Genomic DNA, 144179 nt, shown 5'->3' with positions numbered 1-144179 from the left:
GGTACAAAAAGGCAGTGGCCAGCAAAGCATTCCTTCCTTTTGATGAGGCAGATGCTTCAAAGTACAAACATTGGATAGCTGTGTCAGCCAGTTGGTTCGAAAAAGATCGGCAGAAAATTCAAGGAGCCGTCAGAAGTCCAACTGAATCAGCAGGCAATCCAGCGTCAAGTTCCACTTCTGAATCTGTGGGCGAAGGGAGTAACTTTCCCTCACAGCCGGTAACGACACCACCAGCAACCCTATCATCATCCTCACCTGCACCAGGCCCAGCCATAATATTGTCAGAAGCGGATTGGCTAACTCATCATGGGTTCCAGTGCTGAGAAGGCCACAGATGGTACGCAAAGTGGAGCAACCGTGGAGAACCTTGAGTTGATGGTGCATGCCTATCTGGATGACCCAACACAGGTCTTTGTTAATACAAACCCATTGCTGTATTGGTACAGGAAAATGTATCTATGGCCACTGATCACCAACCTGGCTCTAAGTTATTTGTCTTGCCCACTCGCAAGCGTGTCTTCTGAACGTGTTTTCAGTGCTGCTGGTGCCATTGTAACTTCAAAAAGGACCCGCCTCTCGGCCAAAAATGTGGAGAGGTTAACACTGATCAAGATGAATCAGCATTTGATACCACCAGATTACAAAGTACGTGCATGCACGCAGGAAGAAGAGGACACCGACTTAGGTGACGGAAGTTCTTCTCTGTTACTTGACATACTCCCATCTCAATTCATGGAGTTGGAGGACGAGCTCTACTTCCCTGACACCGAGCCCTGAAAGTGACTATCTTTTGTTCGTCCTTATTCACTTTTATTCCTGTGTGTCTTTCTTTGTTTTGCAACTTTTACCACAACAAAACTCTAATCACCTAATCACAACAAGTCCATCAGCAGCACTGTCTTCATCTTATATTCCTTATTTATTTGAAGGTGCTGCAGTCTGCATTCCTGAGGTTCACAAGTTCACAACTCAATCATGCTCCTTTATACTCCTCCGCCAGACTCCAGACTCCCCTTATCCATTTCCAACAAGGCAGATGGATGGATTACGACGAGTCCCCACAAGTCGGACTGAAATTACTGACTGACTACATGCTTGCTGATTGCTGACAGAGTTAGTTTTGATATTGACAGGAGAGGCTGCCTTGCCTTGTGGGCCCTCACTTTTCGAAGAAGATGCGGACAAAACGTAGAACAGGTAATGAATAATTGAGAAGATGGCATGCACTGGACAGCAATGGCTGTCTGGCTTTGATGAAACAAATTGCTGTTTGTTTTTTGTGCATGAAATGATGATTCATATGTTTTGTCTTAGTTATTATCTAATCTTTCACACAGTAATTGTAACTCATGTCAACAACTCATTTTTTTTACCTTGTTTAATTGAAATTGTACTTCAAATTCAGAGGCCACTATATTGCATTTCACAAAATATGCAAAATGTGCTTGCAGCGGACTCACTTGCCAATATACCATGATGATTGATTAAATAATATATCTTTTTTCTTTACAGTCACTCACTGGGATAGATGGATCATCAGCGTCGATTTACGGAAGAACTACGGCCAATTCGTGAGTGGCAAACAGGTAAACCAGTCTACAACAACTACTACAGCAGGACTACATGTCTGTCGATTCGTGGTATGTATTGGTCGAGGGCGAGGCAGTGTACTGTTGTTGTTATGCCAGGCAGAGTCCACTCCAGACAGCAGTTCATATAAAATTGGGGCTATGTGACTTGCTGCATACAATTAGATATGCTTTGTCTGTCTGACAAAGAGCCTAGGTATGGTACATCAGTTTGCTTCACTCAGTGGTGCACTGCCTCAAGCTTGGGCCAAACATCCGTTATGTTTGCAAAATTTGCTGTTTTTCGGTATTTCGCAAATCTCGCGAAAGTACAGAAAAATCGCAAATTCTTGAGCGGAACAGATTTTTGGCCCATGCTTGCGGCAGGGCCATGCAGACGGTCAAGGCAGGCACCACTGAGTAAAGCATCCTCCTGATGTAGCATACCTAGGCTCTTTGTCACAGACAGACAAAGCATATCTACGGTTTAGGGTTCAGTGCGATTTACTAGGGTTTTTGGGTTTAAGTTGGTATGGTTCACGCTGATTCTAGGGCTCGGGCCCAATGCAGGCTTGTTCATAATGATGTTGGCAATATTTTAGGGGGTTTGGTGTTCTTTTGTCCAGAATTGGCAGAGTTTTGGCCTTGTTGGTTGTTTTCCGGGCACGTGTGTTTGAGTGAAAACTAAGTGAAAACTAGTCGTAGACCTTCTTCTTCTTCTTCTTCTTCTTCTTCTTCTTCTTCTTCAAAGAACGCAGTGGTTCGATTTTGTTCTGCCTTGCTGAGACTCCTGTGAATCGCTGGAACAAGTGACTGTCCAGGTCACTTGTGCCGCTCGCCAGAGAGACTTTGCTGCTGTGAGGACTCGCCAGCGCATTTTCTAATCCCTAATTGCCGTCGCTGCAGGAGCAGCCTTCCTGAGCCATACCACCTGAAGACCCTGTGAGAGGAGACGCGAGGCCGCAGCGGAGGCGAGAGGCGCGGCCCGGGGACTGCGAGGGACAGCGTCAGTAACATCAGCTGTTCCCTCTTCCCGCGTGAGCCGTGCCCCCTCCCAGTGCCCCGCCCCCTACAGGTTGTTTAAAAGCTCTCGCGGCCCCCGCTCCTCGGGTGCCGCTCGCCAGAGAGACTTTGCTGCTGTGAGGACTCGCCAGCGCATTTTCTAATCCCTAATTGCCGTCGCTGCAGGAGCAGTCTTCCTGAGCCATACCACCTGAAGACCCTGTGAGAGGAGACGCGAGGCCGCAGCGGAGGCGAGAGGCGCGGCCCGGGGACTGCGAGGGACAGCGTCAGTAACATCAGCTGTTCCCTCTTCCCGCGTGAGCCGCGCCCCCTCCCAGTGCCCCGCCCCCTACAGGTTGTTTAAAAGCTCTTGCGGCCCCCGCTCCTCGGGTGCCGCTCGCCAGAGAGACTTTGCTGCTGTGAGGACTCGCCAGCGCATTTTCTAATCCCTAATTGCCGTCGCTGCAGGAGCAGCCTTCCTGAGCCATACCACCTGAAGACCCTGTGAGAGGAGACGCGAGGCCGCAGCGGAGGCGCGGCCCGGGGACTGCGAGGGACAGCGTCAGTAACATCAGCTGTTCCCTCTTCCCGCGTGAGCCGCGCCCCCTCCCAGTGCCCCGCCCCCTACAGGTTGTTTAAAAGCTCTCGCGGCCCCCGCTCCTCGGGTGCCGCTCGCCAGAGAGACTTTGCTGCTGTGAGGACTCGCCAGCGCATTTTCTAATCCCTAATTGCCGTCGCTGCAGGAGCAGCCTTCCTGAGCCATACCACCTGAAGACCCTGTGAGAGGAGACGCGAGGCCGCAGCGGAGGCGAGAGGCGCGGCCCGGGGACTGCGAGGGACAGCGTCAGTAACATCAGCTGTTCCCTCTTCCCGCGTGAGCCGCGCCCCCTCCCAGTGCCCCGCGCCTTCCCTACACCTCACTTACTTAAACAGGGCCAACCACGCGCATCGCGGGACGCGCGCGGGCGAAGCACGGGCGAAGCCCGGGCCAAGGGCGGGCCCGTTGTTGCCCGTTAGTGCCCGATAGAGACCGGACCGGGCCTTCCCTCTTTCATAGATGACCCAGCAACAAACAAGCATGCCGCCAAAAACTAGAAGTGCCTCCAAACCCAAATCTAAACATGCACAGGAGGTAGCACAAGTAACTGGCCCTATCGACCTTTTTATATCACGGGTCAACGAAACAATAAATCAAAGCATAGCTTTAATGGAAAAGAGAGTCTCAATGGATCTTATGACCGCAAACGCCAAGCGCTCATCACTTGGTGCTATAGCGAACGCTGCATCCCCAATTAATCTGACCTCCCAAAACAGTTCACTTCCAGTGCCTCTCCCAATCTCAGAACTTAACACCGTCCCTTCAGTAGTCGACCTGTCAGTCACGCATTCTGAGTCGGATCTCTCAATAACATCAGAAGACTTGGAAGCATCCCCCGATCTAGCTGGATGTCAAACCCAAGGAGATATCCAAACCACCGACAACCCGCCCCAGCATGGCGAGAGGGAAAGGGAAAGGGCAACATCGGAGACTCGACTATCACTCAGTGAAAAAACACAAAGCTCACCCATGACCCATTCAAACTCCCCATGCTCCAACAGCATACTGCACATTCCTGACTCCACTCTTCCACACAAGGCAATCTCCAATAATAACACGTCTGAGCAATGTAAGACCTGCAGAATTACATCACAAGTGCTCACCACTACCAAAGATTTACTCTACCAATACCTAAAGCCTATCCAGTTGAGCATCAGAAATCTCGAAGCTCAACTGACAATAATATCGGCCACTCTTCTAGATACAAATACTAGGATAGACGTAAAGGGCCAGCGAAACACCTCACACCCACCAAGAAAGCAAAACCAAAAACACATACTGAAAACAGTCAATCCTCCAAACGCAACATCCGCAGCACAGAAGAACCCAAATCCACCGTCTACCACACCCAAACCAACAGCAAATACGCCTCATCCCCAGCAGGAGAAACCACCACAACAAAAAGCACAGCAGGCAACTACCAAAGGCAAGATCACGACACACACCCCATGCCCAGCACAAAACCCAGATTCCAGTAGAATTCCCACAGAGAAACCCGATTCCCAGCCTACGAACCCACTACCTCCCCAAAAAACATCCAAGAACGCATCGGAAACCACCCCGAAAAAACTCCCCACAGTTAGACGTCCAGCCCATCTGCCCCCTGAAGCTACTCCCTACACAATAGTCTTAACAGGAGTACCCGAGTTAGCAGAAGACACCCCAGAAACTGCATGGTCACTTAAAAATAAGGCCATGCAGTGGCTCAGTATAAATAGACCTCTCGAATCACACCTATCAGGAGGGATCACGTCAGCACGTAGGGTAGCCTGGATAGGCAAAACCAAGAAAACAATACGCGGTGACTGCATCATTGTAACATGCAGAGATCCCGCAACGGTAGACTACATCTGTGCCTGGCCACAACTCGAGAAAAAAGGGGGAATAGACGCCCGCCACCTTTCTCTTTTTTACCCCCCAGTGAAACAACATCACAACCTACCACCATGGGAATGGCACCATCATCCCAAAGACCCACGAAACCAGGACCCATGGCGTCAAACACCATGGAGTCGGAGGGATTACCCACGTGAGTACCTAGACAGGGGGGGGCCAAGAGAAAGGTACGCTGATGGCCAAGTTCCATATTGGCAGGATAGACCCTACCCAGCATACGAAGGTTGGCAGGGCTTCCCGACCCAAAATCGATACGAGTGCCTCGATATGGTCGATTGACCATTTATGGTCGATCTTAGCCAACACACAGTTGCCGTCCTATATCACCCAGTCTCTGATAAGCACCCGACAGTCCCACCAAAACTGCCTGACACATCAGAGACACCAACGATCCAACTAAACAACCCTTTGACCCACACCTCCCCCAAAAAAACGGACATGAGCGAAAGATCATTCACTGACCAAGTTTCAGCCGCTGAAATCCCTACCAACCACAAAACAGTACCCGCCACCTCGACAGACAACGAGGCCATGAACATAGGCATAGCTTTCTGGAACGTCGCAGGTCTAACCGGAAAAATAACATGCCCTCAATGGCTGGAAATAGCAGGAAGCCACCAAATCTTGTGCCTACAAGAGACCTGGCGTACATCCCCCCTCCATCTAGCGGGATATAAGACATTCTTCACCAAAGCAACGCCTAGCACAATGGGAAGACCAAAAGGTGGACTCATGATCTATTTCCCCAACATTATAGCAGTCACGGTAAAACTAACGAAAGAAACACCTACTTTTCAAATCATCCAAATTACCCACCAGACTACCGCATCGAGGAACATATATATAAATTATTATATTAGCGCAGGTACTCTGGACTGCTGTACAAATCTAGACGAAATGGTGGCTCACATATCCACACTACAAAGCGCGAACCTAAGCGCGACAATAAAATACATCTGGGGAGGCGACTTCAACCACCCATTATGCCCAAACCACAAAATCGGAATCTGTGCCTGCAATCTGAATCCGGAAATCCCATCCCGCATTTCGCACACACTGAAAGCGGAAATAAGCTAAATGAAATCCTATTCACTTTGGACCTAGACTTTGTAAACAAACTAGTGGACCCGGCCCAGGAATTTCTACCCACCTTCCATGGGCGAGGCTGCACGTCCACCATTGATTTAATCTTAGCCTCTAACACGTGTAAAAGTTCGCTAAAAAACTACAAAGTAGGGTCAAGTCCGATTAGTGATCACTATCCCCTCAGCGTGGAGCTCACAATGGAGAAAGCGGGCCGCTCCACAACTAAAACCAGTTCTCTTGACCAACAATCAATAACAATAAAGAAGAAGAACGGGTACGCCATCAAATGGGCGAAAGTCGACCCTGAAGTGACCTCGCAAAGGATACTTGAAAAAACGCACATCTGGTTAAGGGACTGTTTGTCCGCAGAGGCCTCCCCCGAACTAATCATCACCTCTTTCCATAACATTCAAGGGGCAATAAGAGACGAGTTACTCAAACACACGGCAAACAAACCTAAACCCCAAACTAAAAGATGGTTTAACTCAGACTGCAGAAAGGCCCTCACGTCCTTAAAAGAAGCCCTCCGGCAGAAACCAAGAGATGCCCAATTAATTTCACTCCGGAGGAAAACGTATAACAAAGCTAGGAAAAACCGAAGGCGGCAGATAAAGAGAGACCTCTGGTGCCAACTACACGAAAGCGCACTAAAAAAGGACAGCATCACATTTTGGCAGACCATCAGATCACCTTTTTTAGATAACAACACTGATCCTTACCACCTCGACGTAGCAGTAACCGAGAACGACTGGGTTCACCACTTTACAAAAATCTTTGGCTCGCCATCTGACATATCTCAAATAGAACGCGAGGACAAAGCAGAGAAAAATTTTCTTCCCATTGATCTACGTTTCACTGTCACCGAGGTCAGAAAGGCAATCAAAGCGTCAAAAACTGGCAAGGCTCCCGGCCCAGACGGGGTACCTATGGACTTGTTTTTACACAATAGTGACTATTGGTCGCTAATAATAACCCGGGTAATGACTGCAGTCGCTGAAATCGGTCTCCTCCCATCATGGTCATCATCCACCCTCTTGCCAATATTTAAGAAAGGGGACTGCAACGATCCCGCGTGCTACCGGCCGATCTCCCTTCTGGATTCCACGGGCAAAATTGCAGGCCGACTACTCCTGGACCGATTACAATCTTGGGCCCAGGTAAATAACATCTTCACAGACCTGCAATATGGCTTCCAGAAGGGGCTCGGAACGGTGGAGCAGGCCCTAAACCTGACCCTCCTGGCCGGAAAATACGCTCACGCAAAAGAAGGAAAAATCTACCTGGTCTACGTAGACCTGAGCGCGGCTTTTGACTGCGTTCAGCACGCAAAGCTGTGGGAAATTATGTCCAATCTTGGAGTAGACCCACCGATATTGGCTTTCCTTAGGGGTCTATATACCAACGCAGAAGGCCGAGTGCGTTACGGCATCGGCGGCGAACTGTCACGTCCCTTTAAAATCACACGAGGAGTAAGGCAAGGGTGTGTACTGGCTCCCTTCTTATTCAATCTATACACCAACGGGATCGAAAAAGCTATGTTGGCAGGGAGCCAGGACCTCCCACAGATAGCACGCCGCCCTATACCCATCCTCCTCTATGCCGACGACTCTGTCATCCTGGCCCGAACAGCAAATCAACTCCAGCGACAATTGAACAAATATGTGACGTTTATGGACTCTCTGGGTCTAAAAGTAAATACAAAGAAAACATTTACAATGATCATAGGACCCAAACACGGAACTTCAAGATCCATATACATAAATAACACCAAGCTGGAAAAAACAACAGTATACCCCTATCTGGGTATACTCGTGGACGATTCAATGACCTGGCGTAAAGCCATTGAAGCCAGAAACCTCAACTTCCGTCGAGCAACATCAGCACTTTGTGCCTTTTCGAGGAAACTCGGCAAACCAGCTCCTTCCGAACTGTTAACGCTATACTATGCAAAGTGCCACAGCGTGGCAAGTTACGGAGCAGGCATCTGGGGATACGGAAGCATTACCCAACTACAGGTAACGGAGAACGCCTTTATTAAGTACGTTCTGGCCCTTCCCCAAAGCTCTCCGATTCTAGCATCACATCGAGAGCTAGGGATGGAATTTGTGACAGACACCATACGCTGCCAGCCTCTCATTCTATGGCATCGCATATGGTGCAATCCAGAAAGCCATATAACACGCTCCCTCATCGTCGATTGCCTTAGCTTAGCTCACTGGAGGAAAATTCCCTGGCTCAACTACATTTTTAAATTTTTTCAAGATCTAGATCGGGAGCAATATTTTCTTGATCCACCCTCAATAGAAGGCATTTCAAAGAAACAGCTTAAAGAACTATGTATGGGCCACTTAAGAGAACTCCGCAATCAGGCTGAGATTGTAAAAACACAAAACGGAAAAATCTGCCTATTGCAACCAGAGAAACTGATACAGCCCTACCTGACGTTCTTTCTTTCAAACTATGAAAAGTTTCTATTGACAAGACTCCGGTTCGATCTTTTCTTCCGCCTGGTTTCATTTCCGGAACAGAACAACTGGTCTCGGAACCTGAGTTGTTGTCTGTGTGACGGGGCCTCCAAGCAATCAACGGTCCATGTCACACTGTTCTGCAAATACTACAGCGCAGCCAGGAAAAAATGGATTGTTCCCCTTCTTCGCTCAAGCGGTCTCAGAAGCACATATCCAGCGCTTGTTTATCTCCAGTCACCGGTAAACCCGCACGAAGCCAAAATGATATCGACCTTTTTAAAAAAAGTAATGAAAACCCGTCAGGGCATTGTTTTATAAACTATAACATGTGAATTTATGTATAAAACTGATGATTTTTATAAATTGTACTTTTTATGATTATGCAAATTTTTATAATCGAATAAAAGTTTACGAAACGAAACGACTGTCCAGGTAAGTTTCAAGTAGAAGTGCTGAAAACAGAAATGTTTTGTGAACAGCGCAATTTGCCATGTTTTGAATATACCAGTATTGCATGTTTTTGGGGGGCTGTTTGGGGGTGTTCTAGATTTGTGGGGGAGGGTGTGGGAGTCTGGGAGCACTGCTGGGATAGCATAATTTTTATTGGAAGTGATTTGAAGAAAATTCATGGTGGGAAAGGGGAGTTAGGGCCTAGCTGCAGAGCGTGTTTGGACCGATGTTGACTGGTTGGCTGAAAACATTCTAAGTATGAGTTTTTGCATTTTTGCTTTTTGCCTGTTTAGGGATGTTCTGCTTTTTTGTGGGTGGCTGCAGGGTCTGGGGGCTTAGCTCGGAAGGTCTAATATCGGAATCAAGTGTTTTAGACCAAATCCATGGCGAAATTTGTTTGCGTTTCTGCTCACTTGCCTGTCTTTGGGGTGCTCTTTGGGGGGCTTACAGGGCTTACAGGTTTTTGTGGGTGGGGTTTGGGGTCTTGGAGCACTGCTGGCACAGTTTAATCTTGATTGCATTTGTTTTTCAGGAAATCCATGGTGGAAAAGGGGATTTAGGGCCTAGCTGCACAGCGTATTTGGACTGAATTGAAGGTAGGCCCATTTTTGCTTTTTGCCTGTTTGGGGGTGTTCTGCTTTTTGGCTGGTGGCTGCTGGGGTCTGGGGGCATAGCTCGGAAGGTCTAATATCGGAATCAAGTGTTTTGGACCAAATCCATGGCGAAAATGTGTTTGCGTTTTTGCTCACTTGCCCGTCTTTGGGGTGCTGTTTGGGGGGCTTCTAGGTTTTTTTGGGTGGGTTTTGGGGTCTGGGAGCATTGCTGGCACAGTCTAATCATGATTGCATTTGTTTTTCAGGATATCCATGGTGGAAAAGGGGAGTTAGGGCCTAGCTGCACAGCGCATTTGGACTGAATTCCAGGTAGGCCCAAAATTTGCTAAGTATCCCTTTTTGCGGTTTTGCTTTTTGGTTGTTTTGGGGGGTTAAACTTGTTTCCGCCTGGGTTGACGGGTCTCGGGGCATTGCTGTAAAGGTCCAATACCGGATAAAAGTGTTTTTTAGAAAATCGGAGGTGAAAAGGTTTTTCCATTTTCAGGCATTTCGCTCACTGAGGGTTCTGTTTGGGGGGTATCCTGGTGTTTGTGGGTGGGTTTTGGGGTCTTGGAGCAATGCTGGGTATGGATACTTTTGATTGCAAGAGGTTTGACGGAAATCAGTGGTGACAAAGGGGAGTTAGGGCCTAGATGCAGAGCGTGCACGGAGTGATCTGGGAAATATGCAGAAATTTGACAAAGTGACCATTTTTCAATTTTTGCTTTTTAGCCATTTGGGGGGGGGGTTAAACTTGTTTCCACCTGGGTTGACGGGTCTGGGGGCATTGCTGTGAAGGTCTAATACCGGATAAAAGTGGTTCGGAGAAAATCGGAAGTGAAAACGTTTTTCCATTTTCAGGCATTTCGCTCACTTTAGCATTTTTGGGGGCTGTTTGGGGGGGTTCCTGGTGTTTGTGGGTGGGTTTTGGGGTCTTGGAGCAACACTGGGTATGGATACTTTTGATTGCAACAGGTTTGAAGGAAATCCATGGTGGCAAAGGGAAGTTAGGGCCTAGTTGAAGAAAGCGTTTGACACTATTTTAAACTTAGGGCTCGTTAGGGTTAGCAGTATAGCATGTGTTTCGGGGTGTTCGAGATTTTGGCAACTGCGTTCTGGGGTCTACTCTTGGAGCACTTGTCGAGAAATGTCTAATTTTGGTTGCAATTTGTTTCCATGGTGGGAAAGGGGGGATTTGGGCCTACTTTACTTTCAAAGTTCGTTTTGTCACCTTTTTCCTCTAGGCCTCAGACAGGTAGCAGTATCGCACATTTTTTGTGGTCTGATTGGTGGTATTCTACATTTTAGCGTCAGTGTTTAAGGGTCTGGGAGCACTGCTGGGAAGGTCTAATGTTGTTCTAAAATCGTAGTTTACACTACACCTAGCATGAGGGAAAAGATCCGCAAAATTCGCCCATACTTATTTATCCTTCAAAAGGAGGCTCAGAGTACACCCTTTGGAAACTATTGTACTGTTGATTCTGAAACTGAAAGTGTGACTTTTTGCACTACACAGCGTACGTACCTTATCTTTTTTTCTCAGTGGTGTTATAATATCACTTCCTTTTTTTGCATCAACATTTACAGGGAGGCTTTCATCCTGTGCAATGGAAAAAAGAATGAAGTCAGGCTTCACATTAGCGACCCGCAATTCAGCATCCGTCAGGCAGGCAGTGGACAGGGTGTCTTCTGGTCACCAACATTGATTGACAGAGCGTCAGATGGAATGTAGGAGTACCGCAAATAAGAGGAATGGCTTGATGCATGCAACTTCCCAAATTCAACAGGACAAGTACAACAACATACATTAACAGTTTCCATTCATTTCTACTTATCTTTTAAGTAATGTTATTACTGTGAACTTCTATGAGTGTGACTCTGCATTTCTTTGCTCTCTGCTTCTAAATTCATCCCTTCAGCCATTGTATAGTTTTACTTTGCTATTTTTCAAACTAATTTAATGAACAAAGTGTTTCTCTGAGTGCTGGGATAGGCAAAGACGCATAATTACTGCAGCCTTGTACTGTCGCATTCTTTCATTCATTAGAAAGTACTACTTAGTTCAAGTAACCTAACCATCCATTGAGCAATCAACTTCATGCCTGCAGAAGTGCATGCACTTCCTTTATGTCCCTTAAAATATTTATGGATATCTTCGTATCCAAAGATTTGTTTATCTTCATTTGTTGTTTGTCCGTGCTGTGTTTTTTTTCTCTCTCAACAAAACTTTCCCAAAAAAAACCATTCCCATCCAATTTCTAAACCCTAACCCTCTTCCTCCGGGCTGTGTGGTTTTCATTGATGTGTGAGTAAATGACAGCAATAATTCCACTCACTTGCTGGGGAGGATAAGGTCATAGCAACTGAAAATGAATTACATTTCAAGGCTGGTGAAGGAATCGAAGGTTATATTCTTTTTCAGCTTGACACAGACCCATGACTATTGGCAAATCAAAGCAGATTTTCATGGCCGCCATCAACTGGATTGATCATGAAGAGCATCCCCCTCCTACACTTGGCAAATGATTACGCTGCTGTGTCTTTCACCTTCAGTGCTATTTCTTGTAGTAGTAGCCAATGTCAAATTCCACGCAAGTAGTAGTTATACTTTCAATACTTTAGCATTTGTAAGGCTACATTTTGGCACTGTTCTAGTGTACTGTCACGTGCTATAGTATCTATCGTACCGTTCTAATGCTCCGCTCAGGCCAATCAAGGTTTCAATTTCTTTTTTTTCATATGCTGCAACTGCCACTGTGTACCACCACTAGTACCACCGCAATGATGCCATTTCAACCGCCCAGGATTGCCATCCTTAATCGCCATTTGCCATGCAGCCAGCCCTGTGCCTAGCCCTATTTTCAAACACGAATTACAGGTAAGATAAGCGTTTGGGGGGAGGAAGAATAATGGAGTAGTATGAGAGACGAGAGACTGGCGGTAGTACTAGTAAAGTCCTAGGACAATTGAATTCACTAACTCTGTGAGAGGCACTTACTTTTCTAAACATTTGGGCAATTACTTACACAATTGGCATCAATAAGCCACTTAAGTTTCAGGAAAACAAACCTACAGTTAACCCCCCCCCCTCAGCCTCAACTGCAGTAAAAAACACGTATGCTATGTTTAAGTTGAAAGTAATAATTATTTATATCCCTAACAAAAATAAACTATCCCGCAAGACCCGACCCACCCCTTCTACCTAACCCCAACGAATGTCCGTGAAATAAAAAGTCCCCAAAGTAAAAAAAAAACAACTCCCAATTCCCACCCCCCAAAAGTCTCTCCTTCTCTAATGCCGGCGATGGCCTACTTTTTGGGCCAGGTGGTCATGCTCCTTGCGGAGGTTCTTGAGCAGGATTCTCAGTTTCTTCTGCTCCTGCTCAAGGTAGGACACCCTGAGGGTTAGGTGGTGCATGCGTGCCTTGCACCTGCTGTGGGTGGCAGCTGATGTTTTGGCTGCTTGGCGGTGGCGGGTGGTTGCGGTACCACGCCTCCATACTGCTGGAGGCCTGTGCTGACTGGCTGACCCAGGGAGCGCGGAGGAGGATGCAGCTGTCCCTGTGGATGTTGTGGTCGACTGCGGGTCCTCCTCCTCCTGGGCCACCAGCCGCGGATATTCGGCGACAGTCGCCTCCAGTTTCCGTTGACGGGCCCGTCTAGCCACCTCCTTCCGTGACAGTTTGGAAGGAGCATCTATATGAAGAAAGAAAAACATAGTCTGTAACCAATGCTCTTTAAGATTAACACAAAATAATTCAGCAGAAATTTGTGTCACAGTGGAACTAGCAACTTGCACGCACAGTACATAACATTTGTGGCCTGTATCTACCTAACCTCCCACTTCTTCAGCCTTGCTCTAACATTAGTGAGAGTTTCAGGAATCAATTCTATGAGCACTATGGACTCAGTACATTAGAGTCGACTATGACAGTACACCAGTCTTATTCTTCTTCTTCTCTCTTGTTTAGAAAAATTGGTACGTAAACTTCTGAAAGCCGGCATAATGCCAGCACAGTCAACTTGCACACCATGATGACACAGGCTTGCGTTACTCTGCCAATCCAGTACATGCAGGTGGTGAAGCTCTTACTTTTCTATTACGGGTGGCACTGAGGATACTCTGTTACAAGGGCTACGGCTTAATTAATTTAACTTTCACCCTACAGTGCCAATGACTACTAGAAAAAGAAAATGAAGAAGATAAATAATATGATTATCTATCCCTTCACAGGATATGTATTTGATTACATATGGGATGACTTTAGGTGCTTTGTTTTTTATTGAGTGAACACTGATAGGCCACACATGAATGACAGAGTTGTACTAAAATTATTACCAGAGGTAGTGAGTGGCTCCCGTAATCGCCGGATATATGCTGTGCTTGCAATACAAAGTACTGCAACTATTCATGGTACTATTCGGAAAAATTACAACTTCTTTTCCTTGCTTTCCTACACTGGAACGGACGTGCGGGTGCGGTGTTACATGCTCTTAGAAGTAACACTTAGTTCATCCAGTGACCGTCTACTCTCTCTACATACACATATGCTATCTATGAGTCAGATAGTACCATGATCCAGGCATCCATCCATTCAAAGTAAATGTCAATCATTCTTCTTAATGTATCAAGTGGACAAACCTTACTTTTTCTCACGGGAAAAGAACATTTTAATTTTATTTTTGGAAACCGCAAGCCATGCATTCGTGCTTGACTTGCATTTGAATTTCAACCAAAGGATATATTGCGCACATATACAGTTTCTGTTTCACCCACCCAGGCAGTCCTCTTTCCTTTCTCCTTCCACCCATCCTTGCTTCATCCTTCAACCGGACATGCATCATATTCCTAGCCACCTCGGGCAGCATTCAAAAACACGTATCATTCTTTGCCAGTCATCATTACTTTTAACTCGCTCGTCCTTCCACACTTACTTACACCCTTCTTTCCCTTTTCGTTCATCCCATCCATTAAGTTCATCTCTGATCTGACTTGGATTCTCGAAAAAACTTTCACAGCTGAGTTGAAGTCAATTTAGAGGAGGCTACTACCTGGTTAATAAAACCTTAGTTCTAAATTTGTAAGTCTTCTTAACAGTATAGTATACTTGTACTGTACAACATATACTACACCCGTGCAGAGAGCACACTCTGCAGTCTGCTATCTCAATAAGTAAGGAATATAATAGCTTACCACTGTCCGCCACTACCGTGGCATCCCCCACAGCAGCTTCCACTGGCTGTTGCACCACCTCCGCCCCAGGAGTGCCCACCTCCGCGCTGGCCCCGGCACCGGTGGATGGTTGTGCCGATGTTCCGCCTAGAAAATACATTTCAGATTCTTAGATGCCATATACACCACTCCCTAGTATTTTGTGTAGGAATGAAAAAATGTCACTACAATTACACAAACAAATGTAATAATTTGTGACTGTTTAGTCAAAACTAAAAATTGCACTTTTTTTCAGGGAAGGGTGTTGTCTTGCTACACTTTTTTGCACAACTGATGAATGCTTGCTTTTTAACATGCAACTTCCTCATAACAGACAGAAGCTTCCCTTCTAAGAACAAGAGCAACATCAGATCATCATCAGTAGGACGGAGTCGGCGACGATTCAGCACCACAAAGAAGATTTGAAGTTCCAACCAGGTGAGGGCTCGCCCACAATTAATGTGTGAGATCACTAAGCACTTTTCCATTTTCAATCCACCGTTTATGTTGTATGATGAACTTGATTTTAATAAATGTTTTTACTTTTAATAAAGCTTTAAAACTTGCATAGACTCTGTGGTTTTTAGTCATGAGTGAGTGAGCGAAAGGGTTTGCAATTTGCAAGCATGAGTCCGTGGCTCTGATAGTTCTGGACTCTGACTCCGTAGTCTTATGTCCTGTGTTGGATAATCATCATTGGGGATCAATCAACGATGAATTAGGGAGCTAAATTACTCTGTCACATTAGCTAGTCAGTAAGGAGATTGGGGGTTCAAATTCTGTTATGACTGAGGTGTGTGGAAAGTCTAACTGCGCCTTTTAGAATTGATAAACAATGCACTATTTAGTGTCCATAGTTCTGTTTGTGCAGAATTGTCCCTGCAACAATAGTAGTATGGATTGTCCTCCTATCTAATCAAAAAGTAAACTAGTATCTTATTCTTTCTTGGTGGTCATTGACAGTTTATTGTTGGGAATTGTCAAAGCATAAACATTTAGAAGACTTCAAAAGACATTATGGACAACCCAGAGGACTGCACTCAGTGCAGAGAGCTATTACTGAATAGAATGGGAGTTTCGTTTAACACCTTTTGCCAACTGTGCAAGCTTAGTTATCTACACAGACAGACTAATATTAATAATCTAGTAGTACTACAGGGAGTCATAGTAGAGGCAGGATAAGAATTTAGAAACAGTCTACAAGAAGATCAAAGATGATGTAGGAAAAATCGAATGTGGAACGTTAGTAAAAAATAGGTACTCTAAAAGATAGGGAAGTATAATTATTAATATTAACATGAAAACTTACTGGGGCCAGCAGAGGAGCCCTCGCCTGACCGATCCTGGCCTTCCTGGTCCTCGTCCGCCGTCGCCGCTACCTCTTCCGCTGTCCTCTTGCCCCTGGAGGGAGCTGATGTACATCATGAAAGAAAGACCCAAACATGGATGATTATTGTCAACCAAATCAAACATTTCAAGTCAAGTCAAGTCAAGTCAAGAAATTTATATAGCGCGCTACATACCCATAGGGTCTCAAGACGCTAGAGGGAGGGTGGGGAATTATTTGTCGAATATCCAAGTTTTAAGTTGCTTTCTGAATGCCAGGTGGTTCTGAGTAAGGCGAAGGTGAGTGGGAAGTGAGTTCCAGGTTTTAGCTGCCAGGTAGGAGAAGGATCTACCTCCCATAGTGGTTTTATTGATGCGAGGTACCGTGGCAAGGGCTTGGTTGGAGGATCGCAGCTGACGGGAGGGGGTGTAGAAGGACAATCGTGTGTTGAGGCATTCGGGCCCAAGTTCGTAAAGTGCTTTGTGTGCGTGGGTTAGGAGGCGGAAAGTAATCCTCCTATTTACGGGAGCCAGTGGAGGTTTTTCAGGTGACCAGAGATGCGTTCTTTACGCGGGATGTCTAGTATGAGCCTGGCTGAAGCGTTCTGGATGCGTTGGAGTTTATTCTGGAGTTTTGCGGTGGTACCGGCGTATAGTGTGTTTCCGTAGTCCAGGCGGCTCGTGACCAGTGCGTGGGTGACCGTTCTTCTAGTTTCGGTGGGGATCCAGCGAAATGTTTTTTTGAGCATGCGAAGAATGTTGAAGCAAGATGATGAAACGGCGTTGACTTGTCTGGTCATCGAGAGTGAGGAGTCCAGGATGACGCCCAGGTTCCGTGCGTGGTCCGTCGGGATGGGGTCTTTTCCAAGGGCTTCTGGCCACCAAGAGTCATCCCAGGCGGAGGGGGAGGTGCCTAAGATGAGGACTTCTGTTTTGTCTGAGTTCAGTTTCAGACGGCTGTGCTTCATCCACTTGGCTACTTCTTTCATTCCTTCGTGTAAGTTGGTTTTGGCGGTGTTAGGGTCTTTGGTGAGTGATAGGATCAGTTGAGTGTCATCCGCGTAGGAGATGATGTTGAGATTGTGTTGGCGAGCGATGGCCGCAAGGGGGCTCATGTATACGTTGAAGAGGGTGGGGCTGAGTGACGATCCTTGTGGCACGCCGCAGATGACTTCAGAGGCCTTTGACTTGAATGGTGGGAGGCGGACTCTCTGTGTTCTTCCAGTGAGGAATGAGGTGATCCATTCCAGTGCTTTTCCTTGGATTCCTACGTCTCTGAGGCGCTGTAGAAGGGTGCTGTGACAGACTGTGTCGAAGGCAGAGGAGAGGTCGAGGAGGATGAGGACGACCGTGTCTCCATTGTCCAGTAGAGTTCGAATGTCGTCTGTTGCTGCGATGAGGGCGGTCTCAGTGCTGTGTTTGGCTCGGAAGCCGGACTGTGACGAGTCAAGGGATTTGTTGGTTTCGAGGACAGCTTTCTCAATGACTTTGGCCGGGAACGGAAGAAGCGAGATGGGGCGGTAGTTTTTGAGTTCGGTGGGGTCAGCTGTGGGTTTTTTCAGAAGGGCGCTGAGTTCTGCGTGTTTCCAGCTTTCCGGGAAGGTGGCGGAGTTGAGGGAGCAGTTGATGACATCTCGGAGGTGTGGTGCTATGATGGAGTCTGCTTTGTTGAAGATGTGGTGAGGGCATGGGTCAGTTGGGGATCCTGAGTGGTTGGAGTTCATCAGGCGGATGGTGTCCTCAGTGGAGATTGGGTTCCAGTCATTAAGGATGTTCAGGGGGGGTGAGGGTCCTCCAGAAGATTGGGTGGGTTGGTCTTCGGGTCGGTTGTCGAAGCTGTTGTGGATGTCTGCGATTTTGTTGTGGAAGAAGGAAGCTAGGGAGTCGCAGAGGGCTTGGGAGGGGGTGATGTCGTTGGAGTTGGCTGATGGGTTGGTAAATTCTTTGACGATGTTGAATAATTCCTTGCTGTTGTGGGCGTTGTTATCTAGACGGTCTTTGAATGCGGCTTTCTTGGCAGACCGGATTAGTTGGTGGTGTATGCGGGTGGCGTTTTTGAAGGCGTCCCTGGTGCTGGTGTTAGGATCTTTTTTCCAGGCCTTTTCGAGGGAGCGACAGTGTTTCTTCGATTTCTTAAGATCATCGTTGAACCAGGATGCGTTTTTGCTGCCTAGCTTGATTAGGCGTTTTTTCAACGGTGCTAGGATGTCGCCGCTGTTGGATAACCATTGGGTGAGGTTGATGGCTGCTTGGTCGGGGTTTGAGGTGTGGGTGGGGGGGTTTAGTAGAAGCGATGAGGAGATCTGGTTGCTGGTGATTTTGTTCCAGTTTCTTCGCAGGGTGGGTTGAGGATGATTGAGGATTGTGGTCTTATAGTAGGTAAAGTGAACGCAGCTGTGGTCCGTCCAGTGAAGAGCTGAGGTGTGACTGAATGAGACATGTTTGCTGGAGGTGAAGATAGGGTCGAGAGTGTGGCCTGCAATGTGGGTGGGGGTAGTGACGAGTTGTTTGAGTCCAAGGTTGGCGAGATTGTCCAGAAGGGTGGTGGCGTTGCTGTCGTTGCTCTTTTCCAGGTGAAAGTTGAGGTCTCCCAATAGAATGTATTCCTTGGAGGGGAGGGCGTGTGGGGTGATAAAGTCAGTGATGTCATCACTGAATTGTGTACGGGGACCTGGAAGCCGGTAGAGGAGGGTGCCTCTAAGTGTGGTCTTGGGGTCGGTGTGGATCTGGAAGTGAAGGTGTTCGGCGCTAGCGAGGTTGACGTCTGAGCTGGTTGAGATGCGGATGGAGTTCTTATGGACGATAGCGATGCCTCCTCCTGTATGTTTGATGCGGTCCTTTCGGATGATCTTGTATCCTTCCGGGATGGCTATGGTGATGTCTGGAGCTGATGAGGCGTTCATCCATGTTTCTGTTAGGAAGGCGACGTCCGGTGATAAGGTGTCTAGTAGATTCCAGAGGTCGATGGCGTGCCTGTGGACCGAGTGGGTGTTGAGCAGGATGCATTTAAGGTGGTTGGTGTCAGATATCTGGTTGGTGTTGGTGGAGGAGGAGTTGGGTTCGGTGCCGTCGAACTTGCAGGAGTTGCAAGAGAAGGGTCCATGGGTGTGTCCAGGAGCGGCTAGGACGCAGTTGGGGGAGCGGCCGGGGTTAAGGGCTAGGAGGGTGGTGGCATCGTAAGTGATGCGAGAGGGCTGGGCATTACGGGGACCAGGGGGTCTGGCACTGGGCGCGGTCCAGGCGCGAACGGGCGTAGACGGGCTTACCTTTGGCGCACCTTCGGCGCGAATGGGGCGCGGTCGCTGCGCGTGAACGCTGCGCGCGGGGGCATTGGTCATAAATGGATGGTGGAGGGGGCGGAGCGTGGGAGGGGCAGCAGCTGGGAGGCGGTAGCGGGGAGGAGGGGCGGCCCAGGGAGCACCAACACAGACAAGATGGAGGGTCAAAGTGAAACTGAGACAGGGGCAGCAAATGGAATCAAAGCGCCTACAGCAATGCGGAGCGGAGCGAGCAGCGCCAAATGCCAATACAGGTCAGTTACAGTCTCTTCAAAACGAGCCACGATGTGATGCAAAACACTGCGCCACCACAGACAACACACAGCGCTACACAGAGCGAGTTAGGATGAAATGCCCACACAGCGGTATCACACTGATACACAGCGCTATATAGAGTGAGCTAGGCTGAAATGCACACACAGTGCTAACACAGTAATCCACAGCGCTAGCAACGATACCCAAATGCGGTCAGTAGCAGTCTCAAAGCGTGGGACCAGGGAGTGGGAGAGGGAGCGACCGTTCTGGAGCAAGTCCGGGCGGTCACAGTTGGTCAGGAGAGGTGAGGAGCCCTCTATTCGTGTGTGGGAGGGGCAGCAGCTGGGAGGCGGTAGCGGGGAGGAGGGGCGGCCCAGGGAGCACCAACACAGACAAGATGGAGGGTCAAAGTGAAACTGAGGCAGGGGCAGCAAATGGAATCAAAGCGCCTACAGCAATGCGGAGCGGAGCGAGCAGCGCCAAATGCCAATACAGGTCAGTTACAGTCTCTTCAAAACGAGCCACGATGTGATGCAAAACACTGCGCCACCACAGACAACACACAGCGCTACACAGAGCGAGTTAGGATGAAATGCCCACACAGCACTATCACACTGATACACAGCGCTATACAGAGCGAGCTAGGCTGAAATGCACACACAGCGCTAACACAGTAATCCAAAGCGCTAGCAACGATACCCAAATGCGGTCAGTAGCAATCTCAAAGCGTGGGACCAGGGAGTGGGAGAGGGAGCGACCGTTCTGGAGCAAGTCCGGGCGGTCAAAAGAACAATAACAAATTATTTCGGGGAAATAGCAAATAGACAACACTTGCACTACATTTATTGACCTATCTAATGTGGTCTACTAGGATATTAGTATAGCTGGATTCGTGGACCGTCGACTTGGAAAGTTATGTAACTCACTAAACAAACTACAAAAAGTTCGACTAGGACTGGCAGGCAGCACTACTCAGCAAGCGAAGTGACAGACAAAGTCCATTGTGATTGCAGACCAGTGAGAACACTAAAAAGTAAGTTTTCCACTACATAACCAGTCATTGAAATACTCAAACTATCAATCCACCTCCACTATCTCTTCTTAGTGGCAGGTGTACAAAGGAAGGACTGGACCTGAGTCTCTAGGGGCAGATTTACAAGTCCCTTGCGGCTCTTTTGCTCCATCGTTGCGTGACTTTTGTGACGCAGCGGCAGCTCTAAAGAGGCGCATCTGGGAGATGCATCATGTTGTAAAGCAGCGGCAGCGCTAACGTGATTCATCTGGGAGATGCATTACGTTGTGAAGCCCTGCGCCATCATGGGGCGTTCCGGCGCAAGGGAGTGCGTTCCTGCGCAGGAACGCATCCTAAAATTGGCTGAGTGAAATCAACAAGATTTCACTCAGTCACTTTTAGGCCAATGCTGCGTCACTCAGTCAAAACCCTGCGCCTGCTTGAATCAGACGTACGACTTCATGCAGCATTGGGGAGATAGGACACCCCAGAGCATTGCTGGAGCTGCGTCATGGTTGCGACGCAACTCCAGCAATGCGCTGCCTTTAGGGCACAGATGCGTGACGCTTTTGTGTCGTTTTTGCCCCATGGTGCGCCTCATTGTAAATGCGGCGCACCATGGGTGGTGGAGGCGTGGCGCACAATTACTGGCGCATCCCTGCTAATTTGCAGGGATGCGCCAGTAATTGTAAATCTGCCCCTTAGTGTCTAGCATTACGCAGTTCTGTAAAGTACACATACATAATTACTCAGGCCAATAAAATGAGCAAATGAAAATCGAAAACAAATAAGCATAGTAGCACCGCCACTGAGCAGGAGAGCAGTGCACCGGAAATGCAATCACAGAACATTTTGAAACATAATTTACCTACAATCTAATCAGCAGCATTATTGCTCTTCGGAAAAAAACAACATTTGCAATATGATAACACATAGAGCAGGAGAAAACAGAGTAGTGATTAAATAGCTACTACTACTCACCAAGCCCGGGGATCTCGACGCCTAGCAGGTCGAGCAGGTCGCGTTCACTGTCCAGAAGGTCAGACAACCGGTGCGTGGCCTGGTTGTAGGTGCGCCGGACCCGAGAGTGTTGATACATGGCCCGGCACACCTTCTCCCACCGCTTCCGACGCTCCCGGAGCCCGTACCCGCTAGCGATCCTGCCTCCTGCCGCGATGGTCTTGGGGAGGCGGCGCTGCATATAGTAAACCAGTGCGGCCACCTCCTCCGCGCTGAAGATCTCCCGGGCTGTGACTAGCTCCCCCCGCAATCGCCCGCATGGGAGCCGTGTACGGGGTGCGGGACCCTTCCCCTTCTGCTTCCCGGCTCCTTTTGCATGGTCCTGTACAGCAGAAAGAAACAAAAAGGAAAGAATAGGGAAAAAGTAAAGTAAAAAAAAAGTTAAAAAGTAGCTTTAAAAGTAACAAAAAGTTGAAAAAAACACAAAATATAGATCTAGAAAAAAAGAGGGATAGATATAAAGTAGAAAAGATAAAAAAAAGTCCAAAGAATCAAAGGATTGCACAGATGAAAGGAGGATTAGAAAGCATGCACAGAACTATAGCAATGAATGAAAAACAAGATGGCCGTGCCCATTGAGGACCACATGGGCAAGTTTGTGCGATTTTTCCCCAGCGAGTACGCAAAAACACGAGCGAACTCATAATAGCGCGCCGCACACTTCGGGACATTGTCAATAGCGCCCGGAAACGGAAATACGCAATGCGCACAAGATGGCCGCACCCATGTACAACCGCATGGGCAACCCCGCGGTCAGTGCGCTGCAAGCGGTCCGCGAATAAGCAAAAAAACGGGCGAACACGCAAAAAAAAAGAAATCCGCAAATTTGCACGAATTCGCGGATTGCAAGTTCGATTTCGAGTGAATTTGTGCCCCGCGAATCTCGCGAAATTGCAGAAAAACGAATTTTGTAAAACTGAAAGCACTTAGCAGGTGCAAAAGTTCAAGCTAATTTGAAGCCATTCCATGTAGTGCTTCCTGAGGGGCCCCTCCAGAGTTCAGTTGCTGCTTGCAACTATTCTCTGACCCTCAAAGCAGGTCAGAGAATAGTTACAAGTATGGCACAATGCTCCTGTAAAAAAAAAAAAACTGCAACAGGAAGCACTTACAGCTAAGGAAGCAGGTGCCAGACTTAAAGCTCAAATTCAGTGACACATTAACCAGCCCCAAATGAATTCATCTAAATTGAGGCTGGGAAGGTGTGCTTTGCTTTCCCCCCATAATCTACAGTGGTGAACAAGAGGGTGGTAGAGGTGAACCAGAGGGTGCAGTGATAAACCGGAGGGGGACAGTGATGATCCAGAGGGTGGCAGTGGCAAACCAGAGGGTGGCCGTGATGAACCAGAAGGTGGCAGTGATGAACCAGAGGGTGGCAGTGGTGAACCAGAGGGTGGCAGGGATGAACCAGAGGATGACAGTGAGCAACCAGAGGGTGGCAGCCTTGAACCAGAGGGTGGCAGTGATCAACCAGAGGGTGGCAGTGATCAGCCAGAGGGTAGCAGTAGTGAACCAGAAGGTGATAAACCAGAGGATAGCTGTGATGAACCAGAGGGTGGCAGTGGTTTACCAGAGGGTGGCAGTAATTAACCAGAGGGTGGCAGTGATAAACCAGAGGGTGGCAGTGATGTACCAGAGGGTGGCACTGGTGAACCAGAGGATGGCAGTGATCAACCAGAGGGTGGCAGCCTTGAACCAGAGGGTTGCAGTGATCAACCAGAGGGTGGCAGTGATGAACTGGAGGGTTGCACTTGTGAACCAGAGGCTGGCAGTGATGATCCAGAGGGTGGCAGTGGCGAACCAGAGGGTGGCAGTAATGAACCAGAGGGTGGCAGTTATGATCCAGAGGGTGGCAGGGGTGAACCAGAGGGTGGCAGTGGTGAACCAGAGGGTGCTGTGATGAACCAGAGAGTGACAGGGGTGAACCAGAGGGTGACAGTGGTGAACCAGTGGGTGCTGTGATGAACCAGAGGCTGGCAGTGGTGAACCAGAGGGTGGTAGTGGTGCACCAGAGGGTGACAGTGGTGAACCAGAGAGTTACAGTGGTGAACCAGAGAGTGGCAGTGGTGAACCAGAGGGTGCTGTGATGAACCAGAGGGTGGCAGTGGTAAACCAGAGGGTGATAGTGATGAACCAGAGGGTGGCATTGGTGAACCATAGGGTGGCAGTGATGAACCGGAGGGTGACCGCGATGAACCACAGGGTTGCAAACAGGCTGGACACGTAGAAACAACATGGTTGCGACCGTTGCGACCACACAAGTAAGTTTGCGTTCCCGAACTTGTAAAAAACCCTTGCGAACTGGCAAAAACCCTTGCAAACGCGCAAAAAAAAGAAATTCCCAAATTCGCACAAATTTGCGGATTTTGCGAATTGCGAGTTCTCTTTCGGACAAATGCGCGGATCGCGAATTCGCTAATTTTGCCCATACTTACTGGAAACCAGACTGAGTGTCCTGCAGGATGTCATGACCGTCTATAAAATTTGTGAGGTGGCGTTGCACCAGTTTTTCCAGCTTCTTCGCCAGCTTCTTCGCTGGTGCTGGCAGTAGTGAAATCGGGCGGTAATTGCTAAGCTCCGTCAGGTGAGCGTTTGGGATTTTTATTCGGGGCAGTAACAAAGCATGTTTCCGAATATCAGGGAAAATGCCGATGGAAAGCGAGGTATTCCAAACGTGATTTAAAACAGGATGAATACAATGACCCAATGTCCTGAACAACTTCGGGGAACATGGATCCTCAGGTGAACCAGACTTGCGTTTCATGATGTCAGCCAGTGATTCAGCCAGTGATTTCACCCAGTGATTTCAGTCATTGATTCCTGCCGGAATTAACTTTCTTAGTAAGTTCATGCCACAACTTGAACCACAGACATGGATGCAACCCTTTGTCTATCATGACAATGTATCCTTGTATACCCTCAGGTGGTGCTTCTACATTTGCTTTGAAAGATGTTGTCTCATCTTTCTTTACTATTTTCTGCAATGACTTGAAAAATTTCATTTTTTTCAATTCTGTATTGACACATTATTTTTGTAAATCCAGGAAATGTTTTTCTCCACAATTCACCTGTTTGGCAACATCAACCAATGACACTGTGACTCCTATGGTTTATTCAACAAATCCAGATGCAGCTTTACATCAACCAACCAATCACAGTGTGGCACACTGCAAAGTCAATTTTACTTATCGCAGCAGCTCACCTTCCTTCACAATCTTTTCCTGCACGTTTTTCCCTAAGCAAATTCACAATACAATGCTAGCAGCAAATAAAACTGTATGCTACACTAAAGGATATTCACACTCACAAGGTAATTAAACTTTTCGCTTCAGATGAAATCTTGACCAGCGGGATTTCACCCTTAATTGATATGGTTATCCTTGTGCACTTGATATAAACCACTAACACACAAAGAGAACCCTTATCAAGGTGTTGTCGATGACATCTCATGACCAACACCACAAAGCAGCAGACAACTTACTCAGTGTCTTCTACACTGAGACAACCCATAGGTAAATAGCTTGGGGTCTCAGGCCACGATGGTCCAGTTCACAACTTCAACTTTGCACAAAGTGCCACAATCATACATGGAGATTATTCATGTGGACTTTAACCACATCACTCCACTCAATAACACACAGCCATTTCAAAAACCAAAATCTTAAGCAAAAGCAATTGCAATGTGCATCCTTAAAATTAGTCACACTCCTTTGCTGCTACTCGTTGACGCTATTCAGAATGATACTCTATTAGCACTCCATCAATACTTTTTTTTGCCTAACCAAAAATTCTGTATTTCATCAACTTAAGCAAAAAAATATTTTTGACACCCTAAAATCTCAATCTATGCAGAACCATAACTCTACTACCAAAGTTTTGTTGGACTCAAGTTTGGTAAAATGGCATTATATGCTTACTCTCCTTACTACTCTACCTGTACTAGGCCATTTACGATTAGACAATCTGCTGCATTTCCATTTACCATAGAGGCAATACAATTAAGGGGGCCAAAGCACCCCATTAGCTGTCTAATGAGGACTATTAATCGAGAGCTAACTTACAAAATTGAGATCAGATTTAGGTACACCAGTCTCAAGACCAAGTTTTAGAAATAAAGAATAGCAATGGGAAGACCCAACCTCCTGAACATCTTAACTCAGGCTAAAATGATGCAGACTAAAAGCTACACAACAGCAACACGGAACAACATAAGTTATTAATTATGTTCTGTCAGAGCTCTCTGATTCTGCCTAAAACACATTTAAATCATTTGTAAAATAGCACAGTTTAAATGGAAGAACCAACAAGTCTCAATAATAGACTCAGGCAGGTAATAGATTAAATGGTTAATGTATTAAAGGTTCAAAATTCTCAGCAGTCAGCAATCTTCTGAGAATTTCAGTTAAGAACATCACAGCTTGCACGAAAACGGCAAACATTTAGGCAAGGCTGTATTGGATGGTTATTATAAAATCAGCTTATAGAGTTACAGAGTAACACTACTATTAATGGCAGAAGGATAGTTTGTTTGTCAAACAGCTCAAATCCTCCGGAGGAAGGGGAAAGGTTCAGATTTAAAGTCCATTAGGGGCGAGTCCATTAGCATAGAAGAAAAGAAATAAAGGAAAATAAAAATGAAATGGCTATGGAGGTTTCATCCATCAGCTACAAACTGTAGCATCATTAAGGCAGTCCAAATGTAAGAGAATAGTTCTAATAATCATCAAAAATTTATCCCTATAGCATCCAATAACGGGTGATGGAAAATTATGGCACTGCCCCTACTTTGGGGTTTCTTCTTTTGTAAAGTCTCCAACAAAGTTCCCGTGATGTAACATCACCCCATCATCAAAAGACTGTGGGGCATATTATCAAGGGGGTTTATCTCCGCTTTTTTGGCTTTAAAAGCCAAGAAGGCGGAGATAAAATTATCTCCCTATTACCTAGCTGCCGCTAACACCAGTTAGCGACAGCTAGTAGGAGATAGCGACCATCTTGGGCCCCACTTTGCATGTCAGTGATATTTATCACTAATGAGATGCAAAGTGGGCGTGCCAAGATGTTAGCGACTGAAAACAGTCTCTAACATCGCTATCTCCTATTATCAACTTTTGGAGATATTCGCGCTAAGCGGGAATATCTCCAAAAGCTAACACCTGCCCTGAGCAGTTCTTAGCCATGTTATCCAATGGGAGGTGGATAACATGGCTAAGAGCATTAGCTCGGTAATGCATGAATATCGCTGACTTTTCAGCGATATTCATGCATTTCGGCCGTTTTTTATCGCATTTGCGATAAACCTTGCTAATAGCAAGGTTTGTCTGCGATAAAAATCACCGATGAGCGGCGATAATTTTTGTCTCTAAACAAGTTAGAGACAAAAATTATCGCTAGTTGTTGGTAATATGCCCCAGTCTTATGTTCAGATTCACATAATGTCACCTAAGACACTCACAACAGTAAGATGCATTCCATGCTAGTCAAGAGAAACATAACATTTGAAAGTCCATATAGTCAACATTGGTGAATAAGAAATACAAAGTATCCATCTGTCACAACAACTGAGATTCTGTTCCTACAGTATTATTTCACTGTGAATGTTGAAGAAATATTTAGGAATGTTGAAAATGATACATGCACAGAACAAATAAAGCAAGGTTTCACTAGTTGTAAATGGACCAGTGTATTAGGTCAGGTGAAAGGTCAGCATTACTGAAAAGGCATATTTGAAAAAGCCTTTAAATTGATATTACACATTTTAAATGGAATTCACTTTAAATCAATTTCAAATATAAGTTCATAATGCAACATGTATTTTTTCACTTGTCATAAACTATAGAATTATTATACAAAATGTCATGACTGTACCTAGTTTCTTCCCATTTTTGCACCTACTTTTCTAAATTGTGCATTCTAACAGAAGGCATTAGAAACACTAGTGCACTTTACTAACAGCACAATTTGATCAGTAAACATTAATAACTAATATGTTCATAAGAAATTCTCATTAGTGCAACTTGTTCATATGTATTAGTAGTGCTTTGTATTTATGTTTAATTCATCTTGCATTTTAAAGCACGCCTTTTACGGTGCTTCCACTACACTTGACTCAGTTTCATGTGTCCCTGTGTCTAACATGTGCAAAGTGCACTTTCAGCTTTTCATGTCTTTTATCAGTAAATGAGCTATTTATTATGATTTTTAAAATCTCGCACCATCATCTGCCATGTCCTCAATATGGACGGTTGTTGGACCTGTCAGCCTTAGGGTGGTCTTCCCCTACCTTTTTGCCCTTGCGCCTCCCATTTTTGCTGTACCTTTTTTTTGGACTTTTAGAAAGTGGACCTTTTCCTGCCTACGCTTAGATTTGGCACTGCAGACTCCCTTTTCCACTCTGCATACTGATAGCTGCCTGGGTTGGGAGGTGGGAGTGGTGATTCACACTTTCTCCCCTGGGATGGGCTGTGATGGGCTGCCCACTATAGCCTTAATGACCTGTCTCTCGTCAATGTGACAGCTAGGTCAGTGAAGGCAGGGAACATACCAGAACTCCCTGGACTCTTCCAGAAGCCCCAGCCCCCAGACCCTTCCAGAAACGTCTGCCACTTTCTAGCCCCAAGACTGACAGATATATAAGGAAGGGTTCTGGCTTCACTTCTTTGTTACACTGCTGGACTACGACGAAACCCTGCTGGAGTGGGGACTGCTGCGCAGAAGGATTGCCATTGGGAAGGAGGCTGACGGCTCCAAGGAACTGATGCCCCACAACTGGGCTGAGCTGCCCTACTGTTTGCTGATCCTGCCCTGCTAGGGAGAACTAGAAAATAACACCTCCAGAGTGTCTCCACAACGTACAGAAGAACAGCCTTTTTCCTTGGGGGACTCCAACATTCTTCAAACTGCCCCTGCACTTTTAAACTGCCCACTGGGACTACAGAGCTGTTAAAATTACCCCTGTGGCACTGAGACAACCACGTTTCCTCCAGAACTGCTTCTGCAGCACTGAGTGCCTGGAACTGCACCCCACTTAAAGACCTGCCTTGCCTAAGAAGGAATTGGTGATCAAAACCGTTACCGCGCAGTGTGTGTGGGGCTGTGGCCAACGTGGGACCCGAAGGCACTGTGGAGCTATGTGCCAAGAGGGGCGCTGTGTGCCCGTGAAATCACCGCCGCTGCCCGGGACAGGAATGCACTGAGAAGCGCTACAGCCAAGAAGCAATGTGTGCCCGTAACCCAAGCGCTGTGATGGGAAGACGCTGTGGGTAGAGATCACCGCGCAGGGACTTGTGGGGAAAAGTTCACTAAAATCCCATTTGAGAGTGGAAACGCTCCCGAAATCATCTATGCTGCCCGAGAGCCTCGGGAACCCTGAGAGCGTCATTGCTGACGTCCGCTGTTGAGCCACGCTGGGATTGGCAGTTTCGCGGGCGTTGCCTAGCAACGAGGGGCTCGGCCTGCAGAGGAGCCGCTCTGAGGAAGGGAAACCCGAAGCGCCGCCGAGTAGCCCGGCCGCGTCCCAACCATTAGCTGCTGCGCTTCAAGTTGCTCTGGTACGGGCCGAGGTAGAGAAGCTGTGTGGACGACTGCCTTCGCAAGGGGCTCCCAGGGATCGGAGGAGCCTCTTTCCGGCGCCAGGTAACACCCTGAGCAGGGAGCTGGAATTCCCACGGGTGGGGCTGCTGAGGGACTGTTGGGCATTCCTCAAGTAATCGGGCGCATGCGTTATGATCTGCTGAGAGCGGGACAGTGATTGCCTGCATCGTCCAAAGCAGCGCTGGCGGGGCCTGCTCTAACTTAAATGCTGACTGACTGGGACTGCCTCAGTTAGAAGCGGACCACGGGGACTGTACTACCTGTCCATGGGCCTTCCAAGTTTCAACCAGCATACCGGAGTACTTTCATAGCTTGCGTGCTAGTCACTCTGCACCTTTTTGGCCCCCCTCATAGCTGAAAACACACTGCCAACTACCCCATAAGTGCAAAGGGGTGACCCGCACTTTTACTGTTACGATTAGGGCAAAGAGTGCCACGCCCCCCTAATCTCTTGATCTGGGCATTGTTGGCACAAGCTGCTGAAGACCTTTTTGCTTCTTTCCGGGAATCATTACCTGTGTACCACAGACATGGACTGGTGACTATTGATGACTATATTACCCTACTGTATGTAACCTGGGAAACACTGAGTCCACAAGCTTATTTCTCGTGACAACCCATTGTACTTGAGGAACTGTTTTCTTTCCTCCTGAATGAAGGGTACTGTTGTCCATTTTCCCAAGACACTATACTGATCCTTTTTTTGGTTATATAGATATATGTCAGTGGAACCTACGGTTTTGGGTATCTCGCATAATTTCTAGATAAAGGTATTATTCTTTTTGCATAAAACCGGTGTGATGTCCTTTTGTGAGTGCTTTTTGTTGCGTTACTGTTGGTATGTGTTGCACAAATACTTTACACATTGCCTCTGAAGTTAAGTGTTCCCGCTCTGCACCAGGCTACCCTGTCGGAAGCAGTGGTCCCTACTTGGACTAGGGTGTGTACCCTGGCCAACTAGAGACCCTGGTCCTAACACCGGTACATCTGGAAATTGTGGATATAGTGCTTTCAAAGCTTTCCCGAGATATTGATAAATAAACACCAACAGTGGAGTGAACCTCCCCTCTGGGTAGACATCCCCCATCATCACCAGGCCCACCTCCAACAACATGGAAAGTGCTCTAGGTTCCTGAGTCACTGAGTTGGCCAGGTGGTTTAATAATGGCAGTGATGGTGCATACAACTGAGAATTCCCCACCCTTGCGCTCAAGTTCTACCAGGCTATTGTGGTGCTATGTATACTGTTGATCTCCAGTCTAGGGACATCCATCCATACATGCAGTAAGATGGACTTAAGAAGTATAGGATAGTCACTGTTGCTTTCTATCACTAGGTGTGGCAAATATGTATTGGGGAAGTACCAATAGTGTGCAAATTGTGCCTTTGCTTATCTGGAGTGCCAGATTCTCCCTGCTCCTAAGGTCTAGTAAGCGTTTCCCAACTACATTACTAGACATGATCTAAGAGTGCTGAAAAATTATTTTGTTAAAAAGACAGGGATATTAATGAACAGATATAAGAACCAGGGCTGGATGACCATTTTTATGACTGCTACTATGTCAGCCAATGAGAGAGGGAGTCTTTTCCAGCAAACCACCTGATCCTCCAGATTGACAGATTTCAAACAATACTCAAAGAGAAAGTCAAGCGCTTGAGGTACGGTGCATTGTATCGAAGGGAATATGGTAGATTTATCCAAATGTATGCTCAGGCCCGAGTACCTCTTGTGCGTATTATATTCTCATATGAGGGATGCTAGTTGAGTATCTGGGCTTCTGACATACAGCACAATGTCTTCCACATAAAGGAAAATGGCAAGGGGGCGGTGGCAAAATCTTAGTGCAGCTTCTGCATGTCTCTGCTGTATCCTACAGGTTAGAGGTTCTAGCGCTATGGCATATAATGTCAGTGACAATGGACATCCCTGTCGAATTACCCTACATATCTTTATTAATCTCGATATATTGACATTGGTGTGATCATTCCTACTGGATCTGTATATAGCAGGCATATCTACTGCAAAAAACGCTTGAGGCATACCCATACGATGTAGCACAGTGAACATGTGGTCCCACTGTATAGAATCAAATGCCTTTGTGCCATCTAAAAGTACAGCCACCACTTTGAGTGAAGGGTCTACTTAATGTATATCTGTGAACAGTGTGTGAAGGTTACACGAAGTGGATCGATCATGATCAAATCATAACTGATCTGACAATTCCAATGACAGGAGCATTGACAGGAGCAGAGCAGCTATGATTTTCACAAGCATTTTAGTATCAATATTGAGAAAGGTTAGCGGTCTATATGATCAGTATCGTTCTGGGATCTTACCTGAGTTATTATGAGAGCTTTCCATGGCGTTGGGGGCAATATATATCCACTTCTCATAGGCCTCTGTATACATCATCTGTTGGTGCGATGGCAGCAGGTCTGCGAATTCCTTTTAGAATTCACTAAGTATCCAATCACTACCTCCACTCCCATTCTGTAGCGAGCGTATGGCTTCCTGCACTTCCTCTAACATGATTGCCTGTACTAGGAATGCTCTCAGCTCCGGCGACTGCCACAACATTGCCACCTTGTCAAAATATGAGGCTGTTTCAGTTACCATTGCAGCCTCTCGTGGCCCATATAAACTGGAGTAAAATTCAATGAATTGTACCGTAATAGCTGGGGTGTCATGACACACAACTTCATCCTGGGACTCTTTCACCATGATTAAGGCATTTGCCAGTTGTTATTTTATTTTATAAGCTAGGCTATGGCCTGGTCTCCCACCCTACCCATAGGACCTCGCCATCCATTGTCTGGACATATGTCTCACCTCCTGTGCAGCTGTATTATTGTATTTAGTAACATGCTCTCTTGTATCTGCTAGAGTGCATAGTGAAGGTCACACCTTGTACTGCCTATCCAGACTTTTTAAAGTATTCTCCAAAGATTGCATCCAGGAGCGGAAGGATCTCAGTACTCCTGCCTGGAGCCCCATATACCCACCTCTAATTGTGTTTTTTAAATGCTTTCCAGAGTGCGACCGCACCATCTACAGAGCCCTTATTCACCTCGAAATAGTACACCCTCACAGAAAACTGTGTATTTTAATGATTAAGCCTGCAGCTTTAATTTAAACTGTGTGTGTCCATGCATGTATATTGCTATTTCCAGCATGGCAGGTGAATGATCTAAAAGTGTTCTGGGCAAATGGATTGCAGTCGTTCTCCATATGTTCATCTCCAGCGACACCAGCCAATAGTCCAGTCTAGACCACGTATTGAGACGAGAGGAGGTGTAATGTCCCTTCTCTAGCCAGCGGATGTCTTGCCATCCAAACATCTATAAGCCTGTGATCCTCCATAGTGTCACGGATAACTTGGGGTGAGTGCTTGCCTTGGCAGTCTGTCAAGGCAGATCGGTCCTGTGGAGGGTCTATGTACATGTTGAGATCCCCTCCCCAAATGAGGGCATGAAGATGGCCCCCAGTCAATTACAAAATTCAGGGCCATCTTTATTAGGCCCGTACATATTAATAATAGTCACTGTGGTGCCACACAAACTGCCTTGCATTATTATATAGGGTCCCTGATCATCTGTTTCAGAGTGTGCGAATGTGAACACTTTTTTATTAAAATGAGGGTCCCCTGGAGTACAACTTATAAGATGAGGCCACCCAGACTGCAGCCCATATAGCTCCATTACACAATTCAGTAGAGCGTGTGAGATGCATCTACTGCATCAATACCATCTGCACTTGGTGGCGGTCCACATAGGTAAGCACCTGACCTACAATTTAGGGGTTATTTAGCCCACAGACGGTCCATGTTAGCAACCTGATGTGTCCCTGCGTATGCGTCATGTTAGCAGGATGTGTGCTTGTATCATGTTATGGAAAAAGAACAATAGATTGACAGAATGCTGACAAATGTCAAACATTCACCCCAGTACAGAGATCTGGGTATAAATCTGTTGTTTTTTGCTCCCTATGCCATTCCATCTTAAACACAGCCATATGCACACCAGTCTTGACCCTTCGCTCCATGAGAACCTTCCAGCGTAAACTGAAAGGTCAGGTCCTCCCTGGAATGGAAACTAGCATCTTGGGACTGGTTTTGGGGGTTCACCCCTCATCAGCCAGGCTAGCTTAACTCCAGTGGCATGGAGAGTACGGGACCCAGGACTGGGCATACCTGTTCCACTCAGGGTGACAAATGCAAAATAACAATTGATGGACAGTGTTTGACTTGGTCCTTCTGGCAGGTTCACCCCTAAACGTTTTGCTTTTGATAGGTGACTTGGTGCTAGTGATTTGTGGCTGCTGCGCACTTTACCACTGTGTCCCAGGGTAAAGTGCGTGCATGTAGTAAGGTTGGCTTGCCCTCCCAGAGGAATGATTGGGGACTGTATGTGTCTCTGGTAGTTCCTGATGCGTGGGGAGGGCATACTCGAGTTTGGTATGTGCAGACTCTTGTGATTAATTGCTGCGCGATGATGTGTGCATCGTGAATGTGTCTAGGGTGGAAGTGCCACTTCTAGAAGTTGGCCTGTCTGTGTATAAAACGTAAATTGGCTGTCTGGCTTGTGATTGGCTGTGACTGGCTGATGAGCCTGGCTCCATGAGTCAGGATGGGGCTGCCCCAGTGGTGAATGGGAGATCTGCATGTTGATGGCAGGGGAGGAGTGTACCTGGGACCTGAATAGGGCTGGGCTTTCCCCCACACAATGCTGGCTCCGCCCCCTGTGGTGCGACTGATGACCCTACCCATCCTGTGAATAGGCAGAGGGGCTGAGTAAAACAAAGGGCACAGGAGCCAGTTATATCTAGTTCGCCCCTTGCCTGCACCCATGTAGACAAAGGGATTTAGTGTATAAAAAGAGGCAGTGACCTCTTGTAGAAGGTTCCCTGTTCCTGATCCTAAGCTGAGGGGGGCCTGCTGTTGCTGGGCGCCAGGAGGACCGCCACTGGGACTGCCTTCCTGCCTGGAGGGCCCTGTGAGCTGGCCCTGGGCCCAGTCTTAGCCCCCCTCTCCTGCCTTACTCTTTGGATTCTGTCTCTGCACCTTTGGGGCTTTTGGGGGCCTGCCAGCGTCTAGGGAGGGCTGCCCCCCCCCCCAAGAATAGCACGTGGTGCAGCTTGTGCTGAGAACCCTAGCCCGAGTGATTCCCCAGCGTGGGGATCTCCCTTATGCCCGATCTGCAGTACGGGTGCTCACCCCGCTTATTTGCCAACTTGGTTTGTGCCTCAAGAACAGGTGCCCACCCTGTTTTATTTTATTTAATTGAGGGAGCCTACCCCTCGAAATCATCGCCGCAGCCGGAATAACAGAACCACAACGGCGTAGCCCCCCAGTCATTCTTGGACGGGACGGGGCGGGACCTGCGGGGAAACAGGAAGTCCTGCGCCCGGCCCGGCAGCCTGGAGAGACGTTGGGAGCCTTGCAGGTTCCATGCCCGAAGTTGGCCGGTGTCCAGGGAAGCGCCGCCCTAAGAGACCCCAGGCGGGAACCTACCCAGCACTGGGAGTGAAGAAGATGACAACAGAGAGCCCTGCAGAGCCACCGGAAGAGGAGCCCCCGCCACAGGTCACGGTGAGTGGGGCCCCGGTGTTCCGTGTGGTAGAGGGGGGTGCCGTGAGATCAAGGGTTGTGCTGGAGTGAGGCTCCAGTCCAATTACCCCTCAGAGTGGCCCCACTTGGCAGCGGGCGGGTCCCACGTTGTCCAGCAGGTATTTCCGTGCTCCCGAGCCCACGAGAGGTTCCAACGACGAGGCCATTTGCTCTAGAGCCCACAAGGCTCAAAAGGGGGCATTTGCTGTTTCTGAGTCCCCAGAGATGGGGACTCCAACGACGGGTAACATCGTTAATTAGAGCCCGAGAGGCTCCTGGGCTTTTCCATTGATTCCGAGCCCCCAGAGGGAGGACTCCCACGTGAAAGGAGGCATTGTGGTGGCGAGCCCATGAGGCTCCAGGTGGCATTTTTTTTAGAGTCCACGAGGCTCCCCAGCCCCCCACGTTGTTTTGGGCCCCTTTGCTTACGTGAAAAGCCCAGAAGAGATCCCCAGCTGCTCAGCGCTTAGTGGGAAGCTGCTTTGTTTAGGCTTATGCCATCGTCCTTTGGCTGGCTGCGCAGCCCAGCCCTGACTTTTTGGACAAAGGGCGTTTCAGCTCCTGAGAGGCCAGTTGGCCTGGGGGACAGTTCTGGTGTTGTGCCCTTGCGTGGGGTACATGTTTATGCCCTATGGGATCTTTTGCACTATCTCTGATTACTTACCTACACCTCTGAATGTTTTTCTGCCTCATGTATAATGTCTTTGTGCCTATACCTCTGAATGTCTTTTTATGCTTAGGTGGTTGTTTTTCTTAGTATAGTTATACTAGTGAGTTCATAGTTCCCTGCGTGATATTTTCCTAAGGTGGTTAGGGTTGCGTAGGTGGTACTTACCTTTCACCAGTGATTACTGGTTGTATGCTACATTTGCTATTTGGTGCTACAGTTATTATAAATTCTATTTTCTACAAAGTGCTAATTCTACAAAGTGCTAGTTCTAAAAGTGCATAAGCCTGACAGTAGTCCATGTGGCCCTGTCCTGTACATATATCCCCTGTAAATTCTGCCCGTGTCTGTTGGCACATTGTAAAGTGTGCGTTTATTATCTAAGGTGTTTGGCCTAATACAAAGGCTATTTTTATATATAACCTTGTGTGGAGTTTCCTTTATGGTGGGACTTGGGTGTTGTTCCTGGGTGCACACGCAAACACTTAACCTACATTGCTTCCAAGATTAGCCTTGCTGCTCGTGTCACGTTACCTAGAGGGTGAGCAGGGTTTATCTTTGCCGGGTAACTCCCTTGCCCTGACTAGAGTGGTGAATTCTGCCTGGCTTTGGCGCAAGCCTTAGCCAACCGGAAATCCCATTTCTAACAGACAGAATGCTGAAGAATGTCAAACATTTTTTCAGTATCAGAGATCTTGGCCTAAATCCTTTGTTTGTTTATTCCTCGTGCCCTTCCAGTTTAAACCCAGCCATATGCAAAGCAGTCTTGATCCTGCTCCCCATGGAAACAGTCCAGCCAGAACTGCAAGGCCAGGACCTCCCTGGACTTAAAGCTAGCATCCTGGGACCAGTTATGGGGTTTCACCCCTCATCAGCCAGACTAACTTGACTCCAGTAGCATGAAGAGTACAGGAACCACGCCTGGGCATACATGTCCCAATCTGGTGACAAATGCAAAAAAGAATAATTTATGGACAGAATACTGAACAATGACAAACATGCACCCCAGTACAGAGATCTGGGCCTAATTCCACAGTTTTATTAATCATGTTATGCAACATCAATTCTCGAGTATACTGTTACACATAGGCATTCGACATTGTGATACACTGCAGCAACTGCAGACAACAAACAAACTCCTCCCTCCTCACCCTCTTCAGCATCCCAATTATGCCAGAGATATCTGATGTACAAGATCTAATTAAGAACAAACAAACCAAGCAAACAATAGCATTCATCATGGCTATTGCATCAAAACAGTATAACATCATGTGGAGTGTACCCTCGTGGGGCAGCTAGGGTCTGTGAGTCCCACCCGATGGACCGGGGGTGGCTGGGAACAAGTGGCAACCTCTGTGAATCAGTCCAATACCTCTGAGAGGCAAGCTGCATATTAAACATCAGTATGAGTAAACATGTCCCAAAAAAAGAATCCAGCAAGGCATCTAAATGTCCATAGCAGGGTCATCAACATTAGTTTGCATGGCATGATCGGGACTCAGCACGGAAGCCTATCTATGCCCAGTAAGTCAGATAGTTAGGCTCCCACTCCAGGCCCTATTAGCTCTCTGGCACCTCCTCATACAATGCCCCCTACTTACTGATCACCATGCTTAGCATATATGCTCACCAATCATCCGGGGTCGAGAAAGGAGAATGTGGGTGGATTTTTTTGGAAACATTGGACAGATTTAAGAAAGTCCATGGCCACCCTCAATGTGGTGAGGTCTTCTGGCTACCGCCATGCTCTATTTGGACCTGAATTGGATATAGCATAGCTTAGGAAATGTTATCAGCCTGCAGTTTATTCTTCACCTGGGTAAACTCCCTGCATGCAGCCTGTATAGCTACAGTGAATTCTGGAAAAAGGCCAACCCATACCCTTGATATTTAATGTTCTGCTTTTTCCTGTACAGGCTAAGGACAACATCACAATCTCTGTAATTCAGCCACTTGGCTATGATGGGCTTCGGGATGTTCCAGGAGTTAGTGACCTGTGCGCCCTCTCCACTATCAAGACCGCAGACAGCTGCTTTAGCCCAAATATGTGTTTCACCATAGTTTCTACATAATACTCAAGATGGCCCTTATTGTTGGACTGAGAAACTCCCACAATTCGAAGATTACTACTCTTCTGCAAACGTGCTTCTAATATCTTCCCTTTTTGCCTGCATCACTTCAAGCACCATCTCATTATTGAAGCATTTAGTGTCATCTTCCATAGTCGATAAGCGCTGTTCTGCTTCAGCAAATCACATCTCCTGTTTATCAATCTTTACAGCCAAAGTCAGTGTGTCTATCTTGCCGTCCATAGATTGCAGGCTCTGCTGCATGATTAGAAGTGTAGTTTTGAGAGGTGTGGTGTCTTGTGGCTGTGACTCATGCTCAGACTCTGAAAGCTCATGGTGCTGCGGCCTAGCGGCACGCCAAGACTCAAATGCGAAGCAAGAATGTTGTTTATCTGTTTCCCCATTCTGTTTGGTATTTGGAACACTTTTCTATTCCTTAGGAAGCAGGAGTGAATCAACATCTCAAAAGAACTCTGCTACAGGAATTAGGGGGCGACAGCAGCATTAAAGCTGGTTGCTTGTGTTTCCACTTGTTTGCAAGCGGGTCATTGCCAAATGACACAGAGCACAGGGCGACCCAAGCCACATCGAGGACCAGCCAAGTCACTGCTCTATTTCACAGTGAGCACTCTCTACCTATTGCATTATCATCCTCATACAAGGGCCCAAGGGTCTCCTCAGCAATCCCAAGTAAATCTGTTGTTTCACCTCCCAATTTGGCACCTCTGTATAGTGCAGGCCCATAGAGAGATGTCACCACGAGCACAATATTATCAGTTGCCACTGTCCAGGGGCAGCATGCAAGCAGGCTGGAGCTTTGCCTCGCGCAGCTAGATTTACACAGGCCAATAGGGCTAATTTGTGAACTACTCCATACACCTGCAATCTAATCAGAGCCCGACTAAGCCCAGGCTGCTGTCTGGTGCAAGCAGCCAGCCTCACTTCCCACAAAGTAGTCCAGGCCATCCAGCCCAATGCAGGCGAGTAACAGGAACAAGTATATCATAGCGGGCCAGTGGCACCCAATCAGATGCACCTCCCCTCACATGGCCCGACATGGCGTTCAGCCACTTCCCAGCCTACGCACCACCAAGAATCAGAAAAGTTCTTTCACAGCCACACTCAGTGGTCGAAGTGGGGGAAAAAAATTGAGGTTTAATTCAGAAAAAAGCAAACACTCATAGGGAATACAGGTTTATGTAAAGCGTGCAAAATATAAGCAGGAACAACATGTTACCTTAATGCTTTTACTCTCATTGTTCAGAAATCCATGAGTATTCTTTGTCTCAAACATTGAGGACATGAATACAGGGCTTCTCCTATACACATGTGTTAAGCAGGGCTCAGAAGAGAAAGGGACACTTCAGGAGAATCTAGACTCACGGAAACTCACAAAGGCTCCTTTATATTCATGTCAGCCAATTAGCTGCTCAATCATAATATAGCAAAAAGAATAACTGGTGAAGAGAATGCAGAACAATGTCATACATGTCCCCCCCAGTACAGAGACCAGGGCCTTTTTGCTCACCATGTCATTACAGTTTGTACACAGCCATATGCAAATCAGTCTTGATCCTGCTCCCAATGGGAACATTCCAGCCCGACCTGCCAAGCTACGTCCTCCCTGAACTGGAAACAAGCATCCTAGGACCGGTTATGGGGTTTCACCCTTCATCAGCCAGGATAGCTTGATTTCAGTGGCATGCAGAGCACGGGACCCACATCTGGACATACCCGTCCCAATCGGGGTGACAAAAGCAAAAAGAAAAACTGATGGACAGAATGCAAAACAATGTCATACATTCACCCCAGTACAGAGATCTGGCCCTAAATCCATTGTTTTTCTGTTCACCGCTCCTGTCCATGTACCTCTCCTGTCTGTTCTCCGCTCCTGTCCGTTCACTGCTTCTGTCTTTCCACCACTCCTGTCTTTCCACCACTCCTGCCCGGTTACTGTGCCTGCCTAGTCACTGCTTCTGCCCCGTCACCTCTCCTGCCCGTCACCTGTCCTGCCCGTCACTTCTCCTGGCTGTCACTTCTCCTGCCCCGTCACTTCTCCTGCCCGTCACTTGTTCTGCCCCATCACTTCTCCTGCCCTGTCACTTCTCCTGCCCCGTCCCTTCACCTGACCGGTCACCACTCCTGCCCAGTCACCAATCCTGCCCGTTCCCCACTCCTGCTCGGTCTCCACTCCTGCCCGGTCCCCTCTCCTGCCTGGTCCCCTCTCCTGCCCGGTCACCTCCCCTGCCCGGTCAACTCTCCTGCCCAGTCACCTCTCCTTTCCTGTGGACTCTCCTGCCCCGTCAATGCTCCAACCCCTGCCCCATCAGTTTTCCTTCCCCATCACTTTTCCTGCCCCATCACCGCTCCTGCCCATTCACAGCTCCTGCCTGTTCACAGCTCCTGCCTGTTCACTGATCCTGTCTGGTCAGCACTCTTGCAGGATCACCCTTCCTGCCCGTCACTTCTCCTGCCCCATCACTTCTCCTGCCCTGTCGCCTCTCCTGTCCCATCACTGCTCCTGACTGTCACCTCTCCTGCCCTATCACTTCTCCTGCCCCGTCACTTCTCCTGCCTGTTACTTCTCCTGCCCGGTAGAGCAACAAAAAAAACTGTGACCATGAGGTTGAACACAGGTCCGTGCAGCGGAAGCCTTCGTTCACTGAGCCACCGGACACACATCTCTCTCTCTCTCTCTCTCTCTCTCTCTCTCTCTCTCTCTCTCTCTCTCTCTCGCTCTCTCTCTCTCTCTCTCTCTCTCTCCCTCTCTCTATCTATCTCTATCTCTCTCTCGGTCTCCCTCCCTATCTCTAGCTCTCTCACTCACACTGACTGTCTCACTCCCTCTCCATCTCCCTCTCTCTGTCTCCCTATCTCCCTTCCTCTGTCTCCCTCCCACTGTCTCCCTCCCTCTGTCTTCCTCCCTCTGTCTCCATCCCTCTTCCTCTCCCTTCCTCCTTGTCCACCTCCCTTCCTCTGTCGCCCTCTGACTCCCTCTGTCTCCCTTCCTCTGTCTCCCTTCCTCTGTCTCCCTCTTTCTCTCTGTCCCCCTCCCTTCCTCTGTCTCCCCATTACCTTCGCCTGTCTCCCCTTCCCTTTCTCTGTCTCCCCCTCCCTTTCTTTGTCTCCCCATCCCTCTGTCTCCCCTTGTCTCCCTCTCTTTGGCTCCCTCCTCCCTCTGTCTGTCTCCCTCCTCCCTCTCTCTCTCCTACCTCTCTCTGTCTCCCTCCCTCCCTCTGTCTCCCTCTCCTTCCCTCCATCTGTCTGTCTCCCTCTGTCTGTCTCCCTCTGTCTGTCACCCTCTGTCTGTCACCCTTTGCCTACTCGTCTAACATTACGTGTTTTTATTATTTACACTTTTCCATTCAAGAAATGTGAGGGCCACGAGAGGGACCATGCACCTGTCAACTCACCCGCTTTTTAATTATGTTCATCCACTTGGCAAGCAAAGGGACCTCTGTAAACATTAATGCAATCCCCAACTTTTCAAACCCATATCACCCTCCAAAAAAAGTGTTGAATTCCCTGTGAAACTAAATCGGATCACCTCTTAAACCTCATTTTGAGGCAAGTGGCTGGCAGGTACAGTGATATTTTTTAAGTAATATTGTGAACAAGAGTTATTTGTGCTGTGTAAAGTAGTATTTTTGATGCAGGAAGAGGCAGCAATTCAACTTGTTGAAAAGGCTTATAAAGTTGTTCATCTGCCCACGCTACAGACGGTTCAGCTAGGAGACTTGGACTCGAAGCCCTTGTCCCGAAATTCAGATCCTGAAAACTCACTCCTTTTTACCTGCCGCTCCTCCTTTATTTAAACCGAGGGCACACAGAGGCGTTTGTTTTCCCAATGTTTTATTGGGGGAAAAAAATTAATTTAGTTTTTTACTAAAACTGGATTTGTTGCAGAGTGTAGCAAAATGCTACATACAAAGTTACAAGCAAGGCTGGCTCCTCAGCTACCAGTAGTAAAAGTTTGCAAGATCCTCATCTCCTCCCAAAAAATCGAATATAGGGAAAGCTTCTCTGAAATCACTAACTACGATCTCACTTGCACATGATATGCTAAAGGCAGGCGGCGGGCGCATTGTCTTTCGAAAGGGGGTAATCAGCCTCAATCGGAATGACAATGGGCCATCCCACAGCCTGTGAGAGCTCAGGGAGTGGCTGCTGCAGCCTCTGGATTTCAAGACAAATGCGAGCTGCCCCAGGAAGCTGAATGAAAAAGTTATTGTTTTAAAGTAGAACTATTCTTGCCGTCCCGGGATGCTTTTTTGAAAGACAGAAGTAGGGGAAACGGACTCAAATATTTTTTTTTAAGTAGGGGCAGGCCGTGCCCTATCGATCCCCTCCACTTCTACCACTGGCCACACTGCACTCACTGCTCCCAGCTCGAGCCTCCTCTCCGAGCTGGTGCTCAACGGATTCCGCCATCTCCTCCACCACAAGGCAAGTCCCACACTCCTAAGAAGGCCCGGGGAATATGGGGTGGTCCGGCGCCCTAGACCTCATGGCGCACAGCAAGCTGCCGCTCTCCTGTCTCTGCATGCCAGGGGAATCCCCAGCCACGCTGTCTAAATGGCTTGTGATGCCCTCAGTGCCCAACAGTAGCTGCAAGGGAGGCAGCGCCAATAGACTGCACACAGACAGAGGCCCACCACATCATCTCATCTCTCCGTAGTCAGTACCTCGTCACCATCTTAAACGAGACCCTCACTTCTAATTTATGTTAGGTTGTGTTCACAGGTTGGGCAGTCTTGCATGGTGCAAATATTAGCCTAAACTGCAGGCCAGCAGCTTTACACACATCATGCCCCTATATCAAAGTGCAGAAGGCAGATATATGACGGATAATTGTTATCAGCTGGCAGAGCTGCATTAAAGTGCCTTGGTGTCTATGCCCCACCCCCCACCGGGTAGTCACTTTAAGAGTATCAAATGGGCCATTACTGTCCATTACTGTTATATGTAGGTAACAGATACGTTTTGTGCAAGGAGGATGTTAGGCCAGCCATCCTTGGTGTTTTCTTCCTGCAAATGTTTTTCCTTCATCCCCCTCCTGTTTTTTTAATTTCTTTTTTTGTTGGTACTGGGACTCTGTGCTCTTTACCACTGCTAAACAGTGTTAACCCCTTGCCTGTGGGGCTAATTCCCCCGCTGTGCTGGGGGGCGTAGTGGTGCGCACAGCGCCTGGTGCTCATGACGAGCTCAGCTTGTCATGAGCCACGCTGGCCATGTGCTCATGACGAGCTGAGCTCGTCATGGCCACACCCGTTTCAGTAGAACTTTCAGCACAGCGGGGGAATTAGCCCCGCTTGCGAGCGTTGCAGCCGTTATGACGAGCTCAGCTTGTCATGAGCACACGGCCAACGTAGCTCATGACGAGCTGAGCTCGTCATGAGCATGGGAGGGGTTAAAGTGCTTGTGCTCTCGCCTTCAATCATGGTAAAACAGGCCTACACAGGGATGGCATATTTAATTTATTTGTAAGTCCCTAGTATTTGATACTAAACGTACCCAGGACCTCTAAATTAAATGTAATAGTGGGCCTGCAGCGCTCATTGTGCCATCTCCTAAAGTAGCACATTAAAACATGTCTGAGGCATACCATTGCAGCCTGTTTGCATTTGTAAACTGCCAATTTGCCCTGTCAAAATGACGGTCTTTCCCGGCCTAAAATGTCCTTTTTTAATTTATATAAGTCACCACTAAGGTAGGCCCAATAAACAGCCCACAAGGTAAGCCATGTAGAACATGTCTTTTTAACTTTTTTAAATTTCATATATCCTCGTAGGCACCAGTCTTTTGTCACTCTAGGCTACTTAAAGCCTTAGCAAGGGAAGAAAGGAACTTTCCAGAACCAGATGTGCAGATAGCCTAGGCGTTTTCTCCACTTAAAATGCTGGCACATTGAATAAATATTCTATCCCTTGACCAGCTCTGCAGTACACTCCTTGACCAGTGGAGGACATAAGTAGGACTGCCTTGGACCCCCAGAAGATTTCCCTGCTGCTTGAGACCTGCTTTGTACCTTAGATCACTGCCCTGAGTCTGTATTTGACATGACACACAACACAGGTAGTCTCCTTACTGTAGCACCCTGTGTATATGGGAGAGGGCAGGTACGTGTTGGATTTGACACAATACAACAGATTGCTGCTCCCTGCATGCACTGGGAGATAGCACTGATGCAGGAACCATTACATAATATTGCAAGGAATTCTGTGTTGTTGGCTACTATATGTTTGTGCAGGAAGTCACATATGCCTGGACAAAATCAATTGTCATTGGCATTTACTTCTTGCTAAGCGTGCCACATCATGCAGTTCACTTAGAAAGAGGATTGTACAGGATGTGTTGTCTGTATACATATTTTATTTTCCCTCCCCTGAGGGTGTGTTGCATTGTTACAGGTTTCTTGGTCTTCCACGTATGCAAAATTGTATGTGTAAATGATTTCATGTGTTGATGTGTAGGTGTACTCACAAGCTCAACAAATGTGATGTCTCTCTGAGATGGAGTTACATAAGTCAGCTATTTTGACCTGTGTTGCATTACTCCATATTTATCAGAATACAAAGGGCCAGGCAAGGCCAGGCAATGTGTCCTTGCAAGTTTTGGATACTCTAATTCAAGGTATTGGGTTGCACTTGTGCATACTTGTAAGGCACAAGTACAATGCAAATCCATGAGAAATATGGGCATGAGTATCTAACTAGTATTTAAACAACCATTCACAGTCACGTATTGTTGAAAAACGTTTGCTGGAGCAGTAGGTATTCACATTAGGTAATTATGTGATATTTACTTTGCAACGTTTAAGTGAATCAGTGGAGTAGTGTTTTTGGCTCACAAACCTCCCACATCCTATTTATGGGAGGTAATTATTTGTGTATTTTGCAAAAATCTGAATGTGTGTCAATCAAGAAACTGCAGCTTGTTGATTCACTCTGCCATTGCATAGGAACATTACACACTGCTCATTATAATACTACAATGGATGTCATTGTAATATGTGCACATACCGAAACAGCATGTGCAAGTAACTGTAGTTCACTCTTCTTCAGCTTCAACAGACTGTTTTTGATTTCCATTGTGTATGAAGACTTTTAGGCAGGCGCATCAACCATACCAATCTCGAAATGGTATTGTAAACATTTATTATTATAACACAGTTTCAAATCCTCATATTACAACATGAGTAGTTTTTTAAACATCTATAAATATTGCCAAATTAAAATGTTTTGTGCATCTAAACATATTTGAATAGAAATGTGACTTCACATTTATATGTGTTATTTGAGATAAGTGTGGAGGAACAAATTGCCATTAGCAAATGCAGCTGATTTATTGGAGCGCTGGTGGACAAGATAAACTACTGCACAAACAAACAGTACTGTACTGGGTTCCAAAAAAGGTGGCATATTGTCCCTCACAGGACAGATAGAAGAACTGGCCAGGAGGAATTCACAAATGTTTACCGGGAAGTTCTTCTTTGGAAACTGGTGAACTTCACATCTTCCTCCTCTGCCAAGTGTTCTGTCTGCCCTGGAAGTTGTGTTGTTGGAATGGGAGGTAACTGAGTGATGTTACTAGGCTCTTGCACACAAACATCAGAGGGAGAAGATGTAATTCCCATGTTCCCAATAACATTTGTGAAGGCTAGTAAGGTAGCATGGTAGTACTTAGCAAGGGTTTGTTGGTTGTCCAACAAGGTAATAGCGTTTCTATTGAGGGCTTTCGTTAATAATATGAAGAAGTTAATCTTGGCCGCCAAGAACTAGATGGCTGTATTGATGGCTCCGAGCTGCCTGACAAAATCCCTGTTATCAAATGTAGAAGGCTGGTGTCATTTTGTTTTCTGCATCTTGGCACCAGCAATGTCAGCTAGTGACTCATCAATCCCATGGAGCCAAGAGTAGGTGTCTGTGATTATCTTTCTCAACCCCTTATTAGGGCTAAGACACCCACGGACTCCTTCAAGAGGGCCTTCTGTGGCCTTTGTCCCCAACCAAACGTCATCAGCCATTCGCCACTCAAGTTGAAATGCAACTTGGGAGTCCTCATCTGTTATGTGAAAAGTTGGTGGTCCATGACCAGTCTATGTTGGTTCACCTGGAGACCCAGCAATGTTGCCTTCTCCTGACAATACAGGAGAAGAAGGTTCATAAGTCTCCAGGAGCTTTTGAAAGGTTTCTTCATCCATGGGGGGCAGAATGGGGTCATCGACGGTTTGGGTATCCCAGTCGGGCTCATTTCCAGGAGATGTTGTTGTTCCCTCTGGGAAGAAATAGTAATATGTTGAAAAGAGTCCATGATTAAATAAGACATAAGTAATTTCTGTTACATTCGGACAGCATTTCTCTTAACTTTCGAATACACAGGGATAAATTGAAAATATGGTTCGACAAGTGAATAAGCTCATGTTGTACTGGTGTTGTTTTTCACATGGCAATGCATTTATACTGATCACACAACCTCAGTATTCACTAGGGGGCCTACCTGTGTAAATTTCACACAACTCAACTCAACTAGGCAGCTTGTTGCCCTGCCTGAACGACTGAGTGCAACCTGTTTTCCTTTAAGGAAACGGGCTGCATTAAAAAAAGTTTGCTGTATTTAAAAGCAATCAATACTCAACAGGTCACAAATTGCGACCTACCTCATTAATAGTGATGATGTAGGTCGATTTGCAATTAACTAGGAATCACTAAATGAAACTCATAGAGTTTGATACATTAGGAATAGCGATTACCTATTTGCGGTTTACAGAAAATCACAATTAGGTAATTGCTATTTTCAATAATGTTACATGTGGACTATAGTTCTCATTTAGACACACTACCAGTTCAAGATGCTCACCCATGCCTAGAAGGCACTACACTGCCAGGATCCCACCTAGCTCACCCACCATCTACACTTCCACCAATCAATCATGAACCTCTCCTCTGCATCACTTGCACTCAGCCATAACCCCTGTATTCATGGAAGCAAGACAGGGAATAGGAGTTTCCCTAACATTGCAGGCTTTATCTGGATCAAAATTCCCCAGCACATCAGGACAGCTATGCCACTTATGGATTTTCATTGGAAACGGTACACAACGGGCTCTTCAACTGACCCAATTTGAAAAGCATGCACCTACTCAGCACATGGATACCATACTGATTGACCTGTTCCATCTCTACTAAACCACATGACATTACATTACACCTTTCTCTGGCTAGCCCCAAAACATGCACACTTGCACCATGGTGCAAGGGGGCCTGCATTGGCACTGGGTTGGAAGATGTTATACTGCCCAAGGAAAGGACAGTTATGTGAGGAATGTGGTTACATATGGGGCATTCCTGCTATTTCCCTTTCTTGCAGCACAGCGCAACAAGGTGATTTGATACTACAGCAATGTGGTTCACGGTTATTTTAATATATCTCCTGTCCTCTTAGCCCATTTGAGCATGACACTTCTACAAATGTTTTAAGGTCTATGGGCCTGGGTATCTATGCCCAATTGGGCATGACTATGTGTTTTTTCCAGATGTACTGAGATTTCCTATCTTGGGGAACCCCTGTAGCCCAGGGGACCGCCACCTTCCCAGTGCTTACTTTATATGTGGGGGCACACGGCCCCCCGCAGCCCAGGGGACCACCACCTCCCCAGGGCTTCTTTAAATAATGAGGGGGACTCACAGGACCCCCCAAAGCCCCGGGGACCACCACCTCCCTGGGGCTTCTTTAAATAATGAGGGGGGCCTCACGTGATCCCCAAGCCCTGGGGACAACCACCTCCCAGGGCCTATATAATTAATGGGGTGGCTTGCAGACCCTCCCAAGCCCCGGGGACCACCACCTCCCCGGGGCTATGTAAATGAAGGGTGGGGGCCACACGGTCCCCCTCCTGGAGCCCTAGATGGCCCTGGGGACCGCCACCCCCCAGGGCCGGCTCCTGCAATGTCCTGCAGTGCTGACCCCCTGGCCATTACTGTTTACTATGGCAGGGCAGGAGCATGGCTCCCGCCCTGCCATAGCAAACTCTGCTATGCTTTTTGGCTGCAAGAGCAGGAAACCCACTCTTGCTTACAAAAAGTAAAGCAGGATTGCTTTAGAGCAAGGGAAAGCAATGCGGGCTCCTGCAGGCGGAGGGGATCTGGCTGGACCATGGGGGCATTGGGGCTCCCCCCATGGTCCCCAACTTGAGGGCCAGCCCCCGGGGATGGGTTCCCAGGGCCATAATTAGCCTTAGGAGGGGGGCCACGCAGCCCCCCTCCTAAAAAAAGAAAGGCTTGCCAGGCCCTGGGGATAGGGTCCCTGGAATCGAAGTGGCCAAGGGAAGGGAGGCAATACCCCGGATGGGTTCCCTGGGGCCATCATAGGCCTCAAGAGGGGGGCCAGGCAGCCTCCCTCCAAAATTAAAATAAAAAAAAATTGCTGGCCTGGCCCTGGGGGATGGGGTGCCCGGAACCATAAGTGGCCAAGGGAAGGGGGGCCACGCGACCCCTCCTGTACTACTTTTAAAAAAACTAAAAAAACTAGGCAATGGCCCAGGGGATGAAGTACTCAGTGCCATTATAGGCTTAAGGAAGGGGGCCACGCGGCCTCCCTCCAAAGTGAAAATTTAAAAAAATGCTTGCCAGGCCCTGGGAGATAGGGTCCCAGGGGCCAATAGCGGCCAAGGAAAGGAGGCCATACGGCCCCCTTTCCTTTTTTTTAAATGCTCAGGCCCAGAGAAATTGTAAAAGAAGGGGGCCATACAGCCCCCTTCTACCAATATTAAAAAAAAAAAGAAAAGATGGCATCTCGCCAGAGGCCCTGCCCCCTCCCTGCACCACTCTGCAAACACGCCCCCTGGCACGGTCTAAGTTTGGGAATTAAGTACCCTTGAATACTGAGGGTCCATGGGGGCCACCTAGCCCACCAGGTACCTGCAGTAAGCACCACACAGTGAATTCCTATGTTTTTTAAGTGCTAATTTCTAATTATAGCGTCCCTGAAACCTATGTTTTTTTCAGTGAATTTTAAAGGTTTTATAAATGCTAATTTCTAAGTATAATGTTAAAAAAATATTTTTGCTTAGTTGTTTAATTAAAAAAATAATGTTTTCTCTTTTCTAATAATATATATTTTGAGGTAGCAGCAGTCCGAGGGGACTCGAGGAGGGGCTGGTGGATTCAGACAGACTCTTGTGTGTGGCTCAACTACCTACCTGCATCACCTGGATTTGTCTCCGGTTATTTTAACAGCATTCCCCACACCACCGACCCAGATGCACCCATTACGTGCATTCCGGGAGTTGGCGTTCGTTCAAGTCACACGAAAGCCGACAGGTGAGCTTCATCAACAAAGGTTCACTACACGCTCACGCAGTCAAGTATATTTCAAGGGCCACGTTTATTGTCCCAAGAGTTAAATGAACGACAGGCATGTTGTTAAATTTCTAAAGTCATTTGCAAATATATATATGGGTTTCTATGAGGAATTTCATATATGGAGAGAAAGTCCACCAGAATTGTCTAATTACATCATCTAGTGGTGTCGTTTCATAGATGATATCTTTTTGATTTGGGGAGGTGATGAAACCTCCCTTAAGGATTTTGTGGCCCATATGAACAATAACCCATATAATCTAAGTTTTACATCTCACCATAGTAAGACCAGTGTGGATTTTCTGGACATTACTCTGTTCATAGACAATGGTAAATTAGAGAGCAAGCTATTCAGGAAAAGTACCACTGTAATTCTGTACTACATGCTAGTAGTGCTCATCCGTTGTCTCAAAAGCAATCAATAACTTATGGAGAAATGATCAGATTGAGGCGTAATTGCAGTACAGAGAAGGATTTTCAACAGGAGATAAACAGTTCAAAGGAACGTTTTATGGCAAGGGGCTATGATAAGTCCATCCTTAACCAAGCACATAATCGCATTAATAAGGTATCTAGAGCAGAAACTTTGTAACAAAAAAAGACAAACAACCAAAAATGATAAAATAGCCTTCATAACACAATTCAATTCCCACAGCAATCTAGTTTATAGGACTATAAAGAAACATTGGCAGATCCTCAAATTAGATCCAGATCTTGATCCATATTTAGCTGATAAATCGAAAATAACCTATAGGAGTGGTAGAACTCTTAGAAACATTATCAGCCCCTCTCTAGTCAAAATGGAGACGGGAGTGAATACTATGAACAAGTGGTTTCCAACTAAACCCAAGGGTTTCTATAAGTGCACCAAATGCTGTGTATGTCAGTTCGCAGATGACAAAAAAAGACCTTCAAATATAATACTCAGCAAACTCATTATATTAATCATTTTATCAACTGCAATACTAAATTTACAGTTTATTGTATTGTATGTCAATGTGATCAGATATATGTTGACAGTACAACTAGACCACTCAAAGATAGAATACAAGAACATATTCGTGCGATTCGCAACTGTAACAAAAGCTATCCCCTAGCAACACATTATAACACGGTACACTCTGAATCAGACCTAATAGCTATTAAATTCCATGGGATTGCTGAAGCTCAAGCCAACCCCCGAGGAGGTGACAGGGTGGCAGCATTAAGGAAGTTGGAATCACAGTGGTTGATTAAGTTGAGAGCTGTAGATAGAGGTTTAAACACTGATCAGGAATCACATGTATTTCTATGAACAGGAAATGGTTAAAAACATTGTTTCATTGCATATTGATATGTTTGGTTAAACATTGTATTTGTTGATAAACATGGACCTATTACAGTTTTGGCGAGACACTTCACTCCCTCTATACCATCAAGAAGTATCTTTGGATATGATGTTATTTGGTGTTCATTGCTCCTCTTATATAATTGAACATCATTGATATGTCCCTTTTATATGATGTCATTATGGCTTCCAACGTAAATAGGAGTAAAGTTTGAATTTTTGTCTGTAAATCTGTTGAGATCTTGGCTTAAAAGAACAATCTTTTTTTTAAACTGGGATTTATGATTGAATCTAGAAAGTATTTTCGTTAAGAAACGAGAACTATTTAACGTGGTTGGTATACTTTTAATATACTGTGTGGCTCTTCGGCATCTCTAAACCCTGAAAAATTCTTGTTGGTTTTGAGTTAAAGATGTCCGACAAATTCCGACATTCTTATACAGATATTTTGCTTCAGTCCCTCATCCATGTTTTTCTTAAAGCATGTTGCTTAATGGTCACAAAATACTCTACAGCGAAATTTTTTCAGACTCTACTCTAGTCCTCTTTTTCTAGCATCCCTTGTTTTTTCGAAACGTTTGCTTGCGTACTGGTCACATGATGCTAGACAGCTGAACCTAATGAATATAAAATATGGCGCGTTTTCACAGTCGGCGTGCCCTGCTCTGCGGTTTCAAACAAGTGACTGAGTTCGTCCGATGTTTCTTAAGGTAAGCGCGAGTGTGGTACTTGAATGTAGACAGACGAGAGTCGTCGTTTCAACCCTACTGGTAACCGTCCCTAATCTTTGGTTTTGATGTTTGTTTTTATTTTCTTAACTGTAGTATGCGACGTATCAAGGTCGCAACCACCGAGAGTTCCTAAACTGAGGAAAAGTTTTTTCTGTTGAAATTGAAAGCCATAGGACTTGATCTTGAATAACTTTAGTCGCTTTTGCATATTATTACTTCTAAGGTGAGCTTTTATATTGAGTCCATTCTCTTGCATCTTTTGTTTAATTAAATGGTATAGTGAATGTAGACCAATCTACTTGTTTGAATTTTGGTTTATTTAAAATATATGGGAAAAGGGAGTATATGTTCTTCAGGATGGGATTGCCTTATAATTGACACGTGAAGTTTGGTTTTCATTTCACCGCCCAACTAAAGCGGATGGAGGGGTAAATGGAAATAAAGTTTTCCCTTTTTCTTAAACTTGCAAGAAGGTCATTATACTTGGCCTTGTTTTTACCGCTTAATACATGTTCACGGAGAGGTATTGTTAAATCTATTCTTGACCCAAATAAACTTGAAAGAAGGTTATAACAGGCACACTATGCATGGTTCTCTTCTCATGTATTTTTTGAAAAAATGTATTCATGTTTTTGTGACTTTAGATCGATTCTAATACACCTTTCAAAATATTTTACAGACTTTTTCTGTGGTTTACCCATCCAACTCGGACTACGAATAAATCTAGGGCTGCGTTTTACATTCGGGTGAGTGCGTATCATAAATTTGAGTCCTTGCCTACTAAATGATAATATGGGTAATCTATATATACTTGCGTGCTCTTGTTATATATTTTTTGAGCCAATTAGTTTTGTATACACGAATGTGGTACAGTCAGTTCCTGTATACTTTGGAGAATCTAAGAATCACCATTTAGTAACAGACTTCTTGGTTTATATTTACTTCTCGCCTTTATGGAGGGTGAGCTTATATTATATTTTAACTCATTCCTCTATCAAAATTCTGATTTTTCAACACCTCTACCAGTCCATGTATATATGGATCTGGTGTTGTGAGCTATGTGTACTGAAAACTAAAAACTATAAAGTTCTGACAAATTATTGAGTCACTATGACAAACCTGAGTCCTTATTGGGTATTCTGTGGACTAAGATTATCCCCGTTTCCTTTTTCCTCAACGTGCCCCTTGTTTATTTATTTGTTGGGTTACTATATTTGGCTTCTGAAATATAATTGTTCATATGAGCATACACTGAACTTTTGCTCAAAAGTTTTTAGGCTAACTTTAGAAATTTAACAACATGCCTGTCGCTTATTTAACTCTTGGGACAATAAACGTGGCCCTTGAGATATACTTGTCTGCATGAGCGTGTAGTTAACCTTTGTTCATGAGTTTCTAGCTCAAACTTAGTAATATGATGTACCTACTTTATATTTCTTTCTTTGCATTGCCTCCTCTTCCTCATGTATGATTCTCATTGAAGTTACTGGTTCTACCTTACATCAGATTCTCAATATTGGAGGTGTCCATGTACTCAACTTCCACGTGATCTAACTCTCCATGCTTAGATGTCCGAATTACCACTTCATTGATTAGCAGAACAACAGGAACTACACAAATTTTGGTGGGTCACTTTAATTGCAAGTATTGATCTTAATGAATTTGTCATGATTGGCCACTTTAGGGTGTTTATTTATACACTTGTTTGCAGTCTAATTATCCAGAACTTGGTATAAATTGCAAATATTGATTTTAATGAAATCGTCATGATTGGCCCCTTTAAGGTGTGTATATATAGACTTTTGCAGTCTAATTATCCAGAACTTGGTATAGGGTGCAAATCAAATGTGATATGTTTTCTGTTCTCCAATTCTTATCTTTTTTATATATGTGAAATCTCCTTTGATATAAATATAGCATGTTTGTTTGTATGTTCTTAATATTTCCAGGGATTTGTATATATATTCCATCCTCTATTCAGATTTTGTGATGTTATATATTTATTGTAAATATGTATACTGTGTTTTTTATAGGTTGTCGTCTAACTGTCATGTGTAAAATATTTTTGTGTTGTATTAGAGTTGTAAAAAATCTTTTTCTTGTATTGTACATTTCCAGCCTTGATGAAGTCTTTGTGGGAGACGAAACACGTGTTGGCGATTTACATGCTGGGAGATCTTTTTTAGGAAACAATGAACACTGATAAAGAATGATCTGATGAAATCTGAAGAGGATTCTCTCTAGAATTATTGCGGACTGGTTTTGATCCCTGTCTATTCTTTTTCCTTATTATACTCATTTCATGTTATATTTAGTAGAGATATTTGTCTACTGAGGGTGTAATACTTTAGCCATGACTCAAACATTTTGACTGTAAGGTGTGCTGTTATTAGAACCCCATTCCCCTTTCTCATATATATATATATATATTTTTTTTTTTATTAAAAAAAGTGGATTTGTGTACCTGTTTCAGTGGGTGCGCAAATCCAAGCCGTCACATTGTTTAAGTTGTGTAGGATGCACGGTTCATAAGCGACGGGTGCACAAATTTCCGCCCTGCGTAAAGTGATGTACGTAGCTCCGGGCGTCACGCCAGGAGCATGAATCCATCACAAATTATTAAGCTTTAAAAGTATTTATATAAGTTTAATATGTATATTTTAGCAAGAGATTATTTAAACTAAATATAAAAATCATATATTTGACTGAAATAGTGATAAATTATTGATAAATATATTTTTCGGAAGTCGTGCCGGGTCCGCGCTGGTTGGGTGCTGGGTGCGCGAATCCAATGTGACTTTAAAAGAAACAATTTGATTGGTTAAGAACCTTTTCATTCTAGAACTTGAAGGACCCCACCCATTTTTTTCTTTTGTTCCAGAGCATCTCAGAAGATAGACCTACTGTTTTCTGTTCCTTTTTTTACCTTTTGTTTGGTGTTGATTTTCCTAATTTAAAAATGACAGTTGCAAATGTTCCACAGCAAATTAGAATAGCTGAAGGTACCACAGAAAAAAAGATATGAGAGTATTGTGTGTGCAGTTTTCTAAATTCCTGAAGGAGAAAAAAAAGTCAATGCCCAAAAAGTTACCTGCACCATTTGTAAAAATATTCTGTCGCGTGGTTTAGAAAAAAAATACTCTTGTGGCACATTATTGATGGTAAAACACTTGCAAACAATTCATCCTCGACAACTTGCATGAGAACAGCATTGACGAGATGAAGAAAAGTGTAGCAGTGAAACCAACACTGCTAGACCAAGCGCATCATCTGGTTCTACCACATTCAGCATTCCCAACATCCTTCCTGATTTTGCAAGGCTGGAGCAGCATTGCGTGAAATATCGCAAAACTCTATGATTTGGTGAACAATTGGTGGATGCCATCCTGTTTGCAGTTAGGAGCCACCATTGGTAATTTTTTTAAAACATTTTTTTCTAATGCAATGACATCCTAATTGCATAATTTTTAAAACATTTTTGCTGTTGGTTCTGTTTGGTTTTTCTTTTTTTTTCTTAAAAACACTAAAAAAGTAAAAGAAGAGTTACAAAAAAAATATAAAAGAAGAAAATAAATGGTTTTTGTCAGAACCGCCCACTTGGTTTAAAAAAAAATGTGTAAGTGTTGTATGAATTGTGGTAAGTGGAATATATGGAGAAGTGCACAGTTAGTGTATATGTGATTGCAAGAGTGCATAACTAATGTCTGGGTGATTGCAGGTGTGCATAGCCACTGCCTGAGTGTTTGCATGAGTGGAGAGGTAAAGTGTGCATGATAGGAGGAGTGTATGAGTAATGAGATTGTATGATTGTAAGGGTAGTGTCTGGGTTATTGAAGTAGTGCAAGGTATTGTGATTTTCTAAATGCATGGGTTTTTATTGCGTGATTTTCTGACTGAAGACATAATCTGTGGGTGTTTGGAGGAGTGCATGGGTAATGCCTGAGTGATTACATGAGTGCAACAGTAGTGCCTGGGTGATTGGAGTAGTAAAAGTGTAGTGCATGGTGATTTTGTAAGTGCATAGGTTATGGAGTACATGGGTAATGCCTGATTGATTGGAGGAGTTCCAGGATAGTGCATGGTGATTTTATAAGCGTATGGGTAGTGAGAGTGCATGGCTACTGGTTGGGTAAACAAAGGAGTGAATGAGTAGTGTCTGGGTGATTAGAGGAGTGCCTGGGTAGTGCACAGATGATTGGAGCAGTGCATGGGTAGTGCCTGGGTTACTGCATGAGTGGATGAGTAGTGCCTGGGTGATTGGAGGAGTACATGGGTAGTGCCTGGGTGATTGTGTTAGTGCATGGGCATTGCTTGGGTGATTTTGTAAGTGCATGGGTAATGCCTGGGTGATTGCCTCAGTATATAGGTAATGCCTGGATGATTGTATGAGTGCATGGTTAGTGCCTGGCGATTGCATGAGTGCATGGGTACTGCCTGGGTGATTGGAAGAGTGCAAGAATAGTGCATGGTGATTTTATCAGTGCATGGGTCATGACTGGGTTATTAGAGGAGTGCATGGCTACTGGCTCGTTATTCAAAGGAGTGAATGAGTAGTGTCTGGGTTATTAGAGAAGTGCATGGGTAATGCACAGGTGATTGGAGCAGTGCATGGGTAGTGCCTGGGTTATTGCATGAGTGGATGAGTAGTGCCTGGGTGATTGGAGGAGTACATGGGTAGTGCCTGGGTGATTGTGTTAGTGCATGGGCATTGCTTGGGTGATTTTGTAAGTGCATGGGTAATGCCTGGGTGATTGCCTCAGTATATAGGCAATGCCTGGATGATTGTATGAGTGCATGGTTAGTGCCTGGGTGATTGCATGAGTGCATGGGTACTGCCTGGGTGATTGGAAGAGTGCAAGGATAGAGCAAGGTGATTTTATAAGTGCATGGGTCGTGACTGGGTGATTGGAAGAGTGCATGGCTACTGGCTGGGTAATCAAAAGAGTGAATGAGTAGTGTCTCGGTAATTAGAGCAGTGCATGGGTAGTGCCTGGGTTAATGTGTGAGTGGATGAGTAGTGCCTGGGTGATTGAAGGAGTGCATGGGTAGTGCCTGGGTGATTTTGTAAGTGCTTGGTTACTGCCTGGGTGATTGCAAGAGTGTACAGAAAATGAATGGGTGATTGGAAGAGTGCATAGGTAATGCCTGACTGATTAAATTCGTTTATGGGTAATACCTGGATGATTGCATGAGTGCACCAGTAGTGCCTGGGTAATTGTAAGAGTGCAAGGGTAGTATGTGGTGATTTTATAAGTGCTTGGGTATTGGTGGAGTGATTGGATAAGCGAATGGCTACTGGCTGGATGATTGGAGGAGTGCATGGGTAGTGCACGGGTGAGTGGAACAGTGCATGGGTAGTGTCATTTTTGATGCCTGTGTGATTTTGAAAGTGCATGGGTATTGCTTGGGTGATTTTTGTAAGTGCATGGGTACTGCTTGGATGTTTGCATGAGTGCATCAGTAGTGCCTGGGTGATTGTAAGAGTGCAAGAGTAGTGTGTGGTGATTTTATATGTGCTTGAGTATTGGCAGAGTGATTGGATACGTGCATGTGTACTGGTTGGGTGATTGATTGAGTGTATGGGTAGTGCAAAGGTGATTGGAGCAGTGCATGGGTAGTGCCTGGGTTATTGAATGAGTGGATGAGTAGTGCCTGGGTGATTGCAGAAGGGCATCAGTAGTGTCTGGGTGATTTTCTAAGTGCATAGGCATTATTTTAATGATTTTGTATGTGCATAGGTAATGCCTGGGTGATTGCATGAGTGCATGGTTACTGCTTGGGAGATTCCATTAGTGGAAGAGTAATGTCTGGATGATTGAAGGAGTGCATAGGTAATACTTGGGTGATTGCAAGACTGTAGAAGTAATGTCTGGGACATGGCAGGAGTGTATGGGTACTGCCAGAGTGATTAAAGGTGTGGATTAGTAATGACTCAGTGATTTTGTAAGTACATAGGTTATGCTTCAGTGATTGAATGAGTGCATGTTTACTACTGAGGGGATCTGAGGAGTGAGATGATTGAGTTTGAAAAATGGAATAACTGCAATAAAAGTGACTGTACACATTAATGCATATTATTATGCTTATTACATTATTTTATCTTACTTTATTTATTTGAAGGAGATATCAAACTCGCTATTTTACAGTTGTTTCATGGTAAATTAAATTTAAACTATTTTCAAACTTTAGTTTAACTTTCTGTAAATGAGAAGAAAAAATACAGTTACTGCATATAATATTATAGTTTTAAGAACACAACATAATTTTAAAATTAATTAACATATTTTGTTTCTCTTTTTTGCTGTTTTTAGATTCTATTGAATTTCACCATACACAGTGATTTCAATGTTGATCATCATATAACAGTGGGCAAAATAATACAAAACTGTGTTTAAAATATGTATTAACAAGTTCAACTATACAGAGATTAGCAAAATTGCCCAAAAAGATGTTAACTCAGAGCTGTGTGCCTTCTTAGAGTCCCACAATCTTCTCTACTGGTCACAGACAGGCTTCTGACCTTTGCAAGATACTGAAACAGCTCTGCTATCTTTTGTCAAAGAGTCAAGACAAATCTTGGATGCCCGAGGTACTGCAGTCATCATTCTTTTAGATCTCAGTGCCACTTTCGATACAGTCAACCATCCTATCCTGGTCCACAGTCTCACAAAACTGGGGTCGACCGGGGTCGCACTGTTATGGCTACAGTCCTTCCTGGATGACACATTTTTCCAGGACTTCGAAGGTGATGTGACTTCAAAACAGTTGCCTCTCCATTGTGGAGTGCCGCAGGGGTCATCCCTGAGTCCAACTTTATTTAACATTTATTTGAGTCCTCTAGCAGAAATTCTACTGCCTTCTGGGGTACATATGGTAACGTATGCAGACGAAACGCAGCTGGTGGTGGGACTTAACCATGCAGAGAATTCCTCTTCTAGCCCTCTCCCCCTGCTTGAATGCAGTAGCTAAATGGATGATTGCCTCTTTTCTTAAATTGAATGGAGAAAAAACAGAGATCATGATTCTGGGGAATTCATCTTTATTGGATCCCATTCTTATGTGGCCTGCCGATCTGGGCCCCGCCCCCAAGAGTCAAATAAAAAGCCTAGGTGTTTGGCTGGATCGTGATTTAACCTTTAATGCTCAGGCTCGCCATGTTGCAGCCTCTTGTTATGGCAACCTAAAGATGATCTGTAAAGTACTCCCTCTTCTTCCTTTCCTGGCAAGGAAGATCTTGGGTCAGGCACCCATATTATTCCACCTGGACTACGGGAATGCTCTCTAGCTTGTGGTCCTGGCCATAAATATTAAAAAACTTCAGACAGTCCAAAATTGGGCAGTTCGAATCCTTTTGGATATCGCCGAGGTGCCAATTGGCCAAATCTGCTCTGAATTCCTACCACTGGCTACCTATTAGAGAAAGAGTGTACTTCAAGGCTATGTACATTATACATAAGTTGTTAACCGGAAAGGGTTCCCCTTTTAATTACTCCATGGACCATGCTAGCAGATGCCTCCGTTCAGATGTACTTCTTCTGGTTGTAGTCCTTAGGATTTGGAAAACCAGAAGTGGAGGACTTCGGTTTTCATACAAAGCCGATAAATACTGGAATTCCCTCACCCTCTACCTGTGCAAGAAACCCAATCATCCTGCCTTCCAAAAGTCTTTAAAATCTAAGCGTGGGCGTAAAATCCGTTTTGGTCGGAAAATTTGCGGATTTGTGGCAAATTCACGATCCACGAATCGCGCCAATTTGCCCAAAAACCTGCAAATTCCTAAGCTGCGGATTTTTTTGCTTGGTCGCGCTTGAAAAATACAATATCGCGCTCGCTGCGTTGACTTACCATGATTCTGAGTCCGCCGAGTTCTTTTTCTCACGGTTTGCGTGTGCTGCGCCATTTTGGTACTTGCTGCGTGATCCCGTGATTGCGCGAGAGTTTTTCGACCGCGATTACATCATCACGGCCCGCAATCTTGCACAGCGAGAGTTTGACAATGCGAGTACGTCAAAAGGGCCCGCAATCACGCGGGAGTAAACAATGCCGAGCACGTACATGCGACGCTGCCCGCGGGAGATTTGAACAGCTCACTTTCCCAAAATTGCAAAAATTGCAATTCTGCACAAGAAATCCACCGCAGGCAGCATAAACCTTCTGAAAATGATGATTTTGATCAGAATAACTCCTTAGATGGACATTTGGCTGCACTTTTTGGCGCAAGGAGTCCATTTTTGGGGGGAGGGGTGGGAGAAAGGAAGTGCCCCAGAGTTTCCAAATTCCTGTTCCTGTCCAGCAGGCTACTCCCAGTGCTTTGTCCATGTCCTGGTCACTTTTGATTTGGATCTGGAGCTGGAAGGATTACTTTTTGTGGCTGCTGCCTGGATATTTGTATTTGAGGACTTTTTGGACTTTGGAGTTTGTATCACTTTTGGACTTGAGATTTTACAAGTAAGTTGGTGTTGTTTGTTTGGGGCATTGTAGTTGCTGCAACTACAGTTTTAAAACTTTTTTTCACAACTTAAAAAAAATATATATTGTGGGTAGCCACTGTATCCAGTAGGCACAGGGTTAGTCATGGGTGCATGATACAACTGTTTCTGTGATTTTTTTAAAACTTAATTCTCATTTATGTCATGGAATTTTAGCTCACTGTTATATGTTGTTTTTTTAAAAAAAAAATGTGGGGTGCCTCTGAAGCCTCACTAGCCAGTAGGCCCAGGGGTAGTGAGTGGTGCATGGACCAAGTCTTTCAGTGGGGTGTCTTTAATTTAGACATCATTGAGGGCATGGATGGCATTGGATTGTGGTGATTTGTGTGTGTTTGTTTAGTTTGTGGGGTGTTGTTGGGGCCTGGCCATGTGGGTGGGGGCCATTTTGAGGCCTGGTCCAGGCAGGGCCTGGCCATGTGGGTGGGGGTCAAGGGGCCATTTTGAAGCCAGGCAGTGTGCTCAGGCCTGCACCCAGTTTGCCTTGCTTTCTTCCATTAGGCCCAGGGGTAGTGAGTGGTGCATGGACCAAGTCTTTCTGTGGGGCGTCTTGAATTTAAACATCATAGAGGGCATGGATGGCTTTGGATTGTGGTGATTTTTGTGTGTTTTTATACTTTTCGGGGTGGTGTTGGGGCCTGGCCATGTGGGTGGGGGCCATTTTGAGGCCTGGTCCAGGCAGGGCCTGGCCATGTGGCTGGGGGTCAAGGGGCCATTTTGAAGCCAGGCAGTGGGTTCAGGCCTGCACCCAGTTTGCCTTGCTTTCTTCTATATGGCCCAGGGGTATTAAGTGGTGCATTGATCAAGTCTTTCTGTGGGGTGTCTTGAATTTAAACATCATTGAGGGCATGGATGGCATTGGATTGTGGTGATTTTTGTGTGTGTTTTTTGACTTTTTGGGGTGTTGTTGGGGCCTGGCCATGTGGGTGGGGACCATTTTGAGGTCTGGTCCAGGCAGGGCCTGGCCATGTGGCTGGGGGTCAAGGGGCCATTTTGAAGCCAGGCAGGGTGCTCAGGCCTGCACCCAGTTTGCCTTGCTGTCTTCCATTAGGCCCAGGGGTAGTGAGTGGTGCATGGACCAAGTCATTCTGGGGGGGTGTCTTGAATTTAAACATCATTGAGGGCAAGGATGGCATTGGATTGTGGTGATGTTTGTGTGTTTTTCGACTTTTTGTGGTGTTTAACTGAGGTTCCTCTGGCTTCCATTGCTTTTAGGAGCACAAGAGAACCACCAGTGCCAGGAAGAAGTCCTGCAGCGGTGTGTGCAGCACAACGTCACGTGACGTCACGTTTGGCCTCAGACAAGACAACTCTGCAGCTCATGCAACTGCGGCCTGCTGTTCTGACATCTGAAGAAAATGGGCCCAAAGAAAGGTGGCCGTAGCGCCTCAGCGAAAAAAGTTACCAGTGCCACTACCAGTAAGAAGGAGCAGAAGAAGCAATTGGCACCACCTACCAAGGAGACTGGTGGGCCCACGACACCTTTTTTTGGTAAAAAAAAAAACGACGCCGGCAGCAGCAGCGGTAGCCGCCGGGGACCAAGCTGGAAGCAGCACCTCTGCTTCATTGGGCTCTGTACCACCACGCCAAGTTAGGTCCAAGACCATGAGTGCTGCTGAGGCAGCCACTTTAGTTTCTCAATCACCATCGACCAGTGATGTTGGCTCATCACAAGAAAGTACCATCCAATCAACGCCGGGTGTAACTCAGCTGACGAGTGTTCAACAACCACAGCCGCAACGATAACCACAGGTGCAACTAGTACAAGCGCAAGTACATGGGCAAGGAGAGGCGCAAGGAGAGGCGCAAGGAGAGGCGCAAGGAGAGGCGCAAGTAGAGGCGCAAGTAGAGGCGCAAGTAGCGGCGCATGTAGAGGCGCATGGAGAGGTGCATGGAGAGGTGCAACCAGAGGTTTATGGAGCGGCACAACTGCCTACAATGCTTATTCCTCCAGAAGTAGGGGCACATCAGGAAATTGATATTCAAGCAGAGGTATCATCCAAGGAAGCCACTCCTCCTGATGATGATCCATTGTCTTCCAGATCCCCAGCAAGAAAAAGGTCAAGGAGGGCTACTACTACTACTACTACTACTACAAGTTCTTCTTTAAGCCCCCTCCATTCTGATGACCTTGATTGGAACCCACCAATGCACTCTGAGAATGAGGCATGCCATGAGCCGACAAAGGTAGCTAAGCCTAAAGGAAAGGTTCCCGCAAGGCTTCCACTTATGGGTGATGACGATGGGTGATGACGATGAACAAGAAGTGGTGTCTTCTGCTGCTGATGAACAGTCTGACGACAACCCAGTCATCACAGTCGTCACTCCAGCCCCAGCGGGCATGCAGCAGACAGACATTTTCACCCTATCCCGAATGGCTGCTGAGCGGGATGTGGGCGGCATGGCACTGGTACCACCACCAACGTAGTTAACTACAACACCAACACGACCTACAGCTTCCATATTGGACACTCTTGGAGTGTCTCGACCCTCGAGGGGATGTGGGAGACGCCTATTTAAAGTCGTCCTCTCCCGCGCAGCGGGATCGCGCAGTGGGACGCCGTCTCTTAGCCGGAGTCGTGCCAGAGTCCTGCCCGTCTGCGCCCGTCAGCGTCCCGGAGGCGTACGAGGCGACGGGCAGTCCTGGGCAACTGTATTTCATATGTAGCTTGTGCATGTGAGCATTATGCTTCACTACTCGGGTTCGGAACTTCGTTCCTTGCAACACACCAATGGCTCCTGCCGTACGGTGTTTCCTGCTCGCCACAAGGGCAAGTATTGTTGCCCTGAGTGTGGCTGGCGCCCGCAGAAACATCTTGGCGGGGCGCCGCAGAAGGTGGCGGTTAGCGCTAAACATCTGGGTTTACTGCTCAATACTAGATCTCGGGGCCGGCATGCTCTGGACATATTTGATCTGCTGGACTCAGAAAAACCCTTGTTTCTGATGCTCACCGAGACGTGGCTCGGTGAGGCGTCCAACCCAGATATTGCTACTGCTCTCCCGCCCGAGTATAACATCTTCAGGCAGGACAGGCCGAAGGGGCGTGGAGGGGGGGTTGCACTAATAGTAAATAAAATAGCCACCTGTACCATCATCCCCTCTGACGCGATCAAGGATTGCGAATCCCTTGCCTTTGCCATTGTTCTTTCACCGCACCAATCGATGAAGGGTCTCCTAGTCTATCGGCCGCCAGGGCCCATGGGCTCTTTTTTTGAAGAGTTCCAGTCGGTGACTTCTTCTTTATTACTCACGGCAGAGCATTGTATTGTTGCCGGGGACTTTAACGTCCACATGGACGTGGAAACGGACGCTGATGCGATAAAAATGCTGGAGGTCACAGCCCCTCTGGGCCTGGTTCCATATCATATCGGACCGACCCATGAGAAGGGACATACTTTAGATTTGACCTTCTCTACGACCCCTATAGAGATGCTGGCTCCTAGCCAGGTTCTTTGGTCCGACCATAGGTTGGTGAAATTTTACTTCTCGGAAGTTAGGAAGCCTTCCGGCGCCCCCCGGCAGTCTTCCGTGGGATTCAGGGCACTTCACCGGATTACTCCGGAACTGCTGGCACAGGCTTGTGCGGACCACCCCTTCGTGTTAGCAGGGAACTTAGAGGAGGATGTGGAGCGACTGCAGGCCTGGTTCTCAGAGAGACTTAATGATCTGGCTCCTCTGAGACCCCTCCGCAAACCTGAAAAAGGTGCTTCTGCCCCTTGGTTTACGGAAGCATTGGCGGCCTCTCGGCGCCAATACAAGGTAGCGGAAAGAGCATGGCGCGCAAATTACGACGCGACGGCGAAACTCGCCTACAGGTCTGTGGCGAAAGCTTACCATCGGAACATCCTCGCGGAGAAGAAGGCTTATTTCGCGAGAAAAATTGAAGCTGCCTCCAATTCCTGTAAGGAGCTTTTCGCCGTTGTGCGGGAGTTTACAACGTCTCGCGCAGTACCAACCCAGACTCCCCCTCCTGCGCCTTGGGTCAGGGCGATTGCGGACTTTTTCACCTCTAAGATCCAGCGGATCCAGGACTCCTTCCATGTGCTGGAGCCTGAGATACCGGGTCGGGTGGAGAATACCGCTGCTACCCGACTTAACGCAGGTGTGGCCTTGGCAGCTTTCCCTCCTCTCTCGCTAACCGCCTCATTTGATCTGATGGCTGGGCTTAAATCAGGTTCCCCTCGGGATGCCTGTCCGGCAAAATTTTTGGCTAAAATGGCAGCTGTCATTAATCCCATCGTGAACCCCCTGTTGAATTGTTCTCTTGCACAGGGTGTGGTTCCCCAGGCCTGGAAGCAGGCCATGATCATTCCCCTGCTTAAAAAGCCTGGCCTGGATGTGGAGGTGTTGGCGAATTATAGACCTATTTCGCTCCTGCCGGCTTTTGCGAAGGTCATTGAAAAGCATGTCCATAAGGTGCTTGCCGATTACCTGGAGTCCCACAACCTACTGCACCCTACCCAGTCGGGTTTCCACGCCAATCTTAGCACCGAAACAGCCCTCCTGGAAGTCTCGGAGGCGATTAAGGAGGTGCTGGATTCGGGCGGGAGAGCGATGCTGGTGATGCTAGATCTGTCGGCGGCCTTCGACACCGTCCCTCATGAGGGTCTTCTTGCAAGACTCTCAGAGGCTGGTCTCCGAGGGACGGTGCTCCAGTGGTTTCGTTCTTTCCTGGCAGGCCGTCGACAAACGGTCTGGGCTTCTGCTTGCTCCGCCGAGATGTCGCCATTGGGTGTCGGAGTTCCTCAGGGCTCTGTCCTGAGTCCAACTCTATTTAACATCTTCATGACCCCTCTGGCGGCATTGGCGGAGTCTTTCGGGGCCCAGATCGTTTCTTATGCCGATGACACCCAGCTCCTCTTCACCTGTGAGAGGGGTGCGGACTTCGATGGAGGTAGGATCCAGGGTTGCCTTGAGGCTGTGTTTCAATGGTTCCATCACAACAGCCTTAAGTGCAACTCGGATAAATCCGAGGTCCTCTTTTTTGGGTGCAGTTCGGATCCGGACTGGAAAGTGTGGTGGCCTGAGAACATGTTTCCACCAGCAAGTTCGTCCCAGGTGGCTAAAAACCTTGGGATTAAGATCGATAATGGCCTCACACTACGTTCACAGGTAATCGGTCTCACTGGTACCTGCTTTGGCCTACTCCGGATGCTACGTAAGTTCCTTCCCCTGTTATCGGAGGAACATAGGAAGATCACGGTGCAGGCGATTATAGGCTCGAGAATTGACTATTCCAACGTCCTTTATCTCGGCTTGCCAGAGTATCTGCTCCAACGGTTACAGGTTGTCCAGAATTCGGCAGCACGGGCCATCTTTGGACTATCTCGCCGTGCCAGAGCCTCGGGTCTTCTGGAGGCTCTGCACTGGCTCCCTGTCCGGAAGCGGATAATTTTTAAAACTCTTACTCTGGCGCACAAAGCCTTGCACGCCTCCGGAGCAAAATACCTGCAGAAGAGGCTGGCCTTTTATTTGCCTGCCAGGTCGCTCAGGTCTGAAGCCCTGTATCTTGCGGCGGTTCCTCGTGTGAAGAGAGCCCGCATCGGAGGCCGCTCTTTTAAACTACTAGCGCCTCAGTTATGGAATAAACTGCCTGTGTCCCTGCGCAGCATTCCTAATTTGTTGGCCTTTCGGAAAGGGCTTAAAACCTGGCTCTTTTCCTCTTAGTTTCGGTCCCTATTAGGTTTCTTTTATCTTTGTTTCTTATTTTCCCTGTTGTGTTATGAGATTAGTGTGCAATCCAAAGCGTCGGGACACTCTTCCGAGTAGCCGTACGCTATACAAAACCCCTGCATAACATAACATAACATAACATATTTTTTAGGCAGAAGGGCCGGCAGGGATCTCCATCCAGCTCGACCTCCATTACCTCAAGTAGTGGTGCTGTAAGTGAACAACAGAAACAAATTCAGCCACGCCCATCCTCCACTTCATCTGGCATTGAAACTCAAAGTAGCACCTCCACCACCAGCAGACATCTCCAGTCCCCAGTTTGGGACTTCTTTACTGTTAGCCAAAAGGCAGAAAACATGGTCATTTGTTCGATTTGTAAAACATTAGTTAGTCGGGGTAAGCTTGGTACCAACTATGGTACCGGAGGCCAGAGAGATCATCTCAAAAAACACCACACTATCGAGTGGGAGGCGCACCTAAGTAAGATCCAGGAAGCCAAAAAAAACCCAAATCCAAATGTATCCATTGATATTGCATCTGATGGTGATGAGGGGCTGATCGTGCAGGGGGGAAGTGAAAAAGCGACAGACATGTTTTCTGGTACACCCAGTACCCCTCGCAGCAGCACTGCAGTGGTAGCGTCCACACCCTCTACCCCTGCAACATGTATGAGGCACACTAAGAGTCTGGGAGAGACAAAGTACACCACTGGGCCTAACTGGTTTGAAGAAGTAATTATCATCATCACGTAAAATGGTCCAGCCCACCATTAGCAGAATGTTTTGGTCGGAGGAGCCATTTGAACGCAGCCACCCAACGGCACGTCTGTATAACGCAAAGCTGGCTAAAATGTTAGCGCTGGACCTTCTCCCTTTTTCTTTCATGGAAGGGGTGGGTTTTCTAGAATTTGTGGCAACAGTCTGCCCTAAATGGAAGGTTCCTAGCCGGTCCTATTTTGCCAGAGTTGCGGTTCCAGCACTACATCAAGATGTGCTGGAGGTGATTGGTGCAGCTTTGCAGAAGAGTGCTGTTCACACTGTCCACCTGACAACAGACATGTGGACCAGTTGCCAAGCCCTTGACACACTGGGTCTCTTTTGCAGGGGTTAGAGAAAAGATGTCTGCAGGTGTTGACCCTGCCACAATTTTACGAGCTAGTCGGAAACATGCAAGAGTAGCCATGTTTGCCATGGAGAAAACTCATACTGCACCTTACCTTTTGGAGGACTTTAATAGGAAGGTCTGTGAATGGCTGCATCCAAGAAATCGCATAGTTGGTTATGTTTCCATGGATAATGGCAGTAATATAGTTAAGTCCATGCAGCAAGGTGACTATTTCAGAGTGCTCTGTTTGGCGCACAGTATTAACATCATGGTGCAAGATTTCTTGAAAAAAGAAAACACAGTCAGCAAGCTACTCACCACCTGCCGAAGAATCTGCGCACATTGCAGCCATTCTTTTAAGGCCCGGAAGGAGCTGAGGAGCATTCAACATGAACGTAGACTGCCAGTCAAAGGACTCATCCAGGAGGTGGCAACACGCTGGAACTCAACCTTTTAAATGCTCGAGCGTCTGTCTTAGCAGAGGGGGGGTAATACATGATTATGTCTATAAACTGGGTTCTACTATGAAAGACATAAGGCGGCAGGGGGCGGGTCGAGCACGGCGCCATGATGGAGGCTGCTGGCTGGTGGACACGGGGGCAGTGATGGAGGAAGTTGTTGACGCCCCCTCCTCCTGTTCCCGAGCCCACAGCCGGGAATATTCCACCCAAAAAGCCTCCATCTTCCGGGCCCTGGCCCTGACAGCCATCTCCCTTCTGGTGAGCTTTTTGGGAGCATCTATATGGAGAAAGAAAGAAAAAAGAATGTAACCAATACTCTTTAACAATAAGACAAAATAATTCAACAGAAAGCTGTCTCACAGTAACACTACCAATTTGCAAGCACAGTATAACATTTTGGCAGGTATCTTTTTGCCGTCTTTGTAGGCCTATAACAGTGGGAGTTTCAGGAATTCTACTACCAGGCAGCACTATGGACTCAATACATAGTCAGAGAGTCAGAGAGTACACCAGTATTCTTCTTTTTTTCTCTAGTTTTGCGAAAGAAATTACTTGTACGTGAACTTGTGGTAGCCGGCATAATGCCAGCTCAGTCAGCTTGCACCCAAGAAAAAGAGACACAAGCCATGATGACGCAGACTTGCATGCATTACTTTAAGCAGTACATGCAGGTGGGGATAGGGAAGCTCTTACTTTTGAATAGGGGTGGCACTAGCCTTACTCGGTTACATCAAGGGCTACTGCTCAATGTAATTTATATTTCACACTGCCTCCTCTGGGCCTTTAGTACTACAAAAAGAAAATGAAGATTATTCATTTCTGATCATGTATCCTGTCGATCACATGATCTCTTTGCTTATATGATGGATGACTTTAGGTGCTTTGTTGTGATAGATTGAGTGAACAACAGCGATAGTCCACCCATGATTAACACAGCAGAAAGAAAATCATGAACATAAGGAGTGAGTGTGGTAACCATAATTGCCAGAGGAAGGTATTTACTTGACTTGATATAATTTTCACCTATACAATACATACACAATATATGCTGTGCTTGCAAAGTAAACTACTGTACTGTTACTTTGGGCAAGGGAGAGTTTCTGAACAATCACAACTTGTAGTATTTGGATTTCCTCTGCTTTGTTACTCTGGCACAGACATGCTGTTCGAACAAAGTAACACACTTCATGCACTGAGCGTCTGCTCTACATACACCTCTGCTATGTATGAGGAAGAAGAGACCATCCAGGCTTCCAAAGTAAACGTCTATCATTCTTCTTAATATCTCAACTGTAACAACTTTACTTTCTCTCAACAACCAAATAACACCCTTTTCATTTTATTTGGTAAACCACCATCTTGACTTGCATTTGAGTTTCACCAAAATGATATATTGCAATGCACACCACGCATGAATTTTCTGATTGACCCACACAGGCAGTCTTTTTTTCTTTCTCCTCCAACCATCCTTGCTTCAAGCAGCCATGCATCTGATTCCTTCCTATCAGCCACCTCTGCCTGCATTCAAAAACACGTATCATTCTGTAGTCATTAATGTTACGACTCACTCGTCCATCCATTGACCCTAAGTTCTTTCCCTTTTCGTTCATCACAACCCTCAAGTTCATCTGATATGACTTAGCTTCACGATAAAAGTTTCCCAGCTGATTTGAAGTCAAATAGAGGGGGCCATTGCTTACTCAAGAACTACCACCGCTAATGCTATTTCTAAGTCAAGGGTAACTGTCTTCTCCGTGATTGGCTAAAATTTTTTAGTTCTAAATCAGTAACTGTTCTTAACAGTACAGTGTACTTGTAGTAGTGTACTGTCTACTGTACAGTACATCATACACTCCTTTGCGAGCCTACTCTAAAATGTCAATCAGTAAGGAGTATAATAATAACTTACCACCGTCCGCCGCTGCTGAGCCATCAGCCTCAGCTCCTCCTGGTGGCGCCGCCGCATCCGCCGCTTGAGTGGACCCCTCCGCGCTGCTGGCCCCGGCACTGGTGATGGCAAATGCTGCATCCGATGTTGTGTCGCCTAGAAAAAATGTGTCATATTTTTAGATGCCATACACCACCCCCTACTTCGTCTCGTAATGGAAGAGAACATTTTAAACAATTTTAAATTATTGGGACTGAAAAGAAGTCACGGTTTTTGAGGATGGTGTTAACATATATGCTTAGCCTTAACATGCAACTCTTTTTGGCACAACTGATGAATGCTTGCTCTTTAACGTGCAACATTTTTATAATCACAGACAGAACCAACTACTCCTCATCACCACCAGGAGGACTTGAAGTTCCAACAAGGTGAGGGCTCCCGACTCCCGCACAGTTACTTCTAACTGAGGTATGTGGAAAGTCGAACTGCACCTATCATCAACAATGTCCTATTTCTCTTGTCCATACTTCTGTATGTGCAAAGTAGTCCCTGAAACACTAGCGGTATGGTATGTGCTACTATCAAATCAAAAGCCAACTACTAGCTTATTCTTGGTGGACATTGCCATTTTGTTGTTGGAAATTGTCAAAGCACTAACATTAAGAAGACTGGAATAGACAGCAAGGGTAACCCAGAGGACTGCACTGAGTGCCTCTAGAGCTAATGCTGGATCAGAGTTTTGTTTAACACTGTTTGCCGACTGGGCAAGCTTAGCTACCTACACAGACTGACTCATACATAATAGTAAATAGTAGTAGCACAGAGAGTGATGGTAGAGAGGCAGGATATGAAAGTAGAAACAGTCTACAAGAAGATCAAAGACTATTTTGTAAAAAATAGAATTAGGAAACAGTTTGGAATGAATAGGAGCTGTAAAAGATATAGAAGTATAATTATATTAACAACAGAACAACTTACTGGGGCCAGCAGAAGAGCCTGCAGAGGACCGTTCCGCCCGAGTCTGGGATGTTGCTGCCTTGCCCCTGGGAGGTGCTGATGATCATAAAATAAACACAAACATGGATAATTGTTTTTTGGAAATATTTGATTTCTTTGACCACAATGTAAAATTATCTCGGGGAAAAAATTAGCAACAATTGCACTACATGTATTGATCTATCTGATCTGGACAACTAGGAGGAAACTAGTACAGTATTGCTGGATTCGCAGACCGTCTACTTGGAAAGTTATGTAAATCACTAACGAAACCAACAACAAAAAAGTTCTACTACGACTGCCAGCACTCAGCAGCACGCGACGTGACAGACACAGTCTGTCATCATGATTGCAGAGCACTAAAAAATGTCCTACTACTAATAACAAGTCAAAATATACTCAACCTATCAATCCATCACTTTCTCTTCTTTTGAGTGGCAGCTCGAGTACAAAGGAAGGACTAGACTTGAGTCTCTAGTCTCTCTAGCATTACGCAGTTCTGTAAAGTACTACACTCATACATATTCAGGCCAAATGAGCACAAAGTTGCAAACAAGTAAGCATAGTAGCAACACCACTGAGGAGGTGAGCACCTGCAATCACAGAAGCTATTTAAACACTATTTTACCTGCAATGTAATCGAATAGGCAGCATTCTTACTCTTATAAAATATATATTAGCAATATAACACAGAGCAGAAGTATACAAAGTAGTTATTAAATAGCTACTCACCAAGGCCAGGGATCTCCACGCCTACTAGGTAGAGCAGGTTCTGCTCCCAGTCGAGGACGTCGGCCCACCGGTGCGTCGCTTGGTCGTAGGTGTGCCGGACCCCCGACTCCCTCCGCATGCTCCCGCCACACATTATCTCACCGCTGGCGACGCTCCCGGAGGCCATACCCTTGACGGGGCCTGCCCCCTGCTGCCACGGTCTTAGGGAGGTGGCGCAGAACAAAAAATATAAGGGCGGCCACCTCCACCGCGGTGAAAATCTCCCTGGCCACCACTTGCACCCCCATCAAACGCCCACATGGGAGCAGGGTGTGGGGTGCAGGACCCTTCCCCTTACTCTTCCCGGCTCCCTTTGGCATGGTCCTGGACAGCTGAAGAAAATAAAAATATGAAAGAATAGGGAAAAAGTAAAGAAAAGAAAAGAGTTTAAAAAAGTAGCTTTAAAAGTAACGAAAAGTTGAAAAAAACACAAAATATAGATGTAGGAAAATAGAGGGATAGATAATGAGTAAAAAAGATTTTTAAAAAGTTTAAAGAAACAAAGGATTGCAGAGATTAGGGGAGGATAGGAAAAGCATGCCCAGAACCATACCAATGAATGAAAAACAAGATGGCCGTGCCCATTGAGGACCGCGTGGGTAAGTTTGCGCGATATTTCCCCCGCGAGCACGCAAAAACACACGCAAACTCGTAATAGCGCGCCGCACACAACTCGAGCTTGCCAATTGCGCCCGGAAACAGAAATACGCAACGCGCACAAGGTGGCCGTGCCCATGTACGACCACATGTGTAACTTCCCGGTCGGAGCGCTGCAAGCAGCCCGCGAATATGCAAAAAACCCAGCGAACACGCAAAAAAATACGCAAATTTGCACAAATTCGCGGATTCTGCGGATCGCAAATTCATTTTCGCGCAAATTCACGGACCGCGAATTCGCAAATTACGCCCATACTTATTAAAATCATGGCTTTTCCCTTAGTGGATGGCTCTGCTGCCTGCTGCTATTGGCGCGGGGATGCCTTCAGGTAGCCATGCACTATATACATCTTCATTCAATTTAGTTTAATTTATTTAATTTTATTTATTTTCTATTGGAAAAAAGGGAGCATTTTTAGGTGTTTTTGTGCTTTTTACATGTCATAGGGGTCAACTAAGGAGGAAGAACATCTGCCTAGCCAACCTGAGGAGCAAGAGGGGCCAGCAGGAGAGGAACATCCTGATGAAAAAGAGCTATAACTCAAAAATCAGAATGAGGCTTTGATTGTATTACATACCTTCAGGTGGAAGCTAGATGGCTGCAAAATTAGTAAAATGGTCTTTGTGCAAGAAATCTCTTTCATGTGGTATTGCAAAAAATTACTCATGTGGTAGTACCTCGATGCTATACCACCTAAAAACATACACAAACGGCAATTGAAAATGGTTCAAAAGGAGAGAGAGAAAGACCATCCAAGCACATCTACAGCAGCAGTTCCTTCAACAGTAATAAGAGTGCCATCTGAGGTGCAGAGATGCCAGACCAATACCTCTCCTCAATTACGCCATGTGGCTACATACTATTTGCATTGCAATGCCACCCTAACTGATGGGGAGCTGTCTGCTGACATTATTTTGGACATTGCTGAGAAGCACAGATGTTTTTTTTTTATTATTTTCTCCAGTTTGTCAACTGATGTTCTGTTTGAACTTAGATATTTTTCCCCTTGAGGCCATTTTATTTATGAAAAAAGTCAAAAAATACCAAATGATTAAAAAAAGAGTTCCAAAAAAAAGCTTTTTTTTAGAATCACCTTTCTTGATTGAAAAATAAATACATTTTATGTATGTGTGCACTTAGTGCATAAAAGGTGCATGGAGGATTTATTGATTGCATTTGTTGGAAATGGATAATTGAATGAGTGCATGAGTGGTGCTTGGGTGTTAGCATGACTAAATGAGAGGTGCATGGTTGATTGCATGAGGGGTGTATGGATGACTGAATGAGTGCATGAGTCAGGCATGTATGACTGAATGAGTGCTTGAGTGGGGCATGGATGATTGAATTAGTGCATGATTGGCATAGATGGTTAAATGAGTGCTTGAGTGGGGCATTAATGATTTAATGAGAGCTTCAGTGGGGTATGGATAATTGAATGAGTGCATGAGTGGTACATGGGTAATCAAATGAGTAGATGAGAGGTGTATGGATAGTAGAATGTGCATGAGTGGTGCAGGGATAATTGAATGCGTGAACGAGTGGTTCATGGATGTTACAACGAGTGCATTACTGGTCCATAGATGACTGAGAGAGTGCATGAGTGATGCATGGATGTTAGAATGAATTCATTGGTGGTGCATGATTATTTGTATCAATGTATAAGTGGCCGTCTGGAGGTAGTTATCGTTAGGACCATGTTTCCATAGGAAAAGCGTTTTATGATTTGGCTATATCTGTGGCTCCGTTTGACTAATGTTCATGCAATTTTCCCCCAAAAATGTCAAAGTACATCTTGTTATGCATGAAAAGTGTGGGGGTGATTTGTGAAGTGGGGGCTGAGAAAAAGGGGGATTAAAAAAAGGTATGTTTCGCACGTTAATTCCGATAGGACATTTAGTCATAGCTGCAGCCCAAACCGCTGGACGAAATTAAACAAAATTTGGCAGAAAGGTAGATTTGGTGACACAGATAATGCTTTCATTTATTTGGTGTGAATCTGTTCCATAGTTGGTAATTAATTTAAGAGAATCCAGTTAATGATTTCTGTGGCTGTGGGTGCATCACGACTATTTAGCAGTTAATCGCCACGTATCGCGAGTGCACATCAACAGGAATGCTGTGAATGGCTGGTTACAATGTGTAGACAAAGTTGCAGTCATTATTTAGTGGACTTGGGAATGGTTCCCAGGGCTGAAAATGTGCGATGAAGCTGATATAAGGGGTCAGGTAGAGGTACTCTGAACCCATGTTTGTGAAAAAGAGTTTTTAGTGGCACAAGTTATGTAGGGAAAATCACATTTTTAAAACACATGAGAAATTTGCGAAGACACCTTGACGGTCAGCGCAGCCCCGTGTAACATAACAGCAGCATCGCTGCGTCACCGCGACTATTGGTGAAAAGCACTCACCCTTAGTTTTATTTAGATGCTCACATACCCACTCACAGAGACTTACGCACCCAATGACAAACCCATTCATAGACACACCATTTACAAATCCACTAATAGGCACCCCCACTAACAGACCCACTTAGATACTAATGACCCAATCGCAGACCCACTCATATACTTACTCACAAACCCACTCACACACTGATGCATCTACTAACAGACCCAGTCAGACACTGACTCACCCACTAAAAGACCCACTCAGAAACTTGTGTACCCATTCACAGATCCAGTCAGAGACTGAGACATCCACTCATAGATACACTCAGACACTGGTGCACCCTTTGATAGATCAACAGTTACCAATGCAGACACTAAAGCATCCAGGGGCAGCCGCACTTGGAGACTCAGACAACCACTCACAGAACCCCTCTGACACTTATGCACCCACTAGGAGATCTACTCAGAGACTCAGACATTCACTCACACACTGATGCATCTATTGAGAGGCCCACTCAAACATAAAAATGCAAACACAAGGCGATGATGGGCAGTCACTGAAGTATTTCAGACACTCACCTCCAGTCACAGATCTGCTTTTAATTCATCATCGTTCTTTAGCTCACTTCACTACACCAGTTCAGGCACAGCTATATGCAAATTAGACTTGACCCTGTGCCTCATGGGAACAGTCCAGCTCGAACTGCCAAGCCAGGTCTTCCCTGGACCGGAAACAAGCATCCTGGGACTTGTTTCGGGGTAACATTCCTCATTAGGCAAGCTAGCTTCAATCCAGTGGCAAAGTGAGCAAGGGACCCACTTCTGGGCATTCCCTGCCAACTTAGGGCAAACAAAGCAAACACAAGGAGATGATGGTCGGAGCGTGGAACCTTTTCAGATACTCATCCCAGTCACAGATCTGGGTTCAATACATCATAATCTTCAGGTCACTTAGCCACCTCAGTTCAAAACCAGCTATATGCAAATCAGTCTTGACCCTGTGCCTCATGGGAGCAGTCCACCTGAACTGCCAAGTCAGTTCTTCCCTGTACAAGAAACAAGCATACTGGGACCGGTTTCAGGGTAAAACCCTCTCATCAGCCAGGCTAGCTTGAATCCAGTGCCTAACGAATGATGATGGATCCAACCCAGGTCTGTGACTTTGGGTGAGTGCCTGAAAAGTTTCCACGCTCTGTTCATCATCTCTTTGTGTCAAATCAAACATAACACAACCACTGACAGAACCACTTAGACTCACAGAGCCAACTAGACTCTCATGCACCCATTCACTGATCCACTGAGATGCACTCAGAAACCCACTCACAGACTCATGCATTCTTTCACAGACCCACTCAGACACTGGCACACTTTCTCACAGACCCTCAGGGACTCATGCATCCCCTCAGATACCAGCTGACACACTCATACAACCAAAGACAATCCCACTCTGAAAACCTTGCTTCCCTTCACAGATCCACTTAGACACCCATTCACAGACCCACTTAGACTGAAGCACCCACTCACAGGCCCACTCAGAGTCATACACTTATGAATTACTCATAGACCTACTCAGAGACTAATGAACTTACTCAAATACCCACTCACACACCTACTAAAAGACCCATTCAAAGACTCATGGATGCACTTACAGAGGAGCCACTCACAGACCAAGTTAAATAACTAATGCAATCACTCAGAGACCCATTCAGCGCTGATCACACTCACTCACATACCCACTCAGACTGACACACTCACTCAGAGACCCACTCAAATATCATGCACCAAGTTACAGAACCACTTAGACATTCTTACACCCACTCACAGAACCACTCAGAGACTTGCACACCCAGTCACTGACCCACTTAGAGACTCATGTATCTACTCACAAAACTATTAATGCACTCAGTCAGAAACCCACTCAGACACTGATGCATCCATTGACATGCCCATTCAGATACTAATGCACACCGCCATAGTCCCGTTCAGACACTGGTATAAGTAATCACTCACACACTAATGAACCCACTCATAGTTATGACTCAAACAGTTGTGTATGTTATGTCAGACAGACTGAGAGAGTGATACATGTTATTTTGGGCATATTTCGATATTAATATATGTAGTATGATGGTTAAAATCTATTTTTTTAGTTATAACATTTGAATGTGCTGTTGGTTATTAAATGCCTGCTTTTGGTTTGTGATTTCACAAATCATTTGCTTTTGTTGCAGTATTGTCATGAATAAATTCAAAATTTGAAAAAAGAGATATGTAGGAAGAAAGTGAATAATGTTTTGGGCAGAGAGGTGGGTCTGAGAAGAGCCTTTGTGTTGCTTGTGTGTATCTGACAGCTACATATAAGACCTGATGCAGAGTTTCAGGTTTCTTGAAAACACTCTGTTGGTTTCATCTGTTAAGTGCACTCCATCTCTTCTATAGCTTCCATGCATGTCAGAAGGCAGGTTGTCGTTGTAGATAGAGCCAACGCTTTGGTCTTTGAGGCATGCAGAAACAGTTTTATTTACATGTTTCCTGGGGTTATCAATCTGTGGACAGAACCGATTAGACCACTTCGATTTCTGTCCCCAGCATATGTTGGAGTACACTAATACATTGTGAGGCAAATGAGTCATTAATTGAGTAAAGGTTTATTCAATTAAGATTTCCAGTCCTACACCTGCCAGTGTGACTAGATCATTGCCACCACAGTGCACAATCATGAGGTCAAAGAGATGGGAATCCACAATGCGTTTAACCAAAAGCAGCAACTGATGACACTTTAACCCTCTCTGGCCAATCCATATAGTAACCACATTAGACAAACTCCGGTCTCTGTCAATACCACTCTTTCTAGCAGCTTTACTTGCCCAAAAGACATAGCTGTGGCGCACAATCCACACTCTAACCATTTTGAAAAGAAGCAGTAGTAGCAGACAGAAGAAGGCTGGAGCCAAATGAGGCAGTTTCCCAAATGAAAGGCATTTAAAATTAAGGTGTTCTCCTGGTTGAAAAAAAGCACATATTTGATTGGATGTTGTGAACATGCAGGTCGATAAAATTAGTTGTATGTTAAGAGGATTAGTACCTGCAACTGTCATTGGCTTGGTAAAATAATATGTAAGACAGACATGGACATGGTTTTTAATGTGCATAGTAATCCACACCTGATGCAGCTTAATTTGTAACAAGTATGGTCCTTTTAGAATGTGTTGTGAACTTGAGACCTACTGGTTCTAGTGGGTTGGTATGGAGACTGTGCTAAGAGTGTATTGAGGGAAGGATGTTAAAGACACAGGTCACTGGTTCTTATAAAAGTGATGTGTTTAGACTTATATTAATATAAATAAGGGTTTCACTTCCTAATGAGGTTATGGTCAAAAAGTGTATTGTAATATTAAAGTGATAAAACTATGAAGGAAAATATGTCTTTGGACTCCCATTTTATTTTGCGGATTTATCGCAGTAGTCAGGATGGAACTAAATAAACATCATTTTGGTGGTCTTTGTAAAAGGAAGTGAAAGGGTTGACCCATACTAATCATTGAGAAGTGCAGTTACAATACTAAAATATAAAAATAATATTTTGATTTTCTGCCTGCTGCAGTATCAGACACTGCAAAGTTACAAACCCTGAGATTAAGAGCAAAAAAACTCAATTTCATCAATGAACTGAAACTTCTGGTATGTGAATTAATTTTTTTAAACAAAAGAAATGATTTGGAGGCAATATTTGTATGTGAAATTAGAAAAAAAAACTTTCAAACGTATATAATGTTCTATAACTGGTCGTATGAGTGCTTTTATATACTTATCAATGGGCCATTAGGACACAGTTTCTGTCAGGCGTACAGTAGGTGTCTGTCAAATTAGTTGACAGTGTGTTGTCATGGATCTTTATATTCCCTTGTACTGTTTAAAATTATTGTCTAAATGATAGAAAAATAACACTATATTGTAATGGTTACAATTATATGTAATAGTGTGTTTGAAGATGTGAAAGTTTTATATGTGTTTATGTGTGTGCTGGTCATATAGAATGTTTTTCTTTGCATTCTGGGACTTGTAGTCCTACTGTTTGTATTGTAAAAGAACTGAACAACACTTAGAATTGAAGGAGGAAAAAATTTACTGCAGGGGTATATAAATGAAGAGTCTGGAAACCTGCCAGGTATATATTAGACATTGTTTGGTGAATCATTTTCTAAATTATAAGATAGGTTTGTATATGCTTAGATGATGAGATATGTTCTTTATCATTGTAATAAGTCATATGTGTGGTATGAGGCTGCTACGTACAGTTAAATATGCACTGTTTATACATACGTGTGTCAGGTTTAGCAGTGCAAACTGCTCCTTTGGAGTGTTAGTGACAGCTTACCTTTGCAGGTTACATCTCTTTGTGGAATGCATAATGAATGTTTTATAACAGATAACTGACCTGTGAGATATGTTGTAGATATGTCATAAAGTATGATCTTTGTTTTATAGCAGATAAGTGACCTGTGAGATATGTTGTAGATATGCCATAAAGCATGATCTTTTGTGCTTAAAAAAGTTTTAAGTTGTTGTTTACAGATTTCGTAGCTTACGGCCTGATTATGAGTTTTGCGCAACAGCTTTGGCTCAATGCGCAAGGACTGCCAACCATATCATGAGTTGAACTCGTGTTACACAAGTTCAACTCGGGATACAGTCGTGGTCCATTGCCTTTCCCTTGGTGGTGCCTGGAAAACAGGTACCGCAATGGGAATGGCAAAAAAGTTCCAGCATGGCATGAACTGTGATGTCCATCTTGTGCTGGAACATTTGTACGGATACTGACATGGGGGTCCTGTAGTTCCCTATGTTCCTGCACCCCCAGCCTTTCTATGGCGGGGCTCCGTAATGAAAAGCCTGGTGGTCCAGGAACTCATAAATATGCTGAGCGGGACAGCGACAGTACCTTCTCAGCATATTGCGCTGTGGTACTAGTGCGCCACCACCAGGGAATGACTGTTCCTGCGCCACCGTGAGTCCGGTTGCCACACACCGCCAGACTTGTAATCAGGTCCTTAGTTATGGATGCGCACAGTCTTATTGCAAGTACTACATATGGTATAGCAGTCATAATGTAGGTGAAATGGAAGTTTCCAAAACATCCAGGAGGCAAGCGATGTAGCCCTTTAAAGACACATTTAGCGAAGCAAACATGAACCAAAGGCAGGCAGTCAGTTACCAACAAACTTACATACACATGCAATGAGAGCCAAGGTAGGAACTAACACAATCATTACAAAGGAACAGACACTTTCAAGTGTACCATGCAGAGAAGTATGCTATGGATTATGCTCGGGCTACTATAGTTAATCATGTGTATGGAATTCCTACTGCTAGAGCTCTCTTCTCACATAAAACTCCTACCCAAGGTGCAAACTACTCTTGTACCACATATACATAACCACTAAGGTAGGCTGTAGCTAGACCATAGGGCAGAGTGCTATGTGCTTAAAAGGTAAAACATGTAGTATGAAGGTTCAGTAAGCCACAAACACATCCATCCTGACAAGTAGAAAGGTGGAAATACACTAGTGAGTAGGAGTTAGTAGGAGAAGCACCTAAACATTCACTCACACAGACAGTTAGAACTGATATCTACTTTTCCCTAATGGAAGCAGTTGCATGTATTCAAAACTAACCAAATACTCACTAACTAAGCATGGGCGAATTTTGCGAATTCGCGATCCGCGAATTTGCGGATTTGCGAATTCGCGATCCGCAAAATTCACGAATTTGTGCGAATTTGCGATTTTTTGTTTTTTGCGTGTTCGCGGGGTTTTTTGCGTCTTCGCGAGCCGCTTGCATAGCGAAGTTACCCATGCAGTTGTTTATGGGAGCGGGAGAGAGAGATAGATAGATAGATAGATAGATAGATAGATAGATAGATAGATAGATAGATAAAAAGGGAGAGAAAGAGGGGGAAAGAGAGAGGGAGAGAGAGAACGAGAGAAAGAAAGAGAGGCCGGATCTCTGAAGGGCCAGATTCCTGAGTTGCCCCTACAGAACATACAGCTTTTTATTTTTAGCAAAATGCATATGAAAATTGTGCTGTAAAGGTCTCTTTTAGTTTAACCCCTCCTGACACCTCAAAATGGGTGTATTTGCCATCCTCTCCCTTCTTCCTGTTTTTTTTATATCTGTAAGTGCTTCCTGATGAGGTTTAATTCCTTGGACAGGTGCCTCGTTGCCTACTTGTAACTATTCTCTGACCCTGCTTCAAGGGTCAGAGCAGGGTCAGAGAATAGTTGCAAGTAGGCAACGAGGCGCCAGGAAGAAATTAGCAGCAGGTGTCCAAGTTGAAGTTAATTTGTTTGTAACCCTTTTGTAAAAGGTTACAAAGAAATTAGGTTCAACTTTTGCACCTGCTGCTGTAACCCTTGCTTGGCTGAAAATTCGTCCCCGCTGATTCGCGGATTTTACCGCGATTTCGCGAGATTCGCGGATTGCGAAATTGCGGAAAATCCGCAAATTCGCCCGCGAAACGGATTTTACGCCCACCCTTATCACTAACACACCCAGGAGGCAATCCATGCAGCCCCGTACAGAGAGATTTGGAGAAGCATACACGAGAGACAGTCATTTACTAAGAAACTTACAAACATTTTCAATTAGAGCCCCAGATTGTGTCTGAGACATTCATTCAGATATCTGCTAAAGAACTGGCACTTTCAAGCCTACCATGCAGAGAAGTAGCCCTTGCATTATGTCTCGGGCCCACTATAGTTGAGCTTGTTTATGCAATTTTAGTACTAGCACTCTCGTCTCACTTAAAACTGCTACATAAGGTGTAAACTGCTCTTGTACCAGATATAACTGAGCACTGAGATAGGCTGTAGCTAGGCTATAGTGGATGGAGCTATGTGCTTAAAAGTAAAAATAATGTACTGTGACGTTTCAATGAGCTATGTGCACTCGTAGAGGCCCATGTGCCCAATTATACTTCCACTTTGCCATCCAGAATTGAATCTGACATACCGAATTACAAAAGACAACAAATACTTAAACACCAAGTGACATGGTAAGAAAAGCAACTAAGTGTTCACTCACAAAGATAGGCAGTGCGGGTATCTACCATGACCTAATATAGGCAGTTCCACCTACACTTAAATTAACCAATACTCACTAATACGCCCAGTAGGCAATCCACGCAGCCCCCCAGAGAGACATTTGGAGAAGCATGCAAGTCACAGAGGAAAGCTTTCAAACAAAATTTCAGAGACCTTAGATTCGGACATCTGATAACATAGAGGATGCCTTGTCTAGATACAATTCAGCAGTTGTAACATCTATTGATAGTATAGCACCACTAAAAGCTACCCCAAGTCATTCTAACAGACCACAGGCAGTTTGGTTCTCTACCCAACTACGAGCCCAAAAACCACAATGCAGGAAATTAGACAGAACTTGGCGTCCCTCCCATAATGATACAAACAAAGAGCAGTTTCAATAAGCTCTATCCAGCTATCACAGAAATATAAAAATGTATATTACTACACAGCTAGCAGAGGCTGGCAACTCTTCCAAAACCCTGTACCAAATCTTGCAATCTTTCATAAATCTGTGAGCCTGTGAAAGCTTAGAGGCCCATCACAATCTTTATGTAACGACACTGCCCTTTACTTTATGCAAAAAATAGAACTGATTTATGGAAAAATCATTGAATCAGGAGGTATGATGCAGATCCAGGAAGGCACCAACTTAATTCCATGGAACCTCAGTTATTGGAGAACTTCCCCGCAATCCTGCTGAATGAGGTTGAATTATTGATTAATAAAATCAAGTCCGGCTCTCCTGGGGATCACATTCCTTCTAGGATTCTTCCCGCCCTGGCTAAAAATGTGTCCTATCCTATGCAATCCCTTATTAATCTCTCCCTTGGAGAGGGACACGTGCCTCTGGAGTGGAAATTTGGCCAGTTCAGGACCATCGGGAAGAATGCTAAACTTCCCTGGACAGATTTTTCCAATCTCTGCCCTATCTCACTCCTTCCATTTAAGAGTAAACTAATGGAAAAACATGTGAACAACCACCTCTCCAATTTTGTCGAACGTACGGGATGTTTAGATTCTTCCAAGTGCAGTTTTAGGTCCAAATACAGCACCGAATCAGCTCTTCTAGCGGTCATGGATAACATTAGGATAACCCTAGATAAGGGCCGTTCTATGATTCTGGTGCTGTTGGACCTATCCGCGGCGTTCACCACAGTCTCGCACAGCATCTTGACTAAAGGACTGGAAGAGTTGGGTTAGTGAAAACAGCTTTACATTGGGTGAGGAGCTTCTATCCGACCGTTTTCAGATTGTTAACCTGGGCCCGTATTGATCAGCCCCCATTAGGTTGTCCAAGGGAGTTCCATAGGGCTCATGTTTGAGCCCTACTCTTTTTAATATCTATATTACTCCCTTGCCCAATCTTGTAAGGGCCTATGGGTTCATCCCCATTTCCTATGCCAATGACACCCACCTACTTTTTCCATTTAACAACTTCACTCCAGCAGTACGGGTGGCCTTCTCAAAGGGATGAGAGCAATATCTGATTGGATGCGAAACAACTTCCTCCAGTGCAATGTGGGGAAAACTGAAATCATGCTCTTCGGGGAGGCACCCTTTCTGTGGACTCCTGATTGATGGCTAACAGATTTAGGCCCCCTTCCTACCCCTAAGATGTCATTAAAAAATCTAGGGATCCGGCTCAGTTGGACCAGGCACTTACACTGAAAGAGCATGCCACCCAAACAGCTGGGGTTTGTTTCCACACTATAGGCCTATTCTGTCGAGTTGTTCCCCTACTACCAGACTCTTATTGGAAAACACTTGTCCAGGCACTTGTATTAAGTCACCTAGACTATTGCAACGGCCTGTTAGTCTCTGCCAATGATGCTTCACTGGCAAGACTACAGGTAGTTCAGAATACGGGGGCACGGTTAGTCCTTAATGTTCCCCCTAGTACTCCTACCCGCCCTCTTCTGATAACATTGCATTGGCTCCCTATCTGTCAAAGAGTCAAGTTTAAAATTTGCTGAACCATCCACAAGGCATTGCTCAACTCAGGACCATTATATCTCTCTGAGAAATGTATGTTGTATGCCCCCTCAAGATCACTTCGCTCAAGCACAAAATCTCTGCTGGTAGTGCCACGAGTAAGAAGCGCAAGATTGGGAGGAAAGACCCTATCCCACCTTGGCCCTCGCTACTGGAACAAACTGCTGCTGCCCTTGAGGCAGTGTTTATACCATCTACAATTTCGGAATCAGTTGAAGACCGTCCTATTCCTCACTTACTAACTCATTAGAGTTATTCTGCCACCCATATTTCGCTGAAGCACAAAGATACCCCTTCGGGGGTCGATTCTAGCGCTATACAAACAAACAAATAAACAAATAAATAAATGTCAGAAAGAGAGCCAGTCATTGACCAACAAACGTTTATACATTTGTAATCATAGCCCCAGATAGGGCTCTGCGGTGGTCTCATAGCAGTCTGAGGCCAAATATTCAAGTAGGAGTTCTCACAAAAGAAGGCAAACATGCTTTGTATAGCAGCCTTATCAAGAAACAGTTTTCAACTAATATTACAGCTGCACAATTTTTATGTACAATATTATTACAGAATAAAGTCTATAATCTGTTTATTGACACATTTTCTGGAGTGCTCTAAATTCACTGAAGATTTGCTAGAACTTGAGAAAGAGGATATTTTGGAAATTATAGCGACTGATAAAGTGAAACTTCAGTGAGTACAATACTGTTAACAGATAAACTACAAGCAAAATTGGATTCTTTGGAGAAGTCTGTATCAAAAACTGCAGTGTCAGAGAAACAGTTAGGTGTGTGCAAATAGTCTCATAAAATTTTGCAACGGAATTTAAATGTTGAAGAAGGGTTAGTAAATGGTGCAATGGGTAACGTTAAAAGTTTTATTAATTACCCAAACAGAGATGAGGTGGAATACTTAGTCATATATATTGATGAGGTTGATAGTGTCAAGCAAATTGGTGAATGTGTTGTACATTTTTTGGTAGTGAAAGACTTATATGTCCAGTGTAGATACCACTTTTGTTAATATTGGAAGTACTGTCTTCAAAGAAAGAATGTCATATGTGGCATTGTTGCGAATAAGAACATGGTCTGGTTTGTTTTTGATTCACTTTGATGAGAAGAAAGTTAGTTCTGATGCAAGCTGTGTAAGGGAATATAATCGGCTAAGAAAGGTATATGCTCCTCATTTAGGTCAGTATCCTGTTTACGATAAATGAATAATCCATCTAAAGCTGAAGATTACAAAACAGTGTGTAGTTGCTCAAGGTGGAAAGGAGAGATAGAGAATCCTCAAGGATCAAAGAAGAGAATACTGCTAAATGACGGAGACGTTCAAGGTTCTCAGATCGAAAACAGTTCAGCAGTCAACTGCTATGTAAATGTTTCTTTTGAATGTACTGTTCATGCAGTAAACCATATTGAACAAAACAGAGATAAGAAAGTCTGTTCTGAACCATATAATTTGCACCAACGTTTAATGACTGACAGGACAGTAATAAATTCTGTTTCACGAATCCGAGATCTTATAGCTATATCCACTGGATCAGTAGTCTTTTGTCTAAATATTCAACATGAGGCACAATAATTTATTATGGTAATGCCGGGAGTATTAGAGGAAGAAGAAGTAAATATGAATTATTTTGATTGAATTACAAATGGAATCATGACTGTGAAGAATGTGCATTCACGTCCAGCACTTTAATGAATTCAGAATGATTTTAACATTACCAGATACTAAAACTGTACCTTTTGTCAAATTGTTCAAAAGGCCAATCAAAATATCACCTGCCTAAACTGCTGATCAGATGCCATGTCTACATTTTCTCACAAACAACTGGGAAATATAGTATACTGATGCTACAATGATGCAGAGTAGATGGTTCAAAATTAGACACTGAAAGTAAAAACATTGTAGCTGGACAAATATTAGTTTCAGGAATAACTAATATGCTTTGGCAACCATCTTTCATGAAAGAGTTACTACAAGGTCGGGAAACTACACTGTCTATTTAAGATCCCATTCTGGATGGACAATATGCAATGGCATTAATCCAAAATTCAAACCAAGACTACTTAGTGGATTGCCAAACTCATATCTCTTCTTTCTTCAACCAAAGTTTTGAGGACTATTTCTCAATGAAAAACTCCCATACATTGTTTTTATTGCAAGAGTTATATGTTTATTAACCATTATTCACATTATTAACCGTTTTGAAGGCAATAATTGCCCTTTAATCTAACAATTGGGTTAGAGTAAAATTTGTATCCAAATGGGCAGCTTCCGACAAGACCTTTACCAACAAAGGTCTGAAGCAAGGCTGCATTCTTGCCCCTCTGTTATTCAACCTATATTAAGCTGGCCTTACCTCACCTTTGGATAAAGCAAGAACCTTCCCACCCAATTATGCCCACAGAAATGTAAAAAAAAATTCAATATGCAGATAATACCGTCCTTTTAGAACAAACACTCATTGGCCTACAGAGATCGCTTGAAGTGTTAGCCCGCTACTGTGGGACAGATAACATCCAAATTAATCTATTAAAGACTAAAGTTAAAATTTTTGTTTGGAAGTAAACTAAATATGGCCATGTGTTTCTAAATGAAGAAACATTGGAGAAGATATCAACCTATAAATGTTTAGGGGCTTAATTGGATAAAAGATGCAAAATTCCACCCACATCAAAGCCTTAACAAGCTCGGTCCAATCTTTAACAGGGTTCTTTCAAAGGTTGTATAAGAATCTGTAATGCATAGACGTAAGTGTGTTTTTTAAAGTAGTAAAAAGTAAACTAATGCTGATATTCATCTGTGGTGCCTTGCCTACCCAAATAAATTTGACGCCAGACTTGACTAGGAGCAGTGCAATTGTGATCGACAAATGTTCCGCCTGGCACAAATCCATTTTGTAGGAAAGTGGAGTATTATGGGATGATGCTGGTAAGGCTTCACAAGGCAATACTCTCACAGACCCCAAAGATGGTCCTTGAATTCACAATAATAAGTCTTTAGCTCAGTCCTGGTAGTGTGGCACAGAGCAGTCAGGCTTCAAAGAGAAACATGTGTTAAGAATTTCAGAGTACCAACATGGACGATAAGTAATTGACATTACTTAATAGAAATCCAAGATCAATTTATAAAAAATAAAGTGTACGTTTATCTTAATTGAGACACCAAAATGAACGTGATCAGATACATTTAACCAGCATTATAGATTTTAGAAGAAAACATAAATCAAAGCAATCAATTACTGCAGAACTTTTAAATTGCGGTCATTGGTAGAAGGAGGTAGTGGTAATCAGTCACTTGCAGGTCGAGTTATGTGGAACTCAAGAAGGGTAAAGGTGATGTGGGTCTCAGGACCAAGCCACAACACTCAGTTCAATATTACCTGGCCCATGGAGCCCAGATGCAGAGTTGTCCTGGCTGTCCCTGGTGCTGAACAGTAGCAATGGAAGAGGTTCTGTTTACCGTTGACACTGTGCTGTGGGGAAGAAGATGAAAAACACAATAGGGTCATTACTGGCATTTGTTGAAGGTTGAATGGAGTTCCCACTAGATGCAGCGCTGAGTGCAGGGGTCAGTTGCTGGACTGGTGACCATCAAGCATTTGCAGGGGTAAACTTTGAACTTTGGAATAAGGTACTTTAACGTTTGGTGGTCATGGGTAACACAGTAGCTGCTTGTAACTTTGTGCAAAGCAGGACTACAGTTGCCACAATGCACTACACCATCTGGATTTGAGCGATCCCTCTGAATGCCTGATAGCCAGCTATTCCTCGGATCTGGGGCATTGTTTTACCTTACGTTTGCAGGGGACTAGTGCCACTTGTCGATGAAAATCCGAGGGTGCTTCAGGTTCTCACATTGGTCCCTCTGCTTAGGGGAATTGAGAGTTACCCTAGGATGAGTCTTGATCAGGCAGTCCCAGGAGTGTTGCCACAGGAGCAGGATATCCCTCTTTTGCTTTGTGCAAGTCCTGTTATCGCAGACACAGGTCCCTTAATATTTGTCATGTTCAAAGCAGGCTGTTCAGAACTGAGGTCCTGGTTTCAAAAGTAGTCCTTAAACACTAGATTTAGGGGTGTTAGGGGTGTGGGTGCAAGTAGCCCATGAGCTGTGGGCCCCAGCGATTAATCAATCACTAGAGTGACCACATGCTGGGTGCAGGTCAACTTTTCTACTCAGAATACACTATTTCTACCACTTTTGAAAATGCCAGAAGTCTTCCTTAGCTATACAGACCCAGTAGACCATCCTAAGTGTGTGGTTAGCCTTGTAGAAGCGTACACCTCCTGCATATCTAAATTCCCACTTGCCCAGGTGCAAATATGCCTGTGCAGGGGAAGGGCTGTTTCCTCCTCTGGAAGTCAGTCCTGATGCATATCAGAGGTGGGGGAGCCTTGGAAGCTCACTGACTCAATGAGCCACTTCACTTGCCTTCGTGGGAGAGGGGAGATGTGACCCACTTCCTGCCCAGTACGTTCTTGATGACACCAGGTAGTGATCACACTGCCTGGCAGGAGGTCAGAATCCTGTTTCGGTTGCAGAAAGTGCCGGCTGCCAGCCAAAGCACAGAGATGCTGGGGCAATCAGGTAGGCAAATTCTAAGGTAGTCACCTGAGTGGATTCCTCATGTCAGGGATGAAAAAGCACATTGCTTGATACCAAACATGGCATATTTAGGCAGTACCAGAATGGATCTGGAAATCTTTGGTTGGCTCAGATGCCATCCCATGTTATCCTACGGACCGTCTATAACTTACAGTGTCCTTCAATGGTAAAGGCCACAACAGAGACATATAAGTTTTCACTTACATGCCCACACCTTTAGTGTAATGCACCTAACCTACCTTCTGGCCTTTAGGAGGCCTTCCTTAGGTGTGACTATCATATATTAATAGCAGAGCATTAACTTTGCCACACATGGGGAGTTCAAAGTTGAATTAGAGTAATTTATACTGTTCCTGCATTCTGCATTGGCAGGTCTGTTTTTAGTAGTTTACTTGGTTCACTTTGGGTGGCACAAACAGGGCTGTAAACCCTGGGGACACCTTTAGCACACATGCCCTGGGTACCCCCGGTACCATATACTAGGGACTTATAAGGGGGTAACGTCCCTGTCTGCTGAAGATGCCAATTTAAACATAACAGTTTTAGGGAGAGAGCACTGGCACTAATGCTGGGGTAGTAGGCTCCAGTGCACTTTTTCTGAGTCATAACTGTCAGCATTGGAGCAAAAAATGGGGGGTGTGGCATTCCATAAAGTGCACTTTCCTTTACATTATAACTCTTACTAGACATCAATTAATACTTCAACCTAGATTCTTTTCATAGTGTGCGAAAGCAATGAGGGGGCTTCTTGGCTCCTTTACGTACAATGTAAGAAAGGTAACGCAGGTAAATTTAATCTGGAATCATCATTTTAATCAGGCTTTAAGAATCTTGGTGGAAGAGGATTTATGGAAGCTGCTCTCCTTTTGAAGCTTTATGTAAGCTACTATCCCTGTGAAACAGATTAGTAGCCTACTGTCAACAGGGGTGGATCCTCCATTGCGTAGAGGAGCATAGCCTCACAAAGAAAAGCCCCAGGCCATAGCTGAAAAATAAAATGGCATAAAAGGTTATGTATTACCATGGCAATTTTCAGCAACTGACCCATCTCGAACTGAGTGACATGATGGGGTCCGGCCAGTGCTGTAGTAGGGAGCTATGTGCTTTAAAATGCAAGTCTCTTTGGCTGACCATCTTGTGAGGGCCACCTAGACATGTGCATTTTAAACTTCTCTAATCTTGTTCTTTTAGATAGCTGAGTTAGAGAAAGTGCAGGCCTCCAGTGCTCTTCAGAGTGCAGAGTGAGGCTGTTCCCTCCAATCCTGGTGCTGCCCTCATGCTGGTGGGAGCAGTGTCAGGTTTGGTTAAGGGAGTTCAGGGCCAGACTGGGATCGCAAACCAGCCCTGGCAATTACATCAGACCGGCCCCCAGGGAGGGGGATGGAGGTAATTTCCAGGGCTGGAACACTACTGCTGCTGTGCTTTTGTTACAAGGGGCCGAAAACCAGCCCCCAGCAACAAAAATGGCTCCCACTCTTCCGGCCCGCCAGGTACCTGTACTGCCAGTACAACGTGGGGGAGGTGGCTGGTTCCCGTGTTGGAACCTGCCAGGAAGAGAGACCACCAGTGGAGGAGGACATCGCTTCTCAAGGTGTGTTGTATTTATTTATAAAAAATGTTCGTGTCCCACGACCCTCGGTACATGGCAACTGCCACTGACAAAACAAGCTAAACGTATCTCGGCATACATGTATGTAAGTTATCTGTCCAAAAATAAACACAGAACATGGCAGTTAATCTCTATGTTCCTTTGCAATTGCCAGCTTACTCTACCCAACTGCTCCCTAAAGTCCAGAAGCAGCAACTGATGCAGCTGAGATTTGGACTTATGACACTGAAAGAGCACCAATATGGAAGGCTGAAAGGGGCCTGGAACGGTCTTGTCGACTTTGCGGCTGTGCCTTGGAGTCAGTCACCCATGTCGTCTGTATTTTTGAGAAACTATTAACTAGTAGGAAATTCTGTCTGTGCCCCATGTTCAGAAGTCTGAATATAAGTACCTTTACTGATGCGTGTTGTGTCCTGCTGGACACGTTCTAGTGTCTCAGCAGACAAGGAGTTGTTAACAACTCCCTCGGGGGAGTGGACACACACACCCTACACCCATCCCTCACAGGGTTCACGAGTGACGTGAGCCGGCTAATAAAAGGGCCCTGGTGCACGTGCTCATGGCCAGTTGTTGTATCCTACTCACCTCTGTGCGTATCAGTCCTTTACTAGCATGTGGACCCAGGGCGCTCAACACGACATTGGCGATGAGGGCGGGATGTGCCCGTGCGTGCACCAGCCCAACAGATTGGTGAAAAGGGGGGAATGTGCCCATGTTGAGGGCACCCCCTGCGAGTAGGCGCCGCAGGGCATATGAAGAGCCCCGGGCCTGAACTAAGAGAAGAGGGTGATCGGGAGTCCACCCGGCACCTGGTGTGCCTGTAAGTGTGTGGCGCACACGAAAGAAAGAGTGACCACGTGGCTGGCGAGTAAGGGAGCCGGTGGCAAACCCCGTGTCACTAGCATGCTGAGGCCCAAATGACGTGAGAGTGGGCTCACCCGCATCGGAAGTGACAGCCCACTGGGCCAGAGGTGAGCCACAGGGTCCGAGGCAGAGCATCAGAGTATCCTGCGTGGGGAAGTGGAACGTCTGGCCGGGAATGCAAAGTGAGGTACAGAGGCATCCTAAGCATACCAATGCTGTATATGGGCACAGAACTCTGTAAGCTGCTCCCGTCAGCTACTGTGAGTGGGCGCAAGACGAAGGCCTTTGGCTGTCTTGCAAGAGGGCCGTGCAGCGGTGAGCAGGAGTGCAGGGGCGGTGGGTGACATTTGAAAGTGGTCGGGCGCAAAGTGATTTGCATACAGCACCGCAGCGAGCGAGCATAGCGAGCGAGCCCGAACCCCAAAAGGGGGGTTTGGAGGGATAACCCCCCCCAAGAAAATTTTGAAAAAAAAGAAGAAAAATCATGCATTTTCAAGCAAATTTGAGAAAGCAGGAAGGTTAATAAAGCAATTGTGAAAGTGCAGTTATTACATTAATAGATGGCATAACATAGGTAGCTGCTTATTCAGTATAACGACAGAGCTTCATACATTCCGTCCTATTATGCTCAGGTGCTGAATTCAGACTATAAGACTTTAAATAAATACCAGCTTGAAATACCATATTTTAACAGTGTGGCTCACACTCGCACCGTGCACAGCTTGAGGCAATTAAATAAAGGCATGTCAGTCGCAATGATTTAGATTATCAGCTTTCACAAAGTGCTAAAACAAATGTCGTCCTGAACAGTGCCGTCCTGCCGTCCTTAGCAGTGCCCACCACATATAGTGCCCAGTAACCACCTAATGTGCGCTGTTTTAAATGTAATCGTTTATTGCCCACTTAGGAAAAATAGGCAAGTGGATAATAACAAAGTTTAATCTGATTTACAGTTCCTGTAAGCAAAACAACTCTGCATTACACACCTATACTGATTGCCCCCGTTGTATTCTTCGCCTTCTCTTATACACAATAATATTAGTTTTTAGGAAGAGAAAAGTTAATGCTAAAAGAATTGCTCTTCCAGTATTGTCAAAGGAATCCAACCTCAAACTGCATCCGGACTCCCTTTTTCATGCCTTTTCCTTGTACAATTCAAAAACGGCATATTATTGCATGTCTTTTTGCCAGAAAAACACATGGACATGCCTAAAGCTGAATCGAACAATGGAATTAACAGTGAAGGCTCCTGTATTTAATAATCAGACTGGTTTTTAAAGTGTGGATCCCATCCGGTTCCTGTTCAATAATGGCAGGTCATGTTTTACATCTAGTTAGAGCGCTTCCTTTCGAAGGTGATATTACCAGATTAAAAGTGATTTTTGGAACAGCACATCAGACAGGGCAGCAGTTGGATAGTACACATTGCCACTATTAAGATCCGTGTACCTCTAGTAGAAAAGGTTTGAATCAGTGGGTTATTGGACACACCTTTATGTGATGTGTTTTTGGTTGACTCGGTGCACCTCTGAGAAGTGTGAAATGACTGCTTGGGCATTAGTATTCCTCCTGCTTCACACCTCATACCACCAATGATTCAGTCCATATGGCACATTATTTGGTACATATCTCAATGAAAGCCCTGGTTCACTGAAATAAACACCATTCTTACACTTAAGAGACAAACCCAGTTCCGGGTCTCCAAAGTAGAGACGTTAAGGCAATTTGTAACCCTGGTGAAATCCAGGATAACAATTTCAACTGCATATGTTATGTTTCTGTATACACATTTTATGTGTAATTGTATATAAATGTAGCTAATAGTTAGAAATGCTAGATAACTCCAAAAACCTCCACACTGGTAACCAGCTCCATGATGTACCTGAAATGAACAGGAATGCTACTCAGAACCTTCCAGAACTTGTTCAAACCCATGTATGATGGCAGAGCATGATGGCAGACCATTTGGATAAGCTAAACCTTTGGTAAACAATCAACTTCCAATGAGGAGGGGGACTCTCATAGTTGTCTTTGGAAAAGTCGAAAAAACACTCCAAAGACACTGGAGGAGTTTCCACAATTCTGCATCACGATCTGGTGCGTCCTTATGGAAAACCAAACCCTAATAATACTTTAAAGTTCATAAAATAGAAAAGGAATTTCCCATGATCACCTGCACAAGCACCCACACCAGCTAGCCAGGATATTTTAACCTGTATAATTATTTTTACAAAAATACAACCTGTTTGCACAAGGTACTAAGAAGTAGCTATTTTAATGGAAAAAGGTGTGATTGATCACACAAACCAGAGAAAGGGGGAAACCACGTAGGCTACCTTCATTTTGGGAAAGATCTTACTTCATTCAAACAGTAAATGAGAACAGTTTCAATTCCTTAACGTGCACACTGCCTACTCACATTTGTTTGAAATGCCTAGACAGCAAAGGAGAAACTGTGAACACATTAACACTGTGCTGTGCGGGTCCTGCCTAAGAAATTCAGCACATCAATGGAAATAGTTTGGCAACGAAATTAAAACTTTTTGGGGGCATACTCTGGGATATTCAACTCAGGAAAGGCCGCCATATATGGGGAGGTGGGAGGGAGGCGTAGCTGGGAAGCGGGAGGCGGGAGGCAGGAGGCAGGGGCAGCGAATGGTCAGTCAGGGGGGCGGGGGGGCGGGGCTGCAGGGGACGCAGTGGAGGGGAACGGGAGTGGCGAGGGACACAGAACCGGGCACAGAATCAGGGGCACACAAGGGGAAACAGAAGGCAAAACAATGGGGTGCAGGGAAAGGGGGCACACACGGGGAAACAGACGGCAAAATTGGCACAGAATCAAGCACAAGAGGGGAACCGAAGGCAGAGGGCAAACGGGCAACAACAGGAAAAACTGGCACAGCAACGAGGAGGCAGTGGTAGACAGAGGCAAGAGCACTAACCAGCAGCAGCAGGCAGAACAGGCGGAGCTGTGTGGTGGGGGAGTGACCTACCTGGCAAGGAGACCATTCATACGATTGCTAAAATAATAAAGCAAACAGAAACTATACAGGGAGCCCCCCTTCCAGACCACAATGTACACTCATGTATCCTTAATTCTAGACGACGACAGCTGTTTTTTTTTGGGTAGAATTTTCTCAGCAATAGTTTCTGAGTGGTCATCCTACCCACAAATCCTAGCTATCATGCCACATTCTTGGACACTCAAAAAATCTTTGGAACTAAGGCGCACATGTGTAAAAATATCACCTCAAATCAAAGACCCCCCAAGTCGCGTATTTAAGGTATGCAGATTTTACCCCCGATAGAAGACAATTAAGAATGTGCAAAAATACACAGGTGCTCATATTGTAAACAGTCACAGAAATCATTACACAGCAGCACATCCAAAGCTGGCCATTGTTAAGGGGCGATGAAACAGTGCACAGAAGCAGATTCCAAACTGGCTGTAGCTAAGAGGCAACAAAACAGACATGGAGGAAAACTTTTGGAAGCAGGTGGGATAGCTCCCTGCGATCAGCTACTTAGCTTCTGGTGTAACATCAGGTGTTGAGGAGTTTCAAGAGGCAACTAGGAAAGCATTTCTCAAATGTACCGGTCAGGTGAATTTTTTCTGTATGATTGATTATCCTATGATCTCTTATAAGCATCTGCACTATGCAGAACGTAGAAATGTACGTGTTTACTGTACTATGTCAAGTCTCAGCTATGTAAGGCTTTGTTTGATGCACAATACAAAGTAAACTAAATATATGTTATCCACATGCATAAATTTGATTTCAGAAAATGTGTTTTGATGGGAAATGTCATGCAAGCAGATGTTACAAAATTCCTTTCCTTGCAGGCATTTACACATATTCACAAGGCCCTTTGTCAAATATATTGCACTTTTATATTTATGTATTGAGCATTATAAATCCGTAAACACCCGCATTTTTCAATAGAATTCGGATGAATGGTTTTCCTCATATTGAAAATGATTTTATTGAGAAGAACAGAAGAGAATGGTTAATTGTACAGAAGCTGTAGCTTTGGCTCGAGTGCTCATGTCACTTTTGAAAGTTGTAAAGAAGTTTAAAATTTCGCACATCGTATTTTAAGTATGCATGGGTCAGTCTCGCATCATATCCAAAGACCTCTCCCCCTAGCGAGCCCCCTCATGCGTACATACCATGGGCCTTTCTCAAGCAGGGTGCCGGCAGGAGGCAGACAACGTTTCTTTTTGGTGATTACTCCATCAGTTGCTCAATCCATAATTCCAATCACCACACAGCCGGAAGCCCCTCACAAACACGGAGCTATCTGTGTTAACGCTGGGCATCTCTGGAGGCAGGCACACAATAACAGGTGCCAAACATATCAATTCCTCCCCTGCCTCCGGTCCCCTATCCCAGCATCCCTGTCACTGACACTGCATGTACTTTGCATCACTCGCGCCCCCCTCCCCTCCCTACTCCCGAGTCCCAGCCCTCCATTACAATGTTTAAAGCTTCCTTATCCTGACTGACTTACCTGAAGGGCATCTCCCACGGCTGCAATTAGCTGCCAAGGTTTCATTGTCGGCTGCAAAGTGCATCCTGTTGTTCCCCCGCCGGGAGGACCGTAGAGAAGTGAGGGGAAACCGAGACCCGGGCCCACGTGCTGGCAATGTAGTAAATGACCGGAGACATCTGTCGCACTTGCGCCGCCTCAGTCTGGCCCCAAAAGTCCTCACACTTTCACTTGGGGCTCTCGCCGGGGCTTCTCCTCCTGCCGGGGTCGCGCCACTCTGCCCCCGCCCACCCACGAGCGGCATCCAATAATGGATGTTGCGCGGTGGCAGCCAATCCTGGCGCTGCATGCAGCACCAGGATTGGCTAGGGGGGCTTAATGTGTCCTCGCCCTGGGCAGCCTTTCAAACCCGGTGCGGCTGAAGCCGCACCCCCGGCCCCTTCTGTATGCCTGAAGTTTTTTGATGGCATCGGAGCATGCGCAGGCAAGTCTCAGCCCGGCAATCTCATGCGCACAGTTGCTGGCCTGCTGCAGACTGTCACTCAAGCAGCTGCAGCAGGTCAGCAGCCCCGTCCACCCCCTGCGCACTCCGGCCACACCATTACCAGGCATTGTCATGACAACATGAATCATGTCATGATCCGTGTCACTCCCGCGCTGCGTTTGCAGCTATATTTATTAAGCTTAGCTTAGCAGTGCCACGGCGCGTCCAGGGCTTAGTGGGGCTACGCCCCTACACCCCAATGGATGCACCGCGGCTGCAGGAGTGGCTTATGGCTCACAATACTAGGTGAGGCCTCAACTCAGAAGAGCCAGTGCCGACAAGGCCCAGTCCATGGAAGCGAGGACATCCCCTGAAGAGAAACTACTGCAGCTCCTGGTAGGAGAGATGTGCCGGGTGAAAGCGGGGTGGCGCCTGCATGGTGCCAGATCCCCGCAGTCCCTGTGAGTGAAGAGACAACTCTTCCAGGTCTTAAAGGGACCCCAAGAATGGTTCAGCTCAACAGAGGGCGTAGACTTCAAGTGAGGAGCGGTAGAAGTGGCACAACGAAGTCGCGGGTGTCAACGCAGTAAATTAAAAATTATAATAATAATGAAGAAGATAGAACACCTACCTTGGTGCGAGGAAACCCGCAGCGGCAGGGGAGCAGATCGGGCCGAAGTGGAGTCCTAGCACAGGCATCCCCAAAAAGACAATAGTGGAGACAGTGTGAAGCATCGGCGTCAGGCGAAAGTCCTGGGCCCACGGTCAAAACGAAGAGACACTGTCATCTAGGTTCCGATCACAAGTAGTGCATCCGCTTAATGAAATACACTCCAAGCACTGACTGCACCCTGTGACTTCCCCAGCATGAGACTCTGCCTCTAAGGGAATCCCGGGTTACAAGTACAGTACCCAAGCCAAGCCTGGAAAATGGGTAGAAGCAAGGACTAGCCAAAAGAGCACGGTATGGCTCTCAGTGGTAGTAGCCACTGCATAAATAAAGAAACAGTGTCACAAAAAGCCGGCTTGCTGGCAGTCACAAAAAAATGACTATGCGCAATGTCAAGCGACACCAGCACTTCGCCTCAGAGGCAAGCCGAGCAACGGTTTAGCGCTGCATGTGTGAGAAAAGAGGCTGCAGGTGGACAAGGAATATCCCTGGAAAAGAAGACAGCACAGCACGCCCTCAAGTGGCGGATGCCCACCACCAACAGAGAAAAGTGGTCATGCAAGGTACTAGAAGAAGGTGCCAGACAGACGATACTGCATTATCGACCTGCCACTTTCTGATGAGGCACCAACTCATGCCTGTTGCTTTGGAGGGGTAGAGACTGTCAACCCTCACAAGGAGCCTCAGGAAGCCCAAAGCCACCAGGCCAAGGATGCTGCCAAGGGTCCAGTGAATCCAAGAACAACCAGAATGCAAAGGTTTCGCCCAGCTGTCCCCACCTAGATACACAAGAAAGACTGGTGCAGAGTGCACCCCCAGCACATGTTTTCTGCCAACGCAAGTGAGACGAGTGCACCGCACGCCCCAAGTGGTGAATGACCACCACCAACAAGAAGGAAGAACAGGTACAGAAGGTGCCAGAAAAGGGCATCCCAAGAAGAAGTCTGAGGTGCACGCCACATGCATCTAGAAGCGCGTTAGCATGGGTAAAGGCCCAGGAGAGAAGGAGACCCCGCCAAGGAAAAGGAGCACTGCTGGAGACAGTACGGAGATCCTCTACATCTCCATAGCAGCAACAGAGCCCTGAAGGGGCCAAACACAGCACAGTGTCCTCCCTCACACTGCATCAAGACGGAATCATTGGTGACACAAGACAGGCAAGAGGAAAGTAACACACTCCCAGTGGCCAGCCACTACCACAGCGTCCCACCGCTGTGAAAGTCATTCCCAGAAGAGGGAACACCTGGAATAGGAGCTTCAAGAATCTGCCTGAAGAAGGAGTACCCAAGATGAGTGGATGCTGGCCACGCAGCTGAGAAGAGCGACAGAAGTCTTGCCCACATGGTTCAGAGACCAGTGAAGTTAAGAGACCCTGTTGGCCTTGTTGGGACACAAGAAGAGTGACAATCCTGCCACCTAGATGAGCGGGACAAACACAACTGCGTTAAGGACAAAGAAAGGAGGAACACGAGGATTCGTAGCACCAGAAGCCAAGAGCACCCCCAGAGACACCAGACAGCCACCAAGGCGGACCGACGGCCCTGGAGATAGCCCCAGGGAAGAACCAAACGTAAGCCGCAGCCAGCACAAACCGCGTTGCTCCGAACACTTCCCAGCATGACCATCCATCTCCAAGAGTCAGCAGTTGGAGTCAGACGGCATCCCTGCTCTTGCCCGCAGATGCCAGAATTGGACAACCAACTGAGGTCAGAAGGGGAAGTCGTGAGGGGCTGGGCCGGATGATGAAGAGAACCTGAGCTACAAAAGGAGCGAGTCCTGACACAGTGACAGCGAGGGAAGAGGGTGATAACCCGAGAAGGAACTGGCAACTGCACAGGGGGAGTTCGAGAGTACACTGCACAGCCTGCGCAAACTGAGTCTTAAGCCTTACGTTTCTCAGTATATCTATCACTCCCCTGTCATTAAAGTCCCAACAGCCCAAGAAGTCCAAGTGCACGGATGCAAGTGACTCCCCAAAGGACATGGAGGTACCTGGCTACCCTCTGCCCTAGGTGATCGACTCAAGATGGAAGGCCTACAACCAACAAGGCAAGTCATCACCAACTATTGTCCAGATTCACCACATGACTGGCAACTGCCATGATGCCAGCCCTCAACACATGCGTCAAACCACACCACTCCCATAGTACCGATAGACTGGAGATTCAACACAGTTAACTTCACGCTTCCTGCAAATCATTAATGGTGGTTTTGATAAAAACCTGGAATATTACCTGTTGGAACCTGGGATGACAGGTCACCTAGGGTAGCCTGGCCTAGGGCAAGACATGCAATTCTAGAGGCACAAGTGTGAAGGTTGCAGACCACCCAGCAGTAAATCCATGCAATAACACTTAAAAAGGACACAACACCAATTTGTTAGGAAAATATGTACTGGTTTATAAAAATAATATACTCTGCTCTTTGGTTTCAAAATTTACAATTTAGGCACTTCAGTTTGTCATGGAAGCATTAACTACACTTTTAAGTGCTAAAACATATTAACAACCAGCATTTACAGTACATTACATTTAGTGAGACCTCTTAACCAAACCTGGCAGGTAACTCCTATACTTCAATAGCTCAGTTATGCATTTACTGTACTCTGCTTTACTCTACAGCATCTCTCATTACAGCATTACTTTAAAAGAGGCAAGATCAGCACTTATATTAGATCAGGTAAGCAATCTCCTTTACATGAATAACTCTACAATTCTCCTTCTTAACTTGTTAAAGAGGAATTGGTTATAACCACTTAAATCAGCTTTCAATAAAGCCCTGTCAGGGATTCCTCATGGACTCTGCACTCCTGGGGACAGAGTCTCTGTTTACTCACTGGTAAAGTCTCAAGCTATGACACCAGTTTCTCATGTGGCAGTCACTTCCCCCACGTGTTTACCTCCTTACTTGTAACTGAGTATGCTGGAATCGTCTTGCGCCAGACACCAAGGGGGAATAGCAGAAGATGGGGCCAAGGAAACGAGGCTGGAAGGCTCACTCGCCTCAGAAGACTCCTCTAAGCTTCCTCCCCTGCTCGGGCCGACTCCTCAGTGAGGCACTCGAGCGGAAGGCAACCAAGGCAGACACCACGATGCTCCCCAGGCCCCTACCGGGCCTCCTAACTCTCCCTCCCTGCTCGGGCCAGCTCCTCAGTGTGGCGCTCGAGCAGGAGGAAAAGGGCAGATCACTCGGCAAGCTGAGGAAGCCCCCGGCGCCTCTCCTCGCGCTGGTCGGCGAAGACACTCCTCCAGCAGGCATGCGCGGTAGCGCTCGTGCTGGTGCCGCCTCCCACTGCGCCCGCTCGAAGGAAGGACGCTTCACTCCCGGGCCTGCTCACTTCTTTGCCCCTCCTTCCGGGGATAACTGCGTCGGCCTGGGCATGCGCGAAGGCGCCTTCACTTTCCCCTGACAACCGGGGCACTGCAGGCAACGAGTCTGAAGCCCGGTAGGCGCCCCCGGGGTCCCGCTCACGAAGGGAAGCCTCGCAAGGCTTCTCAGGCTCAGTGGATCCCGGGGAGGCGCTGTCACGGAGCGCGATCAGTGCCCCAGGGGTCCCGCTCACAGCCGAGGCGGCGCTGCCTCAGGGAAACCGGCACCCCTCACCCCTCGTCAGTTCCCAAGAAAATCAGGGGATCTGCTGACTGCACGTCCGGCCAGGATCTTCTGGGACACAGGGGCACAAGCCTTCCCCCACACCCAGGAAGGTAGGAACAGCGCTGGGTCTCTTCTCGCATCAGCTCCCACTTCCTAGCCCTACAAAGTCCTTTTACCACTCAACACTAAATGGAGGCTGGTGTTAAGGGATGAGGGTTATTCTTTCAGAGTTCCTTCCACTGGGCAGAGGACTGCGCTCCACAGCACCACAGTCTCCTTCTCCTGTTTACACCCCACTATGTTTAAGCTAGGGGTTAGTCAGGCGCCCAGGGTCTCCAGCCATTCAAAGCAGCAGGGATAGGACAAATAGCCCAAGGGAGGAAGGGTGGTGAATCAATAGGCCCAAACCTCTGACTAGCCTACCCCCACCTTAAGCTACAGCCTGTCCTCCAGCTGACTCTCTCAGGAAGACAAAATGGCTGCCCAGCATTCCGCCTTATATAGGCTGACCCTCAGTGGTCCAGAAGGGACCAGAAGGTTCTGGAACGCCCTATACTAGTCTATGGGCAAGTTCGGGTTTGACAGTTAGGGCAGTTGGTAGCCACCATTTTGTGGTCCCAACTATTTTCCTGTCAGAACAGGCCTCTGGGCCTGAGGTGAAAAACTATGAGGGGAAAAATAACACCTATCCCCTTGACCAACACCTAGAAAAAGTTAGTGGACAAAAATTATTAAAGGTATGAGGGGCAAAAAGGGGACAAAATAAATAATAATTTGGAGGGACTACGCAAAAAGCCAGACAGGTCTAACATTACCCAAAAATGAAAAATAGAAATGTTTCTTAAATATTTCTAAAAGTTACTAATCACAAACACTGCAGAGGTTAATTGCACACTGTTCTAATGGCTTTAATATAATTGCAGCCATGTCGAGGGCTATGTGGACTAATGTCCTAGGTTTTTGAACTTTTGGTCACAGGTTCGAATTTTGTCATGAATACTGAAACTGTATCCTGACTGCATCGATAAAATGACTGCCATTCAGCAGCGTAGCAATATATATATTTTATTAGCATTCAGGAACCCTTTGTTCAATGTGTGATTTACAAATACAGGTGATGTATTATACTCGATCCATGGTCGTATCCGTTTTAATCCATATGTACTCTTTCTTTATAAACATTTTTTAAAACCCAGTTTTAGCATAAAAAAGAAACCTTTTCTTGATGCATTGCATTTCAAACTTTCGAACTCATTGGTCTCAAACGGTCCTAGCTAAATACCAGGGGCATTGGATCTGATCACAGACCTTGCATATCCTGTTCTGCAGTGATGAATACCAATTGTAGCCTTAGAGGAAAATGTATTAGGCTCCCGGGAATGGATTTTTTTCTTCATGCAAAGGTATCTGCTGGTCGTAGATAATCCACTTAATGCAGTAGCTTTTAACCCGTGATATGCCTAGGGACATTCGTTTACCATCCTTCTAATCTATAAATTTTATTGAATCACTTTAATGTGACTGACAGACCAGTTTGAAGCTCTGATATGTGAATTATTCAAGACGTCCTGCTTTCACGAAAAACAAGAAGACATTAGTTTGAACAGAGGAGTCAGTAATCCGATATTTTACCCACTTTTTCCTAAAACGTCTTAAAACATGAAGCCTATCAGCTGTGCAATATTCACGAATAAACAAACAACGAGTATATTTCGAAACCATCCTTAGATATTTGTCATATCACTAACAATCTGACTTCACTTTGGGTATTTTAGAATTCTATAAAATCTAAAAAAAATCCATGTTTTTTTCTTCTGAATATGAGCATTCTACCTCACGCCGTTTATGCAGGATATCCACATTACATGAATGTAGATATGTTGTTTATACATGAGAATCATTTACATAGTCCGTGACTATCCTGAGAATGTGACCACTGCTAGCCTCAGAGCCACCCAGGCTCTCTAACTCATGTACTGAATACAGAGTGGCATATTATCAAGCCCCTATCGCCACTACAATATCACTTTTTGTGACGTTGTGTTGGTGATCGGGTCAGCGCCCTATTATAAAGTGGCTTAACGCTGCTTTAATAATAGGGCCCCTTTCACGCTAATCTTAGCATGAAAGGGGGCGTGCAGTGGATGTTGCGGTGGGCGTTTCATCGCAACACCCATTGAAGTCGACGCTGCCACCTATTATCAAGTTTGGCGATAATTGGTGGCAGCACCGAATTTAAGACCAGAAAAATCGTGGTCTTAAGGTGGCGAAACGGGGAGAAATGCTTTATTTCTCCTCGTTTTTTCTTTTTCCATGTGTGCTGCACAAGGCAGCACACATGGAAAAAGCAAAATGCCATGGTTTTTTCATGTACAGGAAGGTGTCTTTTTCTGTACATGAACAAACCTTTTTTCAAAATGCCATTTCGTAACTTCCATATGTGCTGCAAGAAGCAGCACACCTGAAAGTTACAAACTGGCATCTTAGGTTTGTTTATGTGCAGGAAGGAACTCCTTCCTACACATAAACAAACCTCCTTGCTTGCAGACACTCTTGCACTCTGTTGCAAGGATGCTTGCGCTGGCGCTAAGTTGTGTAACTTAGCGCCACTGCAGGACGAAACGTCAGGCTGCACCATATACTTGATAATATGGTGCAGTCTGGCGTTTCCGAAGTGGCGGAGAGAGGGGGTGAGCAAAAACAAAGAGATGATGGACAGAGTGCTGAAAATTTTCAGACACTCACCCCCAGTCACAGATTTGGGTTGAATCCATCATCGTTCTTTAGCTCACTTTGCCACCTCAGTTCAGACCCAGCTATATGCAAATCAGTCTTGACCCTGTTCCTCATGGGAGCAGTCCAGCCCGAACCGCCAAGCCAGGTTTTCCCTGAACTGAAAACAAGCATCCTGGGACCGGTTTCAGGCTAACAACCCTCATCAGCCAGGCTAGCTTGAATCCAGTGGCAAAGTGAGCAAGGGACCCACGTCTTGGCATACCCTGCAAACGTAGGGTGAAAGCCAAGACGGCTAACGCCTCTCTCCATCACTTCCTTGGTAATATGCCCCTGCGCTACAATCCTATATTAGCAAAAGCTGTGGGGACTACCATACCCCTTTGAAACAAACCATGGAGTCTGCCTTACTAACCTCATACCTACTTAAATCTGGGGCCAGATATAATCATTGTATTGTATTGCCCTTGCGCCACACATGGTGTCACAAGGGCAACGCAATACTTAAGTCAGATTTACCAACCAACACAAGGCCAGCCTGTGTGACCCTGCGTTATGTGGCAACTCTGGATTAACGCAAGGCAGCACAATTCACTGCATTGTGCCACTCCGCCCTTGGAGGGCTTTCCATGGGTAGATAGTGGGTGTTCCCACGCATCCACCCATGGAATTTTGGCACATTCCCAGATTTACCAAAACTAGTAAACCTGAGAATGCAACAAAATGTTACACCTTCCAGGGGAGGTTTATTGAGGCGAAATATCTTAATTTCTTCTCATTGTTTCCTGCATTTTGCATCACACATAGAGGAAAAAAGCCTGTAGTTGGTCCTTTTGTCAGTGAACTGAATGACAAGAGACTTTTGCCTTATCCCTTGTAGAATCAGTATGCTCCTCCTTGTACTTCTAAACTGCATCACCATAAGATCAGGAGCTGACCAACCAAGTAACAAAATATTAATGGTTATGCCTCTAAAACGATGCCCAACATAATCTGAAAAAAACTGGGCTAACCGTAAGCAAGACTGCATGTTGCATTTACACAAAGCAGTCATCTTGCTCCCAGTGGCTGATAGACACGCTGCCATGTTTATAACTGGAAAATACATCAATTTTTCAAATGGGAGAAATTTAAAGGGCAGGAAAATTTCACATATAAAGATAATTTGTTCAGAACAATTATCTGCCCTTTTAAATTAACCTAATTTAAAAAAGATGTTTGCATGCTTGTGTCGTACATGTAACGGTGCAACATATGAGAAAAGGAATGTCCTATGCCACAAGTACATACAAATTAGGATCTCAGTCACCCGTATTTATATATCCCATTCTGTCACATACATGTTCATACATCCCCACAAACAATGCTCTCCGTGACACACATGGCAGCCCTGACATAGTGCCCCTAGTCAAAGCATTTTGATCATATAAAGCATCTGGCACCAGGGATGCTAGGTTTTAAGGTAATGAAGCTGGGTGAGGGGTGTCTGCAAACAATGCACAAGTTACTTAGCCTTCAGGAGTCCACAATGTGTTTCACTCAAAAGTAACTCTGATTACAGAAAAGGTTGGAAACCCCTGCCATAAATACTATCCATTTCTAATTAATTCAGCAAGATCTTTCTATGATTTCAGTTGAGGGTGCGCACAGTTTGAGTTATTTGCTTTCATGTAATGATGGCCAATTGCAGCAAATTTTCAAAAATAGTGAATAAATATGCAATATAAAAATCTGTCATTTAGCGCTGCATTTCAGAGTGAAATGCATCTTCATCAGTTTTTAAAGTGAGAACACATTCCATGATGACACATAGTGTGTTAAAATTGTGTTCATGTTTTGTAGAGGTGTGCACCCTGTCCAAGCAGGAACCACAATCATAGTCAGGGTAAATCAGATACCAAAACCGTTTATAGAGAGAAAGCCTACCCCTATATTATAGAGGATTTGTCGTTGTAAATGTAAAAATGTAAATTGATACTTGTATAGCGCACTACTCACCCGCAAGGGTCTCAAGGCGCTTGTACGAATACCGCTGTGGAACCCATCCTGGCTTTCCCTGTGAGGCGTCCACTCCTGGGCACCCCCAAGGTGGAGGCCAGGCATCCTTAGCGTTGTGGGGGACGTTGTGGAGATTAAGCAAGCTATTGCCCAGAGTTGCAGAGTGGGACTCCATGATTGGAATAGGCACCGAGGCGAGAATGATCAGGTCCGTGGAATTTTGAGCCCATGACCCGCCGAGGCGGGGAATTGAACCCTGGTCCCGGGCTAGACCTCTGCATCAGTGTCTGCCGCACTAATCATTGAGCCACACTTCATTAGGAGATATAGATATCTCCTCAGGCGAGAATATCAACTACAAATGTAAGAACACTTTGTTCAGTAGCCACTCTAGCAAAGAAGTTGGGCGAGCACTGATAGCCAACAGAGCCCCCCTCCACAACCTCTATGTGGGTACCTTATGACCCCACATCATATGCCCAAACCAATGTGACCCCACACCACCCTATGTTCCCTCACAACCCCTATACTCCCTTCCCCCAGCCGTTTAACCAACCTTTTTTAGACAGAGGTTGGAGCAGAGGTAGAAGAAGAGGGGATCAAAAACAAGTCCAAAGGCAACAACCAGAACCCCAGATGCAGACGAGGAGTTGAATAAAATGTTATTGATTGCAAACCTATTCACCAAGACCCTGATAACAGAGGAGGTAAGTGTCTGTCAAAAGGGTTTGGACTTTGTTCCCACACCCAAAGAGGATACATTCTGACAGAATTGTGAGCGCCACAATTTCTTTAGGAAATTCAGGCTTTTCGCCTTCTTTCACGATAGACCCACACCTTAGGTGGCAGATGCTGGGTTACCCAACCAATCCAGATTTACTCCCTCAGCAGGAATGGCTTCATACGAAATCCTAGCATTCGAGCAGACAGTCTTTGAAGACATAGGAGTATCAACTCTAGGCATCAATTCCACAACATGTTGAATCAGAAACTGACAGCAGTAAATTTGTTGGCTAATGATGCTTCAATCACAATCAAAACAGTTGACAAAGGCAGTGTGATTGTCATTATGTCCACCCCAGACTACAATAAAGAATGTCTCTAGCAACTGGCTGACAGGCGATATTACAGCCCCATCAGTCAGGATCCCACCACCAGACTTACTACTCAAATCAGTTCCTAGTTCTGACAGCAGAAACCCAGAACTGGATAAGCAAAAATGAGGCAGAACTCTTGGTTAACACGCACCCCAATATCTTGTACTTCTACATCCTACCCAAAATACACAAGGGCTTACCCCCCTCCAAGTATACCCATTGTATTAGGCATAGGTTTGTTTCTGGAACCACTGCCTTAGTACTGCGTACCATTGGTTATAAAACACATTTGTTCTTAAGGACAATAGGGATGCCCTCAATCCTATTGATCATGCAACTTCAGTAACATTAATCTCCACATGGCCTTGACCTGGAGGCTCGCTATAAGATGCAACACTTGAAGTGGTAGAAAACACTCCTATAAGAACCCTAGTTCTCCTCTACTCTGATAAGTTTCATTATCGAATGTGCTGCCATAGCACTTAAAGAAATCGTCTTCCAATTTGGAGATCTACTCCTTTCCGCCGTGTTTGGCATCTTTATATGGCTAACTTTGAACAAAAAACTTTTTGGTGAAAAAACATCCTCACACTAACAATATACTCTTATGGCGTTTATATACTGATGCCATACTGATTTTCTTGCAGGGAGTGATGAATGACACTATTCCCATACATGGATTAATACCCTCAATCCATCACTAAGGTTTACAAAAATCACCTCTGACAAAAGTCTCCCTTTGTTGATTTCCTAATCATCCTCACTAATGGGAAACTCATGACCACCATATAGCAAACAGTTGACTGACTGCAAAAGCTTACCATTATATGACAGCAACCATTCTAAAAGCCTTAGGGGACAATTTCCCCTATGGCCAGTTCCTTCAAATATGTCACAATGCAGCAAGATTGCTGACTTCAACCTACAGGCACAACAATTGACTATTAGCTTGACAGTATCCCACTACCCACCACATTCCGTCAATTTGGCATGGAAAATGGCCAGTGACAACAATAGGGTGGCCATGCTAAAACCCAGCAGCAGAATGCTTGGCAACATCATCACGACTGGTACTACTCTTATGCCTAATTCAAACCAGATGCAGAAAATCATACATAAGCACTATCCATCATACAGGCGGACTCACTCGAGTTTGCCACTTCGTAATTTGCATTAAGAAAAATACGTAACTGAAAGACATGATCATTCATACCAGACCAAGAAGGACACCTAGGTCTGAACAACATTCCCTCTGGGATCCACACCTTAGTCACAGGACAACATTCCCTCCGGGATCTACACCTTAGTGACTCCAGTGGGTTTGTGATCTGAATGATGCTTTTCCAATTAAATCAGTTGTAAACCATGAATGGTAAAGGGATAGTTCTAGTAAAAAAAATGAATTGTAAGCATTAAGTATTTATATATATATATATATATATATATATATATATATATATATATATATATTCACTGAAAAAACCATAGGTTATAGACCATATATAGTTAGGAATTAGCATTTACAAAACCTTGAAAATTCACTGAAAAACCCATAGGTTATAGACCATCTATAGTTAGGAATTAGCATTTACAAAACCTTATTTTACTCACACAAAACCATTGAAATTCGCCTATATAGTTAGTTGCACTAACTATATATCGCGCACCCGCAATCCACTGCTGATCATGTCACATATTACATCATTCATGACATGGTCAGTGACATCACTGATGACATCACTGATGACATCTCAAATGACATCACTGATGACATCACTGATGACATCTCAAATGACATCACTGATGACATCTCACCCACACAACACAACAGCTCTATTCAGAGCTACCCTACCTCAAAGCACTCTAAAATATTATTTTACTATTTCCCTTGGTTTTCCCCTTGTTACGCTTTCTGGAACGCTACCCGGTGCGCGTTTATTTTTACATATATGGGCCTCCTCACCCACCCGCAGAAAACCTAGGGGGTCAGGATATGTCTCCCGTGCCCCCTTATACCCATTCCCAACATTGTTTATCCTCCATCTTGTGACTAAATTCGTCCGAAACACAAGATGGCGGACTCCCGTTACGCTACCGGCGAGCTACCCGGTTCGCATACCGGGTAGCGCTTCCACCGCGAAAAGTCGAAAAAAAAATATTTTATTTTTTTGCCCCGCTGGACCCTTTAATAGCCCCCACATCAATCCTAGGGGGTCAGGAAGGGTCTACCTTGCCCCCTTTCATTCATTTCCCCCTTCGTTTTGGCCTCCTCTTGTCTCTCGATCCTACCGAGAGACAAGATGGCGGCCGCTACGGATTGTTTAGAATGTTGACAGACACCAGAGAGCCAATCCGCTTCTCCTCGCGAAGTTCCGTTACGCGTCTGGTACGCGAACCGGGGCGCTAACCGGGACGCTGACACAGATATATCTGTTTTTTTAAACGTTCATTTCTCAAAATCCACTGGAGTCCACTTCAGAGTCCTCAGGAGCTTTGGAGAAACAAGCTAGTCAGATGTGCTTAGGTGCCTGCTACTTCAGCGGAGTAACTCCTGTACTCCAAGGGAGATTCTTCAGTCATGCAACGTCATGCAGGCAGTCAAAGTACTTGTTTTCTTCTTAGTATAATCTTGTCCAGGTAAAAATAAAAGACCTGTAGTCAGGTAACCCACTGTATACCCATGCAAAGGGGTTGGAAAGATTCTAGGGACCCTCCAAGGGGAGGGCCAGGACAGAGGGGTGGCTACACCCATGTTCTTTATTCTTTGTCCAGTTTTGCACCAGATCAGGAGCCATTGGATCCCAGAACAGGTTTGAGCTGGGCTATGCACAGGGACATCAAACATGCCCCCAGTGCAGACTTTCTGGCACTCTCAGAGTGCACCCACCCAGCCCCAAATCACTAAAACCATGTCTGGGAGGTGGTTACACCGCCCTGTGACAGGATGCCTATTGTCATGCCTTCCTCTGCGCAAGCTTGGCTCAGCAGCAGGAGAGCAGAATCGTGTCAGTGGCTGGCAGCGTCCATTATATGCTGCCCAGGTCGAGAAAGCTGGTACCGGGTAGATTGGTGACCCACAATAGTGGTTTCAGAAGGGTGGAATCATACCTCCCACACCTCTTACTGGTGTGGGAGATATAGTTCCAAGGTGTTTGACACCAAGCACGACATGTTTCTAAGCGGTCGATTTAAAGTTAGCATTTACAGCAAGGTTATAATGCACTTTGACTTATATGTCTGGCTGCATCACAGGCAACCCTGGAGAATGGGTTCAGAAAGCTGCAGAGGGGCCCTACTCATGCAGGGGCACCCTCTTACGTAAAACTCAGCACCCTGCCTTCAGGATTGATAAAGCCTGCCATAGGGGTGACTGATAGGTTTTTAAGTGTAGTTATTTAGATGGATATAGTGAACCTATATATAAGTGAGTGGTGCAAGCACCAGCTTACACAGGCTGCTGTAGCAGATCTGTTGTGTCATTTTGAATAGCCTCTCATGGGTGGCATAATACATGCTTCAGCCCATTGGAGGTGGATGGTGTACCAGATACTAGGGACTGATAAGGGCAGCCCAGTATCCAATCTGGAGTGTTACTAAAGTACATATATAGCAATTTAAGGGATAAAGTAGATAGACTGGGCTCCTGGATAGCAGGATCCCAGTCAGAATAGTCCAAAAACAGTGAGACATCAGCAAAAAGGGGGCTAACCATACCAGAGAATTCAATGCTTAAATTGGGCTCATTGAAAAGAAAGCGAGAGAGACTGAGAGAGAGAAAGAGAGAGAGAGAGAGAGACAGAGAGTGTTTGTGTGTGTGTGTGTGAGAGAGAGAGAGAGAGAGAGAGAGATCTCTAGAGTGAGTACATAAATCACTGAAGGAATGTACATCTGAATGAATGAGTATATATGCAAGTTTCAAAACAATTCTCACGTAGGTGATATTTCATGGCCGCATCCTGAAAGTCTTGGAGCTGTCACCCGAGGCCTGCTCTCATTCCTTTTGTCCTATACTGCCATCTTGCTGCTGACACTTCCTGTGGATCGTATTGTTGCCATGTAAATGCACATTGTTAACAAAGGTTAGGTCTCAAAGACCATGTCATACTAATGCAGAGATGTTTCATACCCATGATGTGCCCATATGGCCATGTAAAGTGAACATTTTCAAACAAAAAAAATGTCTCTACGGTCTATTCTCCACCCTTCATAGCCACTTCTGTTTCTATACTATTGTAGATAGTCAAGCTTTTCTCTCACTTTCGACCTACCTAAATCTATCTTTATCCACTGTATTGTTTTGCCTCTTTATCTCTCTTTTCTCTTTCACTTCTAACTCATGTCCACCTTTCGAGCTTTTCTAAGTCTCTTCTCATTTTCCTGTTGTTTGAAATTTATATGCCTTTTCATTCTTTTCTCTTACATCAACTGCCTAGCTCTCTTAATTCATACCTGCCTCACTCTCATCCTATTGTATCCCAACTGAATCTACTATACATACAATCTGCTACACTGCTATTTCCCACTCTTTCAACCTCCTAAACTCCCACCTACCACTTCTTTTGAGTGCTCCTCTCTACTATGCCTTTGTCCTTCTGCACCACTGAGCACCAGCATAAGGGATTTTGCCACCCTACTTCGAAATACAACTTTGTTTAGTACCCACTCATGTAAAGATGACACGTGTTGTTTGTTCTGATATTATCTTGCTAGGAGTAGCCTAGGCATCCATTTAGTATTCTCTTGGAAACATAATGTTCCTGGTTTCTCTCTACTGTGTCTCTCATCTTTCTCTCTTGTCACATCAACTTTCTTGAACTCTTTTTTATCATTCAGTGTTCTTCCTATTCGTAACTTCACACTGTCACACTTTCCCTTCTCACCTTTACAGCTCTCTTTCTATATGTAACATACTGTCCTCTTTCACATTTCTCACAATTGCGTTTGCACATCCATGTATGTCCCTCAACTGGCTCCCGACTCTTTCTATCCTGATCACTTCCCTCTAGCTTATGACAGACATTACTCCTGACGGTCATCTTCCCATTGTATCACACACTCTTTTATCACATCTCTGTTTCACATAATTTAGTGTCTCACCTTCTTTACATCCCTTCTCCCAAAGATACACTTTCTTGCGCCACTCACTCATCTTACCATACAATTCTCACTCACAGGCTTTCTCACACTTTAATCTCTGATTGACATGACTTTAAAAACATGGATTCCCACATTACCTTCCCTACTTTCGTTGGCAGACCCTTATTACTTTCTCTTCTCATACACTTATCCTCCCTTACCCTGCAGCTTTTCTTGTTCACATCCCTCTCTCTCACACACTCACACAGTGCACACTCAATGATGAGCGTGTTTCACATCTCTCTATCACCTGTAGAAAAGTTTAAATACATTTTTTTTTAATATCACTGGAGAAAACAGCTATGTTTCAGATTAGGCAACATCACCTTAGAGGCCATATTGATGAAGTTTTATGGGAACATACAATACAGGATTGAAAATGTAAAATAATACAGTGATGATTTCAAGATGAAACAGGGATATGTAGTTGTATTATGAGGGAGCCTTAGCTACTAACTAATTGTTATGTGGAGCAGCCCAGAAACAATCTATGTAACAAAAGATCAGATTTATATAGAAATGTAGCAGTTTCAAACATTGTGATTTGGTAAATAACAGAGGGCCAGATGTATCGACATTGCATTTTGTGATTCAAAAATAGCAAATTTTAGCGATTCGCTATTTTAGAATTTCAAAATGCAATGTATGTAGGTTTCGCAAAAAAAATTGCGATTCCCACATATTCCTTAAATGCTAATCGCAAATTGAAGTTGATGGTAATTTGCGATTCCTTAAAGCATTCTGCAAATGCTTCTTGGATTGCATTTAGGGAATCACAAATTGCGATTCCCTAACTACATTCGCATAGTAGGTAATCGCAAAAATGTTGTTATTCGGTAACAGTTTACTGAATTTCACAATGGATTCATTAGGGTATAACGAAAACTGCAATTTCTAAATCAACGTGTTTGCAATCAATAAATGGCTTGTTGGAATGTACTAAGCCCATTTCGCAATTTGATAATGTGTCACTGAATTACATAAAAGGTGTAGAAAGACATAAAAAATGCTTTTTGGAAGGGCTGCCTTTAAGGTGTTGCGAACATAATAGCATTACTTTATGGTGTGTATCAATGTTTTGTGACTGAATTCTCATTGCAAAACATTGACATTTTACAGACTCCCAACATGGGATGGTAGGCAGGTCTCAAAAGGGAAGGAGGACCCTTCCAACACCTTTCCATTTGTGAATATGAAAAAAGTCTGCTGTGGAGTACACAGTGGTCCAGAGGGCCACTGTGTACTCTTAAAAAAACTATTGACAAGTTTAAAACACTTTAATTTAAAATTAAGCCCTGTTTCTTTTAACCTCCTAATTGTGCCCATCAGCCAGTGGCTGATTACCGCACCCCCTTCCAAGTGTGTCTATCAGAAATTGGCCGACGCCTGGAGAGGGCTATAAGGGACACTCAAACTAGTGACTGGCAAACCGAGGTCAATGGGAGTTAATTCGCAAGGGCTTCCGTTGACCTTATGTTGATCCATTCTTGTCGGTGGGACTAGTCCCAGCCACACAAGTGGTGCAGTGGTTTTATTGGCACAAGTGGGGTAACACTGGGTGGTAGGAACGTTGTGGATTTCTGCAGATATCTGAAGTTTCCATCACAGAACTGTAAGTAGGTTTACAGGGCTTTGTAGATATTAAAATCTCATGGGATCAATGCAAGGCATCCAACACTGGCATCCTGTTTGTCTAGTTTTGAAAAATGTCTGTGGTTTGTTGGTTTGCATGGATGGCACAACAGTGCAGCCCCAATTATTGCAGCTACCATGTTTGCTTATCTCTTGAGGTAGCGTTATAGGGCCTTTTGGGTCGTAGTCTTGTGGCCTACCCACAGGATCACTGAAATATTATCGACGGTCACATTATCGACTTGCTAAAATATCATTGAAAAATTATCGACGACAAAAATATCGACTTTCTATACTTATTACACAAACTACAAAAATATCGAGTCAAAAATATCGACTCTTTAGAATATCGAGAACATAAATATTGCCTTAATAAATATCGACTACAAATATATCGTTTTACATGAAATTACCCCTAACACTACAAAAATATCGACAACTAAAATATAGACTACTAAAATATCGTTTTCAAAAAAATATCGAGTTCATTTTTGTACCCTTTCATGTCTAAAATACCATATTAATCATCAATAAAAGTCATTGCTCTATACAAAATACATTTTACATATAATACCTGTTACTTTTATAACATTCCTATCTATCTACATTTGCTATACATTCTATTAAATGCGTTCTATCATTTTAAAAATATTCTTTACATTTAACAAACATTTTCATTACTTATTTTCATGTACACATCTATTTTATTTAACAACTAACCTGCTTTAATGCAGAAATCACCACATACCACCATTCTCACATCAACAAACACACCAATTAACAAAAAAAATTCAAACTAGCCTATACAATGCTTCATTACATCCTACAACCAATCAAATCAAAGCACACAAAATACACATACTATAAAAAGGATACATGCATTCTACCATTTGTTGCTGCTAACTCTATAGAAAGAAGATGCCAACACTCTGAAGATTTTGTTCCTGAACAAACATCTTTAAAGATCCAGCTCACTAGCTAATTATTCAAGTAAGTTACAGTGCATTATTTAGAAATCTAAATTAGTAGTGTACTATTTTACTTATATCTCCTAACTCTTGCACTTATTTTATTTTTATCTCCTGCTACATTTCTGATAGAAACTACTCCAAATAAATTCCTAATACATGCTCATATTTCTTCACCTGGAAAATCAGATAGTAAGTATATATTAATGCTCTGTTATACACCAACTGCTGTTTTTAAACACTATTTCACAAGATTCATTCTTTATTTTAAACATTGTATTCACAGATATTCTGAGATTTTCCTATTTCTACACTACACATGTATAAAACTACACTAATTAAACATGTAAGTATATATGTTTTTGTTATTAAACACCCAATATTAAAAATGCTATTTTCTAAACAACATATCTTGCATATTACATCTTCCCTACAGATCCTATAAAAACATCCAACATCAACTATACCAAAAGACAAGACTACCCTTGTAAAAAATGTAAGTATACTTGTAATTTGTCTAAAACTTCCGAAAAAAACGCAAACTATGTTCTTAACACCATGTTATATATTTTATATTTCCTCTACAGATATTCTGAATACATCATACATCTATCCTACCTACAGCAAAGAAAACTACTTATTTAGAAGTTAGTATACTTTTAAATATTTCCCATTTCCCAACGGTTCCAAATATTATTTATAATAATTTACATTTATTTATTCTATCTTCTCTACAGATCTGAACTTTACTACCTTGATGTACTCCACCAAATACTACAACTCAACTATTTAAACAAGTAAGTATATGTAATGTTTACATCAAATGTACTACTAAGCAAAATAGAAAACTGCTTTTTCCTAGGAAAAAAAGTTTGTTATGTGTAAACATTAACTTAGCATTTCTATATTTTCATACCAACAGTAAATAAAGAAATACATACAAGAAAATCCTTCAAAATACAATTCTGCATTTGTGATTACTACTTTTAGTAACTGTAAGTATAAATGCATCATTAATTATGTTTGCACCACACAGTGAAATATATGTTTTTTGATTTTGTTTCTTTCTACTCTTTCCTAGAACAAGTAAAACAAAATGACAGAAGGTGCAGAATTTGTTATGTCACAGAAAAATAAATTACTGTTATGTTATATGGGTTATGTGTATAATCAGGAAAGACAAAGTGGTAGAAAAGTTTTTTGAAAGTATACGAAATATTACTCAAACAAATGTTATGGGAGGGCTACTACTGAGGAAACTAATGTGTTATTTACCAGGGAACACAATCATCCCCCAAATGTCACAGAAATTGAAATAAGAGATGCTTTAGAAAGTATAAAAACTGCTAGCACACAAAGTGATAAACCAACAACACAAATCCTTAAAGAAGAACTGTTAAAAGTCCCAGCCCATGCTTCAGGTCAACTACCCTCTATTGACTCCCTGAAACGCACAATTGCACGCACTAAAAGACTCACTAGCACAACCCAACCCAACCCTACTACTTTTGAGGAAAATATTATTTCACCAGAAATGTGCATCACACACAATAAAGACAAATGTATCCTTTTTGACAATGAAAGCAGTATAAACAGAATCATTATGTTTGCAACTGCAAGTAATTTAAGAAAAATCCAACAGTGTCCCCAATGGATGATGGATGGAACATTTAAACCATGCCCAAAACCTTTTTATCAACTATATTCCATCCACGGTTTATACCATAACTATAACATCCCTTTCATTTACTGTTTGCTACCCAACAAACAGCAAAACACTCATACAGAAATATTAAATGTTCTCAAAACTGAAATCAATAATTATTTTCCACAAAAAATAATTATTGATTTCGAATTAGCTATGATTAATAGCATTTTGAGAACATTTCCCCACACAGCAATCCAGGGTTGCTATTATCATTTCAATCAGAGCATATGGAGGCATCTCCAGAAATCAACTTGAAGTATTCTATACTCAACAGATAGCACCTTTGCCTATCAAGTTAAAAAATTGATAGCACTGGCCTACGTTCCTGTTACCGATGTAGCGGAACACTACAATTTATTAATTGACAGCACATATTACAAGAGGAATGAAGATAAACTAACCCCATTACTGGACTATTTCGAAGATACTTGGGTGGGAAGGTTGCACAGATCTGGACATCAACGCCAACCCAAATTCCAAATCCCTTGGTGGAATGTCTATCATAGTACTTTAAACCAAGAGGCTAAAACAAACAACAGTGTAGAAGGGTGGCATAATGCTTTCCAAGCTACCACAAGCAGAGGCAAACCCACATTCCATAACCTACTAGAAGCTTTGAAAAAAGAACAAAGCTATCAAGAACTAAGAATGGAACAATCTGTGACCCAAATTGGTCCAAAACTCACTAAACAAACTAAAGAAATGTTCCGACTACTGCAAAGTCAAGTCACACTATATCCTACAACTAGAGGATTAGAATACCTGTCAATAATAGCTAAAAGCCTACTATAAAAATGTCTACAAAATATACTAATGTCTTCTTACAATAATGGTAAATTTAAAAATCATAAACATTTGTAAACAATTATAAATAATACATATTTGTTTAACAAACTTATCAAAATTTGGGACATTATTTCTGAACAAATATGCAATATTTATAATTACATCACACATACACATTACATAAAGATCGACATTTCCCACCCAATAAAAAAAGTACTTTAAGTACTTACAATTTTTGTAGATGAAAAAGACGTAATCAAGCAAAATACAATCCATACAATCCATTCCAATATAGGACAATTCCAATATGGGAAACCCTCAAAAACCCGAAAATTAAGTAAAAAAGAAATAAACGCTCCAGGAAATCCCAAAAACAGTAGTGTGGACACTTTAGTATTTAAAGTGATATACACACAACTTTTAAAAAACGGTCACGCATATCAATGTATCAATCCAATTCGAAACCCTCCAAAAACCCAAAAAATGTTTAAAAAATGTAAAATCCGCTCCTGGCAAACACGAAAAATAGGAGATACATGTCAAAATATAACCATAATAAGTCATACATTAGTTTCTCCGGAAAAAAACACACTTCCTTCCATGTAGTTTTCATGCGAGGAACCGGAACCTGTAAAAAAACAGACATAACGAAACCCACCCACAAATAGCCCATAACATTTGTAAATACACTCACAATTAACATTAACCATGTAAGAAGACATTTCCTAACACTTAAAATAACACTAGAACTAAAACATACACGACGCATCTATAACGACGACATTTCACCTAAACGCTACTTAAACAATTCATACATACACACAAAAACACTACACAGTTCGAATATACCCTCAAACATTACCACTCAGTTATAATTTGTATGTATAATTAACCTTACCTCTCTCCACGCGAAGCAACTCCCAACCGCAAGCTTCTCCAGTCCTGAATGAAGCGCAATAACCTTACGCGGTAAAAAAGTAGTCCCCTTAAACCATTTTTGAAAAGGTATCATAGAAAATACAATGTTATAGTGAAAAAATATAATACATACACATTGTTATTTTAACAAATTAATACACTAGACTCATTATAATTTAACATGTTTAAAAAATATAAATATATTTAATATTAATTAATATATAGTAAATATTATATATTAATAATATTAAAAAATTATGTAAGACTTGAAATAATATATGTAAATAATTTCTTATTGTGTACATTTATAGGAATAACTTTGTGTTTGTTTTTAACTAAACATTATAATTGTTTATGGTAATAATTAATAATAATAAATATTAAACCGTATTTATTGTTATTAATATCAAAATTATAACCATTTAATATATAAACAATGCCCTGAAATAATGTATTTTTTTCTCTGAATGTATGTTTTTCTGAAAAGAAGAAATAAATGATTATGTTTAGTAATTAATAATAATAATATTAAATATATTTGTTATTATTTTTATTAATTATTACAAAATGTTTTATAATAATTTCTAAGTATTATAAAAGTATATAATTGCATAAATAATCTTTTGGCAATACCAGATATTAATATTAAACATATTGTTCCCCTATACTGTTATAAAGTTTACAACATAATATATTTATATGTTTCATTTAAAAACAACATTGTCTGAAATATGTACCAAAAAATGTCTTAATTTGTATTTCCATTTCTTGAGCAAATATAATAATTGTCATGTTACTTTATACAAATGTAAATTTAAAAAATATATATTTAATAATATTAATATATAATATTAACATTATTAAATATAAATGGAAGAAGCTGAAAAAAACTTGTTTTTTATTTAATTCAATATAAATACTTGTTACTCAAAGTTAATGATGAAAATATTTTTTATTTACAGAAAAAATGTTGTTAAATAATTTTGTGTGATAATTTACAACATGTATATAAATGATAATGTGTTATTCTACGAATACTACATTTCAAAAGAATGTTATGTTATTTTTGTTTGTGATTGTATTGTAGTACACATTAAAAATAAAAAATGTTTAATAAAGTTTTGTGAAAACATCCATTTTGCATTATTTTGTAATATAATAACACAGTAATGTAAAAATATATGCAAATGTGCTGGACACTGACCAATTAATATTTACTATTGCTACTCCAGTCAAGCTAATATCATGGAAGGTGCTGGACACTGATCAATAATTATTTACTATTCCTACTCCAGTCAAGCTAATATCAGGGAAGGTGCTGGACACTGACCAATGATTAATTACTAATCCAACTCCAGTCTAGCTAATATCAGGGAAGGTGCTGGACACTAACCAATTAATAATTACTAATCCAACTCCAGTCTAGCTAATATCAGGGAAGGTGCTAATACATATACATTTAAAATAAATTAAAAACTTAATAATTTAATGTAATATTTTTATTTTTAATTTCATTTAATTGATTTAATTTCATTTTTTTTACCCTGTACGCCTGTACCCCAAAAACCCAAAACTGACCCTGAACCCTAAAAATATCCCTGTACCCCAAAAACCCAAAACGGACCCTGAACACTAAAAATACCCCTTTACCCAAAAACCCAAAACTGACCCTGAACCCTAAAAATACCCTTTTACCCAAAAACACAAACTGACCCTGAACCCTAAAAATACCCCTTTACTCAAAAACTGAAAACTGACCCTGAACCTAAACAATACCCCTTTACCCAAGAACTGAAAACTGACCCTGAACCCTAAAAATACCCCTTTACCCAAAAACTGAAAACTGACCCTGAACCCAAAAAATACCCCTTTACCCAAGAACTGAAAACTGACCCTGAACCCTAAAAATACCCCTTTACCCAAAAACTGAAAACTGACCCTGAACCCTAAAAAAAACCCTTTACCCACAAACTGAAAACTGACCCTGAACCCAAAAAATACCCCTTTACCTAAGAACTGAAAACTGACCCTGAACCCTACAAATACCCCTTTACCCAAAAACTGAAAACTGACCCTGAACCCAAAAAATACCCCTTTACCCAAGAACTAAAAACTGACCTTGAACCCTAAAAAAACCACTTTACCCAAAAACTGAAAACTGACCCTGAACCCTTAAAAAATCCCTTTACCCACAAACTGAAAACTGACCCTGAAACCAAAAAATACCCCTTTACCCAAGAACTGAAAACTGACCCTGAACCCTACAAATACCCCTTTACCCAAAAACTGAAAACTGACCCTGAACCCTAAAAATACCCCTTTACCCAAAAACTGAAAACTGACCCTGAACCTAAACAATACCCCTTTACCCAAGAACTGAAAACTGACCCTGAACCCTAAAAATACCCCTTTACCCAAAAACTGAAAACTGACCCTGAACCCAAAAAATACCCCTTTACCCAAGAACTGAAAACTGACCCTGAACCCTAAAAATACCCCTTTACCCAAAAACTGAAAACTGACCCTGAACCCTAAAAAAAACCCTTTACCCACAAACTGAAAACTGACCCTGAACCCAAAAAATACCCCTTTACCTAAGAACTGAAAACTGACCCTGAACCCTACAAATACCCCTTTACCCAAAAACTGAAAACTGACCCTGAACCCAAAAAATACCCCTTTACCCAAGAACTAAAAACTGACCTTGAACCCTAAAAAAACCACTTTACCCAAAAACTGAAAACTGACCCTGAACCCTTAAAAAATCCCTTTACCCACAAACTGAAAACTGACCCTGAAACCAAAAAATACCCCTTTACCCAAGAACTGAAAACTGACCCTGAACCCTACAAATACCCCTTTACCCAAAAACTGAAAACTGACCCTGAACCCTAAAAAAAACCCTTTACCCACAAACTGAAAACTGACCCTGAACACAAAAAAATACCCCTTTACCCAAGAATTGAAAACTGACCCTGAACCCTAAAATTACTCCTTTACACAAAATTAATTATTATTATTTAATTACCAATTAATTAATAATTAACAATAACAATAAAGTAAATATATTAGCACATTAGCTGTAATTAATTGAATTTATTAATTAATATTATTTTTTCCCAATTAATTAATTAACAATAACACAAAATTATATATAATAAAAAATTACTCTAATTAATGTAATTAACTAATTAAAATTATTTAATTACCAATTAATTAATAATTAACAATAACAATAAAGTAAATATATTAGCACATTAGCTGTAAATAATTGAGTTTAATAATTAATATTATTTTTCCCAATTAATTAATTAACAATAACACAAAATTATATATAATAAAAAATTACTCTAATTAATGTAATTAACTAATTAAAATTAATTAATTACCAATTAATTACTAATAAAAAATATGTACAAAATTATATTAATTAATTAACTAATTAATATTAATTAATTACCAATTAAATATTAATAAAAAAAATTACAAACATATATTAATTAATTAATTATTATTAAATTAATTCCCACCCTATTCCTCTATAAACCCACAACCCGCTCCTAAACATTAACTACAATTTATATTACTATTAATAAACATTTTTTAACCTTTTTTCTACATATGCTCGATATTTTTTACTTTGACTATTTATCGATATTTTGTCTGGTCGATTTTTTTGAGTCGATATTTTTGTAATCGATATTTTTTTATCATTATTTTAGTCAATATTTTGACCAACGATATTTTTGATATCAATATTTTATTATTGTCGATATTTTTAACTCGATATTTTGTCCATTCGATATTGTGGAGTCGATATTATGTCTAGTTACCCTACCCACACAAGTGGGGTACCGTTTGAATTGGGGACAAGTGGGAGCTTAGAGTGGTAGGAAATATGTGGCTCCCCACAGATTCCAGAACTTTTGTCACAAAAATATTTTAATAGTCTGTTTTTTAGCAAGGTTTGAAATTTGCTAGAGCTTCTGGGTAGAATTACCTTGGGAGAAAGGGGCTGTTTTCAGTAGAAAAATGTGATGTACCCATGTTATATTTTGAGGTGTTTTCTGTTGCAGGCACTAAGCCTACCCACACAAATGAGTTACCACTTTTATCAGGAGACTTGAGCAAATGCTGGATGGGAGGAAGTTTTTGGCTTCCCACAGATTCCAGAACTTCCATCACAGAAATATGAGTTAATTTGTTTTTTAGTCAACGTTTGAGGTTTGCAAGGAATCCTGGGTATAAAAATCCTCGTGAGAGACACACAAGTCACCCCCACTCTAAAATCCCCCAGGTGTACAGTTTTCAAAATGTGCAAGTATGCTATGTTTCTTTAGGTGCCAGGTAAGGTAGGGCCCGAAATCCACAGCTACCTAATTTGCAATAAAAAGGGTGAGTTTTGAGTTGAAAAATGTGAAGTTTGGGCCATTTCCTTTTGCGGGCACAAGGCCTACCCACACAATTGAGATCCTATTTTTATTGGGAGACTTGGGGAAATGCTCAGTGGGAGGACATTTGTGTCTCCCCACCTATTCCAGAAATTCCACCACAGATACATGAGGAAAATGTGTTTTTAGTCAAAATTTGAGGTTTGGAATGGATTCTGGGTACAAACACCTGGTAAGGGCCATGCAATTACCCCACCCTGGATTTCCACAATAATCTAGTTTTTAAAAATGTGCAAATTTGCTAAGTTTCCCTAAGTGCCAGCTGAGCTAGGGCCCTAAATCCACAACTACGCACTTGGAAAAAAAGAATCCATTTTGAGTGGGAAAATGTGATGCATACATTTTGCATTTTGGGCTGTTTCCTATCGTGGGCATTAGGGTTACCCACACATGTGAGGTATAATTTTTATCAGGAGATTTGGTGGAATGCTGCATTGGAGGAAGTGTGTGCCTCCCCACAGAGTCCAGAACTTTTCATCACAGAAATGTGAGTATTTTTTTTTGTCAAGGTTTGAGATTTGCAATGGAGTAAATAAAAACCTGTTGAGAGCATGACAAGTCAACCATCATGGAATCCCAGAGGTGTCTAGTTTTAAAAATGTGTAAGTTTGCTGGGTTCCCTTAGGTGCCTGGTAGGATAGGGCCTAAAATCCATAGCTACCCACTTTGCAAAAAAGGGTGAGTTTTGAGTGGAAAAATGTGATATATCTATGTTGAGTTTTGGGCCATTTCCTGCTGTGGGCACTAGGCCTACCCACAAAAGTGAGGTACCCTTTTTATCAAGAGACAAGGGGGAATGCTGGGTGGAAGGAGCTTTGTGGCTCTACAGAGATTCCAGAACTTCCATCACAGAAATATGAGTTAATTTGTTTTTTAGTCAACGTTTGAGGTTTGCAAGGAATCCTGGGTATAAAAATCCTGGTGAGAGACACACAAGTCACCCCCACTCTAAAATCACCCAGGTGTACAGTTTTCAAAAATGTGCAAGTGTGCTATGTTTCTTTAGGTGCCGGGTAAGGTAGGGCCCGAAATCCACAGCTACCTAATTTGCAATAAAAAGGGTGAGTTTTGAGTTGAAAAATGTGAAGTTTGGGCCATTTCCTTTTGCGGGCACAAGGCCTACCCACACAATTGAGATCCTATTTTTATTGGGAGACTTGGGGAAATGCTCAGTGGGGGGACATTTGTGTCTCCCCACCTATTCCAGAAATTCCACCACAGATACATGAGGAAAATGTGTTTTTAGTCAAAATTTGAGGTTTGGAATGGATTCTGGGTACAAACACCTGGTAAGGGCCATGCAATTACCCCACCCTGGATTTCCTCAATAATCTAGTTTTTAAAAATGTGCAAATTTGCTAAGTTTCCCTAAGTGCCAGCTGAGCTAGGGCCCTAAATCCACAACTACGCACTTGGAAAAAAAGAATCCGTTTTGAGTGGGAAAATGTGATGCATACATTTTGCATTTTGGGCTGTTTCCTATCGTGGGCATTAGGGTTACCCACACATGTGAGGTATAATTTTTATCAGGAGATTTGGTGGAATGCTGCATTGGAGGAAGTGTGTGCCTCCCTACAGAGTCCAGAACTTTTCATCACAGAAATGTGAGTATTTTTGTTTGTCAAGGTTTGAGATTTGCAATGGAGTAAATAAAAACCTGTTGAGAGCCTGACAAGTCAATTCAAATCATAAAGCTTTATTCGGAACATTTAAAAAACATGTCCATAAAAGCACATATAGTTACAGATACAGGCATTTCATTAAACATTACACTTTTCGATAAAAAAAACACATAATACATATTATCCAGAGGGGGTTGGAATAAATATTTAAAATGTTTAAAAACACATACTTTTCCTGGCGCTGATGGCTTTAGGCAAAAAAGTGGCAGTAAAAAAGCAAATGTCCGGATGGTGCAAATTAAAAAGCAGTCTCATAGCGTCCATAGTTGTTCTTACTCCAAATCTATTTAACATTGGCTTTAGGTAGAATTTCCGTAGTTCCCTATACAATTCGCATGTTAATAAAAAGTGCTTAGTGCTCTGTTCCGTTATGTTATCACATACACAGGGGCCATTAGGGCGCATTTTAATATTAGGGCACGCAACAAGATAATGTACTATTCCCATCCTCATTCTAGTTAGTACAAACTGGTGCGAAACTCTGGTTACCTGTGACAAATACGGATGAAATCCAATAAAATCATTCATGCTATTGTACAGTACACATGTAGATAATTTAGAATCCTCCAAAAAATGCCTTTCATTGCAATAATTCAAGAAAATTATTTTCATACTTGATTTAGAGATATCCGAGACACTGTATGGATCATTAATCACATTAGTCCCAAAAATCATTTTGGGAACATTCAATAATGTATTTAATCCAAGGGATCTTTAAGTGCTGGTCTAGTGAGAGACAGTCCTCAATAATTGCTCTATTCAATGAGGTACAGTCGCTGAGCCAAATGGAGCGCCACAATAATAGGGGTCTTAACATGATCATATCACTTAGGGCTTGAATCCCTGTATCCTTATGAACCAAGGAGTTGGAGGTAGACTTGGGTAAACACAGGAGCCTTTTCAGGAAGATATTCTCCTCTACCCGAAGGCTCCCCGCTGGTGACATACCCCATACGCCAGCCCCATAAAGGTCCGCAGAAAGACATCTGGATTGATAGATTTTTAACATATCCTTAATGCGTCTGTTCCCCAGCTTCTTGGCAAATAGAAAGACCCCGTTAGCACTCCTAATCATCTTTGTTCTGACAACATTATGTTCAGTGGCCCAGCTCCCATTATTGGAAAAAGTAATTCCCAAGTAGCAAAAATTTTCAACTTTTTCGACCAATTCGCCATCAATAAAATAGTGGGTTTTACCTTTCATTTTAACTCTTCCGGGCCCACACTCCATCACATATGTTTTTGATTTATTGATCACCAGTTTCCTACTTTTGATGAACCATACAAAGTGGTCCATCAGGCGTAGAAGACCCAAGGGAGTCCTAGACAGTAACACTGCGTCATCCGCATAAAGTAATACAGGTATGTTAAGATTGTTGACTCTAGGGGCATCCGCGGTGACTGTCTGCAGGACAGAATCTACCTCGTTTATGAAGAGGGTGAAGAGCAGGGGTGCTAAAACACACCCTTGTCTAATCCCCCTCCCGATCCTAAACTTGGTCGTACACTCCCCATTAGGTCCATAACGGACACTGGTGCAAAGCTTTTCGTACAGTCGGGCGAGGAAGTATATTATACCTTCAGGGGCCCCCATTTCTAATAATTTGACCCATAATATAGCGTGGTCTACCAAATCAAAAGCGCTGCTTAGGTCAGCGAAACATAAATAAAGCGACCCTTTTTTGGCCTGGGTATATTTCCCTACCAAGAGCTCTAGATTCAGGCACTGTTCAATGGTGCCACATCCTTTTCCTAAATCCATACTGGCAGTTACTTAAGATCTCGTTGGTTTCTGCCCATTCCTCTAGTCTTACTAGAAGAACCCTACTCATGATTTTGACAGATGAGTCCAGTAAGGATATAGGTCGATAATTTTTGGCATCGCCCCGGCCACCTTTCTTGTAAATGGGGACGATTATTGATTCCTCCCAAGTAGACGGTATTTTACAGCAAATGGCTGTATTGAAGATTTTGGTCAGCAATGGACCTCAAATCTCTGGTGCAGTCTTATACACGTCTATGGGGACACCATCTGGTCCCTGGGCCTTCCCTCCTTTACTGGTTCTTATACTAACCATGACCTCATCTACAGTAATATCTAAGGCTGTGATGGGCCAGCCTTCTCCAAGGGGTACAGTTCTATTACTTGAATCAAAAATAATGGAAAAATGTCGGATCCAAGATTCCATACTCACGTTTGATGTGAGTTCTGGTGCCTTTTCATCTTTTAGGAATGGACTATACACCGTAGACCAAAACAGAGTACAGTTCTACATTTCCGCTGCTTGACTGAGGTTGTCCCACGCTTCCTGCTGTAACTCAGCTTTTCTACGTTTGAGGATCAAATTATAACCCTGCCTAAGTTGAATCACCAGACTCTTATCCCTTGGTTTGACTGCTAAAGCCTCTTTAAGATCCGCCCGGGCAGTAGAGCAAGCATGATCAAACCATCACCTTTTATATCTACTCTTGTGCCCAGCCTCTTTGGTAAACTTCTTATTAATGGTTGAATTGATTCTATTAAAGTGGTCAATACTGGCAGCCGAGGTTTCATCCTGTTCTAAAATTGCAGTGATTTCCATCAGACAACTAGAAATGATGGATTCAGATGTTATGTCCGCTTTTTCTCCCTTCCACCTCAATCTATACCCATTCTGTCTATGGGGTTCAATATTAACAATTTTACCCTGTTCACGTACATGGACATTATTCCAGATTGTTAATTCAGTGGTTAAACAGTTATGATCACTTAACATAACATCAATCACCTTGGGCAATGGGCATAACGGAGTAAGGGTTGAAGACATGCAGATAAAATCAATAATAGTGTTAGCGCCCCTTCCTTTAAAAGTCGGGATGTTTTCACCCACATCATTTTTAGCATTTTCCATGATTTCCATATCATGCTGTATCAAAAAGTTATTCAGGGTTTCCCCATAGGTGTGATAGGGAAAGTGGACATCAGCATCCCCCAAACGGTTATACACACCGCATAACTTCTGAATAGATAGTGGGCATACAGAAACATTAAAATCCCCCACGAAAATAAATTCAAATACACCATTAAAATTCTTCACAAGATTGTTCAGTGTCCTATCTAATTCATTAATTGCAACATGTCTAGTGCCATCAAATGTATTATTGTAGAAATTAATCAAAAGTATATTTCTACCTCCTTCTTGTGTTAGCCATAGAATTTGTGAATGAGCCCCCACTTTTACATACTTTTTCACTGAGATAGGTAATTTGACTGAAATCAACACCAGCAACCCTCCTTTAGCTCTACCATGGGTTGAGGCCAAGGCTGGGAGTTCATAGGATACGAAACCATCAATGCCTTTAAAGTTTTTGCACCAGGTTTCCTGTAGGCAAAGAATATCAAATAAATACACAAAATCCTTCCATCCTAACATATCCTCCTTGGCCACTAGTCCTGCGATATTCCAGCTAGTAATATGACAAATTACACTTTCTCTCTCTTGACTTACAATAAGCGGTTCATCACTGAATATGGGCATGTTATTCCCTATGTTAAAAGGCTCTATGTTATACGTTGAATTTGAGACTTCTCTCCCTATCGGCGTACAATCTATACACACATCGTTGTCCAATTCATCTACAGACATAATTACTTCCTCATAGTCATTACTATTTACAGCGTCCCGTGAAGGGTCAATCTCATGTCAATCATTTTGGTCTAAGTAACTCAGGGACTGATACCTGTTCTGAGTTGGGACTTTGTAGACCATCCCACTAACAGACAAAGGAGTACTACCATAGGTTACAAATGGGTTGGGGGTATGTGTTGAAGAATTATTCCCGCCTGACATAGGATTCACCATATGCATCGGCGGGGTAATTATATACCATTTTGTAAACCAGGACAGAAGTTAGACAACGCAGGTCTATTTACAAAAGGTGGATAAGTAAAGTTGCTCGCTGCCCCCTCCCTACAATTGACAGAAGGCTGCCTGCTTAGATGATTATAAAAATAGCCCAGTGGTCTAGCAACTACTTCTGTCTCTGACTGTGTGATTGAGGCTGCTCTAAGCAGAACAGTCGCAACATGTTGCCGATGCTTAAAATTAATGATCACACAATCCCCCCCATATGTCTTTTTGGTATTACAGATCCAATTGACTCTTCTGATAGAGATGATTTGATCAGAGTAGCCAACTGGATAACCACAATGGCGATTTAACCAGGAGATTGTTTTATTCTTCAAAGATTCCTCTGTCTCCTGACTGTTAGGGAACTGGGTTAAGATCGGAACATTAGTTAAGACCACAACGTAGGGTACACATTCGGGTGGAAGATCAACTGGACGCCTACATATCCGCATGGGTACCCCATTAGGTCCCCCTGTGACAGCCGGTAAAGCTGGGACCGCTGGTATCGGAGCTGTCCTAGGGGCTAATGATGTAGGTCTATCACTCTGTGGAGTACCCGACCTTGTGCTTGTCAACCCAGCATTTGATTGCTTTGAAGGTCTACCTGCCTCCTGGGTCATTGTAAGTAATGGTGCAGGTAGCTCTTTAGGTGGTTGTTTCCGGGTGTTAGTGGGAGGGGCACTAATTGTAGGTAGTGACTGTGGCTGCACCCTATCTTTTGTAGAGACAGAGGTTGAGCACGCTGGTATTTTAATATCCGATGTAGACTTTTCCAATTTATCAGGATGCTGGTCCACCACGCCCCTTAGTCTAACTACTTCCGCCTGTAAATCTTCAATTTTGGTTAACAAGGGCTCTACCACCATATTAAATTTACTGTAGATTTTACTCAGTAATAGATCAATTTGATTGGGCTTAATAGAAACAAAATTATCATTTACTGAAGACCCTGTTTCCTCGGTGCTTTCCTTGTGAGTGGTATCTTTTTTATTCTTTCTAGTAATGGCTGCAGTTCGAATTAGGAGGAGGAAAGCACAAGCCCAACAACGGGGACTGGGATGATTTAAAATATATCTGGCTCTTTTGCACATAAGTTTTTATGACCTTTTTAAAATTGAATTGTACAATTTGGAATTTTTATAAAATGTGTTTTTAACTACATTGTGTTATATGAAATTGCAAAATGTGTAATTGGAATGATTTTATATTGGAATGATTTTATATTGTTGTAGTATGCTTTTATGATTTTTAACAAAATCGAATAAAGTGGTTTTTGACTTGACTTATTCTTTCTAGTAGAGTGATTACCCCGCTTAGGAGCCGTTTTCCTACAGGCTCGCATAAACTTAGTAGCCCTAACGGACTGCTGAGGAGTACCCCCGGAGTTATCACATGGGTCATCTTCCACCCTTATCAAATTGTCTGAAGCCGTAGTTAAATCAACATTGTCACTGGTATTGTCATACTCCACTACTGTGTCTGTATCATTGACGGTAATATCTGCATGATTAAAATTATTAAAATCCGCAGACTGAATCAAAGGAAGGTCTGGAACAGTACTTTTCCCCAGAGATTTCCTTCTGTCACTATTGATTCTGGAGACTACTTTCAGCAAATAGTTATCCGGTAAAGTGGTTTGGACTGACATTTTGGGCTTGATCAGGGGTCTCAAATGATTAGTTTTAAAACAAGAGGAACAAGGTTGTTTCCACAAATTAACACCTACAAGTACTCACAGTTCGGACCAAGGGGGGTGGCCCTGCCCGGCCTCTTCTGGCCCCTGACGGCCACAGACGGCCCCGCCCTAGTCCCGGGCTTCTCCCGGTCGCTCCCGCGCGCGACTCGCAGGGCGAGTGGGGGTGTCAGCCTTTTACAGGCGCCTCCGGGCGCTGTTTGCACGTCACGGGCGCGCTGCCGCCCCAGGGGCTGCTGGGGAGTGTGGTCCGCTCGACCGGGCTGCCTCCCGGCGTCCTGCTGCTGCCGCCGTTCCCCTCACGGCTCTGGCCCGATGGCGTGGCAAAGGTAGGTTTTCGGTGTTCCCCCCTGGGCTCCCGGGGGGTCAGCCTTTTACAGGCGCCTCCGGGCGCTGTTTGCACGTCACGGGCGCGCTGCCGCCCCAGGGGCTGCTGGGGAGTGTGGTCCGCTCGGCCGGGCTGCCTCACGGCGTCCTGCTGCTGCCGCCGTTCCCCTCACAGCTCTGGCCCGATGGCGTGGCAAAGGTAGGTTTTCGGTGTTCCCCCCCAAGTCAACCATCATGGAATCCCAGAGGTGTCTAGTTTTAAAAATGTGTAAGTTTGCTGGGTTCCCTTAGGTGCCTGGTGGGATAGGGCCTAAAATCCATAGCTACCTACTTTGCAAAAAAGGGTGAGTTTTGAGTGGAAAAATGTGAAATATCTATGTTGAGTTTTGGGCCATTTCCTGCTGTGAGCACTAGGCCTACCCACAAAAGTGAGGTACCCTTTTTATCAAGAGACAAGGGGGAATGCTGGGTGGAAGGAGCTTTGTGGCTCTACAGAGATTCCAGAACTTCCATCACAGAAATATGAGTTAATTTGTTTTTTAGTCAACGTTTGAGGTTTGCAAGGAATCCTGGGTATAAAAATCCTGGTGAGAGACACACAAGTCACCCCCACTCTAAAATCCCCCAGGTGTACAGTTTTCAAAAATGTGCAAGTGTGCTATGTTTCTTTAGGTGCCGGGTAAGGTAGGGCCCGAAATCCACAGCTACCTAATTTGCAATAAAAAGGGTGAGTTTTGAGTTGAAAAATGTGAAGTTTGGGCCATTTCCTTTTGCGGGCACAAGGCCTACCCACACAATTGAGATCCTATTTTTATTGGGAGACTTGGGGAAATGCTTAGTGGGGGGACATTTGTGTCTCCCCACCTATTCCAGAAATTCCACCACAGATACATGAGGAAAATGTGTTTTGAGTCAAAATTTGAGGTTTGGGATGGATTCTGGGTACAAACACCTGGTAAGGGCCATGCAATTACCCCACCCTGGATTTCCACAATAATCTAGTTTTTAAAAATGTGCAAATTTGCTAAGTTTCCCTAAGTGCCAGCTGAGCTAGGGCCCTAAATCCACTACTACGCACTTGGAAAAAAAGAATCCGTTTTGAGTGGGAAAATGTGATGCATGCATTTTGCATTTTGGGCTGTTTCCTATCGTGGGCATTAGGGTTACCCACACATGTGAGGTATAATTTTTATCAGGAGATTTGGTGGAATGCTGCTTTGAAGGAAGTGTGTGCCTCCCCACAGAGTCCAGAACTTTTCATCACAGAAATGTGAGTATTTTTTTTGTCAAGGTTTGAGATTTGCAATGGAGTAAATAAAAACCTGTTGAGAGCCTGACAAGTCAACCATCATGGAATCCCAGAGGTGTCTAGTTTTAAAAATGTGTAAGTTTGCTGGGTTCCCTTAGGTGCTTGGTGGGATAGGGCTAAAAATCCATAGCTACCCACTTTGCAAAAAAGGGTGAGTTTTGAGTGGAAAAATGTGATATATCTATGTAGAGTTTTGGGCCATTTCCTGCTGTGGGCACTAGGCCTACCCACAAAAGTGAGGTACCCTTTTTATCAAGAGACAAGGGGGAATGCTGGGTGGCAGGAGCTTTGTGGCTCTACAGAGATTCAGGAAATTTCCATCACAGAAATGTGAGTAAATTTTTTTTTACTCAGAATCAGAATCAGAATCAGAAAGTACTTTATTCGATTAAATCAATAATCATAAAAGCAAACAACATGAAAATTACAGTTTACACAAGTCAATTTAAAAATAACAAATCCCTTATATTACATTAGCACCAATGGATTTTCGCAATTTAAATACATGTTTAAAAAAACTTGAAAGTACAGCAACGGTAAAAACGGTGTCCATTCTCTGACATTCTATAAAAGCTAAAAGACATCTGTTTAAATTCATATCTTTAAGTAAGGGGATTATAAATTTTCTGCGAGGCATAGTATAAAATTTACAAAAAAAATAAAATATGAATATCTGATTGGGGTGAGGAATCATCACACGGGCAGGTAGGCAAATTTTGCGACCATAAATTCATTTCTGGGAATGACAAGAGTCTAAAGAGGATATTTAGTCTAAAACGGGTCAAGAGGAATCAATCATAATTCGACATCGTCAAGGATAAATAGGGCTGTACTTTTACACCAGATAATACTAAGTTATGCGAGGTAACTGTCTGTTTACTCATTTCCAATCGTCTTCTCTTATCATCAAGGTATTCCAAACTCAGTTTTTTCAACAGTTTTCTGGAGATGTTTCCCATTGATGGAGGATCCTCATAGTATTCATGGCAACCAATTTCAATCATGAAATGTTTGATGTAATTTAGCCAATCAACACTACCCACATTATCCATATTTAGTATATCCTGTAGCACAGCCCGATTAACTACACATTCATTTGTAGTCCATACCCTGTGCCACAGAAGGATGGGCTGTATTCTAATTAGATCTGAGATATAGGGTAAACCCAGTTCAGTATGACATATATATGTCGAGACACTCTGTGGTACTGCAAGGTTTTCACTTAAAAATTTGTTTTCAGTTAATTGTAATGATTCTATATTAGAAAAACCCCAAAGTCCCGCACCATACAGTGCAACCGAGGTACATGTGGCATTATATATAATCAAGATTTCTCTTATTGGTTTATGACCCAGCTTTTTTATAAAAGTCTTTATGGCCATTATTGTTTTTTGGAACAAAAGAGTTCTGGCCTTTACAGCACTTGTCCATCCCCCGGATTCGTGAAATAGTATACCCAGGTAAGGGAAAGTGGTAGTATTTTCCAAGGGAACATTATTTAAATACATTCTTTTCATTTGTACCCTGGATTTTGTGCCACAGTTCATGGAGTATGTTTTACTGCAATTAATTTTCAAATCTAAATTCAACATGAACTTTTCAAAGGATATTAACAGTTTTTGTAAGGCCAGGGGAGTACGGGCCATTAAGACGGCATCGTCCGCATACAAGAGTGCAGGGATCGGCCTCTTACCCACCCTAGGCATATCCCTGCACTCCTGCAGGAGACGACGCTCAAGTCCGTTTATATAGAGGAGAAATAAAAAGGGGGCCAGAATGCACCCCTGACGTACTCCGCGTCCCACTCCAAAATTCCTGGTACATTCTCCCCCGCGGCCATATCGGACTGAGGCTGTTGCTCCTGAGTATAATTCTCTCAGGAAGCCAAAAATCGAATCTTCCACACCCAACGCTTTCAAAATTTCCCACAACTTTGAATGTGACACGCAATCAAATGCCGAGGATAAATCAACGAACATAAAATATAACCTTTACCTTTAACCCTCATGTACTTTTGCTGAACAATCATTAGATTCAAACATTGTTCTACAGTTCCCATGCCCTTCTGGAAACCATACTGTAGATCGCTCATAATTTCGTTTTCCTCTGCCCAGTTCTGTAGTCTAACCAGGATGATTCTACCGAGAATTTTTATAGCTGAATTAAGAAGGGAGATTGGCCTGTAACAAGCACAGTCTTGTCTATCACCCTTCTTGTATATTGGAACGATAATCGAGGTAAACCAAGATGGATTCAGACCCTCAGCGAGAGCAGCATTAAAAAGCTGTACCAACAAGTGGCCCCAGAGCTCGTTGTTCGCTTTAAATAGCAAAACTATCAGAGCAAACATTCAGAAGCTTCTCCAAGAACCTATCTGGTGCGACCTTGCCCCATTTTAAGCTATACCCATTTTGCCTCCCCAGAGTCATGTCAGGGACGTTACGTGAGTCAGGAATGTCTTCAAGATGTTCAAAGAAAAGAGTTGTCAAACACTATTATTTGGGGCAAATGGTCACTTAGGGGTAGTTCTAGAGTCTCTGACTTATCAATCCCGTGACTATAACAAATTTTGAGGTTTGCCAGGTGTACTGCTCCTAAACTCCTTATCTTCTGAACATTTCAGAAATAGATAGGTTTTCCTGCTTCCCATTTTTTGCTCAATATATTTCACCGTATGAATTGTCCTATACTCCATACACAATGAAAAGTCATTGTACAGTGTAGCTCAGTTGTTGGCTCTTGGTACCTTGTGCTCTTGGAGAACCTATATATATATATACCCGCAACCAGAAGCATCTAGCTGACACAATGGTATATTGCTTTGTAAATCGAACGTTGTCCCCAAAAGCCACTTTTTCCTACTCATTTTCAATATTTCTTTATTTCAACAGTTAGCTTATTTGAGAAAACCATAAGGTATCTACACATATGACCCCTAATACATTTTTAATTTTGTCTACTTTTCAGAAATCTATAGCTTTCCATGATTGCACCTGGGTTTCATAATAGTTTCCAATGCAAGCTGAAAGTAGGCTGCGAGCACACAAAATAGGAAATAAGGGGTACCTCTTTGAAAAATGTCACAAGTATCGCAAAAAAAATGTTTTTTTTTATTCAACTCTGCATGTTCCTGAAAGACGGGAGGATGATGACTTTAACACAGCAAATCGTTCATTGATGCCATTTTCAGGAAAAAACAGACCTTTTATCCAGAGCACTTTTTTCCTCGTTTTCCCTAAAAACTTAAAATGTTGTCCATTTTCTCAGTCCCCTCTCGGTGAATTCATAAAGTCTGTGTACCTTCAGAATCCCCTGGATGTTGTAAAAGAAGGAGACGTTTCGAATGGATACGTTATGTGGAAAGAAAATTATCCAGCCCTAATCATGAACAACTCCAAATAGCCCAAAAAAAGGACTCAGCAGCGGTGTTGTGATGGAGGTGGGGCTAATTGGAAGGCCCGCAGTTAAGCGGTTATGGAAAATGGGCTGCATTTAAAAGTAAATATATATTTCAAAAACAATCAAGGAGCCCGCCATCCCATCTTTAGGTGGGTGCTCTCTTATTCTATTGTACTGATACCGTTATGTGCTGGTGCCCTAGAACAATGTGCACTGGTGCATCAATCTGACGTCATTTTAGTGTGTTTGGTACATTATTTCACCTTAGCTATGGGGCATCTCTAATCCAATTTACTAGCCAGTGGGTGGCTTGTGTCGACCGGTGTTTGAACGCAGTTAATTTGCAAGATATTGCAAGTTCGGTACTGCTCTACAAATACTGCAAATGACATTTTAGCTCATGTTAGTCAGCTTGCCTTATTTCTAAAGTGCAGCAATCGTTTAGTCTTTACAAACACAGGCAAACAAGCATGTAGTGCCCTGAAATGAGCCGTCTACATAATATATCTGCTTGAAAAGTAATACACCTTTTCTAGACAACTATGTGGTCAACTTTGCTGAAGGCGCGCTGCGGAGAAACATTATCTACCAGTAGAAAAGGGCATTATGTGTTTTATGTTCAATTCGATCATTTCACATTTTTTTGAGACTTATAATGGTTTTCCTTTACTGTGGAAAACTGCCTATAAAAGTTATTATTTTGTGTATTGTATCATTTACATGTGTGTTTATGTACTGAAGAGTATAACATAATATAGTAATACAATTAGTTCACGTATGCGAATTTTTAGTGCTTAATCCAAAGTTGCATTTTGACCTTAGAGCACTCCCTTTCCCTTGTCTCTTTTAATCCATGTGTTGCTATTTTTGTTGACTCCCTAAACCCGCAGCTCTCAAACATGCCACTGACCCTGATGGTACGGGTCATATTGGAGTGGTTCCTCGAAATGCTTCAATATTAGGTTTATAATCGTTGATCGCTTAACATATATTTAAATTGTATAAAAATTCAAGTCAGACACCACAGTATAATGTAAAAGCTAATTTATTTTATATTTTTAGCGGTTGTTTCAGCAAAGGATGCAAACAGATCTGTCTAATGACTGTTGCTTAAAGAAATAACATTTTCAAGTTAACAACATGTTATTGTTCGTGCTTTAACGTGCATTTTAATAGCCATCAGTTCTTTCATTTGCCTTCGTGTAGTCTTCAAAGTAAACACATATTTTACAAACTGTCCCTGTTGCTTCGGGAACGTTTTCATTGCTCTGATTTCCAGTTGGTTTTTCAATATTAATTTGATGACCGTAAAGCAATAGCTTTTGCAGGCAAAGCTTACCCTGGCAGTCTGAAAATGAACAATGGCTTCTCTTCAGCATTCCAAGGCATCATTCTTGTGATTCAGGGCTTCAAGGTGAGTAAGCTTTTTTACATGCTGAAATTTCAATTTTCTAAATCAATATGCCCCTGGTTCCATTTGTCCACCTCCATTTTAGAAGGCCAGTCATTTTTCAAGCGTAATCTGCTGAAATGTCCCCTGCAGCAATGCTGCACAAATACAATAATAACAGGGAAGAAAAACAACCCTAATTCAGAGATATCAAGTCAGCACAGATGAGAAAAACCATCTCACCCCACATAAGATGAGTGGCAGTCAAAGAGCACCGAGCCACATGGGTCAAACCTGGACCGAGCCAGTTCAATTTTGTCACCAGAAGGAGGAGGATAGATGGTTGTGACGGAATCCTCTTACTGTAATGATGATCAGAACGAGAGCTCGAAATGTGATTTTACTTTACTTTTTGCAGCTCCAATAAACGGTGAGGGGGAATTTCACAGCATCTAATGGATGTGCTTTTAAAGTCTTGCGGGTCGCTTTCAATGCAGCAAATGGCATGAAAGAAATATCAGATTACATGATAGAGAGCAGGCAGATAATAGCCTGAGAGCTCGGCTATTAGTGATAAGAAATTTACGGCAAAGCCCACTGGAGCAAGATCCATTCCTCATAGCCAGCAGTGTTTCAGACAGAGAGTGCTGACTAGCTGTCATGATAAAGTGTCCAAGTGAAAGAAAAACAACGTCTTTATGCACTAATCTCCACTCCAATACAACGGTGAAATGAAATGAAATATGAAAAAAAACCACCTCAAGCATTTTAACATTGTTTCTGGTTAGGCGATTATGTACTCCGGAGTGTATTTGTACATCTTCTATACATTCTAATAGTGATAAGTGCTATGCTTTTTGTTTGTTTATATAGTGTCCATTATTTTAAAGAAAAAACAGTACTAGTATTATGGGAATGTTTCAGGGAAGGGGTGTCTGTTTGGAGGGAGTGTGTACTCTACAACGCATATGATATATTGGCAAACGTGTTTATTAGGACATTTTCCCACTACTAAGGCCTTCATTTGTGAAAAAAGAAGTGGGAGGGCCTAAAGGTTTTTTTTAGGAGCTGGATGTCGGTACTGCCGAATGCCCAGTTCGCCGATTACCAAGGCTGCCTAGTTTTGATTACATCTAACGCATCTTTTCCCATCCATCTTAAGCTGTCTGTCCCCTTATCTCACTCCTGAATGTTGTTTTTACTTCCTCTCTTTGTCACGGTTTGTTATTGTTTCCTATATTTCCCTCCTTCCTTCTTTCTCTCTTTTCTGACTTTCTCTCTCTTGTTTTTAATTTAAAAAAAAACGATGATGAAAAATAACTCCAGCTCCCCAAAGCGAGTGCCATTGCTCGCCACTTGTAAACATTTTACAAACGAAGCACTGTTGTAAACACAAAGCACAACTCATGATGATTTGTTCTTGCTAGTGCGCAGGGTGGCTGATAGACTTACCTTCTCAAAGTACGGCAAAAAGTGTTCCATTCCTGGTGGAGGAGGCCACGAAGTGCAGGAAGAGCATTGTTGGTGGTCATTACTGTACCACGAAGAGCTGTCATCACTGAGGCGAGAAGATCCAGGTGTCGCAGATGATTGTTGCTGGAGCTTCGTGTTGTTGGTCATTGCAACTGTCATTATAGAGTGAAGTGCAGATCTCAGATTGCCTGCCAGCATTGGTGGTCTCCATAGCACGAATAGCAGGTCTTCCCCAGAGCTTCGCTTTGGCAGTCATCCTGGGTGACAGAGTGTCAGTGCAAAGGGGCCCATTTGTGGTTGTTAGGATTCGAAACTTCGAGATTTCACCTTTTATTTTTGGGGAGATCTCAGAGTGATGCCAGTCAAGGGTCCAAGACCTGAGGTGGCATCTCTTATGAACCATGAACTCACTCCAGCAGAGGCCAGTAAGGCTCAGGCAGATACAGTCGCAACAGGTTCTCTGAGCAGATGCAAGGAGGCCTCTAGAGCTTGATAAATCCCTGTAGTTCAACGAGAAGGTCAGCCACCTGACCCTTGGAGTCTCTCAGGTTAGTCTGGATTGAACATAAGCAGGTCAGTCTTCTATCTCAGACAGAAGACAAGTCCTAAAGCAGCAAGGCAGTCCTTCTTCTGTAATGTTCACAGGTCCAGGAGTGTTCTGAAGAGTGGCTCTGGAGGTCCATTACTTATACCTTGTACCATCCTATGTGTCTGGGGGGAACCCTGCCCTACTCCCACATTTGGTTCAGGAAAGTTATTCATTTCCCCTATCAAGGCTCCATAATCTGTGGGGTGACAAAAAGACAAGGCAGGCCTGGTGTCAGATTCCTTTGTGTGTGCAGGAGGCAAAGCCCTTTGAAATGTAAGTGGGGCTTGGTACAGCCCCTCCCAGTCATCCTGCCAGAATGACCAATCCTGCCCACCCTTAAACCACCTTTGTGTTACTGTTTGGAAGGTATACACAAACACCAGAGCCATTTGCTGTCATGTGACCGCGGACCCTTGCAGAAGGCACAGATGATTAGAACAAGACAATGCCAACGTTCCAAAAGGCCATTTGCTGAGTTGTGACTTACAATCAGACTTTACCAATAAAAAGGATTTTAAATTATAATTAATTTGAGTATAAACAGCATATCTCTATCTGCTCCCAATCTAAAGTTATCACAAAACATGTAAAAAGGTAAACCTGTGTTAGTCAATTCAATGGGAGAGGTAGGCCTTACTATATTGAAAACGGCTTTAGGAAGTTTTAATTTCCAGGACATGTAAAACATAGGCACACATGTCCTGCTTTTTTAATACAGTCCACCAGGCCCTATGAGCCTCGAGGGCCTAACTTAGAGGGAACGTGTATCTTTTCAAAAGGAAGGTTTATATCTGTCAAAAATGTATTTTGCCAGGTCTAAATAGCAGTTAAAAAAGCACTATAGTCTGCAGTGTCTCGCCTGAAACATGCTTTAAGGGCTATTTTAGTGGGTGGCACAATGAGCGCTACAGGTCCACAAGTAGTATTTAATTTACAGGCCCTGAATACATGTAGTAACTATTACTAGGGAACTACAAATAAAGTGAATGTGCCAATTAGGTGTAAGCAAATCTGATCAAGTTTGAAAGAGAATAGCTGCAAGAGGTTGTCCCGTGGAACAAAGGTGTCTAGGAGGGACATAAAAGTAGAAGCGTCTCCTGAGATACATAGGTCCTGATTCATAAAGCGTGCCGTGAGCAATGGGAAGGGCCTTAAATAGAACACACTGGTCAACCGGAAGCCAGTGTAAATCACAAGTGAAGGAGTGAAGGCAAAAAGCTTTGGGAATACTATGTCAAGCTGTCAGGTTCAACAGTTAATGTCTCAATTTTCTGCAACATTAAAGTAATCCAAACCAACTAGAGATTAGCTAATTAAATTATTGAATGAGCTAGTATTATAATAGGTACATAGGAGTATGTTTTTGTTAAACTTGCTCACAAGCTCCTCAATTTGGGATGAATGGAAATCATTTGACTTGTAGATACTGGTGAGAATCTCAATTTGGTGACATTATTTCTAGAGAATCAGAAACACTTGAATGAACAGGGAATATCCGACACTGTCAACAATGTTATTGTCATGGAGAATTAGGCTTATAATTCCAATTGTCAGTGAGAAACAGACGACTGATGGTTTAACTGCCAAAAGTCACCCAGCTTCTTTGATTTGAAAGAGAGCTATACATCTTTCACTAAACCACTTGGATTCATATTCTTCCGCTTCCATTCCAGCTTTCACAAACATTTGTTCAAGGACAGAAAAGTTGTGTTTGATGGCATATACTAACTTGAAAGAACATAGCTCCTTTAGATAATTGAGATTGATGATGAGTGAACACTAGTGTTTCTAATTTCTTGTTAGGGTACTGCGCTTTGTATATATATATATATATATATATATATATATATATATATATATATATATATATATATATATATATATACATATATATTTAATTAAATTTTTTTTGCTTGTCATTGTATATATTGTTGTATGTTTTTGCTCAATTTATTTGTGAAGTAATATGCGGGTCAAAAACTGGTCCAATGGTATGTGTGTGAAATTAAATCAATTTCAACGTGTGTAGATAACTAAATAATAACGTTAGGGTAATTAATTGTGCCCTAAATCACAATAAATTTGTGATGTATCCCTCAGTACTTTATTGTTCTTTTATCTATTTGATGTCCCTTGCCCAGGTATAGGAGTCATTTGAGCATACCCCTGTTTTCTTCCTTTATACTTCTGATCTGTTCATACTTCACAAAGTAGTTATTGAAAATGTTCGATGATTCAACATACAAGTGGTCATTCTCGCTCCTAAAAAATAGACAACAACACTTCTTTTACCACTATTTGCATTGTAGCCTTTGTGCCTTGTGGATGTGGTCTGAGATTTGTCATCATGCTGACTGTAACATATAGAAATTCAGGAAATCTCTTCATATTAGTTCAAGTACCTCCCTTATATGAGCATGTTACATTGAATCCAATGAACTAGACTGCACTGTTGTAGAAGGGATTATTCACTGTTAATTTGTTCATTTTGTTTGACGTTTATTTTTCCCTGTCTGAGGATCATGGCACTCAGACACTTTTTGAACAGCTGTCGGATCCTTCTGATCCATACTATCTACATCTAACACCCCATAAATAAGCAAGCAACTCCTAAAAATATATTTTATTGGAAGAATTTAATTTACTGCCAGTATCCTCTGAACATGTATCTATGGCAACTGCTAATGAGAAGACATGTTCAACCTTCCTAACCCCTATGATGTGGAATTCACACTCCTTTAGGTACTGGTCTGCTAAACCAGCCTTTCCTCCATCATTGTCATGGTAGACTATGTGTCCCAAAAATTAGATAACGTGTTCCCATTAACTCAATTATTTGTAGATCATTTTGGTATTGTCTGTGACTGAGGATAGATCTCATGATAAGTGTCCAATCCTCTAAAAAAATAATGAAACCTCTGTGTACCCAATTCTATTTTAATTGTGGATGGAGTCTTCATAATTCCAGAAAAATTCTGAAGAATGGGTTGCTTAGATTTGACCTCTTTGGACTTTGAGTTGTTGGGATCTTGCTTTAATTACATTATTTTTGTCACATTAGACAGACTATTGAGAGAATGGTTGCGGCTCATAATATCAACTAGGTGTTCATGCAGCTTTGGTAGTTTTATCTTGCAACTAGTTTGTACACCCTTGTCCTCTGAGTTGTTGCCATTAAACACAACCAATCACTTACTTCAGAGCAGACTCAACCAAATCCTTCCATGGCTAGTAGTAAGCTTTGTGAATGTTCTATGTGATTTATATAACTAGGGGTTTATATAGCACTTATAACTAACTATTTGCTATTCTGCAGCATGGTGAATTAATATTACCTTCTCTGCATTACTCAAGTTATAATGCTCAGAAAGATGGAATACATTGCCACCCTCACTGGCATGCAAAACGTTACTAAGACCTCCTATGCAGTTCTATGCATTAAACCCTAAGGTATCTTACATACGTATAAACAACGACACCATGCAAGTCGAGTTAACATCAGTGCACCAACTTTGTTATTAATCCAGATAGAACATTTCCTGCAACTATTTAGCTACCTTTAAGATCACATTAAACAACATAACAAATGCCCACCAAGATAGTATACTTCTCCTACTTTTGGCAACATCTTGCTTGTTGTTCTTACTCTCAAATATCTTTGTCTATCTCTGCGTCTAGCAAGTTCCAACCACTAAAACAAGTGTGCACTGAAGTGTAAATGAATCCTTCATGATAAAATAACTTTATGCCAATGTTAACCTACCCAGTGTCGCTCTTGTGTACAGCATGCAGATAATCGTGACCTTTGGAAGCAGCTAGGACAGTAAACTATTCGAATTTGAATGCATTCAAACAAGACAATCCCACAGAAGCTGAGTATCTAAATTTTAGCTTAATTTTAGCCGAAGCTAAATGTTAGTACACCAATTTCACTCAAGGTCATATTTATGACATTTGTGGCGTGGGACAGTGCAGAACGTTGCCATGCTGCACTGCCCTGCATCACATGAAAAGGGCAGGAATGTGAAATATTTATCTAATATGGCACATTTCTGTCTTTTCCCTTGCACTTGTGCCTCTTTTGGCAGCCTAGTGCCAAAGCAGGGACCCTTCCACAATGGTGCAAGGGTGCCTGCATTACACGTAGGATTGTTTTTGTGCAAAAGGGGGTACCTTCCTGCACCAAAACAATCTTGAGCAGCCTTTTCCCCTTTCCATGTGTGCTGCAGAAGGTGGCCTTGCATGGCTTCATAAATCTCATTTTACATTTATGTCACTCTTGCACCACATTTTGTGGTGCAAGAGCAATGCAATGGGCACATAAATATGACTTTCAGTCTGGAAATATTGAGCAAAATGAGCAAGCACACCGATTTTCAGTCACAATGCAATGCAATGGAAAATGGTGGAAAAAGTCCAAAACAAGTGTGCTATTGTCTAATAGAAGCGGCCAATAATAAAGAAATTATGTTAGATGGTGCGTCAATGAGCGTATGAGAAGGAATCAAATAGGTAATGGGGCGTAAGTGTCGTAGGCAGAGGAGTTTTCAGTGGAAAGCATGCTAAAAGCTCAGTAAAGATAAAGGGAAGAAGAAGTGGCTAAAAACTAGGGCATATGGCAGAAAAAGAAAACATAAGCATGAGCTAAAAGAAGGAAAAGAGTAAGGGAGATGTTATGGCATAGACAGAAAATGGAATTGGAGGAGCTAATATCCGTCCCATGGGCAGTGAGAAAAACATGTAGGTGTCAGGGTATTGTGGGAAAAATATATTGCACGTTAAAATTCCCAATTAGAAAAATGGAGAACAGCAAGGATAATAGTAGTGTAATAAATAGGTGAAGATTTATTATTTTTAGTGCATGCAGCACCGCAACAAAGGTTGTTGTGCTGCACTGGAGAAGAGAGTAGCGCAAGAAGCAGACAGCAGCGCAGATAAATATTTATAAAAAATTAGGAGTGGGCTGAACTCATGAAGTTTCACTCTGTGGAAGTCCCTGGAATTACATAAAGACTCATCAAGATACCGCGTTTTTCTGCCAATGGGCAGAAATATGCATGTTGTTCTGCTGACACTGCAATTTAGCATCAGTAGCATGAGTAGCGCACACAAATCTGCACAAACAGCATCTTACATTGTGCATGAGTGTGCAGCCATTCGAGTAGATTTTGCAGCTGCTCGAGTAGAAAATATACTTGTGCTGCAGCAAATCTATAGAAGCCCTCTGACCGTGACCGCTCATGAATGCCCATGATCACGTGTGTTCGAAAATGGTGCTAAAGGAAAAAAATCTCGCACTTCTGGAGCCTCACAGAAAAATTCCGCTACCTGGCGATTGGTGGAATTTGGCTAGAACTTGCCAAATTCTGCCAATTTAACAGGCGGAATGAAACATTCCACCAACACCTATGAAAAATGTCCAACTGCTGCAGAATAAACTTGCACTGTGGCACAAACAGGCTCCCTAGCACCGTGCACAACTTTGCACCAAGGTGTAGAGATGTGTGTACTGTTTAGCACTTGATCTGCACAGGAAACATACCGTTCCCATTCAAAATCCACTTTGCCGACAACTTCTTAAACATTTCATGCACTGTATGTTCAGCAAACATACAATGTGTGGAATGGTTGGAGAAAATAGTGTTGGTGCTTGCTTCAAGGAAGCACTATTTTTTAATGCAATTCCCCGTTTGCCTATTGTGCCTAGTGTGCCAATCCACTCAAAAGTCTATGCAAGTGATACCCCCTTGGCATAAAGCAATGAGTGCCATTTGTGTTGGAAAGTAATTATTGTTGCAAGAGTTGCGTAGCTTTGCATCACTGGTTGACTTTGCCCCAGCACAAACCATTGGTAAATCTGGCCTGAGTCCGGCAAAAGTAAGAGATGGACTTGGAGAATAATAAATGCACAGGTGACAGAAGTAGAATTAGATTTATTTAAGGGACTATCAAGATATGCATTTATTCAAAATGACAAAAAAACAGGAAGAAGAGTAAGATGAGAAGGTAAATGGGAAGTGACAAAGAAAACCATCATACCTAATTAGTGGAGGTAGTATTTGAGACAGAAGAATAAGAGGATGTTAGAGGAGCAGAGGGAGTAGTCTTAAATAAATGAAATCCAGTTTCATGAAATGTATAAACAATGGAAGTTAAGTTGAAACAAGAGGGTTAAAGAAAAAGAGGGTTTATTCAAGGGCCTGACAGTTTACAATTAAATACTGTTGAAAAGTGGATTATTAGTAGGGACACATGTATTTGGAAGCTTGTCCTTTCCGACTCCATCCTTGTGTTATTTTGCCACCTATTATCATGATGGGTAAAAGGAAATCATGCAAGGGTGATTTAGGTGAGGGAAAAAGGAAAAGGTTGAAAAGGGGCAAAAGGAAAAGCCTGGTAGAAGCAAATGGGGCAGGGGTGATGGATAGAATAAATAATTTTCTGACGGAATGTGAAGTTTTACTAGACCCAACTCAATATGGTACTATGACTGTTAGCAGCACAAAGCAGAGCGGAGAATGCCAGCTTACAAATAGGAGAATTCCAGATATGTTCGAAAAGACAATTACAATTATTGACAATCAGGACTCACCTAACCCACTTGCCGCAAGTTCAGTCATAGATATACCACCTACCCAACAGGCCCTAGTACAGTAGTATATAAGTTACAATATTATCACCTTGCAAAATGCAGCATCAATTACAGGAATCAGAAGTACCTAGATAAAAGAGAAGAGAAATATAGTTAAAAGGTTTGAGTGCAACTCCTTGAAAAGAACAAGTTATAGAGAATATCTACTCTACAAACATAACATTTCTGGAATAGCAAATAACTAGACAATTATTGATTGATTAATAACTAGACAATTAATAAAGGAAATAAAAGAAGACATCATATAAATTAATTGGTAGGTGAAATCTTCAGAAGATAAATAATAAAAGTTCATGTTCCATAGGAAGGTTAATTAAATGTTGTCAGTATATATTTTGCAGACAAAAAAAACAATAAGAAGAAGATCACATAAAACAAGAGACTCTAAACAGTCAGAACACAACAATACAGAAAAGAGGCTAGTTCAAGAGGACTAGGGGTATGTTAAGTAAAGAATATATAGATACACAACGAATAGATAGCGTTAGAGTAGATTAGGTTGCTAAGTAATTGTGTTATGTTAGCTTCCCGGTTTCTTCGGAGAGCTATCCACTACTTGGAGTGACAGGAAGAAACTACTGGAAATCCGAAGGTCCAGAACTAGTCTTTTCTGTTGTTTAATATTTTATCCACTCCCCCTTCCCCCTTTGGGGTTAATAGGAGACGTGATTTATATCGGTCTCGGAGGAATCCTGGAGAGGGAGGTGGGAACTTTCGTCTTCTGCTCCTAAGCAAATATTTGGTATGAGTTCTTAATCATAGTGGTCTCTGACAAAGATGCGGATAAGCTCCAAAATAAATGCATTCAGTGCATAAGGCATGTCAGGGGCTGTCGCTCGGTAATTAGAGAAGACATTCTTAGGGTTGAACGACATTTGTCTCCTGAGTTACCATTGGACTATATTTCATTGACACTCCCTCACCGTTATCTGGTAGAAAATCTTATTGATTTTGATATCCGTACACATAATATTACCTGTTTTGGTATTCATATCAAACTCAATCCCCCAGAACCACCCATAAACATGAGTATGTCTCCAATGAGGGAGATAGATTGAAGTTATCTTTCTCTTGCTCACGTTCCACCTATATATGCCAGTTCTCCATCTGTCAGCGAGACTAATGCTATCCCCCCACATCAGTCCAACCAAACCTAGCCTTGAACAATTTAACTCCTAAAGATCATGCCCTCGAAAAAAAAGGAGAAAGCAATATTTAGAACCTTGGTACACAATAAGAATATTGAAACATCGAGTCCCACTGCCAGTTTAAGACTCCAATCATTAAAATATAGCCGGACTGAAGTCTAAGATTCCTTCCCCGGGGTGGAACACATTTATAGTCCAATATGATATATGTCTCTTTCAAGAGACATGGTCAGTGGAGCCCCATTTTCAGCTAGGGTACCTAAA

This window comes from Lissotriton vulgaris, chromosome 1_1 (genome assembly GCF_964263255.1).
Source record: "Lissotriton vulgaris chromosome 1_1, aLisVul1.2, whole genome shotgun sequence".
NCBI lineage: Eukaryota > Metazoa > Chordata > Amphibia > Caudata > Salamandridae > Lissotriton > Lissotriton vulgaris.
This window is presented reverse-complemented; position numbering follows the sequence as displayed.